Source organism: Labrus mixtus, chromosome 14, assembly GCF_963584025.1.
Source record: "Labrus mixtus chromosome 14, fLabMix1.1, whole genome shotgun sequence".
NCBI classification, from domain to species: domain Eukaryota; kingdom Metazoa; phylum Chordata; class Actinopteri; order Labriformes; family Labridae; genus Labrus; species Labrus mixtus.
The window spans coordinates 3,887,923-4,032,101 of record NC_083625.1 but is presented as its reverse complement, the minus strand read 5'-3'; the positions used below and the strand labels follow the sequence as shown (position 1 = coordinate 4,032,101).

Here is a 144,179-nt window from a genome sequence, read left to right as displayed (position 1 = left end):
TGACAGTTTAAGGCACTTAACTTTGAGTCTCTGCTGCTAAACACACGAGTGTAGAGTGAGAAAATATCCCCAAAAAAAAGTCTGAGGCTGCAAACAGTCACAATACAAATGTGTATTGTCGTTGCGGTAAGCCGTGTAGAGTTCTAAACGGGTTCTCTGAGTGTACGACCTTGACCACAGACTGCACTCCAGGCTGTTTACCGCCTGTATGTAAATGTAGCCATTGTCTCGGGCTCCTTTTCCAGGATTAGCCCCTCATTTCCTTGGCACACTTCCTTCACCCAGGGCCGTCCCTGCTGTGTACACAGATCTACACAAAGCCCCCGATGTCATTTCACTGATACTTTCCTGCCTCACACTCACACACACACACACACACACTGATCTCCTCTGTTGTTATTATCAATATAACAAGAGCAGCGGAGAAACGGGACTCGACTTGAGGGAGTCAATTTAATCAACGCCTTCCATTTCTGTCTCTTTGACCTTGACTAGATTTTTTTTTTCTCTTTGGATCACTCAAGCACAGTTTTTACTTTTATGTGCGTTCTGCTTTTTTGATGATAAGTAGTGCCATGACATTTTTCTTTATAACGAACACATTAATTATCAGTCAGATGTTTTGACCTCATCTTTGTTCAAGCCAGCAGATTACATTATCTAACACAAGAGGCTCCTCAGATCTGTGATGTTTGGTTAAGAAGACAAATCATTTACACACACACACACACACACACACACACACACACACGTCCAGAAAAACACACACACACAAAGCAGGCTTCTGGACACCTTTGACAACCATGAGAATAAATTTTGAGTTTATGTCGAAATGATCGGAGGCTGGAGGCGGCTCGGTGACAGCGGGATGTGATGACAGTGTTAGGGGGTTGATAATCATGCATGAGAGGAGAAAAGGGCAGTCTGGTGGATGGAGAGAGGCTCCACTGGGGGTTTTCTTTTCCCTTTTTTTTATTCCAAACTGTGTGTCCCCATTAACAGGACTGATGTGCATCTCTGCAACAAACTCATTTGGCCTTGGGAGCCATAGAGAGTCCTCAATGCGTTAGGAGAAGTCACTCCGGAGACCACTAAAAGCCATTATTAGAAGGTGTTTATCGAGCTATAGCCGCGGCCTAGATACGGCGTAATATCCTGAGAACAGTTATAGCCCATAATTATATTAAGTTCTGGATGAGGACCGGCCGTGATTAGATAAATGATGAATGGATCCATTAGAAAAAGAAACAAGGATCCTTGGGAGATAATGTACTGTTTGCTCATTTGTACGAGTCTTCTGATGATTTGTTGAACGACCCTTTGACGCACGCATAGAAATTCACAATAATGTTCCCCAAATCTTCGAGATGAGTTGCACGTGCTGATGACGCAATTGGCCGAGTTTTTCGACCCAACTTTTCTCCGAATTTTTGGGTCGGGTGAGCCGATGTGTGAACGCAGGAAATTTTCGGGAAAATTCCCCGCAAGTGTGTGGACTTTGAAGTCCTATGTTTGTATCATGTGACCGGTGAGGAATAGGCGCCGTCCTCATGCATGTAATAAAATCGCTTCTTACTTTTTTTTCTACTCCCTAATATGTATTTACCCCTCACACTGCGCAAAACACCCCGGAATCCGGAGTTGGTTTATTTTATTTTTATTCTGGTTGTATCATGTGATGTGCTGACTCCAGATGTTGGATGTATTTGGGATTCAAAATGCGACATCAGTCATATCAGAAAAATATCTATATTCTCCATATTCTGATAGGATCAAAGTGGTCCAAATCCGGAGATAAGATATGCTCCAGATATGACATTTTACTATGCCATGATCGGAGCGTATCCACCACAGATTTCATCATATATTAGTTGAAGTTTTTAAATATCCGAGTTAAACCATCTCCGGATTCTGGAGTGATTAGCAGTGTATACTTCATAGCATTGACATGAAGCTAAAACAGTGACTGTCATCATTGGGCGGGTTCTTTTGCTTTTTCCGCCATGCCCGTATCGTCCTTTTACAACATGTCTTGCCTCCATGCCGTCCGACATGGAAAGTATTGCGCTCCGACATGCATGTGTTAACAGGCGAGACGATTTCAGGGGCAGCCTGTCCTGAAATTGTTTTGGATACTATCAGGAGTGCATGTGTGGAAAAAAGGCACAATGCTTTTTACAACACAAAGAACACCAGCTTTTTTTTTCTTTTCTTAAAAATTAAATCATTCTCCTTCCTCTCTGTGTAAATGAGACAATATTGAATCTAATTTCCAACATTACCTGAGTTTCTTTTTTTCACAGTTTGTGCCCGAGCTAAAATTGAAAACCAGCAGTGTTTTATTTCCCCCAGACAGTCCCTCCGTTAAATGATAATTACAACTGTCAAAACTGCAAGAAAAAATTAAAAGAGCGAAAAAAGAAATGAATTCATAATGAGCTGAAGTTTCCCCCTGTCCTCTTTGCTTTGTCTAATTGAATTACAGGAAGATGTGGTCAGAGCTGGCCTCAAATCACACAGCGTCTGATTGAAAGATAATTAGAGCCTCGCTGTTTTGTTTTCCTCTACTTCAAAACCATAAAAGTGCATCTGGCATGGCTCCTTCTTAACTACTACAAACATCTAAGATTATCATCGGCTATGATCTAAATTCTTCATATCTTAGGGAGAGGCTGGAGGTAGGAAGTTTCTGATTACAAATACTTTGCTTTTGTATTTAAGGAGAGTTTTCATGTACCTGTAAAATATTGTTTTCATTATTTATCGGACAACTCTTACATTCAACTCCACCTGCCCGGAGGACCACAGCCTCTGCTCATGGCGACCACCAGGCGACCAGCACATTTATTTCTGCTATATTAATGTTGAAAATATCAGACTCTATACCTTTAATAGATTTTGGATGCAGCCTTCCAAACTTTAAGGACAATGAAATCCTAAATGGTTGGGACAAAAGCTCATAGTGAAGACCATTCCTTAGAATATATTTTATTGCATATCATGCAATCAGATGTAACATGACGCTAAAAGATACAAGAGCAGATCAAAACCAAACCAAACTCCACCTCTGAGAGAAGTTTATTGTAAAGTGGATGTGAAGTCTGTGACTGAAGTGGAGGACTCGTCGCAGTTCAAAATGTTCAGGAATCAGGAAACTGTAAAAAGTGGAGGGAAATGTAAGGCCAAGACAAACCTAGGTTTAAATATTCCAGGTCCAGGCACTCAGGCTTTTTAATTCATTGGGCTTTAAACACTAAAATACAACGCGTATTGGCTTGTGCCTTCTTCAGGTTGCAGTTGTTTTGGTTTTTAAATTTCCCTCCACTTCCCTTCCAGGAGCACCGCTTGTTTGAGGGATTCCAGAAGAGCTCCTGTTGTCTCTCTTGTTCAGGCTACTGTGTTTGATATCAATTAGATTCAGAAGGATTTCAGTTTAATAATCTTCCAAATATGATGTGAGATTCAGTTAGCTTTGAAAAGTATTAGTGGAAATGTCCTTCAGAGAGCTTCTTCTTAGTTTATCCTGAGATTACATTTCAGAGGCTGTACTTTGTCTATCTTACTTCAGTGAGGAAGTGAAATTGAAATACTTGAGTCCTTTTGTTGCACACACTCTTTACTCTTTTACAGAATGTCAGAGTGTCAGAGATTCCTTTAGATGCATTTTGGGAAATGTAGTTTCCATTGATTTAGGAGCTTAACCAATACAAGTGAGGAAATCATGGCCTATGTTACATCAGTTTTGACCGTTTCTTTCTTCCATTTACTTCTCCTGAGAGCCTTTCTAGTGCAGTTCTGATTCTGTGTAGCGCTGTCTTAACATCACATGTTGTCTGGTGGAGATCCTGAGTGTTTCTGTGGTTTTTCTTCCAGTTACTCACTCAGAATTGTAAAGTAATGAGGCCTTTTAATCCCAGACAAACACATCTCAGAAGCAGCTATCGAGCCGGGAAAAAAACAGAAATGTCTCTCAAATCACAGTTTATGTCTGAAAATTTCACAAGATTGATTTTAATAATTCAATTTCAACTTAGTTTGACCTCGAGATACAGTGTTTTTAATGCCGCTGCTGCCGTCTTCTTTTGACGTTTTGAAAAAGACTCAATGAATCTCGTACGAGAGTGGATCTGTATGTACGAGGTGCGACGCGTTCCCCGAGAGGCAAAAGATTTAACTGACATTTTTAAATAGGTTCAATGAATAGGTTCATTGGGACTTTAATTACATTCACTCTTTAACCGAGAGTGTTGTGGGCAATGGAAGTGGATCTTGACAAGCCAATGTGCTCTTATGACACCCCACCCACATCGCGCCGCCGTCTTCCTGATTGCCCCTCTATCTGCAGGCAGCGCGGGCTCACCACTGAAATCACTAATGCTTAATTAGCAGATTAGAAGATCCAATTAAGAGATCTTCTCCGTCTCAAATCAAGCCTCCGTCAACATGTCCTATGAAAATGAGATACTCGACGTTCCCATTTTTTTAAAGATTGGGCGTTCAACCCAACCCCACTGCCAAAATGACCACCTTTGATTGACTGTTGTGTGCTTTGTTTACCCCCGTGGACACCGTGTTTGAAGCTCATTCCTGATTAATCATTTATATTTCAGATGCATTTCAAAGGGAGACCGAGCTGTATGGCAGATTGAAGATGTACTGAGAGCGTGAACATAATAAAACAGAGAGTTCAGGTTGTGTTTTGTTTTAGCCTTACATTATAAAATGTGTTTTTTTATTAAGTGTAATTCAATATTCCAGAAACATGTGTAGACTTTTCTCCACATCACGCTGCTTTACCTTTTTTAAAAACTAATAACTCAGTGTTTAGTTGTATTTTACCGACTTTAGTATGTTTTTGGAACAAGAATTAGCATTGGTGCTAGTGTTATACTTACAGACCAGTGGAGGTTTGTTAATAAAGAATGCTGGGACTGTTGAAATATTTTAAACATAAACGTATGCGTACAATGCGCCTGGTAGTCTTTAATTGCTGTCAGCATTCGTTAAAAATAGGTCATTTCTGTGTGAATACATATACTCCCTGGTTGAGGGATGCTGGCCATGTAAGTAGGTGACCTATTGGGTCGTCTCAAACTTCCCATTGAAGGCAGCTCTTTGTCAGACACTCCATCTTTCATTGGTATGCTTCTCATGTTTTTCCGCTTATGTGATTGGACAACTGACGTCGTCTTTCATGTTGTTTTTTTCCAATAAACTAGATTAATACACTGTTGTTAATGTAACTACACAATGCACAACCTTCACTCATACACGTTAGCTAACTGACTAGCCAATGACACAACTGTAACGTGATAGAATTGTAGAGAAGCGAGGAAGTAACTATTTAGGTCTCTAAACGTAAGAAAAGATGTATTCAACTTAAGCTAAATTTACAGTTTCCTAAGTTAAAATGACTGCCATTGTGCTGCTAATTCTGTTAGCCCGTTAAAGGCAATTGCCATTATGTGCTAGCATTAAGCTAACAAACTAAGATGTTCATCCCAGTCCACTTTACACTGCACCATTATTTACATTCTGCTGTTTGAAAGAATACTTTGAGAAGAAACAAATGATTAGTACCATGAACCTATCAGGAAAATATTTATACAGGTATGAAATCGACTCAGTGGAAGGGTCATTTTCAGGCTTCTTTTTTGCAACCAGTGAAGTCGCCCTCTGTTGGCTGTTAGAAAGAATGCAGGTCTTTTAGGTGTTACGCTTTGTTTTGAAACAATGAGGCTACAGGATGTCAACTTAGTCAGGACGTAATGATAATCACTACAATTTTGCTCATATCCATCTTCTGGACATTTTCTTGTGTTTCCTTGTTTTGTTAAAATGCCAAGAGTTGCCATTTGTTCCATCGTGTTGTAGAAGTTAGAAGCCCTTATCTGAAAGTAGAAGTTACTTTGAAAGAAAGACATTGATCTATGTGAGATAATAACACAAATATACTGTATTTCACTGGGTGACAGTAATTGCACATAAGTGATGCTCAGTGATACGACATGCAAATTGCTTTATATGGTGTCATTGGGACTGAGTGCTTTCAGAAAATGACAGCACATGCTCTGCAGCTGTCATCCACACACTTCTATGGACTTGCAAACAGGCTCTTTAAATATGGGACCCAGAGAGGCTTTTTTTATATCCTGGTTTGATGCTGACAGAAATCATGGGCTTCATCATTCCAGCCAAAGATCTGAATGTTGCTGCATCATTACGGACCTGCAGAGTTCCTCTTGAGAGAGATACAGATGTAATGACCGAATCAAAAATACATGTTTGCATTCCTTTTTTTTTTTTTTTTGCGTCAACTCCAACTTAGGGAGTCTTATGTTGCCGTTAAACCAGGAAGCGAAATGGAGGTGTGGGAATGCATGGCTGGTGGTGCACATTCAGTAATGAAAACTAAATTAAATCTCCTTCAGATAACAGTGCTAACACACTGAATTAAAATCACACTTCCAAATCCTCCTGTGACAACAGTAAATATGAATTCTTGTTGTTGTTGTTGTTGTTAAAGGGTAGAGCATGCTATGCACTGTTTGAGGATTTGAGATGTTTGAATAAGAGCAGATGTATTCTTTCTTTGTTTTTCTCATGCTATTGTGTTTTGGAGAACAGAGAAGAGGGCAAAGGGTTTTTGTTTGTTTTTTTGTCATACCTCTGTCGACATGTTAATTATTGATATTGTTTGGTACAAAAGAGTGCTGCAAATTGAGAAGACAAAAACAAATGCATTAAGACAAGCTGTCAGATCCAATAAAGAGAAGAGTGGAATCGCTGGATTTGAAGGAGGGTGTTGGGTTTCTCTTAATATGTTTCTTTTAATATGAAATCACAGCCAAAACATTAAGAAAGGAAAGTACCATTTGTATTACTATTGCCTTAGATTGTTTCCAGACCCACTTTGGTATCAGTCAGTTGGTCTGTTGGTTCTGTCCAGACCCCATTTACCACTGAAGCAATTAATAGTCTATTTATTGACCTAAGAAGATGACATTTTTTGGTCCAAGGGTACCAAAAAAGTAGGATGTTACTGATCCCTAATCTTGGTACCATTCCCAACTTTTGACAGTGGAAACGATAATAAATGCACTGAACCGAACTAAACTGACCACTTGGTGGAAACGGGGCTTTCCATACCATACCATACCATACCACACCACACCACACCACACCACACCACACCACACCACACCACACCTTACCATACCATACCACACCACACCACACCACACCACACCACATCACACCTTTCCATACCATACCATACCATACCACACCACACCACACCACACCACACCACACCTTACCATACCATATCATACCATACCACACCATACCATACCACACCTTACCATACCGTACCATACCGTACCATACCGTACCATACCATACCACATCACACCACACCATACCTTACCATACCATACCATACCACGTCACACCATACCACACCACACCACACCACACCACACCACACCATACCATACCACACATACCATACCATACCATACCGCACCGCACCGTACTGTACCGTACCACACCACACCAGACCACACCACACCTTACCATACATACATACCATACCTTACCATACATACATACCATACCTTACCATACCATACATACATACCACACCTTACCATACATACATACCATACATTACCATACATACATACCATACCTTACCATACCATACATACATACCACACCTTACCATACATACATACCATACCTTACCATACATACATACCATACCTTACCATACATACATACCATACCTTACCATACATACATACCACACCTTACCATACATACATACCATACCTTACCATGCATACATACCACACCTTACCATACATACATACCATACCTTACCATACATACATACCACACCTTACCATACATACATACCATACCTTACCATACATACATACCATACCTTACCATACATACATACCATACCTTACCATACATACATACCATACCTTACCATACATACATACCACACCTTACCATACATACATACCATACCTTACCATACATACATACCATACCTTACCATACATACATACCACACCTTACCATACATACATACCATACCTTACCATACATACATACCATACCTTACCATACCATACATACCATACCACACCACACCACACCACACCACACCATACATACCATACCATACATACCATACCTTACCATACTATACCATACCTTACCATACCACCCCATACCATACCATACATACCATACCTTACCATACCACCCCACACCATACCATACATACCTTACCATACCACCCCATACCATACCATACATACCATACCATACCTTACCATACCACCCCATACCATACCTTACCATACCATACCATACCATACCACACCACACCATACCATACAACACCACCCCATACCATACATACCATACCATACCATACATACCATACCACCCCATACCATACCATACCATACCATACCATACCATACCATACATACCATACCTTACCATACCATACCATACCATACCATACCATACCTTACCATACCATACCATACCATACATACCACACCACACCACACCACACCACACCACACCACACCATACATACCATACCATACCATACACTTTATTGTCACCTCGGGGAATTTAGCCTGGGACTCTACGTGCTGCATACATTTAGCTGCCTCCAAAGTTAAAACAAAAGGATAAATGCAAACAACAATCTTCATGAAAACAGAGAACAATGTACTCCGATGGGAAACATTTTTGGTGACCCCAAAATCTACCTTCCAACACTGCCAAGAAGCTAGACTTAGTATGTGAAGCTCCACTCGTTGTTAGGCAGGGCTTGCTTACTCTGATAACCCACAGAGCAGGGTTACCTGTGATATAATGTAAAATATTGAGGAGAACTCTGATGTTCTCTTCTGCCCTCTTCCTTAAATTAATCGAAACCAGGGATGTTTGAGGAAGACAGCCAATAATGATTCTCTGCAGCCGTCCAAGCTGCCACCATCACCCTGACCACCACACACACACACTCCCCTGCTCCCCCCCCCCCCCCCCCCAAAGCCAAAGTCCACATTAACATCGTAATAGGAAAGTGTGTTAAAGCACAGCTTTAGCCGCCTGACAAGAGCGAATTGGATGTCAGAGGGATTCCTGCTCGCTTTAATTGAATCTGCCCAGCACTAAAGAAGAAAATCTGAAGTCAAAATAACCCATTAGATCTATCAGGTAATGTTTTGTTGGGTTTGACAGATGGCACTGCTCTTCCTCGCGCCCTCCTCCTCCACCCTCTTTTTTATCCCTGCAGGGTTGGGTGACGCAGGAGAGCAGGGGGTGGGTGGCCGCTGATGTTATCCATGATGTTTCTCTCTCTGTTTCTGTTACTTGTTAATAAATTGCGGGCCCGCTCTTCCTGTTTCCTGAAGCTCTCTCAGCAAATCCCCCGAGTTCAGAACCATGCTGGAGGAGCGTGTGGAGGGGTTTTAGTGAGTTACTCCACCTAATGGATGATGGGGGCCGCTCCACGTGATCTGACTGCTAACAACTGGCTCCTTTTTCTAGTGTCCAGACATCTTTTTTTGCGATCATTCCCTGTTTTCTGTAAAATAAGTCTTTGTAAAAGACATTAGACAGAAAGTGGAGGTTAAGTGTTTGGCCTAATGGTATCTTAATACACTAAGAGCATAAAAAACATTAGTAATGTGTAAATTATATCACAGAATTAATTCCAGGTCGAACCTTAATGCAACAATTAGCTACTTGAATCATCTCTCCACCTCCGCCCCTCCCACTCATTCTCCTACAGCATGAACTCTGGGCTACCAATCAGCTTCCTCTTTGTGCTTGGACGGGCCAATCACATTCACAAACAGATATTAACTTTGGGCTGTCATGGATCTCTACACCCGATCGATAGCTTTCACATAGCATTACAGCCAAGTGCTTCAGGGGCTTGTTGTCGAGTCCCAGCTGTTTTTTTCTTTCTTCTCTGAAAAGTTAAAAACATCCCTCTCCGTGAGTCATCTGTGAATGTTTTCTTTTTGTCTACAAATTAACTCAGAGATGTTACGTATCCCTAAGCATTCAACTCAAGGCTAATGCAAGAAGTGTGTCAAATACATTATTGAGGATGATTTCATGTACTGATTAACAGTCTTACTGAGGCTTTTGCGCCGGTTTTTCAAGCACTGGTTTGATGTATCCTGCACAGAATGTCTTTGGCATGCAGAGAAACCAAGCTGCCGAAGTGTGCATGTCTCTCTTCTCATTTTATATGCATTTAAGGGCACATATAATGAGATGACGTCAACAGAGGTTGATTATGTACGTCTGAAAAGGAGGTTAAGACACAGGAGGGAGCTACAATAAAGAAGAGGCTTAGAAATGTTACGTGCATTAAATATAGGCCTGTATATGACTCAGAGATTGAACAGTGGAAAGAGAAATGAAGGCAATGGGCTATTTAGAACCTCGCGTTAACAGGTATCTGCATATGAATGTAGAATCTGTACAGAAAATAATGAAAACAGTCTATTATAATTTTTGAATTTGAATGAAAACCTACTGTCTAATGCAATACATGCATCCACATCACCTGCAGTTCTCAAACCCCTTCAATGAGCACAGTTAACAATCAGGCTGTACATTTTGTGTCCTCACTCCAGCTTCATTTTTGCATCTTCAGTTGCTGCTCCGAGTGAGGCGACCTCCACTGTTGAAAATGAAACCAATGCGCAAGTTTAACATATTGCAGTTCCTCAGGTGTCCACAAGAGGCAGGCTGCAAAAATCAGGGAATGCCCTTTAGAGCTCATACTAACATGCTGAGGAATTCTTATTACAGCAGAAATAAAAATGTAACTATTAGGTATCAACAGCTCATTTCAAGTAGAAACTTACCCAGGAGTGAACTTAACGTATCCGCTTTGACTTTATAAAGCCTAACAGGGATGCATATATTTGCATAATTAGGGGTGTGGTTAAGTTGACTGGCAGGTGGATACATTTCAGCTTTTTGCCAGGAGGCTTAAGGCCGCCATGGCTGCACCTCTGTGTCTGTTTCTAATGACCTAGTGATCAAAAGTAAGGTCGGGATAGCTTTTCCAATATGGAGGCCGCCAATGTTGGGCTTCATAATGCCTCATAGGGAACCAACTGATGGCGTCACTGAGATGACATCCATGTTTTACAGTCTATGGTCAGACTGTAATCCAATCTATGGAGAAACTCTAGTTTTAAAGGAGCATCGTGTAGAAATCCATCAGTATGAACATATATCTTCTTTGTGTATGTTTGTTTGTACTTCACTCTGCATGTGTCCAGAATACAGATTGTGAGAATGTGAATGTTGTATAAGTTACATGAACAGTTCTTCTCAGGTGGAGTTGGCCAGAGTAAATATTTAGTAATCATATCTTATCGGAGCTTAGTGATCTTATGGAAATCCCACCTCTGCACTGTGCTTAAGAGCTCTCCTTCACTCGCTCTCAGAGCGTCTGGAGGTTCAGCACCGCGAGCTGACTGCGTTATGAGCTGCAGCCTCGGGCGCTGAAAAGCAATGAAAACCACAACGTACATTCATGTGACATCGTTTTCTTAGTAACTGTTGTCCCTGAGTGATTCTTAGCGTTCAACCGGAGTATGCTAATTATTTTCCCTTCTCAATTCAATCAAAGCTTGATTTCAATCTTAACCGTTTGTGTTGTGGCAGTATTGTAAGGTGCTTATTAAACTATCAACCTGATAAAAAGGAGCTTAACTGGTTACTGGAGGATTAGTCCTTGTTACCTCCGGTTGGATGTAAACAAACAACACCAAATAACAAGAACAGCATTAGAAAGGTGTAACCCTTTAAAGACTGATGCAGAAGTTAAGGAATGATAAGGCAGAGGTTTGGTGTGATCAAAAGTTATTATTATAAAGTTATTATTATAATTGATGGGGCAATCAAGGAGGGCTTTCACACTTGTAGAAAACTCCTGAAAACCTCCAATGGGAGGGGAGAATGAGGTTTATATACTGTGCATGCTGTACAGTGTATATAGAATAGAATAGAATAGAATTACTTTATTGATCCCAAACTGGGAAATTGTGGCGTTACAGCAGCAGGTTGTCCAAACACACAATATTAGGAAATAAACACAATATAATATTAAATACAAAGTAAATAAGCACTAAACATATCAAAACTAAGAATGAGAATATATACAACCAGGATTTAACTTAGCTTAGTGTATACATGTGACCGCTACGATCGCCGTGCCCGTAATCAAACAGCAGGTTGATAGTGTGATTCTGTTGAACTACATGTAGCATTGATATAAAGGTAATTATTGTCATTATAGCATTGAATATCGGACTCTGATGCTTCGTCTGCTACCTCCTCCTCTTTTTTTTTTTTTTTACTTCACATCTTATATCTGGCGCCATCCTGCCCCCCCTCCCGTCTGACAGGGATAGTCTCCCGCTGTGGTTTGGTCAATGTTTGTCCGCAGAGGATAGTCAATCATTTTTTTTTAGCCCAAAAAAACTTTCTTCCAAAAAAGATTTCTTGCCAGAGGAGCTACTTTCAACAGATTCTAATACCATGAATGAATGAAGTCCCATTTGTTTCTGGGGAATATTCCTATGGTGGAAACCAACCGTTGCATTTGCAAGCGTTGAGAACCTCCATGTTTGACCGACAATCTCCAAGTTGTTCTTCGCTTTAAAACAATCCTTTTTCATTTTGTTCCTGAGTAAAGATAAATCACAAAGGCACATGTATCTGTATCTAGGCACGGCAGCTCCTGAAATACAATCGGTGGTGCAGGAGCCCAGTAGATGAGTTATGACCCAAACAACAGTCAACTTTATGATCAACAAGCCTTTTAAACTATTTATCTATAAGCCACATGTTCCACATATGACATATAAAGTTAATCTCTATGACATATCAAATCTTATTGGCTGACTGCTTCTTCTACATTTTAAAACCATGTGCTGCTTTCAATCTGCGTTGACTTTTTTTATTTCTTTTTGCTTTCAGATTCTCGAGCTGGAGAAGGAGCGCCCAGAACGGTGGACCATGCAGTCATCGGAGGAGTGGTGGCCGTGGTCGTCTTTGCCATGCTGTGTTTACTCATCGTCTTGGGGCGCTACTTTGCGAGACACAAAGGTAGATGTCCTGGCTCCAAACAGCTTTGTAACTAAGTCGTTAATTAACTGTTGTAGAAAGTGTGAATAAAGTAAGGTCATTTGGATTAAAAAAAGATTTTTCAATCTTAAAAGATTGTTAAGTGTTTGTAAGCAGCATACTGCTTTCCTCTGACACACAACCTAATCCAAGAGGTCATGAAGTTCATCAGGTAACCTCATTTTACATCCATTCCAAAAAAAATAAAACGATGGCTATTAATGCTACGGCTTACTGATGGTGAGTTAAATTACTTTTTTTTTCATGCAGTCATGATGAATTGTACAGCACACCTTAGTCTGCTCGGCCTCTTATCCAAGAAATAATTATAATCTATAACAAATTTCACACGTTGATATTTCTCATATGAGAGGAAATGGAACTGGATCCATTAAGCACTTTAAAAAAGGAAATACTGTAAATGAGGCAATTTAAAGGTGTAAGACTTTTTTTTATGTTTAATGATCAAACTGAACTCATTGCTTCCTCTGCACAGGTAAAAAATAATTTCTGTGGTCTGCTAATAGATCTCAGAGGAAAGTTCAAGATTTCTGATCTAAAAAAAAACACTGTATATAGTGCTATGAGTACTGGTATACTTAAAGGAGAGGCCAATGGTGCAACGATGTTCAAATAATAATAATAATAATAAATCATCGTCCTGTTCCCCCCAAAGGGCCCTTCCAATTAAATCTTAATGTTCCCTTCTTAGGGCCCTTTAAGTTGAGAAAGTGATCAAAAATACATTCTTGTTCACCCTTCTCGTTGAGAAAACAGTCCTTCAAAGTGTCTTTCCATTGGAGAAAACATGACAAAATGACCTCCCAAGGTTCCCATGCAGTGGCCAGAAAGATAATGGGTGCTCTTTGAGAGGCGTTCCCAGTGGAGAAACCACTATGAGTGGCTCATCAGTGTGTTCTTCAAATGGAAAAAATACAAAAAAATAATGTATTGCTGGATGCCCTTCTAGTGGAGATACAAAACTATAGAAAACCTTCTACATGCTGTTACACACTGCATGTAAAGTAGATGAGGAGTATGCTCAACAGCAAACACATATGATTATTGATACGGTTGACTGTTAAATGGAAGCAGGGTGAGATTTCCTCTTCAGAAAACTCTACATATGCATGTATGGCACAAGAAGACCAAAAAGATTAAATGTACATCTTTGTCCACAGGGGGCGCCAAAATCGACACAAATCTGAAAGTTCCATGACCCTAAAACCAACTCAAGAGAAGGTTTTTTTTAATTGGCTTTGGGGACGTTAAATTACAACATAAATTGACAATGACTGTTCAAACTCAGGCTGCTTTAAGACATATAAAAAAAGTAGGCTATCACATATAGGATGATGGTTTACAAAATGTATCTTAAAGTGTCGGATTCATTTATTTCAGAATGTAATAAAAATCACAAATCGAAAAAGTAAAACAAGAAAGAAAAAAAAATCTGTTATTTTGTTTTCTTACATGCAACCTCGACATTCCCATTCACAAACCTTTTCATCTCTTTTTTTTAATTTTTTTTATTTAAGAGCACCTCACCTCATTCGATGTCGAGCACTGCCTCGGTTATCAACCTCTCCTATGATAGGATGTGAATAAATCTTGTAAATTAAGTTTGAAGTGCTGGCTAGTTCCTTTTCGCCGAACTTGACAAGGTTAATTTGAAGGTGCGAGCTGTGCTCTTCCCCCGCACTCGAGATCATTTTTTTTAAAAACGCCTGATTTTCATGTGCCAATCTTGAATGAAGAAGAGGGAAAATGAGGTATAATCTGAATATTACAGCTTCCCGGCGTTCGGGTTGTGTAAATTGCCACATGGAGACGGATTTGCATAATTAGGTGCTGTGGGATGTAGAGGCACATTTTAATCTTTTGTACCATCTAAGCAGCAGGCCATTATCCAGTCCCTGACACTGTCCTTCATCTCCACCTCCTCCTCCCCCTCCTCCTCAGGTACCTACTTCACACATGAAGCCAAAGGAGCGGATGACGCAGCGGACGCAGACACAGCCATCATCAACGCAGAGGGAGGCCACACCAACTCGGACGAAAAGAAGGAGTACTACATCTAATCAAAACAGGACCCTCCCCCCCCCTCCGCCCCTCACTATGGTGTCCTCTTTGGGACGCCGAGCTGTTTTTGGGGCTGGGGCATGGGGGGGGAAAAGGTTGGGGGGGGAGGGGGGGGGCTGTGATGGAGGGATACGAGTTGGATCAGGATCACCTTTAGCGCGAGTAGAGGGGTTTGGAAGAGAGAGACGGGGTTTTAAAGAAAGGCCTGGTTTTAAGCCGTTGTTTAGTCTAGTCTGCAGATGTAGATGGAATGTTTTGTGTGTAAAAAAAATAAAAAATTTAAAAAAGGACAAAAATTACGGGCGGGCGGGGGGGGTGGGGTTTACGGTAAATTAAGAAGGGGGTTTTTGTGGGTGGGACGATGTGCCAGACGTCGCCAGAAATCACTGTAGAGAGCTTCACCATTCAACACCTCCCTAACTGCTGGTACGAATTTGATTTAGTTCAACCATTTGCAGAAAATTCTGTGCCTTGTTCTATCCATACTTTGGATTTGTGTTGATCCTCATTTGCATAACCTTGTTGCTTCTCCCTTCCCCCCCCCGCCCCCCCCGTTCCATCTTTCCCCCCACTCGTAATTATCGATGTGCTGTTGGCTTTTGTATGAGGGTAAAAATTACACAGCCACTTTATTCATTTCCCTAGATGTGTCTGCTACACACGCGTCCTCTCCTGCATAACAAAAACTCTCTTTCCAGTATACTGTGATTTGTCTCAAGCCATTACTTCCCCTCTCTCTCTTATTTTCCCCTCAAGTTTTTGACAGCTCCAAAAAATGCATGGAATGCTTTACATATCATTGTACAAAGGACATAAATGAGAAACAGGTTTTGATGTGTACTGTACATGCCCTCCCTGCCCCCTCCTGAACACACAAAAAAAAACATAATCAAAAACAAAGGCAGCAAAATGATAATTTCAAACAATTTTATTGGGAAAATACATCCAATTCACATTTTGTTACCTCAATTTGTTCTTCAGAGCAGATCTCCTACTGCCTCTTAAACAATTACCTGTCTTAGTAAAGAGAAGTAATACATTATTTTCCTCTCCGCGCTGCCATTTCATTATTTGTTCCTCGGTTTCGGGTGCTGTTTTTCTTCTATTATGTTGAATGGAAGCGTTGTTTTTCTTCCAGCTTTTATTGAGTTGTAGTGATGAGATTCAAATGATTTCCATCTGCTCTCACTCCAGAATATTTTGTCTTACAAATGGGAGAGTAGGAAAATGTAAATTGGTTTAAAAATGCTTTTTGGCAGACTCTCAGTCAAGATGCCTCAGTAATAAAAGGCTGTTTGGGGGGGGGGGAAACATTTGGGATTAATGTTGGGCCACCAGCAGCTAAAAGACGCTGGTTTACTGTACATAACTCTACGAGAAGAAAAAGAGACACCCTTTACCAAACCCCAATATGAAAACAGTCCAGTTTATATTAGGAACTCATCTGCTGCACAAACATAAAAAAAAAACAACAGGTCATTGAAGTCCAGGTTTTCCCCATCAGAAGGTTCATGTTATCTCATTCAAAACACAGTCCAATGTAAATCAAGCCAATGGAATCACTGCTGTATTGTACACTAATCCTTACTAAGAAATATTTTTTACAACTTACTAGAATTACAATGGAGTACCTTTGTGGATTTTATCGTATCACGCTCATTGTGAGTTTTTGTCAAAATGTAAAACAAGCAAATGTTGGAGAAAGTAAACGTTCTGAAACTGAAATGCTGAGAGACAGGCCAGGCTTTCCCACTTCCCATCACACCTTCTGAATTTTTTATTTTTTTTGCTTTGATGCAGCAGCTTGAGTGCTGAAACGTTCAATCATTTTTTTTTTTTTTTGCATGTGTGTATACGTGCTCAAACCCATTCCCTCTGCTTCTCTTGTCTCGCTTTATGTATCACCTGCCAAAACCGAATGGGGATCTGTTTTGCCGTGCCAGCTGGGGGAGCACTGAGGAATGCCAAAAGTAATTAATTGTTTGTAACTGAAGTTAATACACATGTTGTGCTCCGTGGTGGGTTGCATTAACGCCCTGGCTTCTTAACATGGCAATGAGGGTTCTGTTCATGGCATTGTTTGTCATTATTATGTGTTCACACAGCAAGCAGCTCGCTTAATGAGCCTCCATGTGACAGATGTGGGTGGATTAAGGTGGAGGTCTGGGGTTGCAGTTTAAACCTTTTGACATTTTGGAGTTTAGATGTTTGAAAAGCTTAAATGAATCAGACAGACATGGACACGCTTTGCCCAGTTAAAGCAGAAAAGGTCTAATCTCACATTTATTATTTCAGTTTAAACCAAAAGGTTATATTGTTTGCATATTTTTAACTAAATACATCATGATATAAAACTATAATTTTTTATAGAGCATTTAAAAAAATATATTTTATATCAATAATAGTTGAGTGTTTTAAAAATGAAACATTCCCTATTTAGAGCAGATTAATGACGTTTAACATACTCTTTTTCATACATTTTATTTATAGGATTAGACCATGTTTTAGCTAAGTCATAAAGATTACTGTTTAGTAATGATACCTTTTTTAAATAGTTACTTTGGTGTTAAGTTCATTGGATACGGCTTCTTTAAGAAAATGCTTATGACAACAAAAATGTCACTATTCTTGTAGTGATGGTTATTTTGATTGCTGGCAGTAATTCTGGATCCAGCATTTTTATTTTGTCTATGCCCTGTGAGGTCAAATAAGTAAATGTTGGTAAAGAACATAGACTGTATTAAACATGGACGCTCAGTGAAGTCAGTCATTAAAGTGGAAGTTCTGAAGCCCAACGAATGTGGTCACTATATTGGAAATGCTGTCCGAGAATAAGTATAGATATGCATATCCCTTAGCCTCCATATAATCAAAACAGAAAGTAATAAAAAAGCAATTCAGATTCCAACCATTTTTTGTACCACGCTGTAAAAATGTTGATTCGGCTGTTGAAATCTGGATTTTTAAATGGGTGTTTATGTGACTCCTGGGGCTTTTGCAGTCAGCCTCAAGTGGACACTTAAGGAACTGCAGTTTGTTGCACTTCTGCATTGGCTTCATTAAACATCGGAGTTTGCCCCTTGGTAAAAATACTTTTCTGTTACACTTAAACTGACGATTCAAACATACGTATATCAATACCACATATTAAACAGGATTACCAATCATACAGTGATAAAAAAGTTCAATCAAATCTTCCATTGATGTTAACCCTTTTATGCGACTCACTTAGTACCACTTTCACGCTGAACCATCTGGGAGATGATTGGATTCTTTGGGGCTTAGCGGAGTTACTTGCTGTGTGGACATTCATGTACAAGATTAAATACTTTGAATTGCCATGTTAATGCATTTTATTGGAATTTGTCAATGTGCACCTCAGATTGCAACACATAATCAATATGATAGCTTTAATATATCATAGTCATGCATGAAGACAGCATTCAGTCTGTCCATATTGAGACTTTCCGGAACATAACACATCTGTCGCTAAATATCTTTTTCTGCAGCTTTTGAAAACAGCAGATGGGCTGGGTGGAGGCTGTGGACATATGCTTTAGCTTTTCCATTGGATGTGGGAGTAGGGGGATACAGGAGTGATTTTGCAGACAAAGATCAGAGAGACTGTGTCCAACTGTCTCCAACAGTTTATTCTTCTGTGGAAAAACTTGATTTTAATTTAAAAAGCTCTGTACTCACAAAGAAATTACCACTAGGTTAACACTGTATGCTGATGACACTGTTTTGTCTTTGTTACATGGACGGGTGGGGGAGGGGGGGTTGGGGGAAGGGGTCTGATTAGGTTAGATGTTTTTCGGTCTGGTGTCTGATGAAACTATTAACTGACTTGTTATCGTTGCTTTATGAAATCACAGAGCAGATGTCACTTCATCTGTAAGACTGAGATTGTGTGATTTGTATTTTACAGTGAGCACTATTTCGCTTCAGTGACGTGGCAGCTTCCATTTAAACCAGACTTCAAAATATGTACTTGCAATAAAGTAACAGAACTGAATATTGTCTTCTCCCTTAAGGCTGATGCATTCATATTTTACTTGTGAATATTAAACCTTTTTTGGGGTTGGAACTGCCGGTGTGTTTCTCCAAATGTTTTTGCTCTCCAAAAGCTCGGATATAAAAAAGGAACACTAATAACACAAAGTGAAGGTATCATTTCTACAGGATTAATTATTGAGAAATGGTGGGGGCTCAATCTGAAGTAAGCATAAGTAAGATATTTTAGGTTATGTATGATTTTTTTTTTTTCAATAAATGCCCACTAAAGTGAAAAAATTGATTTTTGTCTCACAGTGTATCTGATGTAGTTTTCTCCACATTAAATTCTTTTGATAATGTCGTGTCTCTGGTTCATGCGTTGCTGACCGATGTGACTGCACCTCAGGTAGAAAGCAAAGTTTAGGCCCCACCTTTTAATGACACACTAGCAAGTACAATGCATCCTCATCCAATCGAGTGCAACACATTATTTTAGATCCAAGAGGCAAAATTGGTGATATTTTGCATATATGTTGTACATGTTTTATGTATTTTTCTTAATATTTGGTGCACTGTAAACGATGTGTTGAGTATTGCTTTGTGTTGACATAGGTCATAAAAAAAGTACACTGTTTATTGGAATGAAGCCGGATCAAGAAAACTTGTTGTGGCTGTACTGCTGTCACCGTTCAACACACCACCGCCTTTTTGGAAGCTTGTTTGATTCCCTGAAAAGTTTTGATTGTTTCACCAGTCGTTTGTTTTTAGATTGATTCTTTTGTCTCTCTGCTGTTCTTGGGAAATGTTAATGTGTATCAATGGAGAAAAAGGAGTTCCACATTCCCATACACATTTTGTATTGGTTCATAAATAGACATTTTTACAAAACAATGAAGAGTTCTTGTCTTAATAAAAAAGAAAAGATATTAATGTCCAAAATAATCAGTGTTGGTATTATTTCTTACTCCAAATATTAATGTAATTAGTTGAGGCAAAACAGGTAAAGGAACCCATTGAAACTCGTTATGCATTGTTATTGCTCATCTTCGGTCACTATATGTGCAGATTATGCAGACTCAAAATGTTAAAAACCATTCTAATAGAGTATATTAACAGAAGTATACAGTCTAAAGAAGCTATCTTCAACAATGCAAGCATATAGTTTGTCTATGCAACAGCCTGTTATGACCCATTTTCAAGATTGTGATTAGGCCATTAGCTGTATTGGCCATAGTTATTAAGACCAAAGAGAAATACTGGAATACATTTGATTTAGTATGAGTATACAGTCTGTCTGGGGTGATGGATGGTGGAGACATACAGGATTTTCACCAATGACACTAAAGTCTGTGATAAAATGCCAATGTGACTGTTGGCATCTTTGACATTAGTGGTTCTGTAACTGTTCTAACTACTTCATGAAAAATTACATTTTTTATCCAACCAGATTTATTGAGTGAAAAATCTTGCTGTTTGAACCTCAGAAGGTCCAAAAGAATTAACTTAATAATGAAATCAAGCATATTTTAAAAGTGAGTCATAGACTTTTTGAGGCAATTTTTTTCCAGGCTCACATTTATGACCCCCTGAAAATGACTTACGCGACCCATTTTGGAATCCCAACCCAGCAATCATCAGAATCACTTTTGCAAAAATGTGTGTAGCAGCAACTGATCGGGAGGACTGACTGACTCCGATGTAAAGGGATTTAGCAGTCTAGTGTAGTAGCTTAGTCTGTGCCGGCAGTAGTTCAGCCTGTAGGGACTTGGGTTGGGAACTGGAGGCTCGCTAGTCCAAGTCCCCGTGCGGACCGAGGCTTGGAAATTGGTCTGGTAGCTGGAGAGTTTCCAGTTCACTTCCACATCACCTAACCCCCAACAGCTCAAGAGTGCGCCCTCACCATGACATCTCTCCATTAGTGCATGTCCATAGGATCCTGTTTGTGCATGTGTGTGCATTTCAGGCTAAGTGTGTGTAGCATGTTCAACAACAGAGTGTAACATTTGTGGGGTTACTAAAGGATATCTTCTATGTAGATAAGATAAATGAATGGATGAGTTTTTCAATATCTTGTGATTTAGATATCGGAGTGTGTTGTCTGCCATCTTTAGGGGCATTATTCATATCAACTGTATGAAACATGGACAGTCTCAGTGATGTCACCCATTGGTCTGTGAAGAGGCCTTATGAAGCTGGACGATGGGAGTCACAATATTGGACCCCAACTAACTTTTAGCCAATCGAGAAGCAGGCAAGAGGTGGAGTTGGTGGGGGCTAAATGAATATCTTGGTTGCTAAAACATCCATCAAGCTTGTCGAGCATTAATTCCAGCTTCAAATATTGAAAAAAGGGATTTTGCTGAAATAAAGCCTATAGCCTCAAACAGTTACCATGTGCACGCCTGTCTGTCAAATCAGCCATGCAGCCTAATATGCCTCATCATTCATTCATTCATTCATCCTCAGACAAGCCCTCCAGCAATTTTTCCTGTTATCCAGATTCTCCATGCACCTCTCCAGCTCGCCAGTGATTTCTGCATGTTTGATATCCTTGTGGTCGATGCTCATGCGTTGGCTCACACAGCACTGGCTTTCTGGTTGGGAGCTCCTGATGTCTCTGGCTATGACCTTCCAGCCTCATCCTCCTGGAAGCTATTTTCTCACTCACCCCTTGGCAACCCCCGCATACAGGCCCCTTGATGGTGACATGTGCAGCCCTGCTGTGCTGTTCAGGACAACAGGCAGCTGTCTGGTGTAGCATCCATCTAGGGACTTCTGCAAGGTGATCTTCAGGGTCCAACAGTAATGTCTGTAAAGGAAGACAGACTTAATGATTGCAGAGAAGAAGCTGGGCTATGTTGGGAGAGGTTGGACTTCCACACACTGGTCGTACCGTTCAAATCCTCCTACATTAGAGCTCTCCTCACTTTAATATCAAACTCTGACAAGCTGCTCCATGACCATGGGATATAGAGACCAAAAACATTTTATAACAGGCTGTAAACATTTTGATTTCTGCTTTAAAAAAAATGGACATTTTTGACACTTGATGGGGATTCATTGGCTTTTGGAGTCAGCCTCAAGTGGTCACTCTAGGAACTACAGGTTTTTATTTTGCACTTTGCACTACATTGGCTTCATTTTTTAAAACCAGAGGTTGTCGTTTGGTCATTTTTGAAAGACTCCTTTAGGTCAGATTGTAGAGTACGAACAAATAACCTTAACAGTTTTATGGATTGGAGAACTTTTCGGGTCAAGATGTCAGATTTCGATTGAAAAACTGGCAAACTCAAATTTCTGAGGTCAACATTTTTACACCCTAACATCCTGTAACTTTTTAGTGGCTTTAAAACTGAATCAACTCTACTTCCTGTTGTGGTACTGAATGTGGATATCAGGCATTTTAAACTATTAAAAGACACTTGGAGCGTTTTTTTTTTCTTCAGGGATTTAAAAGTTTCACAAGGTGTTATCAAAATATTTTCTTGTACAATTATCCGGCCTCAAAATGAAGCCGCACTAATTAAATACTGATAAATAGTGCTGCTTCAGTCAGCCAGCTCTCATTGTGGATTATTACGTGAATATGTTTAGAGATTATATTTTTGGCTCTGACTTCATCACCCTTCTCGAGCAAACACCGAGCTCCCTGCAGCAGGGATCAGGGAATTACGATAATAACTTCCCCTCCTTGCAGACTCAGGCGGTGCATGTGAAATTTAAAGATTGCACCTGTTGCATCATAGCTTTCAGGTGAGCTGTAAGGCAGAAGAAGAGCAGATCACTGACAGCTTAAGTACACCACTTTAATGTATAGGAGAATTTCAGATTACGGCTGCAGCAAGGAGAAGAGTTAAAAGATGGGGGCAGCATGTTGAAGTGAATGCTCTGGATGGGGGTATATAATGGAAATTGCGGCCTTTCACATAAAGTAATAGAAGTTATGTCATGTTGCTATTTGAACATGTACAGGTCAGTACAGGTATATTTGAAATGTTGTGCATTTCTCTGCAAGATGCACGCAAACTCCTGCACACTGTGTAACTTTGTGCATTTTTGGCTGCAATGTTTTAATACCAAACCTTGAAACCTCTGAAATATAAAATATAAAAGGGCAACCAACAAAATAAAAATGAAATGATCTTACAGAGATACACACAAAGTTTACACTTCTTAAAAAAAGGAGGGTTGTCAACTTTTTTTTAAAAGTGCAATTAATCACTGAATATCACAATTTAGTGATTAATTGCATTTTATTCCATTATTTTGTATGTTGAAACAGTTTAAACAGTCCATATAAATCATGCAAAGAAAGTGTTACCAGTGTTTTGATTTGGGAATCAAAGAAATTTACTTTATGATCCTGAGATTTGGATTTAATATATAAATAAGTGCTGCACTGCTACACCTGTGTTTCATCTGTAACCACGACATGGAGGTAGGAAAGAGTTTCAAAGTGCTTATTCTCTGAAATACAGTATTTATTTTTATTTTTTGAAAACACCCTTTTAAAATAAGAAATATTCGATACTGTTGACTTGCCTGCAGTCAGTTGCCACTCGTTCAGAAAGGACTTTAAAGTTGAACCATGGCGGGGATGGAACACTGCACGCATGGATCCTGTGGAAACAACCAGTAAGTTTCATCCCCCGCTCTGCAGACATTCACACACCTTAAACGGTGCTTTGCCAGTGATGCGGTTGCCCTCTGACATCAGTCTGAGAAGCTGCATCTGTATACTTCATTGGTGGAATCTCAAACTATGTACTTCAGTGATGTTTTAATTCCGTTTCTCACAAGGTGGATATTACTATTGACTTGTTGACTGAGCCGTCTGGGAATTTTTTAAAGTGCAATGAACCCAGAGGAAAAGGGCCTCTAAAAAAAAAAACTGTAGCTCTGACTTTTAACTTTTGAATTCTTAGTTTGAAGTCAGAATTCTGAACTGTGTACGATTCAAAGGCACAGCAGTGTTTTTACTTTTAATCACAGCAGAACCAGGAAGACTCTCTGACCACTTTACTACAGTGCACTAGAAGGGACATAATAGCAAATGGTAAAGAAAAACAGTCTAACCTAAATCACATTGGGACCAATGCATTAACGCTGAAAGCCTTAAAAAAAATACATACTTAAGAAGATCAAAATACACACTATAAAAAATGAAAAAAATATTTCTGATTGTTTTTGAAAAGTATTGCAAATGTAAAATAATTTGCACGTCAATTATTGCATGTGAAATTTATTGCTCATTACATCGTTTAACTTTTTTTGCTCATATGTACTCAAAAAGCAGAGCAGGACTTTCCGGCACAGCTTCCCCAACTTCAAGGTGCATGAAGAGTGAAAGGCTTGAAGGCCACAAGCTGAAACGCGTCAGTCTTCTTTGTTAATAAAGTTGATCTTCATACAACAAGTGCTGTTGGAGATTTTGACCTCTGCTCATTGGTACTCGTGTTGCGGTGCTGAAGAGCACGAGTGAGCGAGAAAAGAGATTTTAAGCAAAAGAAAAAAAAAAACAAGTATCAACTCCAGCTTGGGTAAAAGTTGAAATCTCTTTTTAAAGTTTGAAGTGAACCTTGGCAGCCACAGATTCAGTCATGAAATCTTCATCGCATGCATAAAACAGTCTGAACATGCAGTAAAAAAACAAAACAAAAAAAAGAAGAAGCGCTCCTAATTAACACAAATACCGGGGTAATATGTCGAGGAGCGACGCGAAAACCCCTGAATAAATCCGACATGATTTATTCTCTGAAAATCAATGTGAGCTTTCCCTCGCTTGATGAGCGCAGTGAACCTTTTTTTTTAACAAACATCTTAAATAAATGGAGATGGTGTTATTGATTCCAACACAGAGGACGGGATTGACGAGCGGCGGAGCTATCTGTCAGAGTGAAAACGAATCCCTCCATTTATTTTTAATGCGTTGCTTTACACACCTATGATATTCAGCATTCAGCAGATGAGATGAGTGGTGGAGAGATATTATCTTTTTAATTACATTTTCACCTCGGGGCTCTCATCATAGCTCAAGTGCGGTACATGATGAGCCAACATCTTAAATAAGTAAAGGTGATACCGCTATTGATTAGAAAACGTGCGGAGCGAGAGGAAAGCTATCAGTCACAGGACGAGTGCGTCTGAGTTCTGGTTTAATGCGAGCCAGTTGGTCTCTTATAGACTCATTAGTCAATATCCTAAAAAGGAATTCTATTCATCACACTTTAAATGGCTCTATAGCTGCAAATGGCTGCACTTAATAAAGCCAGAGTGTAAACATTGTGTGTGTGCGTGTTTGTGCGTGTGTGTGTGTGTGTGTGTGTGTGTGTGATGCTGTTTTGTCTCTGGTAATGAAAAGGTCAAGGTCCTTGTCTCTATGTGTTAACCTTGAGAGCTTAAAAGGTTAAAGCTGCGTTATCCTGAAATAAATATATGATTTATCCATTACACGTGTATAGAAAACTCAGTTTTTTATTTGTGTCTGTGAAGGCCACGCTGCGTTTTCCATTGTCACCTAATGAACTCTGTTGGAAAGTGTCAGCGTCACCTAAAGATAAAGAGGTCGCGCAAAGCAAACATGTACAGCCCGACATCCCCAGGTGAAACAGCGTGATTATGAATGATTTATTGATTGTGAGATTATAAGGAGCGGGAAAGTGCAGACCTGTAACCTCTTGTGGTAATGGCGACCCTTAAGGGCACTTGGGAAATTAGGCCACCTGTACAACGCGCAACAATTAAGCTACTTGTCCTTGCTCTGCAATCAGACCGGGTCCTCATCATGCCGTGAAACACTCCATATATCTTTTTTTTTTTTTATCCATGCAGTCGTTAAACACAAAGGTCCTCATCAGAGATTTTATAAATCTGCATTCAACCCTGTCAACCATAAAACCATACTCTTGTTATTCACTGAGAGGATTATGTGCTGTGAGGAGGACAGGCGGCACGGCAGGATTTGAACAGGTTTGCATCCTGATTCTGGACTCCCGGGCCTCAGGGTCTTCCTACAGGATTCAAACTGTCGGACTGAAGATGACATCTTTAACACCGCAGTGACATTTCATCACTTTATTCTAGATTTGTTTAGTACGGTGGCTGGGAAGTGCAAAACTAGTTTACAAAACCAGAACATTTTTACCAAGGACAAAACAAATTTAAATTTTTTTTTTTTTTAATTACAACCACTGAGACAAATTTACAAGTGGCAGAATCTTGACAGAAAGGAAATCTACCAAATGCTGGAAGTGTTTTTTCATCTTCTACTCCCGCATCGTTTTTTTTTATACATCACGTCTTACCTCAGGAGACCTCCCCCCCCCCCCCCCCCCCCCCCCCCCCCCTCCTGTCTGAAAGAGATAGTCTCCCGCTGTGAAGAGCATCTGTGAACAGCCAGGTCGGGAGAATCTCCGGAGCAGTCCTCCTAAAATGATCTAGATACTTTCAGGAGTGGATATGTGAAAACGACTTTAGTGATTTTGATTGTTTTTATCCTTTAATATTTTAATTCTTATCATCCTGCACATTTAACTTTCATCTGTTTCATATTCACTTTATTCGTGCCATGTGCTCTTCCTTTACTGCAAACCCCAGTTTTTAGACTTTAGTGTTTGTGTGCTCTGATAAAATGTCTGTAAATGAGGCTTCTCCGTCAATGTGTGCTCCGAGGATTTAAATGAATAAAAGGATGAAAAATGACGCTAGTCAAGAAAAACACATACAGTGTGTTAATGCAGCCGTGTTCTTTTTATCAACAATTTGAACTTTTAATATTTATTTGAACAGCTGAGATCATATTGTTTAAGTTATTATTAGGAGAATCAGTCGGTGTTTTTGGACCAAATGGTTCCGGAGACTTTCTGGAGAGGAACTATCCACCAAGAATTTCCCTGAGAACTACACGCCATGTTGAGCAGGAGCTAAAAAGGTTCCTCTAAACGGGGTTTAGACGGACAACATAACCACTAGGCTATCCGGCGCCCTGATGAGATATTTATTTAAAGGCAGGGTTGGTCATTTTCTAAAACTAGCATGATTTTGAAAGTAGCATTCCCTCAGTGCTCCGTCTGCACCCGCCACCTCCCCTCTGTGCTCCCTCTAAAGCCACGCCCCCTCACTTACATGCACGAGCGCCTTTACTCCAGAAGGGGTAGAGAACGAGCAGGGAGACAGGGAGGCGTGTGATTGGTTCATCAGATTGGTACCTCGTGGCAGACATTGGTTGAAGTTTTTACAGGATTACAAACTGATACAGATGACGGACTTTCTTTGTTCCCTTTTCAGAGAACATGAGTTATTAATTTCTGTCAGGACCTGAAGACACTTTCAACCAAAATCTTAAAAAGTGTATCTGGAGGAAATTACCAACCCTGCCTTTAAGTAAAACTTCACAAATCTAACTCATAATCCACTCTCACAAACCGTGTTTCTAGCCTGCTGCTCTTACTGGTTAAGAAATAGTAAACGTCATCCATTGGCCCTAAATGTCTCCCTGTAGTCACAATAGAGAGGAACAATGAACATTTCACTTTTTGATCAGACAATGTGATATCTCTCCGTCATGAAGATGCTCGTTTTTGTTCTTTAAACATAACTTGTACTCAGCCTCGACCCCCTCCTCTCGGGGTCGCTGTCATCGTGATTTGTGAAATCTTAGCGGCAGCCACTTACCCGTTAAAGCGGCGCCGAGACGTTTGTTTGGTTCACTCCGGCACAAAATTGCTCGGTGCCATTCAGCATTTGTTATGATTGTTTTTGTTCTGCAATTTGTGCACAGTGGGTCATTCTGATGTTTTTTTGTTTTTTTTTATGTTGATGCTATCAGATTATACTCTGTTTCAAAAAGTCTAAGAGGAGGAGGAACTCAACTTAACGTACTGTGACATATCTTCACCTAGAAGACTTAAAAGAAGAGCTGCAAAGAAAGAGACACAATCGAGAAACCTTTACGTGCAAAGATGAACAAGACAAGGAGTTTGCAGCCACACTCGGTTCTCTGTGAGGCGGGACGGCAGCACAGTGACCTACAATGACTACGCTAACAGCAGGAAGTAACTTTAGCATTTTCACATTTAAAGTAAAGCATGCTGTAAAAACTTTTGATAGCTTGGAAATATTCACAAATAACAACTAGCACTGATGGGAATGGCATTCTTTCACAGGTGTTTTTCTGTAAACTAAAGTATTATTCAAATTTAAAGATAGACACTAGATGAAAAGTGTATGGGATGATCCCAACTAAAATATGTGTAATTCATACTTAATATAATCAGTTGAATTGTAGGCTACCACCATCCGACGTCCCCGACGCCCAGCCACCCCCAAAACCACCGCCGTCTTCATTCATGCACGGCCTGCTCCGACCTCCACCTCAGCGGAGAGGAAGTGTGGACAACAGGAACGCTAGGAATACAAAGGAGAAACCCTTCCTGCATATTATCCCATATGTTCTTTTTAAAGCGTCTCGAGATAACACTTCTTATGAATTGGCGCTATACAAATAATGATTGATCGATTGATTGATCATCTGTATTTTTAACATTTGATCCTCTTTGCAATTACTAAAATCCAAAAAGGCCAATCTGCTTTTGCTTCAAACAATTAAAGCTTAAAGTCTTTATATTTGATTTTTCACACTTAAATATAATATAAATCAAGTATATCCTCTGAAAATAACTCTGTGAGTCATGACTGTCTACAATGGGTGTAACACCCGAGTCCCACTGTCTGTGATGTTTTCAGAGTTTTCAGAGTCCTATCTTCACTTTGTTTACATCGCCGGGACGGCCGGCTGACTCCTCCCCTCGTGTATAAAAGTTGTTTAATTGAGGGACTAGAGAAAAGAAGAATAACATACTGTACTCACTGCTTAACTGTGTTTCTAGATCACGCTCATTTCAGGTAAATTTACATGCAGTGTGAAGATACAAGCATAATAAAGATCGCTAGCATTAGCATGCTAACACAACAATGCAGCGCAAGTTGTTTTGGTTTCTTGCTGGTGCTCAAGGGCGACATCTGCTGGATCAAAAAATCGCATTTAAAGCCTTTAACCAATGTCTTTAACATCCTTCAAAAGTCTCTGAAAGATCTTTGATAATCCAACCTAAAGTTGATGAGACGCTTCACAGGAAATCTTAAATGTTTGATGGTTAACGTCACTCTAGTATAAAGTTCAAGGATTGACAAAGTTAGGCATATTCATCCTAGGAGGATCATGACTGGTAACGCAAAGTTTCATGGTCATTTATCCAACAGTAAGGACTTTTTAAAGGACAAAACCTGTGGACCAATCCACCATGTTTCAATGTTACTATCCATGTGGTCAAGATTTCACATGTGCAATTAAATGCCAGAAACAGTTGTGGCTCGACCCGGAAACCCTGAACTGGTGATTAGGTAAAGTGTGATGTCACTTCCTCCCTGTCTGCAGTGTCTCGCTCCCCCTGTTGGCCAGTTTGGTTCACTGCAGGTTCATTGAGTCTCCATGAGGAGCAGTGGATTGTTTGTCCTCCTCTGTCTTGATCAGGTAAGTTTGTGTTCCTCGTTGATTAAACTTCAACAGCTGGTTTAAGGACGGTAATCAAGATAAGAGAGTGAACAGAAACTCTGTGCTGTTTACTTTCAGTCTGTTGTTGTCAGGATGGATCTGGGCCTGGCGAGGAGCCTTATCTGGAGACACAGTGGGCTCAGGTAAGGACTCTTTCTCCAGCTATGGGAATTTTCAGCACTGACAAAGCGACTCTTAAATCTTCTGTCAGGTTGTCCGCTGCTCTTCAGGCAGTAAGTGCTTGAGATGGTGTGGCTGAGGCGCCAGGATTTAGCTAAAAGCTTTGAAAGCTGGTGAAAAGTAACTGCTGAGATCGGGGGAAAACAGACACATTTTCACACGGTATCCCACAGGGAGCGAGGCGCAGGCAGTCAGATGATCTGTGTGGTCAAAGCAAGCGAACAAGTCAAGCAGATTATCAGAATCACATTCAAGGGGAACTACACACCGCTGAAATATCTCATAACTGAACAGGGAAACTGAACATTTGTGCAAGTAGGTTTATGTAAAAGTAAAAGATAGAGTCAGCAGCATTGCTTTTTTTGCAACTTGTAGACATCACATTCAAACTGGGCCCCTCCTCCTGAGCTCATCGCCCCCCCCCCCCCAGAGGCTTGTACACACTGCAGGACGTAGTGTGTACGTTCACTGCTTGTTCCTCCACTGCAAGCTCCCGCATGCTAGCACAAGCTAACCCGTTGTTTGTCACCTGCCTGTCCAAAAGAAAGCAGGTCAACTCTGCGTCCGCACACAAGGTTCACCCTCATCCTGGAACGAGTTTCATCCACTTGGTGTTTCCCCTCGTACTATGATTGTGTTCGTCTTTGCTGCTACGTCCCAGTCGGTCATATTCAATCCCTGAATCCCTGATTTGTATCCACTCCTAAACTCACCTGTGCGCTGTCATTGGCAGCTCCACAACCCTGAAAACGTCCCGTGTTAACAAGTAAAAAATTAAACATGAAAATCAGGTCAGAGGTCAAGGTGTCTGTAGAAACTGTCACCACCACACCTGTATGGAGGCCCATAAGTGAAGATTGAGCAGCAAGTCTATATTTTGTTTTAGGAAAAAGCTGCTTACTCTACATTTTAAGGTGACGCAGGTGTGATATATCAAGAGAAACATATATTTTATAGTGTATGTGGTCCTTTTACAGATAAAATTAAATACATTTGTCAGACAGAAAACTGATATGGATGTGTTCAGAGACAGTGTTGGTCTTAATTTAACTGTTTTCTTTTTGATGTTTCTGCTAAATAGAACTAATTTGGGCTCTTATTAAAAACAGGTCAGAATGACTAACTGTTGCTTTGTCAGCAATGTTTTACCCATGCTCTGTGAGATCTCAATAATTAAGATTCAAATCAGAATCACCTTTAATTGGTCAGGTTTGTGTGCACTACAAACCCAAACAAGCTGAAGATCCCACATCTCCCCCCCCCCCCCCCCCCCCCCCCCCCCCCCCCCCCCATTCTTGCCTCCCTTCATTGTCTCCCAGTAAAATTCAGAATCCACTACAAAATCCTGTGACTCGCATACAAAGCCCTGCGTGACCTCAAAGGCAAAAGGTGCTGAAATAAACTTAAAATTATATGTTAGATTAAATTCTTGTAAACACTTTCCTGTACCAAAAAAAGTGAGAATTCTAAACCTTTTCTGACCTCTGTGTTTTCTTTTATTTTGCACATATAATGAGCTGATTTCTAAAGTATTTCGTTAAACTTTGCTTGCCAAATCCAAAGAGCCAACAAAGAGGCTCTTTTCCGCAGCCTTCACTCTTCTGTAGCTGCATTGTTTTCAACTGACTGCAAACTCCACTGCATACAAGGTAATGAATGCAAACCCAGACTTTACATGACTTCTAAATTACAGATTTGAGCATTGAGGGCTCCTTGGTAAATCTTTTATTTTCTTTTTTTAACTACAAGCGATGGATGATGCCTTTTGTGCATCAGCATGACCCTTCACCTCCCTTCACTAAATATTAGACATTTTTACAAAGAATCCACCACACTGAATTCCTCAAAAAGCCTTGCAACAAATGTAACCTCTGATAAATATTTTTCAGATTTCGCCATTTTTGGGCTGGAAATAGTGTTTGTTTTTAAACCCCGGTTGTTAAATGGTTTGAGTGGGTGCAGTGGCAGAGACAAAACATTCATGCACACCTCACTATTAAATACAATTACTTTGTGTGTTGTGTTAGATTGAACATGTGCTGGCTCCCCCTGAAGCTCTAAATAAACCTAAAGGGTCTCACTTTCTGATTAGTAAGGGGGAAATACAGCTGAGTTAATCTCTGGCCGCTGACATGGCGTTCAGGGCTTCACCATGTTTAATCCATGGCTTTCTCTCCCCTGTGGGTTTAATATATCTTTGCGCCTATCAATGGGGATATAAATTACATGATTCCAAAGGCCAAGAAGAACCTTACACCTCCTTCTCGGGAAGTTAGCCCGTTTTTTTTTTGCATCATTAATAAGGCCAATGGGTGATACAGCATGATGACCAGTTCATGTAAGAAAACATTTTTTTTTGGTTGCTGTAGGGTGAAGGCAGGAAGCCCCAAGGCCATGCTTGTGGTGTTCAGGTAAGAGACTCGTAATGTCTCAACCTCAGGTCAAACTTAACCTCGACTCTAAGAGCGAGTGAGTCGTCAGCAAGTTGTCTCATGGGGTTGATGGGGAAAGAGATATGACGGCTGTTTCTGAGCTAATCTGACATCCACATTGAATATGTTTCAGTCAGGAACATTTTTTAAAATCTAGTTCTGCTTTGTGCTGTCGGCTGTCTGCTACAGCAACACGGACAGAAAAGGAAGCATCCCCACTCACTGAAGACTTCAGACCATTTGACTGTATATAAGATGGTCAACACGTCTCTTCCTCTATTTTCACAAGTGAAGCTAAAAAAAACCCTACGATGAGAGCTGCCATGTTATACATTTAGAGTCTGCACAGTAGAAGGACTGGCTGGAGGTGCCAGTGTATTGAAGTACCGCCCCCCAACTCATTTAACCTTTCCATAAAAACAGCAATGATCCCTCGGGTCAGTGCAGTCCAAAGCAGAAAAGATTCCAGTGTCAGTCTGAAGGAGACACTCGCAGTTATGGAAACTTCAGTGAGTTTTGTGTTAACGTCTCGTCTCTCCGTTCCTCCTCCTTTATGCTGATCTGGTTCAGTCAGCGCCACAGGAGTTGCATTTTTCAACAGAGCTGTCAATCATGGCATCACATCCTTTTTATAATATCAAATAACTAATTGGATCTAAACTTAGACTCAGAAAAGTGAACACTCGGCATGATGAGAACAAGTTATATAGCTTTTACTGAACTCGGTAAAACTGCATTTTCTTTTGATGCCCTCCAGGAAACTCTAAAAGATTAGAGTTCTTCCCTCTCTTACAGAGTTTAGGAATTTAATTTGTAGGCAATTTGTTTTGAATTGTAAGTGTTTTAATTGATCTCAGTGTTTTTAATAATTGGTTTGAAGTGTTTGTTGTTGTGTTTGCTGGTTTTATTGTGCTTATAATCGCAACAGCATCGGGTTATGAGTGAAACCTCAATGTCCTTTCGAGAATAAATAAAAGTTCGAGTGATTGGTTGATGACATAAATCATGTTTTTATAGTTGACCCATGTTGCACTGTGTAAACATAGAGGAGGCGGGCTGTACATCCTTTACTGCAGCCAGCCAGTAGGGGGAGCTCAAGATGTTCTGGCTTCACTTTGGGAAGCTGTCAGGTCGTCCATTTATTTACACAGTCTATGCATCACAGTAGAAAGATAGAGGCTGCTGTGGTGCAGCATATGATGTAAATGCTCCCCTTGCATAGCAGGAATTAGTGAGGAAGAAGTGTGTGAGTGCTTATAGAGTGAAGGATTCGATCAGTGGGCTCTCAGCTGGGGAGTATGCATTAAGGGTTCTGCATTCATTAATACAGAGCTTTTTGGATTTTACACTATTATTCCTAAAATAACAATATTCCAGTTACTTATATTAGTCATGAAAACTCTAAATTGCCCTATTTTTATATGTTGCATTTGGCTATAAAGGCATTCACATGTTATTCAGATCTGAGCAGCATTCTTTGGTCTCGTAAACAGGAGGTTCAAAACACACGTCTCAGTGGGGGTTGTAGTGCAGTTGGTGACACGTGGTATGTTTATAGTCGCTCCTGCTCGTTGTAAACAAACCAACAAGCCAACACTTTGCAGAGCGGGGGGCAGACACGCATGCACAAAAGAAAAGCCTGGATTTCTCGTTGTATAAAAAGAAACAAACACCCTAATTTTTAACATTACAAAAGACTTGAATAAAAGGATTTTTTTTTTTTTGGTGCAAATATGGCAACCCAACTGTTCAAACAAGTGGTTTAGTAAATGAAAGAGGGATTATAATAGCACATTTGTTGGAGCACAGCTGCAGGTGAACTGGAATATTAGGATTTAGTAAGAAGGACTTTTTTCTGGCAGGGGGCTTATACAGTACGGGATAGATTTCACACACGAACGTGGCTATTGATTGCAGAGGAGTGATGTTTTAGCAGACAGATTTCCTTACATTTGCATGAGAGGCTGCGTGCTTTTCTGGACAGCATGCAACACCATGACAACAAGGTCAATTGCTCTCCCCATACATGAGCACATACAGTACATGAGCTGTAGGGTCAGGGCATTGATTTAATACTGACCTTTTGTGTACCACACACGGACACTGATGGGCACAGATCGGATTTCTATTCTATGATATGGATGTTATTTCTTCATCTTTGTTTGTTTTTCTGTGCCGTGAGGCTGCTTTCAGAATCAGGAAGAATGTGCGACATTTTGCACATACAGAAGAAATCCAGTAACTCCTCTGTAAATGTGTCTCTGAGTCATGACTGTATACAATGACTGAGAAGCTCGAGTCCCTCCAGCTGTGTTGTTGTCAGAGCCATGTTTGCATCATGTTTACATGGACGGGACGGCCTTGTGTATAAAAGCTGTTTTAGTCAAGGACTAGAGAAAAGAAGAAGAACATACTCACTGATTATTTGGATGTCACCATAAGTGTGTTTAGATCACGGTCATTCTGTGTCAATTTACATGCAATATGAAGCTACGAGCTAACATTAGCATGCTAACACAACAGTGCAGGACACAGGTGATTGCAGCTCGAGCAAAGGACATTTGGGCTTAATTATGGTGCGTTCTAATTCAAAACTCCTTTGTGCAAACGCAAGTGGAGGCTGGGTTGGAGGTGTGTCGCTGGAGGAGAGCGGAGGCTTCAGAAAAGCGGAGGTGTGGCCAAACAGCAGTTTGTTTTGGTTTCATGCTGGTGCTCAAGGGCGACCTCTACTGGATCCAAAAAGTTCATTCCTTCTGTTTCCGGTTAAAGTTATTTGTCTATCTTTTGTCCAATTCAATGTTGTTGCCCTCTAAAAATGAATTGGCAACCATCTTGAAACAAAATAAATAATTCAGAGTTATAGCAGGCTGTAAATGTTTGTAATTAAAAGCACTTCATCTTCCTTCGAGAATAATTTAAACAATGCAGCTTATTATTAATGGTTTCACTCATGGAAAACTTTACAAAAGGTTTTTGAAGCCCACTAAGGACCTTTCCCATCTTGTATTGATTTCTGCTACTGATCAAAATTTAAATGTGTATTCTTCTAATTTAATAGATTCAGATTTTTTTTCTCAGTTTCTTTGAGCCTACGCGAGTACAACACTGTTTCATATGCCTGTTGCTGAGCTCCTATCGACCTTTTTATTAGCAGGACTGGTTACAACCGAGGAGAATTGCACTCATCAAATATTGTGTTAAAATTTAAATACAAGGTTCGAGCGAGTGTCAATCAGCCCGTCTTTTCTTCTCTACTTCATCTGATTAAATAGAAAAAGAAAAAAAAAAAAAGGGTTTTGGAAATTGAGTGTTGGAGTCGATGTTTTGTTTTGTGCAGCAGCTTTTTTTCTTTTTCTTTTTAGAAATGCAAATTCTGTTCAAATGTTGCATCCCTTCTCCTGCCTGTTAAACCTCGGTCTGAAGTGCCTCTCCCTCTGTGACACTCTGCAGTGGAGCTCTGAATCAGGTGCTAGAGTGCATTCTAGTGGTGGGATTAGGAAGTGCAGAAGAAAATGACATCAGTAGAAGCTCCCTGAAATAGTTAAAAAAAATATATATACATAAAAGGACACAGTGTGTTATTATGTAAGTGAAATATTAGTATATTAATTTGTGACTTCCACATCCCTTACTTCTATTACTTTATCACTTCCTCGCACAACTGTTCACTTTAACTTTACTTACTGCACGACATGTCTGAGAATCCTGTATATGTTTTTTTAATTTGGTTAATTGTGCAGTTAATTGGTGTCTAGTTTAATTTATACATGTTATAGTTAAAATATTATATTTTTATTTTCATTTTAATCTATTCTTATTATATTTGCTCTCATATGCATGCTCTTTTTTTTTTTTTACTGCTGCAACACTTGAATTCCCCCTCTGAGGATCAATATGGGATCATCTCATTGTATTTTATCAGCCACTCTTTCTTGAGTCTGAAAACGTAAAACATGACACTGAAATAAAAACGTCTCAGACAAGAGGACACAAAAATAGAAATAATGATAATTTAGAAAAATGAATTAAAGCTTCACAAATAATGTGGCCAAACATTTACCTCTTTCTTCTTTGTTGATTTTGTCCTGCACAAGCCCAACACTGTCATCCTGCTTTCTTTTAACAGTCAAACCATCACTCATTTTGAATCTTTGTCGAAAATGTAAATAAAGGCTGTTTAAGCAGATGCTTTAAATTGTGTTGTCTGACACCGACCAGTTAGCTGCAGTTTCATGCATTCAAACTAAATAATAATAATTGATTTTCTCTCTGATGGTCTCATTTTGCAGGTAATGCAGAGGCAGCACTAATATCTGAAGTATGTTTCATAAGCAGCTCAAACCTGTCTGCGGGTGATTAAAAGTCAGAATACTTCAAGTTCTCATATTTTATAGTCATGAAATATTCAACAGAGCTCTGATTTACAGTTCTACTTCTTAGGAAACTGAGGGAGTAAGTGTTTAGACCATAGATTTGACATTAAGATGGACGGAGAAAACAGCTGCCTAGGAGTGAAGCCAAAAGACTTAGAGCTCCCCCTGCTGACTGGCTGCAGTATAGGTTATAAACCCACCTCCTCAAGGTAATAACATGGGGCATGTGTCACACTATAAACACGTCAAATACATTTAAACCCGGAATCTGTTGAGACTATTATCATGCTCATTTTTGGCAAAAGTGTTTTTTAAGTATTCTTTTGAGTCTTCAGTAGTTAAAGGCTTTATATGCAATTTTTTGATCCAGCAGATGTCGCCCTTGAGCACCAGCATGAAATCAAAACAACTCGCGCTGCATTGTTGTGTTAGCATGCTAATGCTAGCGATCTTTATTATGCTCGTATCTTCACACTGCATGTAAATTTACCTGAAATGAGCGTGATCTAGAAACACAGTTAAGCAGTGAGTACAGTATGTTATTCTTCTTTTCTCTAGTCCCTCAATTAAACAACTTTTATACGTGAGGGGAGGAGTCAGCCGGCCGTCCCGGCGATGTAAACAAAGTGAAGATAGGACTCTGAAAGCATCACAGACAGTGGGACTCGGGTGTTACACCCATTGTAGACAGTCATGACTCACAGAGTTATTTTCAGAGGAGATACTTGGTTTATACATTTAAGTGTGAAAAATCGCACATAAAGACTTTAATGCAAAACGAAGTAGATGAAACGTCATGTTCGCCAGCTCTGTTGACAAATGTGGATCGTTGCAGCGATCTCAACAGGATTAGCTGAGAAGAGAACTTAATCAAACTGATAAAATACAGTCGTCAAACTTTCCATAACTGTGAGCGTCTTCTTCACACCGACACAAGAATCTGTTCTGCTGTGGACCTGAGGGATCTCTGACATTTCATACGTAGCTTAGCAGAAAGGGGAGTGGCGTCAATTCCGCAGTTTCCACCAGCCAGCTCCCTTCTGTGCACGTCTACGCTCCAAATTATGTCACCAGGGCAGTCTGACAGCGCCCGTCGCCGGGGGTATTTTAGCTTCCCTTTTGTGCAAAGACAGGAGATGGAGACGTGCTGTTCATTTCTCATATAGAGTCAAAGCTCTGAAAGGAATCAATCGTTCCTCTATTCACGATGTGATTGATAATTTTTTACAAACCGCACTCAAAAAGCCGACCTCTGGACGATAATCACACACTCTGGAAATGATTCTAATTTGAGTGGACCATTACTAATTGGTGTCACAAAATGAAAAGATTTTTCATAACCCCGGTGTACTTAATGATTTAGACTCATCCAGCCTGCTTTTTATTGTCATTTTTTACAATACAAGAGAATCCTGGATATCAAGCCTAATGGATCTTATTAACCACGTCCTCCAGACCAAGGTGAATTAATCAAAGCAGACTTGATTTATACACCCGCCCCTTCCTCTCATCTTCCACCTCTCTCTCTCTCGCTCTCTCGTTGTTGCTCGTGCTCTCTCTCGCATCGAGGCAGCCGCGGATTCATTCGTCTTCCTGATTAATGATGAGAACCATATCCTCCACAACAGCAGTAAATTAAAAGAGATCGGGGACAGAGAGAGAGAACATCAAGGTCCATTCATCCCAATCAAATTTCACACTGGGTTCAATTCATCCTGAGCTTTATTTGTATTGTCTGGATATACAAACACATGAAGAAGAAAAAAAACAAAAACACACACTAGTCATTCACTTTCTCCTCCCAGGCCCTCTCTGGCTGTCTGGGGGGATTTCTCAGCTGGAAACTTTCCAGGTGCACGCTCATTTTTTTTTCAGCCTTCAGGCGACAACCATTCCCACTGCTTCGCTGCTATGACAGCAGCATGTCTGTTTCAGATAACTGTAATTGTTCGTCAGCAGCAACCATAGCTCGCTGTTGGCAGCACTGGCCTCCCAAGTGTGCAGTGTTCATATAGTCCCATTGTCTGCTGTAGTGTCCCTCCGGTCTACAGAAATATGTATATGTGTTTATTAAAATCGCTGCTATAACAATCGTATGTCCCCCCAGGCATAAATAAAGTCATCTCTATCTCCCTACCTACCTACCTACCTAGGCACCTCCTTACTTTCCTTCCTAGCTATCTCCCTCCCAAACTACCTTCCTAGCTAGCTAGCTACCTACCTACCTGCGCACCTCCTTACTTTCCTCCCTCCCTATCTACCCACCCACCTACCTACCTCCTTAATGTCCTCCCTCACTCCCAAGCTACCTTCCTACCACATACCCACCTATGCACCTCCTTACTTTCCTCCCTCCCTATACCACTCACCTACCTACCTATACCTACCTGCCTCCTTACTGTCCTCCCTCTCTCCCAAGCTACCTTCCTACCACATACCCACCTATGTACCTCCTTACTTTCCTACCAACCTACCTACCTACCTACCTATACCTACCTAAGGTAATGATTAGCCTACTACTGACAGTCACTTTGTTGTGAGTCAGCATGCTAACATTTGCTAACAAATTAGGCAACAAGTGTGAGCATAATGATCCATAAAAGCATAATTTCAGTAAACAAGTTTAATGTCTCACCTGTTTGTGATCTGTTGGTTTTTTTTGTGTGTTTATAGCCGTAATCTCATTCAGAGGCAGACTAATGTTTCCAGGCAGCTTTTATTTTCTCTCCCCGCTGTATCATATTACTGTAACTGCAGCAACAAAGTATTTCCCCACATTAGGAATCGATAGTGTTTCATCTTATTACATTTGTTGGATGTTCTGACAGCTCTACTCGCAGTGTGTGCTGGGTATTTGCAAGTTGTTTAGGGACCCAATCAGCTCGTAAACTGTTCATGTATCCCCTCAGCGTTTGGCCATTTCCCAAAAGAAATTAAACATCTGAAGTGACTGGCGTCCGAAGGATATAGAAATGAGTTCTGAGAAGGGGCTCAGGTCACAAATCTTCCTAATTAACGCTGCCTCCTTCTGCTGTTTTAAAACCCGACTGTAGTTTCTGTCTTATCATTTCCTGTTGTGCTTTCATTTCTTCCATTTTACCTGCCACTGCTGTCACAGTCACTAGAGTCACTGAGTCAAACGATGGAGTTACACGGAGGAGGGGAAAGTTTGAAAATGTGGGTTTTCTTCCAGAAGCAGAAGGAGGGATTATTAGTTGGGTCAGTGAGGTTACAATCAATATACATTCACCAATCCAGCAACCTACATTAAATGGACATTAATGAAAAAAGGCAGGGATGTGAGAAATATTGAATCAGTAATATACAGAGTTAAAAAGCCTTGTGTAAAAAATATTGTGTGGGTATCTTTCTATAACAAGAATAAACCTGAACATTGCATTTTTGGCTGAAACTGCGTGACCTCCAATAGTTTGACTTGGCACCACATAAGGAGCATGTGCTGACCGAGACTGACAGGTGCACTGATGCCCTAAAAAAAGACTTTGCTCCTACTTTGAAAACACTTCCAAGTCGGAGATTCTGCTTTCACTTGCTCCTTGAAATAAGTCATATCTGCTCTTGATAAACTTGATAAACAGTCCCAGAACTAACTGCACTCAGCAGGGGGATTTTTTTTACTGAGATACTTTTTGGCTGAAAGGCTTCATTGAATATCTGGCCCTTACTTGACAGTACACCACTGGTCGACCAAATGCTGCTTCACTACAGTGGGTTTCCCGTTTTAATATGGTCAACTTTTCAGTGTAACCGTTAGATACTGGACTTCGGGCCAAGGCTTCCTTGTCCATAATTGCAACTTGCAACTTGAGCGTATTGAAAAGGCGATTCACTTCAGACTGTAGTGTAGAAGTTAACTGCTGAGGTTAACCTCTAGTGATATTCACCTCGGCAGCGTTCAGTTTCTATGCTCCTTATATCTGGAACAAACTTCCAGAAAACTGCAGGTCTGCTGAAACTCTTAGCTCTTTTAAATTGAGGTTGAAGACACACCTGTTTACAGCTGCCTTTAATTAAACAGTTTTAATAAGATTTTCAGATTTTCAGATTTTCAGATTTAAGAATAATTTCAGTGATTTTTTAATTTTCTATTTTAATGTTTTTTTTCTTTCCTCTGTCATGATGCTTTTTTATCTTGTGTGAAGCACTTTGAATTGCCTTGTTGTTGAAATGTGCGACATAAATAAACTTGCCTTGCCTTGGTCTAACGGTAAGAACACACAAGGGGCTCCCGTGCAGTTAACTCTTCTTGCACAAGCATGCACAGAATTGATCAGCTGGTGGAACCGCAAAAATTTAAGCCACACCCCTTCTGCTAACCAAAGCATGCATTAAACTTACTGATAGAACTTCAAAGGTCTCTCTCGGGTTGGTACAGTCCACCGCAGATAGGTTTTTGTATCGCTTAGAAGCAGACTCTGACGCCTATTAAAAGTTGAATGACTCTTGGTTGTCATTATGTTTTCCCTTGTTGTCGCTCCTTTACTGTAGCCCGATTCAGACTGTCGTTTCAAGCCTGGAAATTTACCCCACTGTGACGTTTTGCCTTCAATCTGAATATTGCAGAGGTGTAATGGGGTGGGGTGGGGGGGGGGCGGGGGGATAGTAACAGAGGCATTACAGACACGAGACAGTTTCAGCAGAGCCAGCGGGGGAGCGCGGCATTGTGTGTGCGTGCACGTCTGACTGTGTGTATGTGGAGCTCCTGCTGTGCCGTGCTTCAGAAACGCAATTTGAATTCACAGACTGAGCCACCGATGTCACGGCGTTGATATGAATGTACAAAGAAATGATAACAGTCGAGCTTAGTTACGGCACATCTGCAAAAAAAGAGCACTGCACAATAATAACTGTATATACTCGTTCACTGCACTATAACTTCACTTATTTGCACTATAGCGCTACATTTATATTTGTTTACCTAATCAGTCACTGCAAAACAATAACTGTATATATTCTTTCAGTCACCACAACTGTCTATTTATTTATTTGAACAGCAATTTCCCTGGCCACTTTTTGCATATTTCTCTTTCATAGCACCACAAATATATATATATTTTTTGTTGTTGTTGTTTTTGTAAACGCTGCTGTTTAGGATTGCTACTAACAAAGTTTTGTTGTGTCCTTGTATACAATGATAATAAAGATTCTATCTATCTTCTGTCTATCTACCAACCTGCTTCAGAACCCTGCAAGGAGCCACATTCGTCAACAGAGCTGTCAATCACGAGGTTCTGCTTCCTGTATCGAATCACTAACAAAACAAAACTACTCAGAGAAATGAACAATGGGACATGAATCGGCATGATAATATCAAACCATCACCTCAGAATCCAGGATTGACAAAAAATGTTTTTGAGGTGTTTATTAACGTTTTAGTTTGACCAATGTCCCATCTGGTAACATGGAGGAGGTGGGGTTTATGACCTATACTGCAGCCAGTCAGCAGGTGGAGCTTTAAATATTTTGGCTTCACTCCCAGGCAGCTGTTATATACAGTCTTTTATATTTTGTGTTTTGATATATTAAGTGTCAATTAAGCTGTAATTTTGAGCTCTGTCAAATGATTTGATCACTTTTAATTTGCTTTTTAATTAATTTTGTTGTCGTTAATAATGCAATTAATGTTTTTAATTGGTCTGTATTTTTGAAAAGTAACACTTAGAGACACTTCATGTCCTTTTCTTTTTCAAATATTTTCTAAAGGTGTTTATCTGTTCAGCCAGTAAGCTAAACAGCCCTTGAACCTAGCTGCCTCCTTTTCAAACATTTATCCAGTCTGCTGGAGGGTACAGCATTCATCAGCAAAATATCTATTGTAACTGCTTCAAAAAGACACTTTTCACTTATTTTTCTTTAGTGTTGGACCCGGACTCACCTCTCCCTTTGGTTGTCTGGATGTTGATTTGACCTCTCTCGGCTCCGGCTCTTCTCTGTTTGGGGATTTTGATGAAAGTAATGTGAGGGATGTCAAGGAGAAAGAGAAGGGAACATTTTATTTTAGCAGTTCTGAAAAAGAAGTCTGCACCTCTCAGTGCTGACCCCAGGAAGTACTTTGAGTTTTGAAGGGCATCTCCGCTGCACTTCCTGCTAACCCAGGGTCACTGTGAAAAGGAAACAGAGAGAGTCGTAGCACAGATTACCTCAATTTGTCCACAGAGGATGCCCTGATGCTTTCTCTGACAGCCGAACCTCCTTTCACCAAGAATAAATACAGACCACATGAATACAACTTTAATATTGGAAGCAAACAACATTGGGCCTCATTCACTGATATATTCATAGAAATGTTCTTACTCTGCGCATTAGATAAGTGGAAACACAAAATCACTGTCGGATTCATGACACATTTGTACCAGCCAGTTTTGTTCTCACCACCTTGCTTTGAGTGTTAGCTTCTTTGGCAGCGAGCATGTCGGCTTCATACCTGAGCTTTTGCTCTTGTTGAAGGACCTTATTTTTTCTCCCTCTCACCCCAGAGCTCTTTTGTGAACTTCTCAGTGTACCACCTTGAGCTCTTGGTCAGAATGAAGATGTTTCTTCTTCTTCTTCTGCTTGTTGGTGTCATTCACTTTCTGGGCGATCTTAAATGTGGAGACAGTCTCGTCCTTGTTGTACTTTTCCAACCTCTCGAGCTCTCTTCTGGTGTCCTTTCCCCCTGTTTATATTTCTGCTTTGCCGCATGTTCCTTTTTCTCCTCCAACTCTCGGCTGATCAGGAGTCTTTCATTCCCTCTCCTTGCAGCGGTGTCGCCTCTCACTCTCCAGCAGTTCAGCGAGGTTGCTCACATCCTGGCAGAGTCTTTCTTTGTCCAAGCAGGGCAGGGAATCCAATTATTGACATAACTATGTCTGACTCCACTAAGGAGAAATGGCCCCTTTAAAGGCTTTTTGATCCAGCAGATGTCGCCCTTGAGCACCAGCATGAAACCAAAACAACTCGCGCTGCATTGTTGTGTTAGCATGCTAATGCTAGCGATCTTTATTATGCTCGTATCTTCACACTGCATGTAAATTTACCTGAAATGAGCGTGATCTAGAAACACAGTTAAGCAGTGAGTACAGTATGTTATTCTTCTTTTCTCTAGTCCCTCAATTAAACAACTTTTATACACGAGGGGAGGAGTCAGCTGGCCGTCCCGGCGATGTAAACAAACTGAAGATAGGACTCTGAAAACTCTGAAAACATCACAGACAGTGGGACTCGGGTGTTACACCCATTGTAGACAGTCATGACTCACAGAGTTATTTTCAGAGGATATACTTGATTTATATTATATTGAAGTGTGAAAAATCACATATAAAGACTTTAAGCTATCGTTACTATTGGACCTTCATCCGGTTGAGCCAGTTCGTCACACACCAAGCATCAACAAACAAGTTAGCAAGAAACAAACTGGTTTTAGCTTTACATCTCTTCCGTCGACACATCGTATGTCACCATGTTGTTTTCTTCCATGCATTTATTATGTTCAACCTGCAGGTCAAAGCCTGACTTTGGAGCTTTGAACCATAAGAGACCTAAAGGCAGCTTGGAGCTGGTTGAGGTGACTCGGTACGGTTTCAGTCAATAACAGAATAAACTTTTTTGAACCCTAATGTAAACGTACTGCTTGATCAACGTGTTTTAAGGAATACAGATCCGATGAGAAATCAACCTTTATCCCTCGGCACGTTTAGTTAGATATCCCAAAAACTCAGGATTCAGGAAAGGTTGCAAAACAGTGGCAAGACATATCCAATGGAACAAACGGCTTGGTATAAAAAAAGGCATGCTCGTAATCATCTCGTACTTGTCCATATTACTCTCCAAATTGCACTGATAGCTTGATAATCTTTGGTTTGTTATTTACCAAATAGAGACATGAAAGCCTTCCAAATAAACCCTTATGTGCCGGCTTGGTTCATTGCCTTTGCTGCACTCAGTGTCAGACTGTTTCCGTTTATTGGCCCTGCTGCCTTGTCCCCCTGTCCTTTAACTTTGACATCGTGCTCATTTCATTAAATTTCTTGGACATACTCTCATCGGAGCAACTGGTGCGAGCAACTGGTGTCTGGGCTCGTGTTGCCACGGCGATATACCCTCAACTCAGACATGCAGTCAGTGAATCACTCATTATCAGATGTGTTCCTCGTTTGGTATCTGCTTCAAACTCCCGTATCGCAGCCAGAAACACTAATACCACAGATGATGGCGCAGCACTCAAAGCTCAGCAGTACAACAACAGGGTGTCGGGGGTTGCCTGCTCCACAAACATTGGCTTCTTGCTACCGGCAGAACACACACACATGGAAACACCGCCGCTGCCTCCAGCATGCGCTATTTTGCCAACTGCAACCCTGGGCTAGATAATAAGATGGCTAGCAGACATTTTGTCAATATTTCTGTCTTGGCTTGGAGTACGCCTGGCCGGCTGCTTACTGATAGATGTGTTGACTGAGTTCTTTTATTTTTTAATTTTTTTTTTTTTTTTTTACACAGGAGCTCTGCCCTGGTTTGCCAGACTGCGAGGAGAGCATGTCGAGGCGAAGTGTACAGGGAGGAGAGAGGGGCTTACTAATGCAAAGCAGTTCATTAAATCCAGGCACAAAGCATCTATCAAGGGGGAGGGAAGCAGCTAATCAGTGCCTGTGGTTAGTCCAGCAATATGTAAAAAAGAAAACGGTGCACTCCTCTTGCTGTGATCTTGTCTGGGGAGCAGCGGAGTTAGTTGATGGTAAAGGAGCCAGTGCAGATGATTGATTTTTTCCAGAAGGATGCTCTGAGACTCTCTTTGCGCTTGCTCTCTGCCATCTGATTAACATACACGGCATTATTCATGTCATGAATATACAAGGAGGCCAGGAACAAATAAATACTGACATGCATCCAGGAGCTGATAAATATTAAATGGAGCACACATGGATTCAGATTTTACCATTTCATAATTTGCGCGTTCATGCTTTGAGGGCCCCGAGCCAACGTCTAATCTCTGGGTTTAGACAGGTTGAGCAGCCATGTGTGGAGACCAAAAGTTCCTCACAAACATCATATTTGTGCTTTGGTTAGGTGTCATGAATACTGGATTCTGTTATAATCGTCTCATAATCGTCAAAGTTTGCAGTTTATACCGTCCCACAGAATTAAAAGACTGCCTTTGGTGGTCTTAGATGAATCTTGTATGACTCTGATTATGCTTTTAATGCAATTATTTCATGAAACAAAGAAGATTGCATTACAAACTCAAGAGTTTATTTTAAAGACAGTGTCTTGCAGAAACAGCTACTGAGATCAAAAACAACATTTTATCTCTAGTGGCCATGTTTACAATTAGCATTAGCATGCATTGCGATCTGATCACACGAGAACAGCTCTATATGCTGGTTCACCCCTTGTATCAGAATGCATTTCTACACACGTCGGCCTCTTATCAGATCTCCATAATCCGCTCTATTTGAAAATAAACGTGCATCAAGTGTGGCTGACTCTGTAGTAGGGGTGTGCGGTAAACCGATATCAACATTCTGCCATGGCGTTGGATTTTTGTCATACTGTCCTCACTGGTTTAAACACACACATTGGGTTGAAGTACACACGTCAATTGCTCAGCCAACCAGCTACCACCCTCTTTTTGTGTCAGACAGTAGGGTTACATGGCGCTAGATATTCAAATTTCTGATCGTATCAGACACTGTTTGGACTTTTAAAATGCATGTAAACATCTTAGTCCGACCTACATCGGACCATAACGGACATCTCATAATCGGAAAAGAACACCTGGATAAGTCGTTCATAGTCAGCAAACTAATGGCGTGTAAACTCAGCCATCGTATCGTAATCCGCTTTCGCGTTCTGCGCATGCTCGAGAATTTCCACCGGGGCTTTCATCCGGAAGTGGAAGGAGACGACATAATAAATAGTAGTGTCGTTGTTGCCGGAAACGGCATCCTTCTGCTGTTATCGCCGCAGGCAAAAGATCCGCTGTTCTTCTAATATGAATTATTAGAACGTAAATAGTGTACGTAGCTGTAGCGTCGTCCATCTCGTCGTACGCCATCTTTGTTTGAATGCCGCCAGATAGTTTGTTGTTGCTGTGACGTACAGGTCAACCGGAAGTGGCTCTGTAACCACTTGTTGAAAGGGATACAGCGCCACATAGCGTAGCTGAGTCAGCCATGCTCCGGCCAAAAATATGATTCTCTGATCGGCATATATACTCAGACAAGTGACAGCTGTCCGTTCCAGTAGCAAATCGGTATATGGCTTAATCCTATCAAGCTATCCCATGTAAACGCAGAGAGACACACAGCTTCAGGTTAACTTGTACCCTCCCTTCTCCAAGTTCCCTGGCTTCCATACTGTAACTTATTGATTGTACTTAAAGGCCGGACTTCAGTGCACTTGCAGACTGTAGACCCCAACTAAAATATACACAAAATAATATGATTAATAAGACTCTATAATTGCCTTCACGAGCGGGTCTTTCTCATTCATCCCTTTCACATCGTCAAGGTAAAACAAGCTAACATTTCCAGTATACCTTCAGCCTTTCTCTCGATGTCGGGCATCTGCTATAGGGATCAAACGATGTGTGAGGTCGTCTGTTTCGAGAAATAACAACCACACGGAGGAAACATATCTGTTTACAGGAAAGCAAAAACAAGTTGAGTCAGCATTTAATTGAGCCCAAGACAAGTCCAAAAAAAAAAAATGATTTAAAAGAAGAAGGAGCTAGAAAAAAAGTTTTATGGAAGACCTGAATCTTGCTCTGATTCAAACTGCAGAGCGATGCTGAGAGTAGAAGTATTTCCTGCGCTTGCCGAGGTGTCTTGTGTATGCATCACAGAGGTTATTAGCCCTCAGTCTGGGGTTGTTGCCTTTGAATCGTTAAGTAAAGGGTGAGTGTTTGAAGCTCCTTGATATAATGATCCTTGGCAACTGTGAGAGTTCAAAGTAAATTGGCAGGAGTAAAAAAAAAAAAAAAAGCCTTTGCTGCCAATGAACAAAATGGAGAAATCAGCCAACTATGTTTAATAGAATTTTCATCAGTGCTCAACCAGTCTCTCAAATGGGTTATCTAAGATAATGGCTGCACGGGTTCATTACCTCCTTGTCAAATTAAATTTCTCTTTCTCCTCCAGGGGGGATTGGATTGTGATTACAGATCTCACCAAAAGGAGCTCCTAACTTTCAACCGGTGAAACTGGGAAGAGGCCACAATGACTGCGTCATCTTTATGCCGTCTGCAGACGTTTGTTGCTGCAGAGTTTACCATAAAAGCTCAGAAATGTAACTTCTCTTAGTACGCAGCCGATCATTCAGAAACCTCCAAGCATTCGACCTTCTTCTGGGCATCGTCTTACAATTTTTTTGCCATCTGGATGTCGTCATGTTTTACCTGATTGTACCAGTAATCACAAAATGATTAATTCCTTGTGACATCTGAATCGAAGAAGATATTTTACACATGAATACAGCAGAAATCAAGTATATCCTGTGTAAATGTCTCTCTGAGTCATGACTGTTTACGATGAGTGAGAAGCTAGAGGCCCGCTGGCTGTGTTGTTGTCAGTACAGATGCAAATTATCTCAAGACAATTTACAAAAAGAGAAGGTCTAGACTCTACTCTTTTTTTTTTTTTTTTTAAATCTTTTTATTAAATTTTTGCAGACAGTACAACATGATGTCACATAGGAGTAAATCAGAGCATATGCATAGAGTAAAACAAAAAGCCCCAATTAATATACTCTACTCTTTGCTGTATTATATTATTATAATGAAGTTTGGAAGTCCTCCAGCTTCTTGTGTAAATATAACAAGAAGACTGTAGTGGATAAAGGTTCATAACACAATGTCACAGTGGCACTGAGTATTTTCTTAATTTGCTTTTCTGTTTTTCATTCCCCCCCTTTCTTTGTGTGGTATTGGTCCAGCTTAAGTCGAAGTCTTTTGGGCAACAAGCAGCGTTCACTGAGAAAAAAAGACACTTTCAGAAGATGAGACGTCGCTGCAGGGCTTAATGGATTCTTATCATGCTTTTGTGAAATTAAAAAGTTAAATGAAGCGTAAAAAACACAGAGACTTCAAACTGAACCGAAAAGACAATCCTGCAAAAAAAATAGCTGAAGTGAACAGCTGTAACTCTGAATGAGAGGAAGTAGAAAGTGTTTCTTATGGTAATGTCCCAACGACCTTTAAACTTTAAACCTTTTCTCCAAAACGGCGAGAAAAAGCTTTTTTTTTTTTTTTGTTGGAGCATTTGGAGAGAATTTCAACAAATGCAACAAAAACACACAAATTGGAACGGGAACACTTTTCCATCGGCTTCTTTCAACATTTATTTTGTTGCTTAGACATCTAAAAGGCAATAAAGAAAAGACTGAAGTCAGAGGCGAAGACCCTTTCCCGTCCCTGACAAAGGGAGGGGAAGAAAGGTTTTTATTACCTGGCTAGTTTCAAATTGGAGTGAAAATAAAAGGCAACTTGTTTTTTGGCCAACAGACTGGCCTTCAGTATTGAGGAAGTACAAAGCAGAAGTGAACAAAGCGGCTATCTCTCTGCACCTGAAAGAAAGCTGCAGAGAACCTCCTCCCTTTAAAAGCATTTCCTTTTACCGTCTTTGAGGAAGAATTACATCAGGCAGGATGTGCAGGATCTACAGACAGACAGCTTCAAAGAGACCGAGGTGCCACCTGAGTGATGAGTGAACTTTAATCATCAAAGTGAGATGGGTGGAGCAGGTCGTGGCCGGGAGGCAATCTGCATTTTAATATCGTTAAAGTCGTTTGATTCGACGGCGTGCGGGGGTATTTTGAGGAGCCAAATATCATCACATCAAAATGATTGGGTGTCGAATTACGACAAAATAAACATTAACAAGGGCTCGGGATTGGTTCAGTTGGGGTCGGGTTTAGTTTAATGATCTTATGATACGAGTTGCTGTAATTTATGATGTGTAAGCCAATAAAAACACATTTTACTTAAAGGCTTAATATTTTTCACACTTAAATATAATATAAATCAAGTATATCCTCTGAAAATAACTCTGTGAGTCATGACTGTCTACAATGGGTGTAACACCCGAGTCCCACTGTCTGTGATGTTTTCAGAGTTTTCAGAGTCCTATCTTCAGTTTGTTTACATCGCCTGGACGGCCGGCTGACTCCTCCCCTCGTGTATAAAAGTTGTTTAATTGAGGGACTAGAGAAAAGAAGAATAACATACTGTACTCACTGTTTAACTGTGTTTCTAGATCACGCTCATTTCAGGTAAATTTACATGCAATGTGAAGATACGAGCATAATAAAGAGCGCTAGCATTAGCATGCTAACACAACAATGCAGCGCGAGTTGTTTTGGTTTCATGCTGGTGCTCAAGGGCGACATCTGCTGGATCAAAAAATCACATATAAAGCCTTTCACGTTCTTATAAGAATATGAAATGATGCAGATCTCACATTATTTTTCTTGATATCTCTGGATATAAAAGCAGATTTTTTTTTTGCTAATTTAGAAAACAAAATAATCACTCTGCACTGTGAAAGGCCAGATCACACTGACCATACCATACAGTAAGACATAATATGATACAATACGCCATGATATGACACTTGACGGTACGACGTGGTATGATACGATACAGCACGATTCAATATGACATGATATATACAATATACGACACACATATTGTCTCTTTGGGAAATATATATTGCATATTTCCCATATTGGACAAGATCTGCATGAAATACAACATAAATAAGAAAATAAGATGTAAAAAAATAATTTCCATGAAGCCATTGTACAACTCATACCACCTTGAGAAACATTTGAAATGTGGATCGATTTGGGCACAAATTCTAAAACGTCTCGGTTTCCATTTGGGGGATTCTGTATCGTCTGCCAGGGGAGCTCCTACTCAGGGAGGAGGATATGAGAGGGGTCTGACAACACAATCATAATAATAATGAGGTGATGAAGAGGGAAGGGACGCCTATTTGTGCGCTTGTTTTCTGCTTTTGCAACTCTGAAGATTGAAGATAAATAAGTTGAGATCTGGAGAAACCACCTGAAATGACTCGTTGTTACCAGAAAACAGAGTAAAAAAAAAATGTATGGATGCACTTAGGGCTTATGTCACCATTGGGTCACCATTTTTTGAAAAGGAAGGGAACAAGGCAATGTAGTGTACAATTGTGGGCTATAAGGCGGATTAAACCTTTTGGGCAAACAGGCCCATGGCGACTAAACTCAGTCTACCTCAGGTTTTAACTTCACAGTGACGGAGGTATGTTGTTATTTTTCATGAAAGGCCCTCTTGTGTGTTTGAATACGGTTTTTAAAATGTTTGTGCTTCCTTCATCAGATCTCAATTGATAAATATATTTTTCAATTCCTGGTTAAATATAGGTTAAACAAACTAATAAACACCTCTCTGAGTCTAACTCTTCATTGTGCCCCTGGTAGAATTTCTAATAAACATAAATTATTCTGTCATTTAGCTATGACAGATTACTCAGGCACACTTTTTCCAGCAGCTCCCTCCTTCACATTGAGAGTGTGCACAAACTTACTGACATCCTCATATTTCATATCGACACATTATGAGCCCCACTTATGAGCAGCACAAGCTCAAGGCCAACATACACATCATACATTCATAGTTTATTGACAACAAATGGGAAAACCTCCAGACAAAGTTTTGAACTCATTTGATAAATGATCCTGTTTGGCGCTAACTGAGCAGGATTCTGGGTCATCCATGGTCTAGAGACGGGTCAGTCTGAGGACCCTGAAGGCAGCTGGCCCTCAGTACCACTTCACCTCCTCTTTGGATGTGGACGGTGCGGTCACAGCTGCTGCTGTTTAGTCAGTTTTGGTGCTGCATCTGTTCATAAATAAAACAGCCTCATAAAATTTCATGAATTGAGAAATAGCTGCGATTTATGTCGTATGAATACTGCAAACATCATTTTCCCTTTACCAGGACTGGTTTTATGTGCAAACGGAACAAATTGGAGGCCAATTTTCTCTTGTCACATAGATTTTCTGATATTTGTTTAGAAGAGCACGTGTTCCAACTTTGGTTTAAAGCTGATTAAACAGACGCTCTCCACAATCAGACGACACAAAGACAAATCACTTCACTAAACATTACGGCTTTTTAATCCTGTCACCTAAAAATAAGTAAGTTTCTTTATTGCCCTATAGTGCCCTCATTGTACAGAAATGTAATTTAAAAGCTACCTAGATAACGTTCAAAGATACTCCACTGAGTGCTCAGGTCAATGCAAAGTGCCTAATATACCTGCATTTTCCTAATGGCCACAAGGGGGCGACACAAACAGTTGCAAAAGAAAGTGGGATTGTAAAAGAGAAGGTGACCTTACTTCTCCTCAGATTTAGTATTTTATTAAAAAATGTCCTAGTGATTGTATCGACCCATAGCTATTTTCATGTCTGCTTCAAAACTGAATTATGGTCCCATTTGAAGTGTTTCTGCCGATATTAGCATATCCAGTTAGTATCCGTTTTTGGTTATTTTATCGCAGATATGCGCCAATATTACTAGATTTATACACCAGTCAAAACGCATTTCCTTTGAGTGTCATTGTATTAGTTCTCTTTCACCAGCAGAGGGCGCTATATGGATTACAGCAAGCATTATCACTCTCAAGTGTCGAGCGGTGATGCACGTACATGAGCAGTTACTTTCTAGTTGAGTTTCCATCGTATTTTCTATATATACTGTATCTTTTCCACAAGTTTGTTATAACTGCATTTGAGGGATCAGCATAATATTTTTTATTTCTAACAGATCAATTATAGATCTAAGAAAGGTATCGCTATCTGATTTTTTTTCCTCTAGCCAATATAAATATTGGTATCGGCCACAAAATCCCATGTCAGTCGGGCCCTGTAGTATATTTTAGGGCGAGGCTACCTTATGGTTGACAAGTCGCTTCATCAGCGACCTCTCAGTCAGGATGAAATATACATATTATGCCCCATGTGCAGAGGCTGTGATCCTCTGGGCGACGGACCTGGTTCAGCTAAAACCTGTGGCTACTTTCTTGCGTTTCGTTCCTCTTTCTCTCTCTGCCTGATTTCCTCGATCCTGTCTTCATAATAAAGGCACAGAAAATTCTCCTCGTCGGAGTGTTGGCGGCCCTGGTTGATAGTAAAGATAACAGTCATGTCATTCCAAATCTCAGTTATTCACTTGGTGAGTAAAAGGATTTCATTACATCAAATTTGTAAAATGAGTGTAAGAAAGGTCAGATTCATCTTAGTCCCATCAACACAGTGACAAAATAATTAAATGAACGACGGTTTAAAAAGTTGAACACTTTCTGTGTCTGTGTGGAAGCGACAGTTGAGACAAGTTTCCTTCGTTTTTGATTACATTCCCCCAAAGTGACACACCCACTGTGGAGGCCCACTGAGGAGATGATGAGCAGCAGGTTATCTGCAGCTCAGCGTGAGCGTTCCCTCTCTGCAGATATCCTGATTGGCCGATGTGTGTCTGCATGCACGCAGAGGGAGACGCCTTCACAGCCGGCTGCAAGACAGCTCCGACTCTGTTCCAAACACCGACTTTGTTGTCAAGTGGAGACGATTGTTCTCCACCTTTCACAAAACAAAAGTAAATGTATTTAAAATCTCCTTTTTAACAGACATAAGTCAATGAGTGCTTAACAAGAACATAAAAAGTAATAAACCTTCAGGTCGTCGTTTCAGAGCTCCTGTGAGGAAGACTAAAGGACTCCAGGTCTCATTTATTGAGTTTGCAATTAATATATGAAATAGTAATTAGCCCTCAGGTTGCTCTTCTGGCTCTTTAATTGCTCATTTGCACACCTCAGTATTGCACTTTATATAACTTAGTAAAAATGTTCATAAATAATAGCTCTTGTCTGATTGCACTGTGATGCACTGTTTGGATATATTCATATTTATGTTGTGTTATCATATTTTTTAACTCTGTTTTAACTTTTATTCAGTCCTGATTTTTTCTGTTGATAGTGTCCTTGTTTGTGTTGTCTTCTGTGTGCCCCTGCTGCAAAATGAATTTCCCATCTGAATATAAAAGCTATAAAAACGAGTTGATCACCTGAACCACACTCTAAAAACATGCAAAAACTTACATGAAATACAAAAAGAGTGTGTTTCTTTAATCATTTGCAACTAGATATCTAGTTATATAGAGAGATATAACTGTTGCATTCAGGATTGAAATGAAACGCCATTTGAAATATTTCTGTAATCAGTCAAAGCATGAGGTGCGTTCTGTTCGACTAATGTCATTAAAGCTGTTATAAAGGCTTTTTAATTTCCTGCAAAGTGATGTAAATCTATTATTGACAATGGAAACAAAGTAATGGGAAACATTTTGTTTTTTTAAAGACTGCAGCACATTGAATTAGTTACAAGCTTGTGTGTTTTCATACCGTCTCAATTCAATAAAAAATAAACATATCAGTCAAAAAGAGCACACTCAAAAGATGGCAGTATATCATAACCCCATTCAGCTGACGGTGTCTCCTGCAGTTTGTCTTGCTCTTAACTTGGACACGACTGCAGAAAAAGAATAAACAATCAAAAACCTTTTCATTTACATAGCCTTTAAATTCAATGAGGGTCCCTGAGGCAATTTAAGAAGTGTAGATTAAATTGTTTTTCAATCCCTGGTGGCGACGCAAACATCACGATGAAAATTGATCAGAAGGAAAATTGGCAGTGGGTTTCTGTTTAGAAGAAAGAAGAGAGAGACCGAAAAATAAAGCGAATGAAGGAGAGAAAAAAACAATAAATATGAAAACAAAAAAAAGAAGCTAAACTTATAAGATAATAGCAAAACATTTCCCTACAGGAGGACCAATTAAATTTAAAGCCTCTGTTCCCTTTTCAATGTATATAAAAGTTTATTAAAAGCACCGGCTGCATCCAACTGGAAATAAGCAGAGTGCTCTTAATTAGGTGGTGGAAAAAACTTTCCAATATAAAAAAACTGTAAATTAAATGTTGTAAAGTTATCACACCTGCACACTTGTCTCTTTTTTAATTTAATTTGTTATATTTTATATTCTAATTCTTTAACTTGGTTCTGTTCTGAACTTTTTGATATAGGATATAGGATCTCTACAGGATATCTATTTACAGTATATCTATATACTGTATATCTATTTACAGTATATCTACAGTAAATCTACAGTATATTTATAGGATATAAGGTGTCATTTCACTTCAATGTTTATAGGACTACATACTTTTTCAACATTTCAGGAGGGAGGGAATTAAATATTTTCATTGATGACTTGTGCACTTGACAATTACAGTAAGATCTTGAAACTGAACCCAGACCGATAAGCCTTAAAAATGATCCATTGAGCGCCATGTCTGGGGGCGGTAGTAGCTCAGTGTGTAGGGACTTGGGTTGGGAACCAGAGGGTCGCCGGTTAAAGACCTGGTGCGGACCAAAATACAGAAGTTGGTCTGGTAGCTGGAGAGGCGCCAGAGCACTTTCCGAGTACTGCTGAGGTGCCCTTGAGCAAGGCATCGAATTCCCAACCGCTCTGATGCGCTCCCTGTGTAGCAGCCCCACTCTGACATCTCTCCACTAATGCATGTCCACAGGTCCTGTTTGTGCATGTGTGTGATTCAGGCCTATGTGTGTGTCTCTAAAAATAACAGAGGGTAAACCAGAGTTTCCCTCTGTGATTAATAAAGTCAAAATAATAATATTCAATTTAGTCTAAGGCGCTGCTACAACACCAAGTTTATCTTCATTATATCTACTTCATTCATACCTTTGATTGATGGTTAGAGGGAGGAGCGAGGAGAATCCCTCTCTACTTTACTGCAGTAGAAGTAATCCTAAAAAGCATTTGATACAGACTCTTATTGACGAGGTTTAAAATAACACGTTAAACTGAATATGTTCATGCCTCATTTATCTGTTTGTTTTTCATGTTTGTGGAGTCAAAATCCATGTTTTAAAGCAATGATGGGCTAAATGAAAATCTAAATTGCGACCATCTTGTTTTAAAAAGAAGTACGCACTGATTGTCTAACAGCTCGTTTTGTTTTTATTTTTCAAACTTTATTTATACTTGACATGTCATTACATCCAAATACAAAGACTAAACATGCCAAAACATGACATAAGGAGGCGGGAACAGGAATCCAGAATTCATTATCTGTATACAGACAATATCAACCAGTTATGAACAAATCAAGCTGACTAGAAAGAATAAAAGGAGGTATACAGCTTTTAAATAACGAGCTATAAAAAGAGAAGAGGAAAAGAGACAAGAAAAACAAATAGAAAATTTAATTGTAGGGGGATTTTCAGAAAGTGCACATTTTTCTACTTAATTGGAAAGCCATGTTCTTCTCCAAAAATCTAATAATTGAAGAAACAATAAAAACAGATAAACCAATTAAAAACTGTTACAGTAATAAGAGATTAAAGCCATAAAGGAGGTTGAATCAGTAATTCAAGTGAATTAAACAGAGACGTGAGATAAAAGCATTTATAAAGAAACAGTGCAAACTACTAAAATGAATAAGAGCTATAAAAGTAGGGATAGAATAGAATTACTTTATTGATCCCAAACTGGGAAATTACAGCAGCAGGTTGTCCAAACACACAATATGAGCAAAAAACACAATATTAGCAAATTTAAACACAATATAATATTAAATACAAAGTAAATAAGCACTAAAAATATCAAAACTAAGAATGAGAATATATACAACCAGGATTTAAATAAGCATTACTAGTCTTAAATATGAAAGATTAAATGTAAATGTGCAAAAACAGAGTTGTAAATGGACAGTATTGACATAAGTATAAGATTAGGATTAGTAAATGAATAATAATTAATAAGAAAACGTTTTAAATGTAGTCTTCATCTATTTAGTAATAGATTACGTCCCTGCTGTGTCTATTTAAACGCTGGGAACATTGTACCTGTACCACCATGATCAGATACACCACTTGGCCAATCGGAGATCACAACAAACCTGCCGTGATGACAGTCTGCGCGCTCATTGGATGTTCTTCTTGTGACGCGAGGGCGGAAGTGAACACTGATTGGTCACACGCCAGCCTTTATCTCAGTACACACCCCTTCACTCGCTGTTGTACCAGAAAACAGGCAACAAACACAGGTACGGTGCGATTTTAATATCACAAATGTAACTTTAATCAAAACTTTGACAGAACTGTTACATTATTTAAAAGTATAACGATGTAAGGCTGTCATTTGAGTCTGTTAATTTAACAAAACATCGAGCTTTTCGTGGAGTTATCAGCTCTAACGGAGGTTACATAAATGCGACATCTGCAGCTCTTATGTATTTATTTTGACGTAACTGACGTACATGCGTTGTTTTTTTTAAACCTTTATATATTTATTTTTATGCATTTCTGTCACCTCGACGGTAATTGGGGACGTTTTATTTTTTTGTGTGTAACTTCATTGATGAAGTCTGGAGTCAGAATTGAATCACCCTGCAGGGATCAGAGGTTCAGTTTGTATTTATTGATATTATGATACATTTTAACATCTTCTGTCACTAACTGTTTTAGGTTTGAGTTATGATGGAGCAGTTTTGGGGGATATGTGTCAATAGAAATGTGTGTGCACCTTTTACAGAAGAGCAACGACAGTGTGAATGATTTAATAACAGCATTAAATAATGTGTCTTTAGATACAGAAATTGCTCATTCTCTCATTAATAGTCTGGATACATTTATTTTAAGTCAGCTACAAAGTCAGATATTGAGGAGAGTAGGCCTGACCTACTTTATGACACCAAATATATATCAATTAGATGATCTTCTTTAATCAGAGGGCAGAGGAAGTTAAAGACAGACATAAACACAACATTTATACCTCACACTGAGAGCTGTTTGTGATATTTATGATTTAAACTTGGTCACACTTCATAAACACAAGCTCAAATCATGCACAAACAACCGCTTTACAGGCGGGAATTAATGTGTTTCTAACATGTTGAGCAAAGTTATTTCTCGATCTCAAAAACAGTCATTTCTAAAGAAAAAAAAAATCAATGATGAGCAGGCCTTACACAATAACAGGTGTGTGAAACTGTGCTTTTAACGTCATGCACATGATAGTGTGTGAAAAAACCTTTTATTTGTTCTTATTACAGCTTTTACATTCTTAAAACAGTCCTGTTTAAAAAGAAGAATATTTGTTCTTTTTCTAGTAGGGAAAACACACGAAACGGTGTCTCCCTGCAGCAATACAGTAAAAGACAGAACAAAAAAACCTATAAAACAGTTCAAATAATTACAAATACAATCACAAACACACACACTGATTCTTGCAAACCCATGCCCTGTCACATTTTAAAGCAGTTCACACTTATTTTCATTTCATAGTTCTGACACTAGCTCTTTAAAAAAGCCCTCGGCTCTTACACAAGATCATTTAACAAACGGCGTCTGTCATGTGTTGTGCATGTTTTCACGTGTAGTGCAAATGATAAATAAGGTTATTTCTGTTCAGAGGACTCCTTCTATCAGGCAGGATCCAGGGGAAATGGAGCACCTTCATTTATTTAGGTGTAAAGGATCCTTAAGGTCCACCGACCTCCATTTGTGGAGCGGCTGAAGCGCTCCTTCTACAAGGTTCTTTCTGTGTTTCTCTTTACAGATTCAATCATGGATCTGGTGCTGAATGTTGCCGACTACTACGTCCTCACCCCGTACGTGTACCCCGCGTCGTGGCCCGAGGACGGGGCCCTGCGGCAGATCATCAGCCTGCTGGTGCTGACCAACCTTGGGGCTGCCGTCCTGTACCTGGGCCTGGGAGTCATCGCCTACTTCTTCGTCTTCGACCACAATCTGATGAAACACCCGCACTTCTTGGAGGTATTAAAGCTTGTCTCTCATTTTTACGATCCGGTCGAGTAATAAACTGAGAGTGCGAGGCGAACACTTTGCCAAACTCAAAGTAATCAATTGAACTTTGCATTTACAACCTGCAGAATAAAATGAAACCTTATTATGTAATAAGTAACAACTTTTTCAAGCATCTTAAGCTGACTGCTACAACAGTAACAACACTAAATCATAACAGCAAGAAGACACTTTTACATCACACAAAAAATCAAATACTTTAATAACACCAACAGCCCACACAGCTCCCTGACTCAGCAATGATTATGAATCATATTGAAGTCAATTTTGAATGATCAATATCTTTAAATGCTCCGTTTTTCATTCCTAGAATCAAGTCCAGAGGGAGATCAAATATGCAATGACCTCTCTTCCCTGGATCAGCATTCCCACGGTGGCCTTGTTTTTCGCTGAAGTTCGAGGATACAGCAAACTGTACGACAATGTCAGCGACTCTCCGCTGGGTAAGACTGAACAAACCTGCTCCGAGTTGTTCTGTAATGTTTATAATGCTTTAAACCCTGAGCACCCTCATGTTCTTGTTGATGATGACAGTCTTGTGTGCTTTCAGGTTGGCCCGGCCTCTTCCTCAGTATGATGTCCTTCCTATTTTTCACCGACATGTGTATCTACTGGATCCATCGCTTCCTGCATCATAAGCTGATCTACAAGGTGAGTGCAACTATACTTTCCTTAGGCCGGGCACACACTGTACGGTTGTGTAGGTGTCATCTCATGCTGCACAAATGAATCGTTTACGATGCACAACCAAAGCCAAACAGATCTAAGTGTGTTTCAGCTGTCTCGTATGCACGGCTTAAATACAAACATCTTCAACAACGCTCTCGTTCTCTCACACATCACCAACAAACACAAGCTAGCCAACAAGCTAAGTGAAAACAAATATTCCTTGGTAGCTGGAGATCCGCAGCTTTTTCCTGCCATCTTTTCTTTTATTCATATCTTCAGTGATTCAGTAGGAGGAGGGAGGACATAAGGGGAGGGTGCAGTCAGGTAATAAAAAGGCCTGAAGTTGGGGAATTGGATCGTGACCCCACAATTTTAAAAATGCCAAAAATGTGGGCGCTAGTTTATGACCCGTGCCCATTGTTTGTAGGCTGTAGTCCTTGTTGCAGAGAGTGTGGGTTCGAATTAGGGCTGGGAAATATATCGAGTTTTTAAGGTATATCGATATATTTTCAAACAAGATATACGGTAAGACAATATCGTTAATATCTATATAGTTTATGTTGCATTAAAATAACGTTACAGAGGTGCCAGGTCACCTTTTTCTCATCTCACTGATGATGACTGACTGTCTGTCCCTCTTCACCCTGCTCCTCCTCTCTCTCTCTTTTATTGTATTTAAGGAACATTTTTATTCTATAATATTACTTTTTAAATTCACAAACAGGTAGTTTATTTTTCCATGTGTTTTCACTGTTAATAAAATACATATCTATATGGAGTATCGCCATTCAGCTAATCAATATCAAGATATGAGTTTTGGTCCATATCGCCCAGCCCTAGTTCGAATCTGACCTCGGACCTTTGCTGCGGGTCATCCCACTCTCTACTCAAACATTTCCTGTCTCTCTTCAGCGGTCCTATCCAATAGAGGCAACAACAACAAAAAATGTCAGAAATTCATGCAATCTGGTTGGAAGCAACTGATCGGACTGTGGTCAGCCCTCGTGCCTTCCTGTACATATAAAATTATGTGATCGAGCTGGAATTCAGCCTGACTTCAAAATCAGTTGTGGGACTCAAATATTCAGTTTATGATGGCCTTGGGGTCTGCCTTTCCTGAATGATAAAAAATGCTACATGCATTTTAACTTTAAGACTTCGTTAATTTGACACTAAACTAGAAAAAGGTTTTCTTACCTTGTTGACTCTGTCAGTGTCAAAGAATCCATATTCAATATCTTAATAAAACAAGCTTGTTTCAAAGGTTTTAAGAGTTCATAACCCAGCTTACTAAAAACATATTTTCCTACTTTCATCTCGTCGTCTCTTGTCATGCAAATGATTTTTGATGTGTCCAGAGTTCATTTATGAACTGAAATGTGTTTTTCAGAAGCCTTAAATCTTCTTTTTAAAAACCAAATACTATGAGTCACAGGAATTAATTATTTTTTTTAAAACACTAACAACTTTCTCTTTTTCTGTCCGCTTTGGTCTTCTGAACAGTTATTCCACAAGCCGCACCACTTATGGAAGATCCCCACTCCCTTCGCCAGCCACGCCTTCCATCCAGTGGACGGCTTCATGCAGGGTCTCCCGTACCACATCTACCCGTTCCTCTTCCCCCTCCACAAGGTGCTCTACCTGGCCCTCTACGTTTTCGTCAACATCTGGACCATCTCCATCCACGACGGGGACTACCGCGTCCCCAGCGGTCTGACGGACGTCATCAACGGCTCCGCCCACCACACCGACCACCACCTGTTCTTCGACTACAACTACGGACAGTACTTCACTCTGTGGGACCGCCTGGGGGGCTCCTACAGGTACCCCTCCGCTCTGTTGGGGAAGGGTCCTCATGATCTGATCCGGAAACTTCAAGCAGAGGGGAAGTTGGGGGATGACGGAGTGAAGGCGAACGGGCAGGGGAACGGACACGCTCAGAGATCTAAGGAGGAGTAAGAGTGGATCTTTTCTGAAAGTGATTTTTTATTTTTGTAAGGACAATGAACTCTACAGATCCTCAGCCTGGAAACATGTCAGAACTTCACTTTAAATTCTTGCCAAATAAGCTGATTTGAGATGTTACTGTGGGATAAGATGAACACACGTCTTACCTTTAGGTGATGTCAGGAGCAAGCTATGGATTTACATTAATCATGCCAATAGATACAGAGCACACTGACATCTGGATTTTTGCATTATTGTCTTGCAGTGCATATATTCTGAGAGCTGGATGATTCAGTGAATTTCTGCTTATTCCACAGACGAGATTAGCACACAAACTTTTTTGCAAATTCATGCTGGACAGGAATCAGATTCGGGCCCTATAGCCGCTCTAATGTTCAGCACAGATTATGAGGTAATATGAGGATTTACAGATCCAATCTTAAAACCTCCTAAATGACTCGCTGATTCATGGATGCTGCCCAATTAATTTAGGATTCCACACTGGATGGATAATAATACTTTCTAAGCCTGACCATAACAGCAAATAACAAAGTTAGGTAGTTTGTTGAAAGAAAACGAACAGAATGAAAATTTCGACAGCAAATTGTTGTCAGTCTCTTCTTTGTTTGCATGAATTTGGTTCGGATGGAAGGCATTTTTTATACTCGTATTTTTGTTAATCAACTTCTCATAATTACGGTAAGCCTTGGGAATGTGTTCACCAAGGATCAGTTTCATGTAAATCTTGGATAAAACTTTGTCACTTAAATGTGAAATGTAAAAATGTGTAAAAACCCAAATGTGAAAAACCCCACTGTTATTAACAATCTGGAGGTTTCCTCACAGGACAAGGTGAAAGAGGACTGTAGTTTACTTCCAGATGCTCAGCGTTGCTTCCTCAGGCAGAGATCTTGTGGCCTCTTGGTGCAGGTTAGAAGTTAAAAGGTTACTAAGAGGAAAATGTTTTGCAGCTAACAGCATCCAGTGGATGATGACATGTAAGCATCGGCCATAAACAAGCGACATTTTTCATCCATTTTTAATCAGGTCAGTCATTTAATAGCTGCAGATTTTTATCATTAAAAGCTGTAGTCAGGGTGCAGGTGGAGTAGTGTACTATCTCTAAAGTAAAGGTGTAAAAAAGCCCCCAAATAAACCTTAAAAAAACAAAAGCTGTAGTCAACATTAAGTGTCACAAACACTAAAATCATGAATTGTGAGTCAGACTTAGAGGATAAAACTCTACAAGTGCTGTAATTGTTTCCTGGAAAATGACTCTTGAATACTTTGCTCTTCTTGAACTCTTAAACTCAAATCAGTCTAGTCAACAGCGAGAAATCTGATTGGTGAACTAAACTTGGTGCCACTAATGGAGACAAAAACTTGCTATGATTGGGCGACAAATGTATCATTTTAAGCTAAGAAAATGTGATGAGAAAACTTTGTTGGTTTGTTTGTTTGTTACACCTTCTCCAAGCATTGTTCATGTACACTAATGCTAATTACAAGGCCCCGATCATAATTACAGAACAGATGTTAGCGGTGCAGGAATCAGTGATCTGGGAAATGCTGGAGTTAATTCCATTAACTTTAGTGTTTTGTAGTTTCTTATCAAAGTTTTCCAGTGGGTGAACATGGATGCAAACGGAGGAAGATAACATTATTTAGCTACATTTTAATTACACGCTTCATGTTTTCTTTCTTTCGATTGAAAAGTTTGCATTATTAACAGTTTGAGAACTTTAAAAAAACCCTCTGCTATCACTGTTCTTGAACAGAAAGAGCACTTAGATGATGAAAATAAATGATTCATCCATTTTAAAATGACTCTGATGATTTTTTGTGTTCATACTTTCAAGGTTTAGAAATAGAAGTTTGACCCAAACTATGATAACTCAAGGTCCACTTATTAGATTGATCAAAGGTTTAAAAGCTCCAGAAAGCTCATGAAAGTCTGTTTTATTCCGACTTCTCGTGTTGTACCTTAAAAAAGTAACAAGAATCCAACTCAAGGTCCACCTTCCACCAGTTTTTGGAGCTTTAAACTGTATTACACAGTCTCCATATGCATCGAAAGTGAGATTTAGACCCAGAACACTTTAAAGGTCACATATTATACAAACTTCAAATGTATCCCTAGTCTGTCTACAAACCCCCCAATGATGAGAAAAGTCCATCCTCTCCATCTTTTTCCTGCTCCACTTTTCAGAAAACGTGTGCTCAAACAGGCCGTTTGGAGATTTTCCCTTTGTGACATCACAAAGGGCTGTAGCCCCTCCCCCAGGTGGGTGACACTCCCACAGCTAGGTGTTTGTTCTGCCCTCTGAGTCTGTCTTCTCACTGTAAACAATAGGACATGGAGCAAGAAAGACCGAGGACACCCAAGCCCTTCCAGAGAGGGGGCGTGGTCAGACACAACTCATTTACATATTTAAAGGTACAGACACAGAAACAGCCTGTTCTGAGCAGGGCTGAAATAGAGGGGTTTATAGACATGATCAAATACAGGATCAGAGTGGATTTAGAACAAGAAACTTCACAGACATGTTTTTGGGAGCTCTGAGACTTATTTAATAATAATAATATATTTTAGAATAATATGTGACCTTTAAAACTTGACACACAGCCCAAACAGAATGAATTCATACCAGTTACAAAGATATTTAATGCAATCAAAAGCTCTGAAGAAAAGCTAGACAGGTGTACTTAGAATTTTTATTGAATAAAAAGGTTACAGTCCTAAAAATCATATTTACAGTTTATTCTCGCATGCATCTAAATGCTAATTTGAATAACTATTGCTAATGACCTTGTCTATCATTGTTTAAGCGTGAAAACTGCACTTCAATCAAGCGTAGAAAGTGTAAAATGGAGGCAGCAGACAAAATAACATGCAGTAACAAAATTGATTCTTTGACTTTTGTTAACAATCATGTATACATTCAATATGTTGTATACATGCAGGAAAAACATACATTTATAAAGCCAACTTTTCAGAATCTTGGGTCTTGCATCCCAAAGAAACTGAAAAACCAGAAGAGCAGCAAACATGGTTTAAAGCGATAGTATCTAGAGGTAGATCTAGAAGAAAGAAAAGGCTTTCTACACATGCAGATGTCCCGGTACATCCAGTCCATGTGAACAGACAGACTTTGTGCAGCGTCATCATGTCGGTGACTGAAGATCATCTCAGCAGAAGAAGAAGGGCATCCAGAGGAAAGACCTCATGGCTGTCCCTGCTGCTACACCTGCCACTAATCCCAGAGCGAGATTCTCCATCACTCCATCGAACGGGTCCCTCTGCACGATCACCTGGTGGGTGCCTGAGAGGAAACACAACAGGGACGACACAAATAACGCTCGCTGAGTCATCCATGGAGGGCAAATCGGAGAAAAGGAGGAGCCAAGGTATGTCAACCACTGTTTGACTTGATCGACAGTCTGCATCTTTATGTCCCTCATCAAATGTGGGCCACAAACCTTTTTAACTTGTGTTTGGATGGTCTCTTACATAATTATCCTTTACATCTTTATCCACAAAAACACAAGTTTAGATGTTTTATAAGTTGATGGTTTTAATTGTGCTTGATGTTAGGTGGTGCTGCAGCACCCTCAGCACCCCTACATCCTGCGTCCCTGCTTTGTATTGTATAAGTATAAGTTATTTTTGTATAAGTTCTGTGGGGATGTATTGTTCCTATCACTATCTATCTACGCTAACTCGCCTAAATAAATAAATATTAAATACAAAATATTTTTTGTATCATGCACAAACTGACACACAGCAAACTTCAGGTTTCATTTATAATACAGAGCTTAAAATCCATACTATAAGTGTATGTATGCAAAAAAAGAAACCTGGTTGAAGGCCTCTGGTTCATGTGCAAAGTTTGCTTCTGTCTACTCACTGTGGTTAGTGTTTAGCTCTATAAGCACCGCCCGGCGAGCATGTAGTGTGGCCTAAATCAAACGCCCCAACTTTTAATCAGGCAGGCGCTCTGCAGGTACGTGGAGGTGAAAGTCCGTGCAAAGTCTGAGAAAAGGCGGGTCATTTTGCAGCATTCGGACACTAAAGAGCCGAGGATAAAATAACACTCAAACTTTATTTAGTTTTCTGCATTTCACTGATTTATGTAGAATTTATACCATCGACAGCACAGAGGAGGCGGCTATAGGATCCGCAGCTTCTGAGGTAGCCCAAGTTTTGTGCATGCATATGTGTGTTTGTTTACATTGTTTGGCTTGTGCTCCGTGTACGTCCGTTGATTGCATTTGATTAATGTATGCATGCATGCATACACCTCCTGCCGTGGTCTGAAAGTTTGCAAAGTTGTTATAGTGATGAGATTGTTGATTCTGGGAGATGACAGAAGTTCTGTGGGGATGCATGGCAATATGTTGTAAACAAATCTGTGATATGGGAACAAAATGGAAACGCATGTAATACATGAATAAATAAATAGCTCAATAATGTTGTTAAAAATTGAAAGTTATTGCTTCAAAGCCTTGTGTGCGGTCGTTTGAAAGCTTTCAAAGTGAGTCAGTCATTAAAGGCTTAATATGCGATTTTTCACACTTAAATGTATAAATCAAGTATATTCTCTGAAAATAACTCTGTGAGTCATGACTGTCTACAATGGGTGTAACACCAGAGTTCCACTGTCTGTGATGTTTTCAGAGTTTTCAGAGTCCTATCTTCACTTTGTTTACATCCTTGGGACAGCCGGCTGACTCCTCCCCTCGTGAATAAAAGTTGTTTAATTGAGGGACTAGAGAAAAGAAGAATAACATACTGTACTCACTGCTTAACTGTGTTTCTAGATCACGCTCATTTCAGGTAAATTTACATGCAGTGTGAAGATACGAGCATAATAAAGATCGCTAGCATTAGCATGCTAACACAACAATGCAGCGCGAGTTGTTTTGGTTTCATGCTGGTGCTCAAAGGCGACATCTGCTGGATCAAAAAAAAATCGCATATAAAGCCTTGAAGGTTTAGTCCAAGTTACAACCGCTTGCTTCTGACTTAGTATTTCAGGTTTCATGAGGCTTAATGGTTAAATTATTGTTCCTTTGCTTGATCTCTTACAATGCATGATTTTTCTTGATCAGTGGTCACACGTTGTGTAGGCTACAACATGGATCTAAAAAGTGATGCAGTAGACTCAAGAAGGGCGTGAAATAAAAATACTTGAGCTAAAACCCAGATATTCAGAGTTTCTGCGTTTCTATAGCCTACTTTGTGACTTTCCACCGCTGGGCAATGTTTTGAAGTTTGTGTAGCATCTATAGGCCTAGCTAATGAGATACTCAAACCAGATTGTAAAAAAGGTATTCTGTTGAACAAATAAACCATCGAATCAATAGAATTAAAAGCAAAAACTGATGGTATTTGGATTTTACATATTTGATCATTCGGTAATGTTGTTGGGGCGGCTGTGGCTCAGTTGGTAGAGTCAGTTGTCTCATAACTGGAAGGTCGGGGGTTCGATCCCCAGAGTGCGGCATGGGTTTGAATCCAACCTGTGGCTATGGCTCAGTTGGGTTGTCGACTAAGCGGAAGGTCTGGGGTTCGATCCCCAGCTCCTGCAGCAACATGACAGATGTGTCCTTGGGCAAGACATTTAACCCTGACTTACTCCCGCTGCTTCATCGGCGGCATATGAATTTGCATGATTAATTTCTTATGGTCACTACATATCGGCCATTACCATCAGTGTGTGAATGTGTCGGTGTGGCCTAAGGTGTAAAAGCACTTTGAGTAGTCAGAAGTCCAGAAAAGTCCATTTACCATTTAGCTTCAGAGCACGTAGGTCTGAAGGTTTTTTTCAGCTGAATAACATCTGTTGGGGGGATATTGAACCTTTTGTTCTGTTGGCCTAAAAGAGGTTAATAATGTATCATGTCTAGTGTGTTTTTTTTATCAAAGATCCCCAGTGGCTGAGAGGTTTCACTTTAGGCTTTCCTACATCGCTAAGGTGACATACCAGGTCCTGCTCCAGGTGTGATGTAGACTGTGTGGTATCTGTTGATGGGGACTTCCTGGTAGGAGTCATCATATGGGTCATATGTGAACACCTTGAACAAGAAGAAAACAAAGATTTTCAAACACAGAGAGGTGGAAACATCAAACAGCAGTGAGAGTGAGGAGAGAACACAGAGAACACAGATCACTCACCGGGTTTCTCCTGGTCTCGAGCAGAGACATTTTCCATGCTCTGAAAAAAAAAAAAGACAAAGAAGAAGACATGAACAAGGATGAGGAGCTGATGGATGGGTTAGAGAGGAGGCCGAGCAGACGAGACGAGTGTGGAGTGTAGAGAGAGAACGAGAGAGAGAGAGTACTTACATGGATTCATCCTCGCTGTTGGCACACAGGTTCACATTTGAGCCGTTTCTGAGCTGAATCCCGATGCGGTTCTCCTTGGGATTACTCTCTGGTGGATTAACATCTAGAGCCCAAAAAACAAGTTAGAGAAGTTATCATGCCAGTTTCACCTCTTTTCATTTGGTCAAAACTTCTTTTTTAGGAGAATTCTGTTTGGGTTATTTGGACTGTAGAGTTGTCATTTGAAAAATTAGAACTTGTGAGACAAGTTTCATGATAATAAAGTACACTTTTAAATAATACGCTGACTAATGGATACATCTTGAATCCCTAATTTAAAAATGTTTTTGATCCATGCCACCTTTCCTTGCATCATTTAAAATATCTGCATTACATTGGACATGCCAGAAAGCTTACAGGTTATGAGTTTTACCTCCACATTCCAGTCCAGATCTCACATCCACACACACTGTTTTGAGGCTGACGCGGTGCTCCAAATCTCGCCTGCTTTCCGATTTGTAGAAGCAGAGACTCCCGTCTATCCAGAGGTCACACCAGTTAAACTTCCAGCGTTTGAGGACAGGAGCTGGAGGAGAGACATCGCAGTGTACTGTTAGAGGTTGTCCTGAAGGAGGAGCTGTAATAGTTATAATTGAGGGGTTATTAAAGTGTGTTTTTTAAATAATGAATTAGTTGGTTTTGTTTTGATGATGTGCTTTTGATGAAGTCCTTTTTCTAGAAGGTTCATCCTCATTGATGGTCGAGGGTAAACCACTTAAACTCGACAATTAACAAGATTATATGTTACAAAGGTTAGAGTTTGGTTTTAGTCAAATGTTGTTTTCTTACAAAATCCACTGTGTTTATCCATTTCTTTACAAAGTTCAGTTCTACCATGGAGAAGCAGCACTTCTTAAATTATTAAAAAAAGGAAACAAAAGCAAAGTAATCGGGGTGTAGGGAGCCTAGTGGTTGGTGCATGCTCCCCATGTACAGAGACTGAAGTCGTCGAAAGCAGACGTCCCAGGTTCAAAGACAGACATGTAGTAGATGTAAAAGTGTGGGAAAGTTCAAAGACTTCTTTCCTGTGTGTCATCCTCACTCTCTCTCTCTCCCTGATTTCTGACTCTACCCACTGTCCTGTCTCTCCAGTGAAGGCACAAAAAGCCAAAAATAAATCTTAAAAAAAAAAAGAAAAATGGAAGTAATCATCCAAAAGAACCTAAGATGTATGGTTAGCTTGTTCAACACTAAACAAGTTCTTACTTTGATTTGACCATTCAGGTAAACAACATCAATATCAATGAGTTTTGGTCCTTATCGCTTGGTAGGGCTGGGCGTTTCCAACAACCCCACGATACGATACATATCCTGATATACATTGATTTTGGATAATGACCATGTCCAACACAGAATTCACTACAACAGCTGTTCTTCATTGTTGAGAATAACAGCAGGCGTTAGGATCCTTCAACTTTAAACACTTAACCCTTGCTCACTATGGACATTTTTGTCCATTTGGGCAAATGTTTCCTCTTCATCTGGCCATCGCTTTGTCTGTTTTAGTGCATATGGCACACATTTTTGTAAGAAAGTCTCTCTCTTGACACATTTTGGAATGCAATTTTTTTTTTTTTAATAGATCAATCGAACACTGCAAAACATGTTTACTACCCTCTTAAGTCACTAAGGACAAAAATGTCCACTTCCAAAAAACTGCTATAAAAATAGAACAGATTGATATTATTTTCTACTTTTTTTTGCATAAATCTCTTAAACAACTTCAGCCCTGCTCAAAACTATCAAATATTGAATAATTGTCAGGATACATGAATCAATCTGTTCTATTTTTATGGCAGTTTTTTGGAAGTGGACATTTTTGTCCTGAGTGACTTAAGAGGGTAGTGAATTAAACTGATGCCTGAGGGTTAAATTCAGGTCCTCAGAGATCCTAGAGATACATTAAAATCCCAGAGCTGTGGCTATGGTGTTATTGTGAACTACACCAAAGGTCAATTGTCCCTCCAAACTGTCAGCACAGCTTTGCAGCCATATCCATTCTGCATCGATACATGTATTTACAACGACCACATGACGATATATTGCCACATTGATTTTTTGAACACAGCCCTAGCACTGACACGTTTTGTGTATTATGATTTGATAAACATATAAAACATAATATTTTATAATGCAGATTGTGTCCAGCAGTGATTGAAATTGATCAAATCTTGACTTAGAGCTTCTCATCATAACAGCAGAAGATTTAAATGTAAAGGTGTGAAACATCATATGTGTCCTGTTAGTACTCACTCTGTCTCCAAAGCCAGCCAGACTTCATGAGCGCCATGTTCCTCTGCTGTTGTCCCAGTCTGATAATGATGATAATCCAGAAGAAGCAAAGGGATGAATTCAAGAATTTAAATGTTTTCTGTTAGATTGATTAGTTTGTTTTGGACTTCCTTGTCTCTGTTTATATCTCCTTCTAGTGAGGTACTGGTAGATTTATGTAGAAGGGACTAAGACTGACTCACAGGATCATAGTGGATTAACTCTGTTTAGCCACGCCTCCTCTTCTTCTTCTTCTTCTTCTCTCACCTTTCTGGCTCTTTCTTCATTGATTTCTCCCTCTGACTTTTACCACCATGTGCCGTGCAATGTTTATGTGTTTGAATAATCTTATTACATGCCCATCACATGACCTCATGTGAGCCGCGGGCCGTTCAGTTCTGTGCACATTTATAGAAAACGTGTACATGTTAATCCAGGCACTGAAATAACAGCATGAGGATTAGCCTAATTGTAACCGTGCTCAGGTCAGTTATGAGACTCTTCCTGGGATGTCTAGTGACATCATTTCCTTTTTATAGCTCAGAGAAAACCTTGGAGTGCTCTGTGCCAGTCACCTGGTTATATATTTACATTTCTAAATTTAGAACCAGAGCTTTTGTCATTTTTTTCTGGAAAGTAAAAGACACAATCTGTGGTTTAGTGTTGGGGATGGGGGGTATGCCGATTAGCCCCAAATCTCCCTCTTCACATCCTAATGTTGGCAGGAATGTAGGCTATGAAAGTTAATTTCAACTTCCCTCGGTAGTCAGAGGTGCTGCTTGTCAACAGGCAAGGCAGAGGCAACTGCTTGGCCAGTAGGGGGCGCCAAAGGGCTGATAAACTGTAAACCACAGCAGTGACTCAAAATGTGCAAAGTTTGAAACCTCCCTAATGAGGCCCCATCTGACAGCACTCACTCATAAATGACTGCCTCCTAAATATGGACAAGAGACGCTTTAATAACATCACTTCCACTAAAAATGTTGTTGGTGTCACATTATTTTTAACGGGGATGAATTCCATTTGGAGGGGCTCCTTGTGAATTTTTGCCTCTGGCCCCAACAGACTACAAAATCGCTACTGTCGGTAGTGAGCATTCGGTGTGTTTTAGGGGCGGTTGTGGCTCAGTTGGTGGAGTCGGTCGTCTCTCAACCGGGACGTCAGGGGTTTGATCCCCAGCTCCTGCAGCCACATGTCCGATGTGTCCTTGGGCAAGACACTTAAACTCAAGTTCCTCTCGCTGCTTCGGCGGCGGCGTATAAATGTGAATGAATGGTATTAATACTGATGGACTCTTTACTCAGCAGCCTCTACCATCAGTGTGTGAATGTGTAGGTGTGACCTGCAGTTTAAAAGTACTTTGAGGAGTCAGAACTCTAAAAAGGTGCTATATAAGCTCAATCAATTTATCATTTGAATAGCACAGTGTGCTTATTATTTGGTTTTATTTAAGGAAACATCTGTCCCGCCCCTGCTTGATTCTGATTGGTCTGTGAGGGAGAAGTGACATTGAGGAGTGTGGTGGTGTTTCAGAAGTAGAACTGTGAGCAAATACACCAGATGCTGAGGGTGTACACTCGCAAACTTACCAATTCTATGTCCTGATAGGATAATGCTGTAATGAAGGTAGAAATGTGAGATCAACAGAGATCTGCACTGCTGCCCTTCTTCTTCTTTGGTTTTGCATTATTCTGACAGACATGGTCCGTTTCTGTGAAGCTGTCATATTGAGAGAATTGAGCCATGAACTTGTTGGCTGCATGGTGTGCAGTAAGTTATTAAAAATATAAATGCCTCTATTCAGTCAGTGGAGAGGGCTATATCAAAAAAACAAACCTTATTTTTTTTTCCAAAAGACTAAAAATATGAAGTGTCAATTATTTAAATTAGCTGAGCCGCTCAATCAACATGTAGCTTAACTACTTAACTGTATTCTTTGATTTTATTTTGAAAGCTAAGTCCTTGGAATAAATGATAAAACTTAAAATAAATAAAGATGGTAGGACTAGAAAAGTTTCTTTCACTTCATCCTGTATTTCCCTTTTCAAACATGGAGTAAATAAAGAGACATTACAGAAAGACCAGGCTTTGGTATTTTGTACGCTGGCTCTCTGTCAGACTGCCGCGGCTTACCCTGACTGTTGTCATAACATTATCAGTAACACCTGTGCTTTACTTTCTGTCTAAGCGTCAGCTTTTAAAAGGTCCGTGGCACAAAATCAATCTGTGTTTTACACTCGGTGACCTGAAAACGAGACACCAATACTGGATGTAATGGAATCCTTCTGAGGAAGCTGCTATAAATCCTAACTACATGAGACATGCTGTGTTATTAGTCCATTTGGTGTTGACACAGAAGTTGACTCAAATAACATTTTTTAGCTCAAGTCAGTGATGGTTCTCTATTGGATTACTTTGTATTGAAGATAAAAATGTAATGAAGAAACAGGTGAGGTATTTCCTCTGGGTCTAATGTTTTCAGTATTTATGAGAAGTTAGGTTCTTAATTGTGGGTGTTTTTTTATTTCTTATTTGGCCTGCACACCGTCATCAAGTCTCCACCCCAGACAGAACTAGCTCAGAATGTCAGGAATTTGATTTGTGATGTTAACATTTTACACATTTACAATCAGATTTCCGGCCGTGTTTACGACCCAGAGTATACAGTGGATGAAATTCAGATTACTTGGCCAGCTTTGAAAGGAGGAATTGATTGAAATCTACACGGATTGGACATCCAATCAAACGTGGGAAGAGTAACCTCTCGTATTTGCTGTCGACTACAATTAAATGAGGAAAAAATTTGGCAGAGCTTTGATTTTTGTCCACCAGATTTATCATCTCAAAAACTGTGAAACTGAGCTACATTCATTATTATGATTAGATTGTTTTATCTACTTTTGATAGATATTTTTCTGGTATATTTTTGCACAATTAGTATAATTGGTTGGTTGGTATTTTGGTAACACTGTGGGTACCTGAGTTTGTAAGAAGGCAGGCAGAGAGCCAACATGCACCTGGCAGCAGGAGCTGTTCTTTGTTCTTGTTTGCTTGCGGACCGTTTGCATGGACAATAGACTTATTTTGCCTGTGTATACCACATCACAATGCTGCATCGGTGGCCATTGTTATGATGTTTAATATAGTACAAGCTTTATTTAGATTATTTTGGACAAAAGGCCCAATACTGACCAAACTGTATGCATTAGTTATTTAATAATAGTTCTACCTCAGACAGTTACAACAGTAAAACTTTGCTCAGACATTTTCTACACAATGAGTACTACAGTTTGCCACTTATAGACCTGTACTCGAGTTTAACTATTATTTGTAAATGAGCGTTTTTAATTTTTTTAACTGGTAGTTCTTCAAACATTGCCTTTTTAAGGAAGTTTCCCACACACAATATAAAACTATGTATTACTCTGCAATGGTAAAAGCAGAGACTTGACTTTGATACGTGCAACATGACTGCCATCTGGTGGTTGTGCCTGATACACCAGCTCTATTTCTTTACAGATTTTTAGAAAATATTTCTGAAGAATAAATCATTCTGGATTAAGAAATATATTTAACAAACTCAATTATACTGTTAGGTAAAATAAGAACTAAAATCAAACTTGGACAAGTGATATCTTTAAGAATTTGAAATTTGTATCCGAAAAAATAGTTTATCAATCGACCTATAGCCTACAATTTTACATTTAGTTTCCCCATATCAACCCATGAATAACTACTATTTACAAAAAGATCGAAACTGAATGAATGTTTCATACTGTGTGACACACTTTCTAATGAAAGGTATTAAGGAACAAACCATGTTTCAATGAAATAGTCTACCGTTTTATGTAAAGATACACAGACAAAATTAAAATTCAGACAAAAAAAGGAAATATAACATATATTTAAATTTTAAAAAAATAATTATAATCTGCATTAAAATATGTGGATAGGCCTGTTTCTGTTTTACAAGAGGAATGTTCAGTAAAAGACGGAAAATAACAAGACTTTTAAACTACGTCATTTCCGGCACAGTGGGCGGGGCTTATAGTGACAACTAACCGAAGAATAACAAAAACAAACACAACACGGACGGAGGGGGTTCCGGGGACGGTGAGTGTAATGGTCTTAAAATAAACCCTATCAGTTTCAAAATACAATATGAAAATGAAGATGTGGTAAAAATAACTGGAGCCGAGTGATTCTCCCGAGCTGAAGGTAAATGTAGCTGCGCTGCTGCTGCACAATTGTTGTGTTTGAAAACATGCTGCACACATTTCGAGCTTGACAGCACTTTTGTAAACTAGATCTGAATGTTAAAAAAAAGTAAATATTATTTGACCTTTTGCCACTATTAAAATGTCGGTTTTCAATTTGATGTTTTGTCCGTTGTTATTGTGCACGAACGACGTTGAGTAACAAGGCCTCTCTCTTATCTCGCTGAACCCCGTTGAAAAATCTTCCAGTTTAAAGTCGCCTCGCTTGTTATCAAGTTTAAATAACCTGTAAAGTAACAACTTTAAAATTTTTTGAATCGTTATGGGTCGCTACTTAATTCGGCATCATTATACTATCTAATACTTTTTTTTTTAATGGTGAATTTTAAATGTATTTCACAGTTTTGCTTCCAAACAACACCGTGGAGGGCAGTAGCGAGTATTTGTACAACTTCAAGTAAATGAGGAAAAAAAGTGCTGTGTCTGTTCTATGTGCCGAATTAAAGAAAGGAGTATATTTATGATATTTAGATTGAAAGAGATACAGAAAGTGTTAACAATATGCCCATATAAAGGTGATATCACATGGGCAGGTTATGAATGGTTTCCTCTCCAAATGACTGGGGGTATATCATATCACCTCAGGGTAGCATATGTCAGAGCTTTTCAAAAGGTTTTAGTTGTTGGAGGTGCATTGTTGGAAGACTGAACCCCAGCAACTAAAATGCTTCCTTTATCCTGCAAGGATCCCAGCTGTCACCCTGCCTGCCCTTTGTCAGCCTCAAGCTTAACCACTCTTTAACGTGTTGTTTTTTTTACTTTTCATAAACCATACAGTGTTTTTATTTTTCATGCATGCAATTGAGTTTTCTCCGGTTTCCAATCTCCAGTTTAGTTGAGTTCCCACCAAAGTTATCTCTCAGCGGTTGAAGAGGAAGGCATGTGATCTGAGGGTGTTGTTGAAAACGGTCTGTCCTTTGGTCTCTGCTACATCAGAGCTATAAATCTCTGGATCTGTGAAACAAAAAACTACCTATGACAGAAACACATCAGACAGACACTCAGTGTGCAAACCTATCACCTCAGGTGGGCCGAGTTTAAGATGATCAGACCCCATCTGTGTGAAACTGATAGGCCTGATCAGGGTTAGAAGAGGGACTCTGAGTCCAGGACACCTGCGCGCTGTGTGGGGGCAAACAAGGTCGAGGTTATATGTTCTGATGTAAAAGATTTAACCAGGAAATCGTACCTTCACTCGTTTTTTAAAGTGTCTTAAATTCATGAAACCCTAACCCCCATTCAAGCTGATAAAATACCAGCAGAAAGAGACTGAACTGAAGATAAAGATTAAGATAAACTTTATTGATCCCCCATGGGGGGCGTTACAACAGCTCAAGAAACAGGAAACAGGAATATAATTATTAAAAATAACAAGAAGTTAAAAAATCAAACATATTTACATCAGTTAAATAAAGGGTGAAAAAATAGAATAATACAAGGTATACAATATGTACTCTTACTACCTGTAATAATACACATGATTTTTTTTCTGCTTTTTATAATATATTATAGTATTTCTAACCGTGCTGCTGCTATTTATTCTGCAGGACAGCAGTTTGGAAATGGTTGCCAGGCTGCCATCAGCTGTTAAGTTGCCTTATTTGGCCGGATGGTTCTGTGTGTTTCAAATAGTTTTAGTTGGAGTGAAAATAGTCCTGTGTATTTTTGTTGTTGTCCTGTGTCTTAATAGCTATGATTGTCTCTCGACATCGTTGTAAATGAGGACGTAGCCTCAATGATCACTCGAGAATAACTAAAGTTTGGATGAATGAATGCAGTTACGGGCATTTCAATCAGCTCAGACTTTAAATGTTGTAACGTGTGGCATCTGTTGACATCACTACATACTCGTACCTTTACAAGTAAAAAGTGTTTCCTTTGTGTCAAAAGAACAATTTGGACTGAAGCTATCTCTTTGATATCTAGTAATCATACTTTACTTTATACTTTATTTCAGACCCATAGGTCATAGATATGATGTGTAGCTTTCTTCAAAAGCTCTGGAAATGTCTGTACTATCGACTTGGAAGAGGTCAAAGTGAAGCTTTTGTCTTTTTTCCTTTTGTCTTTTTCTCTGTAGTTTTGGATAATCTTCTGCTTTTCTACATAAGGATGTGTCCATATGTAAATATCTTCATGTTTGTATGTATGTGTTTGCACATACACATATATATTTATCAGAATGATATCCTGAATACTTTATTCATAAAACAGAACTGTTTCTTTTACTAAGATACATTTAAAATGTTTGGATTTATATTTCTATATTAAGGATTGTATAATTAGTATGTTACAGATAAGGGGTCTCCAACCTTTTTTCATCTGAATAAAAAATTAAAGTGGCCAAGCGCTACTTGCATCAAATCGCTTGCATTTATTTACATAGCTCAGCTGAATGAAGCTTCTGTTTGTACATGTGTGAAATTGCAATAAGCCAATGCTTATCAATAATCTTAAATTCACATCAAGGTCCAAGAAAACATTAGTACTTCATACTTTTTATGGGTCAAATATATGAGTAGTGGGAAGAGGTGCATTTACCGTCGTCAGATTTTTATTTTTATTTTTAACACAGTCGGTCAACCTATAGGCGAGCTACTGAAAACCTGCCCGCGAGCTACCGGTAGCTCCCGAGCTACCTGTTGGAGACCCCTGTTATAGATCATATTAGTATTTAGAAAGGTCAAGACAATCAGAGTACAGGTGTTTGTATAAAGATCTGAATACTGACATGTTGATTAATGGAGAGAGGAAAAGGATTAAATAAGTTTATACTTCCTCCAATGCCCTTTTCAGACGTGTATTTTATATCAACTAGTGTTTGAAAACCTCTTTTTGTATTTTACATTTTTTCATTGTTTGTATATAACTTTCTTTCTGTCTGCTTTTAAGTTTCTTTTCTTCTCAAAATAAAAAACCTTCAATTTATTTCTATTTAAATTGCTTCATTAAACCATCTAAAAGTAGAAACCCCAAAGCATCTGTTAAAAAAATTATATTGAAGACGCTGAAGAGGAAATGAACACGTCGTTGCAAAAGCCACATTTTCGACAAATTTAATAAATATCTGTCTTCAACTGAAGATGAGATGTGAAGTCGTTAAATCTGAAAACCACTTTTCTGTCATTATCACTAAACAGAATTATTCTATGAGAAAGAACATTTTGCCAGAGCTCAAATTGGTTTCCTCTTCTTTTGTCTCAAACCAAAGTAGTTGGCAGTGAATTTAAATTCACTCAAATAATGACTGCAGATTTGATGAATCCGTTTTACGACTAACACTTCCCGCTGCACTAAATGCCTCTGAGCACGAACAGCTGCTTTGGCTTCAAGAAGAAGTGTAACGGTGTCAGCTGAGCACCTGCTGCCGTCACTGCCGCTCTGCCTCTCACGTTTCTGCGACTGCTTATTTTAAAGTTATTCTGTGATGTGATGGGATATTTTTAGACCTGATGGGATATTTTTAGAGCTCTTTATCCAACACCTACACAGACAAAAAAACTCAAAAAGCAGAGGGGGGATGTGTGAAATTAGCAGCGTCAAGCGTAATATTTTGCATGTTGATTTAAGGTTAAGACACAAATATGAACTCTATATTGATTTATTAACAACAATATATTACTGAATGTACTGCTGGTATTGGTACTGCTACCAATACCAGTTTTTCATTGATTGTATTTTAAATGCTTGTGAATATTGAAGTGAGATAAAGGCTTGTTGACCTTCCTATGACCTAACCGTTGCATTCAAGCAAAATGGATACTGCAGTCCAAATTCAAAATATTGTAGAGAGCTGGCCCCTCCTCTCTAGAGTCGATGCTCACACAGGTCACCATGTGGTGGACTCTGAAGCTTCAGTGTTTATCCAGCTCTGCATGGGTCTGTAAACCTTTCTGTGTTCTAACCTCTCTCCATTTTTCAAAAAGCATCTCCAATATTGATCCTAGTTTGAGCACGTTTCTGCTCGTGGAGCTTATTAGAAACATGCAGAGGCTTTTTAGGTCGGGTACAATCACATCTATCTGAACCACTTCTCAAATGTTCACTAGAGAACTAAATCCCCAACAGATGCCCTTTTAAAAAGATGACTAAAAATGTAGTATCTAGCTGTTAAGTGAATGTGAATGCGAGTGTGGCTGGTTGTTTGTCTCTCTATGTCAGTCCTGTGATTGGCTGGTGACCAGTCCAGGGTGTACCCAGCCTCTCGCCCAATGACACCTGGGATCGTCCCAAATGGGAAAAGCGGTATAGATAATGGATAGTTGGATAGATAACGTAAAGAGCCTTAAAGCTACAGTTGTGCCCTGGTTTTAGAGATTCACATCTTCAAAGGTACTTATGGGGGTCTGGGTTTCATGTAAGAAGTGAATAGTCGTTTAATCAGGGGTATAAAAGGCTGATTAGTCGCTTATAGAACTAGTTGTTGGTTGCAGTTTTTGTTTATTTGCTATAAATTAATTTTTTTTGTAAACTCACAGCTGTTCTCACCCTCTGCTTCTTTGTTTTTTCCACTCAGGGCGTAAACCATGGAGTCTTCCTCTGATGAAGAGGAGGCGCGCACCTTCATCCGAGTGCTCAGCGAGAAATACCACCCTGAGAATTTCCCCTACGGCCAAGGAGTGGTGGTTATGCCCAGCCCACCAGGATCCCCCGTCAAAGGTGAGAGATGAAGGAGGGGGATTATGTCAGGTTTAAGATTACTAGTATGATCCTAAGTGAGCACTTGCACCCCCTGCTGTTAGAAGTTCAACCCTGCATCCTTAACATTTTAGGTCAGAAGATGAAGCTGTAAAAGCCCCCAAAAGTCTTTAAAGTTGAGTTAAGTTTCTTGAATTGACTCTTGTTTGTTTGCAGATCGCCTGTTCCTGCCCAGCATCCTCGTCCTGAATTACTGTGGGATCAGTAAAGCCGGCGAGCGGTCAGACATCGCAGCTTTCTGTGGCCATGTGGTGGAGCTGGACCTGTCCCACAATCAACTCAACGACTGGACAGAGGTGGGTGTCCTTCTGGCAGAGTGAGGGAGTGACCACAGGTATATTTCTGAAAAGGAATCCTCCTTTAGAGACAAAAAGGATCTCATGTATTTGTGCCAGCCACAGCTGGACCTATTCTAATCATGTTTTACTTTATTTCATTAAAATCAGAGCAGGAGCTGCATAAACAGACTTGTTGCAATGATCCCATTGGTTAAAAACCTCGGTGCTTTAAGGTTTCTTTAAACCATTCCTTTCTCTTGTTTGTTGTCAGATCTGCACCATTGTGTCCAGCATCCCCCACCTGGACTTCCTCAATCTGAGCATGAACCCTCTGAGCAGCACGGAGCTGGAGCCCAGCATGGCCGACGTTTTCTCCAGAGTCCGGCAGCTCGTCCTCAACAACACACACGTCAGCTGGGACACGGTGCACACGCTCACTCAGCACACGCCAGAGTGAGTGACGGCGCATGTAAAGGTCGCCCAGGGCTGTCATTGTTGATGAGTCACTGTACAAAGTTATCATGAAAAATGTAGAAAATGTGCATTTGATGGAAGTAACATGTTTGTATTTTTAGAAACATGTGCTTAAAAAATGCTGCAAATTCATATCCAATGACCTGCAACTGGTTTATAATTCTTTCTTTTAACAAAAACACCAAAACAGATATTATTGTGTGTGTGTCCACAGCCTGATAAATCCTAAGTGCCACAGAACTCTATATGAGTGACCCATGCACACTAACCCCACTGCTGTCAAAACTCACTAAAGCACCAAATTCGTATCCATCCGCTACAGAAAATAGTCCCCAACAAATGCACAATTTCCTCCTAGTAAAGTAATGTTTGCTTAAAACTACAGTGCTCAGTTGATTTGGCTTACACTGTATTATACTGTATACATATACACACATTAATTTAACTTTATCTATGAAGCACTTTACACACAACAGAGTCGATCCACAGTGCTGAACACTGCAGATATAAAAAATAAGCATTACAAAGTAAGAGACAAGAACAACAATCAAGAAGAAAGAACAGGTAGTAATTAAGTCTGGTGTAACACAAGACTTACATAGCTATGGATCTTGTGCTTCACAGGTTTTTGAAATTAAAGGCAATTGAGTATAAATATGTTTTGAGGCGAGTTTTAAAAACACCAAAGAGGATGCAATGGAAAAACAACAATCCCCATTGCACTTTGACCTGGATCTAGGCATTGACAGAAGGTTTTGTTGAGGTGACCTTAGATCTCTTACAGGCTGATATGGGGACAGGAGTTCTGAGAGGTAAGCGGGGGGGGAAAGTCCACGATACCTTGAACACAGTCAGCAGTATTTTAAAATCAATCCTCAGCTTGACAATCAGTGTAAGGAGGAAAAGAACTGGAGTGATGTGATCTCTTCTTTCTGACTGTGTTAGGACAGCCATGATTAGGTGATACCAAAATAAAGTGAATTACAGTAATCAATGCAAGTAGAGTAACATCTGTGACCTGTAATTACTGATGAATGTTTTAAGAAGCCAGTAAATCATACAATTAGTTCCTGGCTTGGAAATTTCACCTGAACACCCACTCAAGAAAAAGCAACAACTCAGAAAGTCAGAAAAAAATGCATGATGATGAACTTCATGTCCTATTATATAGAAAAAAAGTCTTCATTTTCAAATCTTTTCACAGTGAATCTGTTGTATCAGATCAGGTTGTAACCATGAAACCCCCATGGCTTTTAAATTAACAGCAGCCTAACTCTTAAAGTAGCATGGAAACACAAACCTTTATGTCAGGACTAAACAAAGAGATTAAAAAATGAACGAGCATAAATAAGATGACAAGGTGATTATTTTTTTTTTTTGGCACATACTCTGACATTGCTCGAACTGTTTCCTTAATCACCCAGATTAGAGGAGCTGTTCCTGTGCCTGAATGACTACAACACGGTGTCAGAATCCCAGACGTCCTGTCCGTCCCTGCGCCTCCTGCAGATCACAGACAACCAGCTGCAGGACTGGGCAGATGTGAGGAAGTTCGGGAGGATGTACCCGAGTCTGAGAACGCTCGTGCTGGCCAACAACAGTGTGGACTCTGTGAACGACACTCAGGAAACACTGCAGCGCCTGTTCCCCAACCTGCGCTGCATCAACCTCAGCAACTCAGGTCAGATCGGGATAATGAATTCTGGGTACTTTTGCTTCCATCTGTGTAAAACGCTTAGTGCATGGTGTTAAAAAAAAAAAGCCTTATATCTGTGTGATGTTGTGTTTTTCAGGGCTCAGTAAGTGGGAGGACATTGCAAGACTCAATTTGTTCCCTAAGCTGGAGGAAGTCAAAGCAATGGGGATTCCTTTGTTGCAGCCTTACACCACCCACGAGAGACGCAGCCTCCTTTTAGCACAGTGAGTCTCATCGCTTCACACATGTCAAATCCTTTTAGCCCTTTATGGCATGATGAGTGTCTAATTGACCTGGTTGTTCCCATTACGTAAACGCCTAAAAAGAGCGTTGATGGCTAAAAACTCAAACAATATCTTAACAAAAGTCTTCCTGTTTTGCCCCTAAACTTTTCCTGTGACACGTCCCAGTCCCTTTACCAGTTGTCCAATGAACCAGTTGCTTATGCAGAATATCTTGACTTATATTAGACAGACAGTTTAATTCAGTCGTCACATCCGACTTCTGTCAGCTCAGAGTTAAAGATCGGGACTTTTCTATCACTTCAAGATTAAGAAAGAGTCATGACGCCTCTTAGTTTCCTCATGATCATTGCACCTCCTTGTCTTTTGGTATAAACCAGGCCCTTATAGATTGCCTAGAACTTGTAAAGAATGCAGCAGCTGGACTCCTATGAAGACAGCTCAGAATCTAACACCTTTATCATCCTCCTGATGGCTTCATGTTTGATTGTCTTTGTGTTTAGACCTCTGCATGATCTCACCCCAGTATAGGACAAACCTTCTATTCTCTCACAGTGCTGATAGGATTGATCCTCAGATTATAGTCTAAAAACATCCTCTCTGCAGGTCTACTACAACTCTGGAATAGTCTGCCTCTAAGTATAGAAATGGATAAAACACTGCTTTCAAAGTTTTCTTAAGACCCAAATATACTCCCCTTTTTTTATCCCTGTGATGATTGCGTACATGGTTTGCATTTCTGCTGCATCAATATCTGTATGCATGTCACAATATCTCTGCATCCATGAATATATATGTGCATTCATTGTTTATCTTCTTACATGTTTGTTGTAAAGCAACTTCAGCACACTCTTGGATGTGTTTTGGAGCAGTCTATAAATAATCATGACCTTGACCATAATCTGTGTACTAATAACGGCCTCCTGTCTGCAGGCTGCCGTCCGTAGGGGTGTTAAATGGAGGTAAGGTGTCTGATGGAGAGAGGGAGGATGCAGAGAGGTTTTTCATCAGGTACTACCAGGACTGCCCGGAACAGGAGCTTCCCGAGAGGTACTCACACATACATTCAAACGTATTTATCACTGATTTTCTCATTTTTAAAAGAAGGGACTTTTAGAAACATTTGATTTATTCTTCATGATTTTGAACGTTCCTCAATGTTTCTCATACCTCACATCAGAAAAAGACGGTGTGAAAAAGTACATCTATGATGGGAACCACTTCAGAATTGAATCCATAGTAAACATAACTTTCCATAATGCTTATAAATTCTTAAAAACAAAGTTTGGACCTACATTGCTTCCATCTTTATTGTCAGTGAGGTACAAATGCTTCTTCACAATTTTTACTATCCGGCAAGATTTGAAGTGTATTTGAAGTCCTAAGTTGTAGCTGCGATGCTGAAGAATCACCTACTGCTAGGTCATCAAACTGCACAAACTTTTGACACTAACAGGTCAGGAATGTTCAGCTTGGACCCCGATATCTGTTAATTGGTGAAAACATATCAACAAAAATTAAACAGAATCCCCAAAAGGCACAAACAACAACAACAAACTTGGCCCAGAGGTTAAGTCTAGTAACTTAATTACTGTCACTCAAAGCAAAAACAGGCTCCTTATTATTCTTATTATTCATGACTTCAACTAAAATGTGTTCGATGTATAAAACCTCATTATCATCATTCAGAAGCAAACTTTAGAGAATAAAAATCTGCCATGTAGCAGGTTGTAACCTTATTTATTTCTGCTAAAGTTGGGCTTTTTTAATATGGGGCCTTATGGGGATTGACTCACTTTTGGAGCCAGCCTCCAGTGGCCTTAAGAGGAACTGCAGTTTTTTTTACATTTTGGCATTGGCAGCATTTGTAGCTTAGTATCTACCAGGTAAGTAATACCATGATGATAAACATGACATCCTGCTGTGGAACAACTTAATCCAGGTAAAGAAGATCAACCTTCTATCGATAACTCTTTGATCCCAGTACTGGCTGGCAAGTTTTAGAGAGTCAGGTCCCCACATTCATCCATACTGTCAGTCTTTGATGAGACTCAATAGACTTTGAACACCTGTAAAACTTAACCTATAGCTACATCCAGTTCTGTAATTGTTACAGAATGTGGTATAATAATTCGGACAGTCCTCCTCCTGGGCTGAAGTCGCTCATATAATTGCACACGCTCTTGACCGGCTGCATTCCACTTAACCTCAGCAGAATGTTGGAGAGGGATTTGTGAAGGAAGGTGTAGTCCCTGACTGGGGGAAACTAACCTTTGGGAGACAATGCCACCAGTCTCTGCCTGCTCAATGAGTCCTTTGTGCCGGGAATTCTCTGATTGGAAAAGTGATACACAAGATAGCAGGTTGATTTTTTTTTTCTTTTCTTATGTATACTCCTACACTGTCAACCTCAAACCTTATGCTGACAGATTGATTTGTTTTCTTGTGACACTTGAGCCTCGAGAGGTTATGAATTGTCTTCACAAGAAATGGAAAAGACGTGGAGATGATCCAAGAAGTGTTTGCTAATTGTCGTGTGCACGATGTACTTTGTACTTTGCTGCAGTCGTCCCATCTGTTTCTTCATGTTCATGTCATGAGCTTGGTTTGGAGCCAGGTTCTCGGTGTAGGTCCGAGGTGAGGGATCACCATGACTGTGTGTGGGTGGGTGGGTGGGTGTTATGGTGGTGTAGGACACGCTTGGTAAGCAGTGAACGCACAGCTATCCTCTTTCCTAGCGACTCGAGCAGTGGCCCTCGCAACCCTGAGAGATGGCAGCACTGCAGGGAGGGGGCCACAAGCCTCTCAGGTGAACACATCGTATTCAGCCCAGCTTTGGGTAACTATAAACTCATGTCAAAACATAAATCAAGCTGATGAAGGCTGAGATCCTTGATTAATCTCTTTAAAAAAAAAAAATAACAGAGAAATGTGGATACTCTGGGAGATGGATTACGGGTCTTGGAGACAAGGAAACAGGCTCATAAAGGAAGAAATGTGTCGGCTGGCAGGAAGGATTAGCAGCAAGGAAAGAGTGAAAGGAAGAAAGAACTGGGTTGGAAATGAAATCCGAGAGTTACATCCAGTAGAATAAGTACAGAGAGACTCACAGAGGAGTGGACGTGAAGCAGTGGATATTGAGAGCCAGACTCGGAGGTAAGAAGGGAAATCAACATTTTCACTTTTAAAGGAGGTCATCTTTCAACAAGAGGACTGAAGAAATGAGAGAATGAGGTAGGATTAAACAAGAAAGCATCAGGAGGCTCAGGAAAAGACAGGAAAAGCATCTGTTTTCAGCAATCCTGTTATTTATTTGGTGATTTATTGTCCTGTCTGGAAGAAAGTTGGAAAAGACAACTGGAATGCTTAACCTGTGGCATCATTTGCCACGTTAAACCACGCTTAACCCGCCTTAAATGAAGCCTTCTAGCTAAATGGCTTCTCTTAAGAAAGGTACTTTGTGCACTGTGGCCTTAGAGGAGAATTCCCAGGGTGGGCCTGCAAGTTTTGGCCAGAAAGCCACAGCCAGGGGATTGGCTTTGTGGGGGGAGTTTTGGGGAGGGACGGGGAAATTGCTTTGATTGGCCCAGCTGTTACTGTAGCTTTGAAAGCACAGACCTTTTTTCTCCTTGGATTTTATTTAATCGTTCCTCCTTATCTCGAACACGCATTCCCCTGAGGTGGCTGAGAGCTTTCTCACGGCAAAGCAAGAGGGAGAGAACTCTGTTTTCCTCTGCCTCTCCAACACAGTCATGGTGCATTTCAATGTACCTGTTTTTTTGGCTTTTTTTTTTAATTTACTTCCTGAGTGGGAATGTTTGAAAGTCCAGGAAAAGCACTAAGAACTTTTGGCTGAAATGGAGAAGTTGGTGCATTGAATAGAGACGATGCAGTTATAGTTGTAGTTGTTTAGAAGAGATATTTTTAAAAGACCATGATGTTGCCTCTGCCTCTTTTTTGGTCGATAAAACAGGTCATTCTTTGTCTTAGTGTTACTGGCCACTTCACCAGAAAGAACAAGAGATTGCAAAACTACATTGTCCTTGGGTTGAGTCCAGGTTTGGGAATTTGTTGCATTGTACCATTTTTTTTCTTCTGTAGTCGACAAAAACACAAAATGAAGCTGGAACAGAAAGGACAAATGGAAAACTGGAAAGTATCAATGAAATACCAAAATGGATCAAAATGACTGGAATTCAATTCATAATTTTGTCACTTTATTCTGTAGATATTCAAAGATATAATATATTCAGACAAAGATAGTGATTAAAAAAATATTTGGAGGCCAATGGTTTACCTCGGAAAATACAAGTTTCCCTAAAAGAATAGGTCAGTAGGGTTTGTCCGTCTTCAGTCATAAAGCTCCTGAGAGCGGGGTGCAGACCCCTTGCCAGGAGCCTGTGGTCCTCCGTACGGGTAGCCCAGGTTCAGGTCTGGCCTGCGGCTCCTTCCCCACGTGTCATTCGCCACTCTCTCCTGATTTCCTGCTCCACCGTCCTGAGAGAAGTATTTATCTGGTTGTGAAACAAACTGAAGTTGATATTGATTCCTCTACGTGACCTTCAAAGGCAAACAAGACTGTCAGGGACAATATTGATAATGTCTGTACAGAAAAGTACTGCCGCTGGGAAGGTGTCAGTCTGAGTCGTGTTTCACTATTAAGAAACCGCAGGATGAGATTTATCATCAGAAACGCTTCCTACACATGTACAGGACAAAGTACGCTACGAGGCAAGAGGAACGACTTTGTCCACAAGGACAAACTGAAAGTTCCTCCCAGTATCTTTGGAAAACCCTTCCAACAGCTTGTTAAGCTCGCTTTTCAACATCGCCATCCTCATTAACAAACCCAAACCAGGTATCCTAGAAGTATTACGCCATGTTTTCTGTCTGCTCAGCACTTTTATGCAACGTCTAAGCAAAAGCCTTGACGGACATATAGGGGTCAGGGTTACCCTTAACCCTAACCCTAACCCAACACCCTACCTCACATAACCGTAACCCTACCCTACAGGCTGTTCACATAACCTCACTGAAAACCACAGATCTTTAGAGATGGTGATAGGTGTGTTATTGGATGGTTTGGATTTGGGGAAGTGTTGGGATTAATGGTCTCCTTACTTCTTCTTCCGATGCTAAGCAAGGCTTATTGTCTCCTGGTCCAAACTATAAATACTAACTTATCATATTGAACTATTCCTTTAAAATTTGTGCAAGTTTGACCCTCAAGTGAAATAATAAATTAGTTGTCTCCCCATGTCTCCTAACCCGAAGTGTTTTCAGGCTTCAGATGCTCCGAACAATAACAAAATAAAAACAGTAAACACACTCAGGGATCTGACATGAGCTCTGTTTTCTCCCAGGTACCACATCCTTGTGTCCAAGTATGGTCACCTGGCCCCGCTGGCAGAGGTGGACCTGAGCCCCCGCAGCACCATGGTGGATGTTCGCTATGGAGACAGAGTGGAAGCCATCGGCCTCAGCCTGGAGCAGACGGTGGGCGACCTGAAGAAACACCTCAAAACTCTGCTGCAGCTGCCCACCAACGGGATCCGGCTCTTCTACATCACCCGGGAGATGTCTCAGGTCTTGGGACCTGAGGAGCTCAAGTGTGGTACACGGGCCCTCCATTCCTACAGAATCCAGGACGGGGACGAGATCTTAGTTGTGCTCAAAGTCAAAAGCCGCTGCAGCTCCTCAGATCATTAAGAATGAAGTGCTCTCTGCTGTTGGATGAACGGCACGGGAACTTTAGAAAAGAAAACATCTATCACATACCAAGTTGTAACTGAAGCCTTTTTTTTTTAGATTATAAAAGGATGATTTTTTTTCCAGTCTTGAATGTAGACATGTTTGCTGTCAACCATATTGAACAAACTTATACAATAACGTATTTGCACATGGTAGTTCCACAGTCAGTGTGTTTCAAGTGTGAGTCACAGATTTCTGGGCTGTAGTTGCTTGAGCCAAAACTGCAGTTTACATCTCATCTATGAAAAACGTCTATGCCAATAGTCCCCTGAAAGAAAAAAAAAATGCAGCCATGTAAAGCAATTTGAAATTGCAGATTGATTTTAAATCAAGAAACACTTCATAATTGGAGTGTTTGTCTAGTATATTCAGATAACTTCCCCCTGCTTGTCTGACATGCTGGTGACACTGACCTTGCACAGAATGTAAGAGTTTCTTTTAGTGAAAAGTGGTGTTAAAAAGAATTGGGGAAATTAATTTTAAGAACACCAGCTGATGTGCATAACCTCTGTAGTTTCACTGTTCTTTGTGTTTTATGAATTGCCTTGGCTGGAGATAAGAAGCAGCTCCTCTAGGTTTTATCCCAAAGTTCTTCCTCTACTTTCTGATTGTAAACAGAAATCTGTAAACCGTGTCCTCCCAGCAGTTGTGAACAGTCCAACTTTTCATGCCTGGGAGTAAACGATTTAAGTGAAAACCAAACCCTTTAAATGCCAACGCAATGGCAAACAATGAACCGTTATCGAGCGGTGGTAGCAGCCAAGCAGAATGAAGTCTTTCCATGGCTTTATTAACCTCTGCCTGTTGGGACTGCTGCGGCTTTGTGAACTTGATAAAGTTTACATTTGAATATGTTGCGTTTAACGACCATGTGGTGTTACATTTTTGGTTTACATTTAATCAACATTTTCTAACCACAGCAGGCTCAAACACAGACCTTTGGTAAAGCAGAAACACCTTCCTGTTGAGAAGGTTTCTTTTCGAGAAACACAAGTATAACACAAGTCTTCTCCAGCTTCTGCCTGTTTGCTCTCATTAGGCCGTGTTCACACTTGACTTCCTTTTTCAGAAAAAAGCGCTGCTTTCAGCGTCTAGTACACGCAATGCACACATATCTGGTGGAAGTTTGCCGTTGTTGGGCACAGGTAACTAGGGACGTAGGTTACTACTCATCCTGATTGGTCAGCTGTCAGAAAGGCGCTTGACGTCACCCAGCGCTTTTCTGAAAAGTTGAAATAATTCAACTGAAAAAGGCGTCCGCTTTTTAAAAAGGCGTCATACTTTTTCATTTTTCCATAGGCTTGTATGTGAAAAAGGCGCTGGCAGTTGAAAAAAGAAGTCGAGTGTGAACACGGCCTTACTCGTTCTAGCAGGGAAATCTTGAGATAACCCCTGTGCTGAAAAACACAAATGCTGTGTGTTGGGAATAACGTAGAGCACATAGCTGCTGCTCAGTCACGACGCCCTGGCAGAAAGACTAGACAAGCCTGAGGTGAGCTTGGGTCTGGGACTGGGAAAAGGAGAAGTGTCGACGCTCGAGTTACTCCCACTCTCTCTCTGCAGTAGCAGCCGAGAAAACGCTGAGGCCCAGTCTGTATGGTAACCGAGCACCAGGCGCTGTGTCACGGACACTTCCGCTGCATTTAGGTTAGAAAGGGTTCAGGCAACAGACTCCTGCCCCTCACCCTAAACTCTCCTTTACATCCGTCTTATAAACCCGACACTTCTTGTGTCTGCAGTTTCACAAGACCTACAATGGTGAACAACGGCTCACATTGGCTTTGACTTTTTTTTTTTAAATCAAAGAATACCAACTGGTATGAAACAGCCTTTTCCAATGCAGACTGCAACCTGGGGCTTCTCATATCCTGAACTTTCTAGAGCCTCGGGAGGCTTTGGCTTTCCCTTGGATTCCCATATGTAACACTTTAACACATGTTGGACTTGCATACCCAACTAGCTGACTGCCAAACACATAAACGACACAATTTGCCATTTCTAAACCTATCAGCTGTTGTCTGATGAATATAGATCCTCTGTAAGCAACCGCCTTTTTTCCTGGAGTTTGTGATGTAGCCATTGGTTATTCATATAGGTGATAACGGATAGGTATTTGGTTTTGGGGATACTCAGACAGACATTGGGATAACTGGTAAACCCAACTCAAACAACCCTGCTAGCCAGCACATTAGAGCTAAGGATCTACTTGCTGAGGGGCTGCATTCATGGAAAGCTATGGAAAAAAAAAAACTTGCAGAAATACATCTCTTGAACAGCATCAGCAACATATTGGGTTTCTCAGCTTTGGCTCTTTGTGCAGAATATTCAATCCCATGATCCCAACAGAAGTTGGAGTATATTTCCCACAGAAAATTTAGAAACTCAGAAGCTCTGGTTTTGGTGGCCAAGGATTTGTAGATACTGACTTGTCCATCGACTTTTAAAAAGAAACGTTTGTGCATAAAAACTTAGCTGTCCTTGTTCAGGTGGGACTGATGTAAACCTCTACATGACATATTTTACAGTTGATGTTCCCCTGACTTTCGCTAAGTGCATGCTGGGGTGTGTTTCAGCCTGCATGACTCTGAAAAGTTTAAATGTGGTCACGGTATGTGTGTTGAATGTATGCAGTGTACATTCGGCTCCTTTGTAGTCCATTTCATGAAGGAAAGAAAAAAATAGGGAAGGTCTTGCGAAAGCCTTTTTTTAATGGAGTGCCATGAATGCAAAGGAGTTGATCTTTGGAGGTTTGTTGGGTGAAGGGAGATCCCAGGGTTTCATGGACATATGTGTTGCTGCAGAAGTGAAAATGTTTGAAGATGCTGCCGTCCTGCATCGTTCCTCTGACACAAACTTACTCTGTGTATTAGAAAACTGGAGATCCTTTTGTAGGGAGGGTTACTGATCGGGCTCACACTTTATGTTATAATATAATTGAGTTGATTGATTAAATATAATTGAGTTGCTGACATGGGGGGGGGGGGGGGTGAAGCATTTTGTTTCTAAGGTGCGTCATGGTAAGTTGGTGATTTGTATGTTCCTTATCTTTCTTGATATGTTTGATGTAAAATGTGTAACAGATGTGTCATTTCAGGGAAACAATGTGTGTGTGGGCATTTGTAATTTTGACATTTAAAAATAAATATGATCTATGCTTCTATCACCCTCACCTTTATCCTTCATTAATACCAAATACAAAGTCTATTTACAGATTTAAAAAATCTAAAAGAGGGTTTCTTAACTGTTCTACAGTTTGCCTTGTGCTGTTCAGAATATGGTTTTTAATTTATATCACATTTGCTTTCTGTAGTTTCTTAAATGTATCTTGATATTTTTATTGTAAATCTTTTTTTTCCTTTCTTCAGATCTTATTGCCATTTCTCCTCCTGTCAAGTGTAATGATGCTTACACTTCTATTAAAAAAAATAAATTCTACGTAATTAAGCTCATTCCTGTGTGGCATTGTCTTAAATATAGTGAAACCTCCAAGCTAGTACAGACGGACAACTTGAGTCCACTACAGTACGCAATCCACTGTAATAAAACCATCACATCTGCTCCAGCTGGCTCTTGACTTCTTCACCTGCTAGTGTTCATAAAACTTTTTAAAAGTAGGATTACTGTTGCACCAAGATGCTAGCCTGTACGTGGTGGGACAGTGTTTAGCTTAAGGCAGTTGATGCTTGTGTGGGACAGGCATTGACATGCTCCAACCAAGTGCATCACAGATGTTCACAAGTGACTAAAACACCTCCTGCCTCACTTTCTCAACACTGTGACTCGGTGCTTTATCAACAACAATTATTTTAAACTGGCAATCTGGTAAACTTGTCCAACAGGAATTGGCTGCGGGTGTGGAGGTGAAAACGTAGCATTCCTCACCCTTACTCTTCGTTTCCACTGCATGAATGTGCACCACAATCCGCTGCAGGTTTGCTCTGCAGCTGAATCTGCAAGATCACAGGAGAACTTAAAGATCATTCAGAAATTGTGAGATCAGGAGATAAGAACAAACATCCAAGTTATTTTGCCTCTCTGGGTTTAATAATGTTGATCTGTACATGGTGTTTAAAGGCTTTATATGCAATTTGTGCATGCTAACACAACAATGCAGCGCGAGTTGTTTGTGTTTCATGCTGGTGCTCAAGGGCGACATCTGCTGGATCAAAAAATCACATATAAAGCCTTTAATTTAGAAATTGACCAGCTGCTCCATGGTTTCCTATACCTGCCTTCCTGTTTGGGTTGATCTGCTCTTTTCAGCTTGACATGTGTGGTGGATGCAGGCTCCGTTGAAAATAGACTCGTATTTTTAGCGTAACAGAGCGGACAAACACTTCTGGGATGCACTGGAGGCACATCACGAGGACGTCAGTCTTGCAGTGCAATTTAGCGGTCAACCTCATGAAACTGATGGTAATGACGATGGTTTTTGTTTGATAACGACGACTTATAAGATGGTTTCTATACTGATTAGAGCTCTCAAGAACTGCCCTCAATGTTGTGCTTTGCCTCTGGTCACTTCCTGTCAGCACCTGTGTGTCCAATCAGACTCAAAGCTGATCGTTTGCTCTTACTGACATTGTTCCCTTTTTTCTAGATCCTTGCTTGTGTTGTACTTACTCTCTGATGTACGTCGCTTTGGATAAAAGCGTCTGCTAGGTGAATTGTAGAATTGTAGAAACTTCTGTCCCTTTTCATATGTCTAAACTGGTGCAACACTTTGAATGGCTTCAATGAAAGAAAGTCTACAGCCATCAAGATAATGCGAAGAAAACTAGGACTTTATCCGGACTTGCCCTTTCACACATCAGGCACACAGTCAGTGGTGGTCCATGACACTTTTTCAACTCTTAGAAATACTCTGTGACCCTTCATACAGCTCACTCAGACATCACAGGGACCTCTTACAAGGGGGTAGAAGGTAAGACCCTTTTAAGTTCCAGTTTACAATTCTGACATTTGAAGGGTCACTTGTAGATCCCTAAGTAATGTCGGGACATTTAAAGAGGTGCAGTGCATGTGTTAAAGTGGGTAGGGTATACATACTTCTGTCTTTAGATGTTTTGAACTCGTTCATTAAGACTATACTCTGGCCTTTAACAACATCAGGCAGTATCAAGGCTCTCGTTGTTTAAAGGAATTGGCTCGCTTACCTGCTAACAACTATAAAGCATTTTAAAGTCTTGATTGAAAGTCAAAGTATGGTGTGTGGTGCATTACTCATGTTACAGGCAGAATGTACACGTGCTCATTGTGTACTGCTCCGTTTCACAGTCTGAATACTTGGCTGTGTAGAAGAAGGGATTCTGCAGATCTTCTCTCTTTCTGGCAGGCGTGTTTTAGTCGACCCGCAAAGAGTCCATTCCATACGTGTCAGGTGGTGTTGCGTTTCTGGGGCATTTCCCTCTATTTCCCCCTCCTCCTCTTCCAACAGCATTGCTCTAATCCTGTGTGGGATATCTATGCCACCTACCACCACCCACCCATCAACGCACCCTCACCAGCAGGACCACCCTCTCAGGGGTTTGCTAGCTGAGCAGGCATTAGGAACGTCAGTCACAAAGATTGTTCTTACATTAGATTGTATCATCGGTGCACCTGAACAGTGACATTTATACTCTTAATTTAAACAGTTGGGTATATTACATCGGTGACACTTGTGGTCCAGAACAATGGGAATTCCCTTTGAAGAAGATTTGATCTTATCTTACTTATATCTCATTATTCATTACTTACAATGAACTGCCAAATGCACTGCACTTAAAACACCCATTTACTCATCTTCTGACCACCCAAAGCGCTTTTGGAGTAGGCCTACATGTTGCATTCACAGACTGTTGGTGGAGGCTGCTTTACAAAGTGCCCGCCATTTAATCCTATTTGTACGGATTCATAAATCTTGGGGTTCAGTGTCTTGCCCAAGGACACTTCAACATTTGGACTGAAGGAGCTTGGGATTAAACCACAAACCTTCAGACTGAGAGAAAACTGACTCCTCTACAGAACCACAGCCGTTTATTGGTCAATAACACCTGATAGTGATCCCCTGATTTCTTTGCATCTAGTTCAACTCATGACTTGAGTTGGGTCCCATGAAATATTTGTACAACTATCAGTTGGACCACAGGTATATCTGTGATGCCTATAGAAACAATCTAACCTTGAAGATTCCATGTACTGACATCTGCCAAACAAACCCCCAAATTTCCCATAATCAATTCAATGATTTAATTTGCCTAATGAATTGGTGTCTGACCAAACATGTGGTGATGGTTTCCCTGTAGCTTACTGCATGGGCATAAAAATCAATTGGTGTTCAATTTTTAGGTTCAACTTCTAGATTTACTTTAAATGATGGTTCAATTTACCCAATGAAAACAAATAATCCTACATTAGTGTCTCGTGCAGTTATTGGTCATGCAAACCAAGCGTTCCTCAAAAGTCACTATACACCCAATTTTATTTCACAATGTAAGATTTCAAACGGGGCCTTAAACAATCTGTTGCAGGTTGTTCAGACAATGCATGGTCAGACTTTGGTTGGTAGATGATTGCATTGTATCCATTGCACCTAGCGCCTTGTTGTGTAAACAGGACCTGTCTGAGCAGTTGGTATTCTGATCTGCCCTTGATCTGCCCCATTGCTTTATGAAGTGGGATTGAGGGCAGGAGGGCTGAACAGGGTCTATTGTGTGTCGAGGTGAAAGAGTCATTGGGGTAAGAAGGTTTGGGTTACTGGAAGGAAGGTTCACTCTTGTGAATGAAAAGGAAGGAGATGAGGGCAGGGCAGAGCCAACCGCTGGGCATAAAGTTGAATTAGAGTGGCCCACTCCACAGATTAGGTGACTGCCGAACAGAGCTCAGCGGGTATCCGGTCCAGGACCTTCTTTGTGAAAGTCAGGCTTGATGGATTCCCCAGAACTTGCGATGGTGGATACTTTGACCCTGTTCCCACACGATACCCTCCTTCTGCGTTGAAAACTGTAATGCATATTCTGTCTCTTGCCAATAATTTGAAAAGTCAATCGCCAAATTGTTTCTGTTATGGATGTTGATGGACAGAAAGGCTCATGGTTGCTGGCTTCCGAAACATTTGAAAACAGAGCTGTGGTACCCTTTGACATTTCAAGCCACATTGAAACCCTCAGCCACTCAACTTTCTAACAATGGAAGAACGTGCATTTATAAGCAGACTTGCAACACTTTCTTGACCTAAAAATACATGCTACTTTGTTATGACTCCCCTTGCTGCTGCTACTTTAGAGATTGAGGACCTATGGCCAACCCTATGTGGATGTTCTTCTCTTAATATGTGCTTAATTGACATGTGTGTTAATCAATGTTAAGTGGAGTATCTTGATGATGAACTCTGAACATAGACACACTTTGTCTAAGGCCCTGGATTTTCCCATTTCCTGTAAAAGCTAATGCTCTCATCTCTTCTCTTTTTTTTGTCAGTGTCAGCATCAAATGTGACATTGAGTTCTCTTGTTGCAAGCTGTTTGCACAGTCATGTACAACAAAGTTGGGCCTAGCCTTGTCCTTATTTGGCCTTTGTTCATATTGGTACTCCCAAAGCAGTCACTTGTATACATGAGCGCTCCACAGTGCCCTCTCTCATCCATCAGAACATTAGACCAATAGCTGTGTTAATTGTGCATTCGAGAGATGTTTAAAAATGTGTTAGGTGCAGCGACTCCTGATTCAGTCGCTCTATGGGGTATTGAAGACACTTTCAGACATTGCAATAAGCATTCTGATGGAAGCATACTAGATCTGCCTGTACTCTTCCCTAATCCCATCCTATATATGACTGAAACTAAAACTTAGAACATGAGTTACCAACAAACCTGGAACCCATCGCCAACTTTTCAGGGCTTCTGTTGTGTCCTGTGGTTAGCAAGAACCAAGATTTCCATTACTGTGGGTTGTCATCGTTACATCCAACTAGCAACTTGGAGAGTGACTGGAGTTGTAGTTGAGAAACAACATATGGAGATTTACTATGCTAAATCATTGTAAATTTGCTCTCAATTAGTTCAGAGATTGTATTTGGCAGATTGCATTTCTCCCTTTTTGCTCTCTACATCCACTGTTCTTCTGCCTACAACGAAAGCCCAATGAAACTCTTGTGAACAATACTCCTTTCACTTTACAATGCACATTATTATTCAGTTCACTGGTGACATACAGATAACCATTGGTGCACTTTGTAAGTTGACCACCTAGGTATAGAACACTCGTAATCGTTTCCTATCGTGTCATCTGTTTCTAATGAATTGTTTAGAGTGTAGGTGAATGGGAAAGGCAAGAGTGTTGATGCAAGCATTGGGGTTTATCAACCCATCTTGATCTTTTCCATCCGAGACATTTCCCAAACATAAACCCCAGATAAAGAAGCATCCCTGGCCCAGTTGGTCATCTTGTAACTATTGATTCCCTTTGTCAGTCTTTGTGACAATCCCTTTCACAGGTTAGTTAAGAGTATGCGTCCATTTACACAACAAGACGTGGGAGGTATAAAAGACGCCTCCACAGAGAGCCTTGGTGCTGCTTAATGGGAGCACGGGGCCTGCCCTCAGTCCTGGTGCCTTTCACACATCTTGCTCCCTGCCTCTCCAGTTACTTCCACTGTCCTGTTGCAACAAAGACCCAACTGACTGCCCTCTCCTTCCCAGACCCTATCAGTGTGGATCCACCTGAGATTTCTCTCCCCTATCTCTCCAGCATCTATGGAAATGAAGTGTCTTGTGTAACCTTGTAAATGAGGCTGTTCCTAATTAAAAAAGAAGGTACACAGAGTATCCAAAGTAACTGATGTTAATTCTGTAACTCTACCTAGGATAGAGCTTGAAAAGCCAGGTTTCAGACTGTGTGTGTGTTTCTAGTTTTTTGTCCATAAATGCCCCAGAGAAAAACTGTGCTACTTTGGTGAGTTTGTGTGCCCAGGTGCCCTGAGCCTTAAATGCACTGAGTGAACCCTGATAAGGTATTTACCACAATTAGGACCTAATCTTAAGAGGGGCCAAATGCCAACCAACTATGTTGTTTGGGCAAGAAATGGTACTGCCAATTTCCTTAAAATCACAACACTTAGGAAAGTTGTTTTCACACATTCACACAAAATGTATAACATTTCCAGACAGCCTTGCCTCTGAAACCTCCCTGAACTGTTGTTTAAATATATCCCTCGCAGTGTGTAATTTTCCCTGTCAGACAGTAAAAGCATCGATATGGAAATCCAAGATGACGATAAAGCAACAGAGTCAGGCATTGTAATAATTGCAGTTTTGTTAGGAATTTATTCCAACGCTGTAATTAACCGTAATTGGGCGTATCCAACAGTATCAACAAACGCATGAAAAAGAACATGATAGCAGGCAGACAAGAGTATGAAGAAGCTTCAGAAACAAACACAAATTGCAAAACTGAGCAGGCTGTGGCTCAGTTGGTAGAGTCGTCGTCTCTCAACTGGATGGTCGAGGGTTCGATCACCAGCTCCTGCAATAACATGTCTGATGTGTCTTTGGGCAAGAAACTTAACACCGAATTGCTCCCACTGTTTCTCACTACATAGCAACCACTGCCATCAGTGTGTGAATGGGTGTGAATTGGTAGGTGTGACATGCGGTGAAAAAGCACTTTGAGTACTCAGAAGACTAGAAAAGCGCTATACAAGCTCAAGTCCATTTACCATTTACAACTGGCTGTGCACAAGTCGCACATCGGTCGCATGCTATAAATGTCATCAACCTCTCCTGCTCGCTCACTGTGAATTATCCTGATGAATTCAGTGCTTTGTTCAAACATCACCTTCCCCTGACTTCACATTAGATTCAGGTTCAGCTTACTTTATTTGCACCCGTAGGTAAATTTGGAGAGTCACTTAATACAACACAGACAATACATAAAAATACTAAGTGCAAATGCATGGTTCATGGGCAAAAGTTCACAGTCCAATTGTACAATTTTCTCATCTGGAATTTTCCACACATGGAAATTTCACTAGGGTGCTGGCTGGAAAAAGGCAGGGTAAAATTTGGTCAGTGTTTACATGCAGCTCACTCAAAATTTTCAGGAAAAGTTTCAAGACTTTTTAGGTACTCAAAAGTCAGTGTTCCAAAAGGGGAAAAAAGGCCACAGTGTCTATTCAAGTTTTTCCCCGAAATACCTTTTTTATCATTGGCACATTGCAGGTGTCAGTGACAGATCCTGCCCCAAAGACATGACATCGTCCTGTATGAAAGTCTCTTTGTGCAGAACATTCCTTTCCCCTTGCATTAAAAACATGTCCAGATGCAATTATTCTATTTTCTCATTACACCATAATTTCCAGATCTCTGACCTCCCCTGTCAGCCTTCTAACATATTCCTCTGTTTCCACTCCCCTCTCCCTCAGATTCCTATGCTGTACCTCCCCTCAACTGCCCTCTCCCCCCCACCTTCCCCCTCTCCCCAAACACTGATCTCAGATTAAGTTGAACACTATCCCAGGTAAAGTTTGCACCTGCTGCTTTAGGCAAAGATACTTCCACAACTTCAATAGGTTCTTTTCACTTTTTTCTTCCAAGGACATCATTTAAACACCAAACAGAAACCTTTGGACCGTTGTTGCTTTTGCGGGTTATCCTGTGGAGCTTAAACTGGACAAGAGGGGCTCTTCTATTTGGACATCCAGCCCTTCTGTACTCCCTTTTCTCTGTTGAACACTTCAGCTACTGTCAATTCATCAGTGTCATTTAAGTCCCTCCATCACCGCCACCACTCTGTGGATGGTCCTCGGCTGGATGGGATACGACTGTGTGGAGGTTGCCAGGTTAGACCGTTGAGGTGCTAGATGTCCATCTTCTGAAAGCAGGTGGGTGCATCGTTTCCTCGCTAATTTAATTTGTGGATTCCTAATTTATGATGTTTTATTGTCATTTTTTTATATGTTCAACAATTTTTCTGCCATAGACCGCTCTCGGAAATGTAATTTTTGTGTCGTGGTCTAATTTCAGATGAACAGTATTCACACTTTTTTGCTTCATTTGAAGGGGTCAAAAACCCATTTTAAGAAAGCAAAGTATACATATTATGATCCCCCACAACAAATGTAGATACCAGAGCACCTCAAACAAATAACATCTTGTACGTCTAACATTACTTTATTTTCAAGATTTTAAGAAACATGGAGAATGAAAGTCATCCACATTTTTAAGAAGGCTTATTATATATTTTTCTGAATAAGCGGTAATATACCGACATTCGCAACAAGAACGTTTTTTCCCCTGCCTCATCATCTGGTTATCCAGTTTTGGGGTCCCCAACAGTAAAATACACGGGCCAACAGGTACATATCAATTAATAGCAGTATTGACTCTAAAAAAGACACAGATTAGATCATTTTTAAATATAAATATATAATATAATGTCACCACAACATGATTATGAATTGACATCTCATATTGGATTGTACTCAACTTCATATTTTAAATTAAATTCATGTGTTTCAGAGAGTTAAATATACTGATAAGATAGGTGACTTACTTGATGTAGTTAGAGATTTTTCTTTTTGGGGGTGACCTCAGAAATTTGCTCCTTAAAATGACTTGCTGATCTTTTATGTAGGAAATGAAGGAGAGGGGTTTATCTTAACTGTCCTGCTAAAAGGACAAAGTTACACCAGTCCGATAAGATGGTGAGCTGCAAGAGTCAAACGAGCAATTGTGTTAATCTTTCTGATGACAATGTTTGATGGGAGGCTGATGATATCAGAGCAGACCTCTCTCAGCGGTGCTCGCTAATCTTGGCACACCTGAACACAATTTAGCATCGGGCTGAATAGAATTCACACATTAGAGAAATTTGAGAGACATATCTAATTGACTTCACATACCTCATGTTTCAGCAGTCACACATCAACGTGTCGTTTCAGGACATAAAAAATGTTGGTACTACAGGTAACTACAAATAGACTGGTTTACAGAGCAAAGTCCTGTTTTCAATCTCTAAAATAAATGGAAAAAGTTTGGACACGTCTCAACAACTACAAGAATAATCCCAAATCAAATGGTCACTCACCAAATTTTTCTGAACTTATATTTTGTACATCTAGCTCAACCAAAAGACAGCCCCATGACACAATGTGAACAGTACGATTAAACCTTGACGTTGACCTAACCTTCTGTTAAGTGCCAGTTTGACCAGCACACCAGCCTACCGCCTCTCTGAGAACAAGTATTCAATTATAAGATGGTGTAGGGTCTATTTATTTGTTCTTAAAATATAGTTTGGTATTTAGTTTTCTAATACTTTTACTAATATTGTTTTATTTTGCAAGTTATTTATTTAGTAAATTTAGTGTTGCATAATTAGTATTTTTTATTTTGTTGAGTATTTGGGTTACACTGTGGGCACCTGAGGTTTTATAGATAAGAAGGCAGGCAGAGGACCAGCATGCACCTGGGTGGGCATTTGGTTTTTACAAGCGCTAAAGAAGCAGCAGGGGCCAGGATTTTCTTTACTCTTTTGCATGAACAATGGACTTTAGCCTGCTTACACCAAATGCCCATAGTTCATCAGTGGCCTTTTGATTATGTTTGATATATGTTTTATTTAGATTTTTTTCAGCCAAATAGCCACTACATATGGAGAACATATTAATATTCAAGTTGGAATTACTCCATAAATAGACAACATTTGTAAAGCTCAGCATTGAACGTCCTGCTAAAAAATCTCCAATGTCAATCTTGTGATGATTCAAATATTGTAGTATAAAAGTTGTATCAGCTGTGGGATTGGCTCATGTCCACTGTCATCACTTCTAGTTTATGTGAAATGCATGGTGGTCAATTTAAAAATATCAGTTAAAGTATAAACTGCAGGATCTAGATTATGCAATGAGCCTCCTGTCATGCTTCCATTTATGGAGAAATTCTGCTGACCTCATGCTTTCTGCAAGGTAAAGTTTCCATAATCCCCAACACTACATGAGAAGACCACAGTCTCCATGCTAGCAAACTACACACCCAAAAGTGGCAAGTCCAATAAATATTTTAATCATGTAACTAGGCAGACCTTGCCTTCAATCCGTAAACTATAAATGTCTTAAAACAGTATTATGTAGCGTTTCCTTTGGTGATTTAGTCGTTTCAATGCCAGAGCTCCCCTCCACGTGAAGATGGTCCACCAAAGCAGATCCCTAATGGACACTTTTTTGCAAGGGCACCGTTGATGCATGCAATCTTTGGAGAGTATCACAAGTCCAAAATACCATAGTTACAGACAAGAATGCTTATGAAGACTGGCAGAAGGTATCTACTTTTGTAGCTGGAGTGGATCAGTGAGGCTGTTTATACCTGCATATTCATCCTTCCTGGATGATCTGATAGCACCATACGTGAGGCAGCTTTGTTCTACCAGTTCTTAAGTTGGGAAGTAGTCTTTGATACTGCCCGGGAGGCATGAGCGTTTACACTACCAAATCAATGCTTGGACGAATGCTTGCCAGACCACCTCCATATGTGGTCTGAGTTGCCAGATCTCAATCTATCCTCAGGACGCATTGGGGTCTGTTCACACCTAGCTTTAAGGCTACTAGTTTGTTATCGATCGGCCGGAACGGATGTCAATGCAAGGTGTAAACAGCAGTTTGGTCACACAGGTTAAAATTTAGATTGGTGAATTAATGATTAAATTCGTTGAATGTACAAATACTTATTTTTTAACTATAACTCTGTTTTCTTAATAAAGTTAAAATTCAATGTGGTGTAAAATTTTCTAACTTGGCTGAACACTCTACTTTGCCAATGGGAAACTTGCCAAGCCAGGCACTGAACAGCCCCAAAGGGCCATTGCAAGGACCTTGGCAATTGAAACCTACTCACTTAAAGCCATTAGTGCCCCAGTGTTTACCGTCCTCTCCCTTCAGCCAACAAGGCATGGATTGCTCCCAAAAAGAAGTGGTAATGAGGTCCTAAGCCGCCTTGCGGCTTGAGACATAGAGACGCTGGAGCAGAGCGGGCCAGTTCTGACAGCTGCAGGGAACCCAGGTACAGAGAGGCCCGTACTCCACTGTTGCTGACTCACCTGGGACTGTAAGGCTAATGTGATCCTGTAACATTGTTCTGGCATGCATAATAGGGCCTTTTCAGGGCTCCTCAGGGGAGACCTGGGAGCCTGATCTTAAAGAAGTAACGTGACGTTGGTTTGATGGTGTTCCCTCCACTCTACATTTGCCTAACAGCCTTGTTTATGAGAAGTTGCCCTATGACTCATGCTTGCCTTCATTTTCTTTAACTTACGCTTTAAGAGCAAGATAGATAAAGTAACCGTTGCTCAGCCAAAGTTGCTCAATACTAAAGAAAGTGGAAACATAATGAGGGAATAGTCACCCTTTTGATGGGATCTCTCCCCTCCTTGTCTGTCTCTGTTTTGTAGAATGGTCAGGCCAGGCTGTCCAGTCATTCTGCTCCACCTCTTCAGCATCTTTGTACAGACGCGAGGTATGGGATTCAAAGATATTCATTAATCATTTCTCAGTCATACTCAATATCAAGTTCTTTTTTCAAAATTGTTGTGCTCTAATTCTTAATTGTCCTTTAGCTAGCACTAAGGATATCCTGTATCCATATGGACCTGGCACTAGAGATCTAGAGACCCCAAAGATGGATGATGGAAGTTCTCCTGAAGTTACTTTGCTCATTTCCTTCATTTTCTTCAATATCCCGTACCGTTCCATCTATGTAAGCATTGATCAAACCAATCAAACTCTGATTAGGTCATTCTTAATTATTTTTTCAATTGAAAACAATGTTGGATCTTTCCACAGATCAACAACAATGGTGTCATCTCCTTCAATGTGCAAGTAAGCCAGTTCACACCTGAGGCTTTCCCCCTGAGTGACAGCAGATCATTCATTGCTCCACTTTGGGCAGATGTGCACAACGGCATTCGAGGAGATGTTTACTACCGAGAGTCCACCGAACCAGAAATACTGGAGAGGGCGACACAAGATGTGCGGAAGTACTTTAAGACTCACCCCGGCTTTACGGCAACCTGGGCCTTTATTTCAACATGGCACCAAGTCACCTTCTACGGTGGAAGCCAGACAACCCCGGTAATAACCTGCATATAATATCCCACATGAAGGTCAACAACTTCCTTAAGAAACCACTTTTTTTTTTTTTTTTAATTAAGCACTCTTCATTCAGTATAACATTTTGGAAAAACTGTAGATCTGTTCAGTCTTATTAATTGTTGGGTAAAAAGGTTGATGACTATTCATCGCTGCTCATCAAGGCCAAGATAGTACCAACATGTGTTAGACAAACTGTATATATTAAAAAATGCCCCACAACGTTTCATTAGCTGACTTATTTCTTGCTTGATTAATGAGAGAAAACCTCAAAGCCTCCTGCTCTTCTTCCCCGGTGAGCATTTACTTGTTGAATGGCAGCGACACTTAGCTCTGTGTTTACTTAAAGCTAAGCTACATGACTGTTGTTAGATATCGGTAACACTCTACAATACTGTTTAGCTAATAAGCATGTGTTAACGCTTAATTGATGCCCTAATAATCATGACTTCATGTAGAACTAAGCCACACATTAATCAAAAACTATATGATTTTCATACTGAGTCCTACGTGAATTGCTTTAATTATATGAATAATTGCTACATTCATTATAGATTTCCCTAATGACCCGCTCTATTAATTAAAATGTTAACACTATGAGCCAAAGCCATAGATTTCAACTGGGATCATCCAAGCAAGTCATGGCATGATTTTTGTAAATCACAAGTTAATGATAAATTCAAACAGATGCTGATTAAGACAGTAGCCCTTGAGTTGGAAGCCTGAATGCCAGTCATGACTTTTAAAATAATTAAAGAATATCATAAAATTGATGACCATAATGGCTAAGTGTATCTAGACATTAACTAAGAAAGTATACATGCAAATGAGTGCAACAGTATTGTAAAGTGTTTCCAAGATATCTTCAGTGTTTTCCATGAGCCCTGGCTGTTGACCAGACACCTGGACAGACAATCACACGTTTTAAATATATCTTACAATGGAGCAGGGTTTTAATAATCAGAGCTCCTGGATCTTGGATTTATAAAGAAACAAGCTGGCCATAGTTATATGTGGGGCATTTGTTAATTGTTTCTAGGGTTCTTCTCCATTGTGATATTCTTTCTGGATCTCATTGTATTTTATATTATAAGAAATTGTCTTTCTTCTTTCTTTGTAAAACCAACTTAATCCTCTTGTTTGATTCAAAGGTGAACACGTTCCAAACTGTACTAATCTCAGATGGCGTGACGTCCTTCAGCATGTTTAACTATGGAGAAATCACATGGAGCACAGGAACAGCCAGTGGTGGAGATCCTTTAACAGGACTGGGTGGTACTACGGCTCAGGTATTCTCAAGTCTGATCATTTTGTATGAGGGGGAGGGGAAACGCTTATTTTCCATTGAAATGATACAATCAACTTTTCGGCTCATTCCCCTCACACCTTTCCCCTTTTCAGTCAGGTTTTAATGGAGGAGACATTGGTCACTTCTTCAATCTGCCGGGATCACGTTCCAATGATGTAGTGAACATTGAACAGACAACCAATGTAAATACCCCTGGACGCTGGTTCTTCCGTGTAGACACTGAACTGATAGATCCTGCCAATGGATGCAGCTTCAATGGCAAGTTCTATTGTCAGTAATTATAACCAGTTACAGCATGTTTAGTTTGGCAAGGACTGGGAGAAGTCAGTAAAAGAAATTCATACAATTCCTTTGTAGGGCTTGTAGGGTTTTACTTACTGTATCTTTGCTTCATCCTATCCAGGGCGTTTTTACAGACGAGGAGAGATCTTCTGGTTGTCTGACCAGTGTTCTCAGAAGTGTCGCTGTCTTGACATCGACAACGTGGTTCAGTGCCAAGAGGCTCCTTGCGGGCAGCTGGAGATCTGCGAGCAGCAAGATGGGGCATTTTACTGCCAGCCGACCCGCACTAGCACTTGTGTGGTATTTGGAGACCCTCATTACCACACCTTCGATGGCTTCCTCTATCACTTCCAGGGTACCTGCTCTTACCTGTTGGCTCGACCGTGTTGGGAGGTGGCGGGGCTGCCCTTCTTCAGTGTGGAAGCCAAAAATGAGAACCGTGGTATCACCTCTGTCTCTTGGCTTAGAGATGTCACGGTGGATGTGTATGGTCATCGAGTCACGTTACCCAAAGGCAGCTTTGGAAGAGTCCAGGTGAGAATCTGTGGACATCATTATTTCTGGACTTACCAAAGTCAAAAGACTTGCCTTCTATGTGATTCTTGGTTGGGGTGATACAAAAGTGATTTAGGATGTATTGGCAACATACAGCCCTAAACTTCTAACCTTCACAAATCTTTACATTTAAGTAGTTGGTTGTAAGTGTTGTAAGGTAAAAGGTGCTGCTATGACTCTGAGGTAGCAGTTGTTAAATGATTGGAGGAAGTACACTTTGATCCCCAGCCCCTCCAGTCGGTATGTCCAAAGCCAATTTTTCACATATTCACTCCTGATAATTTCTCAAATATTTCAGGTAGGCTGTCCCTAAAATTGTCCTGAGCTGCTTGTTCAAACATGCACCTCACAACAGGAGACTATCCCTGTTGTTTTTCTGGTTTTTGTTTGTGTAAAGCACTGTCTTGGTGTCCTGCACCAGAAACTGAACCCCAAATTACATATGATTAAATAGAATCTAAATAGAATCTGACTTGGTTTCCTACCATTGTACATTGTTCTTTTTCTAATGTTTTCTCTGTTCTTCTGTCTAGGTGGATGGCTTGATGAAGACCTTGCCGGTCCAGCTCCAACTTGGCGCTATTAGGGTATACCAGTCTGGGCTTGCAGTTGCATTAGAAACCGACTTTGGACTCTTGGTATCCTATGATGGCCAACACTATGCATCCATCTCCCTACCCAGCTCTTACTTCAACAATACCTGTGGCCTTTGTGGTAACTACAACGATGACCCGGCTGATGACCCTGTTCTTCCTGATGGCTCTTTGGCAGAAAGTGTTGTGGAATTAGGGGGCGGCTGGAGGGCAGAAGACACAGACTGGAGGTGTACAGATGGTTGTGCTCAGAACTGCAGCATGTGTGACCCTACTACAGAAGCTTTCTACTTTCGCTCAGACTACTGTGGGCTCATCAACAAAACCGACGGACCTTTTAGGGACTGCAGAGCTGTGGTGGACCCGACAGCCTTTGTGTACAGCTGTGTATACGACATGTGCAACAACAGGGATAATATCACAACACTCTGCCAAGCCATTCAGGCTTACGCTTTGGCCTGCCAAGCTATTGGTGTCACAATACGACCCTGGAGATCTCGCACCTTCTGTGGTGAGATTCCGTTGGATAAAGTTTACACATAAGCTTCATGTTTATTTTGTATGTAATTTTTTGTAATTTTTTTCTCTTACTGTCTCCTAGCTTTGTCATGCCCCGAGTTCAGCAATTACCAAGTGTGCACAAGTGCCTGCCCAGCCTCGTGCTCAGACCTGACTGCCCCCTTGTATTGTGCTCACCCTTGCACTGAGGGATGCCAGTGTGACCAAGGCTACGTTCTAAGCGGCAGCCGTTGTGTACAGCGTGAAGACTGTGGCTGTGAACATAACGGCCTCTATTACCCCCTCAATAACACTTTCTGGGCAGGCCCCAGTGGTGAAGAAGGTGAATGCACTCTCCGCTGCACCTGTGGACCCGCTGGAGAAGTCACCTGTTTCAATGAGTCTTGTAAGGACGGTGAGGTGTGTGTAGCAGAGGTTGGCTTACTTGGTTGCTACCCTCGAAGGGAGGGAGTGTGCTCAATCACCCAAAACTCTGTAACATCCTCCTTTGATGGCACCTTCCTGCTGTTCCCGGATGACAGCTCATACTACCTGTTGAAACTGTGTGCTGCAGTACCAGCCAATGGTTCAATGGTGGAGGTTAAGATAGGCAGGCGACTAGTGAACAAAGGACCTGCTTGGAAAAGGCCTGTTGTAGTAACAGTTGCTAACATGGAAGCACAGATGGGAGGGTTAGATTTTGATACAGTAAAGGTCAGTATTTTTTTTTTACTTTTTGTTGTATTTTTTCAGCTGCTGGATACCAGTTACTGTGATAACTATTTGTGTTCCAGGTGAATGGAGAACTAGTTGCGCTCCCATATGTTCATCCATTGGAGACTATGATGATCTACAGAGCACCAGGTAATGCTACAGTGGTGGAGTCCCATGGTCTGCTTCGTGTCCACTACACACGCCAGGGATTTGTAAACATCTCCCTCTCCACCATCTTCTACAATGTTACTTGTGGTCTATGTGGCGTCTTCAATAGCAACTCCACTGATGACCTCCGCCTTCCAAATGGACGCCTGGCGGAGTCTACTGAGCAGTTCACAGATGGCTGGCGGGCCATTGCCGATGACCTTACCTGTAATGGTGACTGTGACGACCTGTATCGAATGTGCACAGACTTGCGTCTCTATCAGAGTCCTTGGATGTGTGGGAACATTAATGACCCTGGGAATAGTTCATTTCTGGCCTGTCATGCAGTGGTCAACCCCTCACCGTTCTTCAGGAACTGCTTATATAACATGTGTGTGAAGCAAGGGAATCGTTCAGCCTTGTGTTCTTCACTGCAGGCTTATGCCAGCGCATGTCAGGATGCTCAAGTGGGTCTAGCCTCCTGGAGGAGTGCCGCTAACTGCCGTGAGTAGATATACCTATACTAAAAAGGAACAGGCTGATATTTGGGTTGTTGGGCATTAAACTCAATGATCAGAATGTATCTGTTTCCTAATCATAATTAAGAAGCTTAACTAGCTAAGCTAGCCAAAAAAAAGACATGTCTTCAAATGATGTCATGATTGTGACTTACAGTGACAAAGCTTGTATACAACACAACATCAAAAAATGAAAAATGTGGCTGAAAATTTTCCCTCTACTTCCTTCTACTTTTTAAATTTCCTCTACCGCTGTGGTTTCTAAATCTTTCCTCTTTAAAGCAAAAAAACCCCGCTTAATTCAGCCTAACATATAATTTTTTTGATGTGGCTATCTTGAAACAATGATTAACATCAAATCACTCTTATTACATTGTTCTCCTTTTGTTCTCCTCCAATATATAGAAGCCATTGACTGTAATCACAGGAGCTATTTTGACTTGTTGAGAAAATAAAGTGGAACTAATACCAATGATTATGGTTCTATTCCAACAATTATTAAAATGCAGTGTGGCAGGGCAGATGATGAGGTAATTGGTCACACATAAGTTAGACAAATTTCAAAGTATGCTGTAGAAACAATCTACTGGTGTTCTTTCTTTGAAACACTGCACCAGTGTGTTTGTACTAATGTCAAATTCTAATTTGATGATATATCAAATAGGACACCTGTTTTATCACTCAATCCTTTGAGGCTTGGAAAGTGGATTTGAAAATGTGTTCCTTTGCTTGGCTAAGCTTGGACTCAAAACAGTAAATCAAATTGTATTAACAACCATGTTTGCAAACTGAGGGGCTCGTTATCAGTATTGTCCTAAGGGAATTGCGATTCAGTAGCCGTGGTGGGGTTGAATTCATTAAAACAAATTACATATTTGTAAAAAACAAATATTTTTACATGAAAAAGAGTGGCCATAATGGGGACTATTAGGGTTGGGTAATGCTGTTGGAGTGTTTGAGACATCGGAGATTTATACTTACTGTCCCCAATGGGACTCCCATTCATCTGACAGAAACAAATGTTGTTGTGAATTTGGCTGTAGTTTTTGCTTCTTTCTTTCTGTATCTCACCATGTTTTTCTCTCTCAGCTCTTCCATGTCCAGAGAACAGTCACTTTGATGAGTGCACCAGTGCCTGCCCTCTGACCTGTGCCAACTTGGATGAACCTGAAGAGCCATGTCCCTTGCCATGTCAGGAAGGCTGTCAGTGTGAGGAAGGGTTTGCACTGCGCGATGGCCAGTGTGTGGCACGCAGTGACTGTGGCTGCAGCAGCCACGGGCGCCAGTTGGCCACTAATCAGACTTTCTGGACGGATTGGGAGTGCCAGGAGCGCTGCTACTGTAACGGCTCTGACAATAGTGTGTACTGTCAGCTCGCACCCTGTCACTCTGAGGAGTACTGTCAGGAGAACGACGGCCTATATTTCTGCCAGCCGCGCACCGAGGCCCTGTGTGTGGCAGCTGGTTACGGGCATTTTCTGCCATTTGCTGGTGTACCATTTGAGCTGCAGAGCTCTTGCACTCTTAGGATGGCTACAACCAACTGTGGGAGAGAAAGCAGGGACTCCACAACCATCAGTGGAACCTTTCCTCAATTTAAACTGGCAGCTCGTAATGAGGAGAGGGACACGGGGCAGGCAATTTGGGTGAGGGGTTTTGTCCTGGAGGTATACGAGTTTGAGATCGAAGTGTCTCGAAGCTACAAGAACACTGTCACGGTGAGAGCTTGACAATAAAATCAAGATGCATGATTGTAAACTAAGAACATAAGACCTAAGAAGTATGTGTTTATTATTTTGATGCAACAAATATAAAAAACCCTGATTAAACTATTGCAGGAATATAATCGGAAGACACATTTAATGTGCAATTCAAGCACAATCAAATCCCTGTAATACTGATGAAAACAAAAAAATGCATAAAAACAATAACACCTCCTAAAAAGAGTTACCCAAATCATAACCAACACAAAAGCAATCAGTAGAGGAGTATCACATTGCCTCAGTGGAAAACCTTTTGGTAATGAAAATGAATCTTTAAGTACTTTGTAAACTGTGGTATTGTGGTAGCTAGCAGCTGCCTGCCAGCTGTAGCTAACTTTAGCCTTTAGCCTACAACAGAGGTACCTCACTCTCAGCTCATGACACAAACTTACAACCCTCCTCATTCTTTTTATCCTTCATAAAGATAAAGATAAACTTTATTGATCCCCCATGGGGGAATTTTTTTTGTTACAACAGCTCAAGAAACAGGAATATAATTATCAAAAATAACAAGAAGTTAAAGATCGAACATATGTACATCAGTGGCAACCCAAATGTCCCTTTCACCGTAATGCTTGAATTATCAGTCTACGATGGTTGTGAAAGACATCTTCCACTTTACCTTGTTTCTTAGCAGGGCAAAAGTGATGCAATTCATTATCAGTTGATAAGCTTGAACACAATGAAATGCACCAACCTATTGTATTTCACTCAATCAGTTGTTGGACTACGAAGATTGTTTATTTTGTCCAACCAATGCAATCAGACTTGCACAGATATAAAACCACCAATCAGATCATACAACAAGCAGCAAAGGTCATTGATAGAGATCATGACGCTACCTAAATGTCCGTATGAAAATAAGTTAGTGTCTTATTGCTTTAAATTTAAGGGAGTTGGATTTCTCTCTCTCTTTCATAAATGTTGTTTAATCACCACCTAGCTCAGACTTCTTAAGGGGAGCAGGCTGCTAGGTTTAGATCCTGGTAGCCTGCTCCTGTTGCGCTTGCTCGTTATAAGAATGTTATATCTCTCCTCCACTTTTATGCATGTCCCAAGAAGGTCATGGTTGTTGTATTTGTGAGGACATACTATTTCTAATCAAGCCGATAGAATATCCAGGCTGAGGGTGAATTCCTCTTTGATTGGCTTAAGGTGGATCTAATTTCAATGGGCATCTTTTATCAGGCTGGATTTGGCTCGGACAAAACCCCGACCCTGAGCGACATTTGGACCGGGTTCACAAACCAACTAAAAGATCTGAGGAGGAACAGAAGTGACACATAACCCACCTCACACACATTTTCATTCCCTTCTGTTTCTGTCTCGTTCTCTCTTATACAATTAGATTATATGAGAAACTCATAGAAGCTCTTTCAGTGAGTCTTAGTGCTATCCATTCATTCAGGGGGTTTCCCCCTCATACTTTGGAAACACACAGCTCAGTTTGATTAGAAACTTTGACCTGGTGTTAAAATTGCCTCTGTAGGAATGTGTGTGTAACAGTTAATAGTGTTAAAGCTAAAAAACATATTTAATGAATTTCTCTTCACTCAGGTGAATAAGGAGCGTTTGTACCTTCCTCTGAAGCTGGGTCCAGGAAAAATCCACGTCTTCACCTTGGGCATGCAGCTCATCCTGGAGACAGATTTTGGCCTAAAGGTGGCCTTCGACTGGAACACTCTGCTCCTGTTGACTTTGCCCCGTGACCTCTACAACACCTGCTGTGGTATGTGCCAAGGCATGTCCTTATCCCCACCCACTTTTACCACCACTGACTGGGGCATGACCTGGGCAGAGCGGGACACCTTCTGCCAGGTGGGCTGTGGAGACTCCTGCCCCCGCTGCGGCCTCGGAGACAAAAGCGATTTAAACGACGCCCCTCTAATGGTGGCCGACGCCAACACGAACATGGACGAGGACAACGGGGCGAACGAGGTGAACACTGGCATGCGATTCCACATTGGAGATGGACTGTATGTGTTTGTGGAGCCCGAGGCGGTGATGCTGTGCGGGCTGATTGTGGATCGAGCCGGTGTGTTTGCACGTTGCCACAGCAAGGTGGCCCCAGCGTTCTTTTATCAGAGCTGCCTGCAAGACACCTGTTTGGACCAGGGAGCTCAGGATACAATCTGTAACTGGCTGCAGATATATGCCAGCACATGTCAGACCCAAGGAGTGCCTGTTACCGGCTGGAGGAGTGACACACCGTGTGGTGAGTGCAAGTCTGAGCTCACCTTAAGTTCACGATTTACATCCAGGGTGAACAGTGATTAAAGTCTTGCCTCTTTTATTACATAAAAAAAAACATGTTTTCTTAGATGTATGTTTATCTACTCTGCTTTCTGTTGATTTTTTAAGATATCTGCCTCCTCAGGGTTACATTGTAGTTGACTCCTTTAAGATTTCTTTCTTTAAAAAAATATATCAGCAACATCTCTTTGCAGGAAGAATATCCTTGTTTCTCCAATTAATCGAGAGAAAACACCATCAACACCTTATTTTTAGGGACTATTTCTTCAGTTGGAAGTAGATCCAGTAAAAAGTGCACAGCTAATGTCTATCAACAAAAAGTCACATAACTCTGACAGACATTTAAAGCTTTGGGGAAGTTAGTTTCCAATGCTGTAAATCTCTATGCTAAGCTAGGCTAACGAGCCTTGGATTTAACACAAGTATTAAATAGATTTAATATTTATTCTTTGCTGCAGAGCAGGCCTTTTGTGTGGACAAACAACTCCACTCCAACCAACTCTTGTCCACAATTATTTACCCCTGACACACGTTTATTCAGGAAAATGTCAAACGTGTTCAATACGGTCAGAACAACCCTTAATAATCAAAAACCTTTGCCAACCTGCCGTCTCCCAGTCCAGAGCTGCCCACCTAACAGCCACTACTCCAGTTGTGTATCAGTTTGCCCGCCACAATGCGCCCCCGCCCGCGGACAGAGGGACTGCAGCCAGGACTGTGTGGAGGGCTGCCAGTGCGACCTGGGCTTCGTGCTCAACGGCAAGAGCTGCATCCTGCCACAAAACTGTGGCTGCTACACTGATGGCAAGTACTATGAGGTCAGTCTCACATCCAGCACTCCATGGAATAAACTTGGTGAACTATGCAGCCTGGCTTTTCTACTATAGTTCCAATTGGCCCGTCAACAACACATAATAGTGAATACAACATCTTTAACCTACAAAATCAGGCTGGAATTACACCAGAACAAATCTGGTGTGGATTTTTGCTTGTTTTTTTTTAGCTTTAAAATTATTGCCAGACATATTGTTTTGTATTTCTTACATTGTCTGTCTCATTTATTGACATTTATTACCAGTTAAGTATATAAATTATATGGAAGGCCAAAACCAATTAAAAAAAAAAAAAAGTAATCTATAAAGCATCTATATAGTTCAATCAACTAATCATGAATACAGTCTTCAGCCCTGATTTTAACAGGAACCTCCTTTGTTTCAGCCCAAACAGCTGTTTTGGAACAGTGACTGCACCAAACGCTGCCAGTGCATCGGACGAAACCTGGTCCAGTGTGACCCTCGCCGTTGTAAAGCAGAGGAGGAGTGCATGCTGCGGTACGGAGTAAGGGGCTGCTTTGCACGGCGGTCCCAGCACTGCGTGGCTTCTGGCGGTGGAGTTTTCAGGACCTTTGACGGGGCATCGCTGCGCCTCCCGGCCTCCTGCTCCTTCGTCTTGTCCACTAACTGTCACAAGCTGCCTGACCTCTCCTTCCAGCTGATCGCCAACTTTGACAAGTGGAGCACACCAAACCTCACCACCATCTCTCATGTCTACCTTTACATCAATGAGGAGAATATACTCATCTCTGGTAACACTGTCAAGGTGAGTGGAGTGTGACAGTACAAACCCCTAAACTGGTAAAAAGTGTAAAACCAGTTTTGTAACATCTTTCAATCACATGGTCATTAGCTTATCAAACAGCTTGAATTGTTTATTTGTGCCCTGAAATACAATTTTAAAGTCTTTAATGTCTTTTAACTTTTATTGATTCGATTGATTTTTATTGATTTGATTTAGTTTTTATCCTTTAAAGCATTCCTGCATCTCACATTTCATTACTTCTAATTATTGCTTTAAATAAGGAATAGATCCTAAAATTAGGACTTTAATCTTGAAATCTCAGATTTTTTTCCCTCTAAATGTGACCCTAACACTCCTTTATATTAGGACTTTATTTTTGTATATAATTGATGTACTTCCCTCTGGCTTTGTTCTGTTTTGGTCAAAGATTCCTTTCTTCAAAAAACTCAACAAACAGATCAGGTTTAAAATTCCCTCTTCTCGCCAGAATACTTGGATGAGTTCTTGTGGTCCAAATTACCAATTACCTCTAATAGCCTGGTCGAGCTCCTCTATTTCAGACTTGGGGCCATTTTATTCCACTCAGTGAACTCACAGAGGTAGTTAATGATTTGCTGATTGCCTTTAGCTTTGGCTCTCATTGAGTCTTTATTGGCTTTATCTGAGGGGGCCATTCACGGTCATATTTTTCTGAACTGCCTATCAGTGTTAATGAATTCAAGTAGTTAAGGTCATTTTCACAAGAACACAGAGCAATTAGAGCTCCATCTCAGACCGTCACAGTCTTTGCTCTGGGCTGCTTCCTGTCTTTCTGTTAAATAATACCCCTCATTTGAAAGGTTGTGCTTAAAAAAAAAAAATCTTGTTATGCAGATGACACCCAAATCTACATTTCTGCCCATGGTGATAGGGACATATGTTTAAGCCCAAAAAACAACTTTTCTGTTTTTAAATCTCAGGACAAAAACCACAGTGATAGTTGTATCAAATATTTGTATTGTCATGTACCACTCTTGGCAGAGTTATCATGAAGCTGGACTTAGATTAATGTTTAATACCTCCAACCTTCAACAACAGAACTGATGATATGAATAAAGTTTTTTACATTACAATAGTTTTCCAATTATAAACACTGGCACGTGTCATAACTTGTTTTCAAACATTTATAAGCTCAGACATTATTGATATGATCATCTTTAAAAAGTCCGCTGGTTAATTGTTTCAGTGCCGGAGCTTTATAACATTGTAAATCACAATGGTTTGTCATATCGTCCAACGCAGGGATTTGTGTTTATAGTACTGTTAGTATAAAAGGCTTTTTATCTGCCAAGGAGAGATAACACTTTTACTTTCACAACAGTCTTTACAGCTTATAAATGCCAGTGCAGCCGAACAATACTTGTGGTTCAACCAACCACATTGAAAATAACTATATGTCATAAACTCTAACCACAGCATAACACGTTCTTTTCAACACAACAGCCTAATAACATCACACAAACGTAAACTTGGGTACAATACCTGACAGCTGAACCAACAAGCCAACCAGCCGGGATGCAACAGTACTTTTTTTTTTTTTTAAGACATTTTCTGGGCTTTTTTGCCTTCACTAGATAGGACGGCTGAAGAGAGACAGGAAATGTTGGGAGGAGAGAGTTGGGGATGACATGCATAAAAGGGCTGAGGTCAGATTTGAACCCATGGCCACTGCACTGAGGACTATTGCCTCTGAACAAGGGGCTCACGTCATAACCACTAGGCTATTGGTGCCCCACTACAATACTTTTTAAACAGCAGTACTTCCACTCCCGCATCAAAATTGTGTCTATTTGGTAATAACATTCACTGTAGTTCATAAGACACCACACAAGGATCAGAACAATAAAATAACATATTTCATTAAATTTGCAGTTTGTGTGAAAGGGTTGGGACATCTTGTCATTTCTATTTGAGTCCACCAAAGTATTTGGTGTTTTTATCTGTAGTTACTGATTTGATTTAACTTGCTTATTAACCATTCCCTTAATCTTGAAATGTTTAGGGATTTGTACTTATAATATAATGGTACATTTGAACATGTCAATAGATTTTACTCGTTATTACCCCCCTCTTAATTACATAATTATGTCCTCCTGTATCTTCACAGGTCAATGGTACACCAGTATCAGTACCGTTTGTAACCGGGCTGATGACACGTCTGTCCACATCTGAGGGTTTTATCGTCATCGACACACCACAGGACATCCAGGTGCGGTACAACCACTTTAACACCCTGAGCATCACAATGGGCCAGCGGCTTCAGAACAAGGTGTGCGGCCTCTGCGGGAACTACAACGGAGACCCCAGTGACGACTACATCACCTCCAGAGGCAAGCCGGCTGTGAGCGCCCTGGAGCTCGCCCAGAGCTGGAAGACCAACGGTATGCAGAACAGGTGGGTAAGGCTTACTGATATGGTGGAATATATGACAAGATGATAAGCTTTTAAGTAAACACTTTATTTTTATGTACCATTACCAATGGCTGTCACTTCCTCAAAATTGGGAGGCTCTGCCAGCCTCATCAGCTGGATCCACGTCTCCTATTATTACCCCCAATGTGTGTATTTAAATGATTTAATGGTCTCTTTAGGAGCATAGCAGTACTGTATGTAGAGTGTTAGCATGATGAAAACCAAAGTAGCATCAGGTAAATGAATTACATTTTGAATTTAAACTTGATCTTTCTCTGTTAGCTGTGATGAAACCCAGTACGTGGCTCTGGCCCAGTCCTGTGATAACACGGCGGTGGCGGCCCTACAAGGTGAAGACGCCTGCCAGAAGCTCACCCAGCCGAAGGGTTTCTTCCAGCCGTGTCACGGCCTGCTGGATCCGCGGCCCTTCTACCAGTCCTGCTACCTGGACGGCTGCTACAATCACCACAGAGCGCAGGTCTGTGGCTCGCTGGCGGCCTACGCGGAGGCCTGCCGCTCCCTGGGGACCCTCACCACCAAGTGGATCACCCAGGAGAACTGCTGTAAGGGCACCACGAGGCACTAGTAGAAAAATAAATACCTTTCATACAATGATATTTTCTTTTGGGCCCATTATAGAAACACAAAGATGCTCAAGTACGATGCCATTATAAAGCAAATAGAGAAACTTAGTGATGTGACAATCTTATGTCCCAATGTCCAAATCCAACTTTTGGTCACTTGCCTAGGTGTATGGAAAGGTCTTGACGTGTATCCAAACATAAACAAATGTTCAAAAGGAAATAACTTTGGGTGACGTTCGCTTTTATTGCAAATAGTGAAGCAGAAAAAGAATTCCCATAATGATGATAATTTGAAATGTTAATGAATCCAGATCGTTCAGTGCTGTTGCTGAGTGATGAAGTGTTCATTAACGAGTATGATTATGACTGTACGGTACCAACCACTTGTTCCCACAATGCCACTGACTTCCTGTCCACTGGTTCCCTTTAAACACCTGACCATACCACCTGAACAATTAACCCCAATTATCTATTATCACCATCTCGTTTCCAAATAAACTAAATACATAAACATGTAAACCAAACCATTGACACACAATACATAACATTAAGTTGGCTCCTACAATTAGAAGAGACATTATCATAAGACATTCAAACTGGAAGTGTAACAGTCAAGGCTGAATTAGTGGGGAGTGTCTTCCCCATCCCAAGTGGAAGTTAATCTTTCAGCTGAAATGTTATGTAATGTTTTTCATCAGTTTTAGCTTGGCTGGTCAGTCGTCATGCTGATCATACCTGTTGAAGTAAGCTAGCATTGTGTGTGACAGCTAACATTGTGTGTGGACCTGTCTTTAGCAGAATGGATCTACGATCCCTGTGCAGGAGAGATCTGCACAAACTTCACCTGTGAGCTGGAGAACGGAGGTGACCTGTGTGGCTGTCCCGAGTTACCCACCAGCAATGGTAAGCGCTTCACAGGGAATGACTCTGTGTTTTATATCATCGCAGAACTCTGACATCAACTTATAAGTTAGTTTTTACTGTTTCTTTATGCTCCATGGTTGTGCCCAGGTTCATGTTGAAATGTATTGAATGAAGCGTTCTAACTGTGAAGAGATTTTCTGATACTGGATTCTTTGGGTGTTGTGTTAATTTCAGACCTAAAAACCTCTCAAAAAATATTGATTAATACCATTAAAATACATAAATATCTCAATAACTTACATTTAACATTCACATTTTTCACAAGAATCTCTTCAGTTTATGAAGATTAGTTATTCATGTACCTGTGGTTGTATCTTGCAGGTGATGATGATATAATCCAGGCGGAGGTGACCTGTAAGCATGCTAAGATGGAGGTTTCCATCTCAAAGTGTAAACTCTTCCAGCTGGGCTTTGAGCGAGAGGACGTCAGGATCAACGATGAGCACTGCCCCGGCATCGAGGGAGAGGACTTCATCTCCTTCCACATCAACAACACAAAGGGACACTGCGGCTCCATCGTACAGGTCAGGCTGCACTCATATGTATTCTTACTTCTTGCTGGATTGCCCTGATTTAAACAACTCCAGCTTCCCTTTGATGAACAGCTTTAAACTCAACTTTTTCATCAGAATCCCTTTAACTTTTTTTTAAAATCTCAGTAAATCAACTGGATCTGCATCTTGTAATGTCCTCCTGAACGAAAAGCTGCAACCTTTTTAAAAAAGGAATGCCACACAAACATTAAACAGTTAACCTACAGGCTATTTCAACCCAAAAAAGATGCTCATAAACAGAAATTACAGAAGAAACTCATGGAACAAGTAGGGCCTGGAGCCCCCGGCCACATTTTTAAAAAGCTGGAAAAAGGTGCCGTGCAAACCACGTACTGTACCGTTGCTTATATCCCCTGTCCTTAAAGGAGCAATCTGTAAGATATCTACTGAATTTAATCATTACATGACCTTAATGTCATCAGACATTTAGGAAACATGCTAATACAGCAGCCAGTATGTCCTCTTTCTAGCTTTAGATTCTGGTCCTGAATGCTCTGTTGGACCAGAGAAGGTAGGCGGTTTTAAGGCACCCCCCACACAGCCGTTTTGGACGCCCCTCGGTTTGTCAGATATGAGAGCAGTTATCAGGTCAACAGGTGTTGCAGCGATGGAAGCGGGTCAAGAGAAGTGGTTCAGATAGAAGTGATTGTACCCGACCTAAAAAGCCTCTGCATGTTTCTAATAAGCTCCACGAGCAGAAACGTGCTCAAACTAGGATCAATATTGGAGATGCTTTTGAAAAATGGAGAGAGGTTAGAACACAGAAAGGTTTACAGACCCATGCAGAGCTGGATAAACACTGAAGCTTCAGTGTCTGGGACATGGCAAGGAGGAGGGGGCGGGGCGATACTAATAGTATAAAATGAATAGTTTTCTTTTTCTCAAATTTTGTTGTTTCATGTTACATCTGTTTTGTCATAATGTATCATAACGGATGTCACCATCTCACTGGTTGTAAAATGAATCTACCTACAGGTACAAATAAAGTAACCAGAAACTAAAAAAATGACTAAGTTTACTGGTAATGTTTCTTGAGATGATTTTCACTAATTACGAGCAGTTTAGATGTGATACCTTAAATGAAGAGCTTTATCTGGACTTGTCAGGTGAATGTTGCTTATAGTAAGTGTAATGAGATGGTTTTTTTTACTAGAAATTAGACATAAATACCCGTTAAATTTTGAGTTTTTGCAGTGCATATTTCCCAAATCTTCCTTTCTCTACAAACTCTTGTTGTAAGAACACCTCACCTCTCTCTGTTTACTGAATGTTGATGTTTTAAAAGTACCTTCGTCTCTCTGACAGTCCAACAGCACACACATCATGTACAAGAACACGGTGTGGATAGAGAGCGTGAACAACACCGGGAACGTCATCACGAGAGACAAGACCATCAACGTGGAGTTTTCCTGCGCGTATGAACTGGACCTGAAGATTTCTCTGGAGACGGTCCTGAAGCCCATGCTCAGGTCAGAGAGCGAACATGGAGACAACACAGATTTAGCTTTAGAACGAATATGTGGACTTTAAAATCACACGACATGCTTCATGCCACCCCTGCAATTTCTCTTGCAGTGTGATAAACCTCACCTTGCCGACCCAGGAGGGAAACTTCATCACCAAGATGGCGCTCTATAAGAACAACTCGTACCGGAATCCGTACAGGGAGGGGGAGGTGGTGCTCAGCACGCGGGACATCCTGTTTGTCGGGGTGTTTGTGGAGGGAGCGGATGAAAACCAGCTCATCCTCATAGTGAACATGTGCTGGGCCACGCCGTCTCGCTACAGCAGCGACCGACTCCGCTACATCATCATAGAGAGAGGGTAGGATTTCAAACACAACACACAGTACAATATGACGTGACATGAAAACATTCCTTGATTTAACTGTCTCCTTCTCCAGGTGTCCGAACATTAAGGACAACACCATCGGCATGGCGGAAAACGGAGTCTCTCTCACCTGCCGCTTCCACGTCACCGTCTTTAAGTTCATCGGGGATTACGACGAGGTCCACCTCCACTGCGACGTTTCGCTGTGTGACTCAGAGAAAAACGCCTGCAAAGTGGTGAGAAAAAAAAGTTCATCTTCCTTTTAATAAAAAGGCCGACGACGGACATCTGCTGTGTTAGTTAATGTTTTTTTTTTTACTGTGCATTCAGAACTGTCCACACAAGAGGAGGATGTACTCAGAGGACAGCGACCATAAACAGCACATACTGAGCGTGGGGCCCATAAGAAGGAGAGGTAAGGAAGGTCTCTTTTTTAAGTTGTTTTGCCCTTTAGAGTAACTCTCCTCTTGACTGGACAGTTGTTGCTCAAACTTGCATGTTTCCTGTAGTTCTTGGAAATCTGCAGGCCAAATAGTGTTATCCAACTGAGGTAAGTTTACAAAGAAGTGTTCATGACTCACCTGTGATGTCCTCTTAGAGTCTGACTGGTGCGAGGTGGGCAACGGAGGCTGTGAGCAGATCTGCTCCAGTAAGATGTCTGGACCCATCTGCAGCTGTGTGACCGGGATGCTGCAACGAGACGGGAAGAGCTGCAGGGGTAAGAGCAACACACTGACATGACGCACTGAGGTTTATGCCTCTTTCTGAATTTTAAGAAGGATAACCTTTACCCTAGATCAGTCCGTGATGGATGCAAGAAACATTTGTACTCGACTTAAACAAATGGTTGCTAACACTGCTGCAGAGTTGTTCAATGATGTGTTGCATCCAAGTTAGAACAGGAAATGGAAAAAAGACCACACTTTTAACCACTGGTTTACAACAAGTTTATGTTTTCCTGTTTTTTGGTTTTTTTCTACAGCTGTGAGTTCCAGCGGTAAATCCACACCTGCAGTTTTCCTGCTCGGCATCAGCGCTGCGATCTGCATGCTCCTGACTCGTATTTATACTCCCTTCTCCTAACACCCTGTGAGCAAAGGAGGGGCAGCACAATTAAAGATACAACACACACACACACACACACACACACACACACACACACACACATACACACAACAAAAAGACTTGAAGATGCACAAAGTTTCAGCAATGATTAACCCGTAGATCGGCTGTGTTCCAGTCCGACAGCTTAGACAGAATTCACTGTAAAACTTACAGATAGTCAAGTCCAGATTTTGATGCAGCTGAAGGTTATGTAAGTCTAAACTCTTCACTTTCGGCCCCTTCATTTTTTTTATTGTGACATTCTTCACCTACATCTCATCACAGCAAGAACCATTACTATTCACTATATGACTTAAAACCAAACAAATGTAGATTTTTCTGCCATGATTACATCTTTCAAGTTACTCTGTTTTTCTGAATGTAAAACAAAAGTTTCTGTCACAGTGTCTTTTTCCATAACGCCACCAGATGGTGCCAAAGAAAAGAAAAGAAGGTATTTGTTGCTACACATGATGGGTTTGAGGTGTATTTATTATGAACTACAAGCATTCTCTTTACACTGATATTAAAGACAGATGCTCTGACCAACTTCACCAACTTATGACACGCTTTATTTTGCATTGGGAGCAAATTGTTGCCACTTAATGATAATTGCAAATTAAAAAGTTTCACAACTGCCACTCCCAGTCGTCTGGGATATGCAAATCTGCACGTGCAGCCGCTTTGTCTGGAAATATTACTCTACTCCGCCATTATGGCTCATTGAGTGAGTCTGAGTCGGATGGTTATCGCTCAGCCGAAGCTGCAGCCCTCCAACATGTTTTATACAAATTGGGTCTTTTTAATAAACCTGCTAACAATCAACCAACAAGGTTAAAATAAAGGTATGAAAAAGATAGTTCAAATTGGACACCTGCGGTAAAGTTATCTTTATTATAATCCAGGGCTGATCTACTTCCTGTATGAACACTGAACACCAGACCATCCACTGTAAGCACAGTTTCATACTAATTTAAGCAACAAAATCAATATTCACCAGTGCAGTAGCAGAAAATGTAACCCTTTCAAAGAGTCCACAGATCACGTACAAAAAACTCTCAGTAAAAGGACGATGCGTGTCATCACATGAGCTGTGGTGAACGGGAGTTTATGAATGAAGTGAGTATTTATGTGTGAGAAGGGTTCCTTGTTGAAGTCATACTCTTTCACTGTTAAGTCAAATTCTGCTGATCTAGATTAGCTTCCAGGTTTTGTTGCGTCTGTTCTTAGCTGTAATCTTTCATTTCTTAGTTAATCACTTATGTTGGCTTTATCCCTTTGATTCTGAACGACAGTTTGACTTTGAGGTCAGACTATTGAGGACTGTTTTCCTGTCCTACTCCCGATTTCTTTAGATTGCTCTCATTGTTTTTTCTATTTTACACCGCTATAATGCATTTTAAATGTCCACTTGCGTCCACACACGTTCATGTAACCGTTCAGTGTTCTTAACAGGAGCCAACTGAAATGCCCCATTTTTCATTTAGATATGCAAGAAGCTGCTTTTCTCCTCATAGGTAGGCCTGTTTTGCTACTTTCTATGTACAAATGTACAGTCTTTGTCAGGTTGGTGGAATATGTCATGACTTTTTTTTTTTTTAATACTCAGTATCTTTTTTTTTGATGTTTAAAAACATGACCAATAAAATGTTTTATTCTTTGGGAACAGAACCATCTCCACCTTTAATAAAAAAAAAGTTCTCAAAGTCATTTGAGTCGAGTGCATTTGATATTACCCCCCCCCCCCCCACCACCACCTTAAAAAAACTGTGGTTAAATATTTTCTAAAATGAAACCAAGCTTATCCCCTGTTGCACAGTTTTAGTAGCCGACAGGAAGTAAACTTGAAACAATACCTCGGTCTCTTAGCAGCGTAGTTCCAATTAAATGATCTGTCACATTCAGTCCATGCCTTGCAATTTCCTTCACTCATTTGGAAGTTGCTAAATCAATGTAGGTGAATTCTTTCCACGGTGAAACGTTCAAGTAGCGTGGGCGCTGCCTTCGAGGCATTTATGTACACAAACGTCATCAGTCAAATATCGTTGACATTTACATTGAATGAGGTGTCATGGGGTTGGGTTGCACTGGTCAAACAGGGTGTACATAAACCGTAATTACTTTGTAATTTGTCTGTTCTGTTATTGTGGAGTTGCCAAGGATCCCTTTGAATGTGATTTAACCGTCAGGATTTTTTTACACAAAGCAATTGGTGTGGCTAATTTTGAGAGAGAAAAAAACATTAGAAAACTAATTTGGTGATAGTGATTACATAATAAAAAGAAATGAGAGTTTAGAAATAAGAGTTAAACCAAAGGTATCTTAGTAATGAGTTGGCAAAAATGTTGGCCAATAAGATGAACATCTAAGAGAAAATAAGGATTACATTATTAATGAAATGCTATCTCTAAGATACATTACTGTTAAAAATAATCTGATATCTTCATAGGAGCCTGATTCATCCAACATAAAATACACCGGGCTGTATTTGTAGTATCAGCTTCTTTAAATGTTCCTCAAGGCCTATTCTCTGGCTCCGCCAAATCCAAGTCAGAGAAACAGTTATACCCGACCTTTGAACTTAAACCCAAACAATTTACTGAGCACATCCGATCCAGATACAAGAGCAAACTCAGCAGACTGAGCTCAGTGCAAGTACAACAAGTGACAACAGTCTGCTGACAACGGCCGCTGTATGACCGACCCTACTCCGTTGTTTTTTACATTTTCATTTGAGATCTTTTTTTCCCCGACCATATAAGGAGCAAACAGGATATAGTTACAAGACTGGATTTTATTCTTTGCACAGAATTGGAATGATCCTAAATTGATTTTTTGAGGATTAACGTGAAGATGCAAAATGCAAAAAAAAACAACATAATTTAGGCTACATTAAGATAAATCCTTACACATGTAGAAACTGTTAGCAGCCCTCTTAAATCTTTCATAACATCAATTTGATCAGAGATAGTATAATGTACTGACTATGAATAGAGACTTTGATCTTCCATCATGAGATTATGAAATTACTGCCTGTAAAGGTTGTGTTGACTGAGTATAAACTGAAAATAAAGTATAAAAAATATATATTTTTTATTGAGCGAGTAAATTCAGGACACATTCGAGTCTCATTTTCATGATTCTTACAGCTGTGCATGTAACCCTGGAGTTGTTAGGAGCTCACAAAGGTAATATTCAAACAAGGTAATAAAGAAATAAAGTGCAATAACATCCAATATAAAGAACAAACAAAGACGCAAGTTATAAAGTAATAAAATAAAAACCCATCTCCTACCCTCCAACCTCCCTCTGCCCACAGAGACCTCCCTAACCGTCTCAGCTGCTGTGTAGTGCTGGGATGACGACTGCTGTACTGGATTTGTAGTTTCAAGATATGATCCAAGGGCTTTCCAGGTTTAGTATGAACTGTTGGAGTCTGTCCTTTTAGAACATATCGTTTCCAAAAGGAATGTGTTGGTTAAATCCTCTAGCCAGATCTTACAGGCTGGGACAGTTGCGCTTTTCCATAAATTAAATACATTTATTCGCAGTTATTAGGAAATAAGAGACAAACCCTCCAATCATGAGAAAAGTCCATCCTCTCCGTCTTTTGCCTGCTACACTTTTCAGAAAATCTGTGCTCAAACAGGCCGTTTGGAGATTTTCCCTTCATGACATCACAAAGGGCAGTAGCCCCTCCCCCAGGTGGGTGACACTCCCACAGCTAGGTGTTTGTTCTGCCCTCTGAGTCTGCCTTGTAAACGTAAAAAACACGGCACAGTGCAAGAAAGCCTAAACCCCCCCAAGCGCTTCCAGAGAGGGGGGGGGTACAGACACAGAAACAGCCTGTTCTGAGCAGGGCTGAAATAGAGGGGTTTATAGACATGATCAAATACAGGATCAGAGTGGATTTAGAATAAGAAACTTCACACACATGTTTTGAGGAGCTCTGAGACTTATTTACACTTCTTGAAAAAGAGGATAATATGTGACCTTTAATATACCGTTTTAAGCCAAGTTCTTTTTCGGAAAAAGGTTTCAATAAAAGAAAATTGTATAAAAATGGGAATCTCCCCGGTGGAATTAAAGTTATTTTTTACGATTGAGAGGCTGCTGAGATTTGTTTGACAATGTAATTAACCCATTTAAACCTTTCAGTAGTGTTATGTAACTCAGGACAGAGAGGACACTGGATTACTTAGTAGTCCTTAAGGCTTGTTCCGTTGACATGTTGGTAATGTAAACACTATTCAAGTGTGCTGCTGCAGCGCTCTGCCCTTGTTTCCTTCACTTTTTGATGGATGTAGTGTTAGTTGTGCATTATGTAAGTTTGCAGGTTTGTGTATTTAAGGGTGTGTGTACTCTCTTGGTCATTATTGCTCATTACCGCTCCTAAATATTTACACATCACCGCGACTGGTCTTCAACCTGTTTTGCTATTCATCTCCCTCCACTGGCTCCCAGTTATCATATTTAAAACTCTGCTGCTTCTTTACAAAACAGCCACAAAAACGACTCCTCCTCACCATAACTCTATCATCCAGATCTACACTCCCTACCGCCCACTATGCTCTGCCAATGAAAGGCATCTGATCCAACCTTCACAACAGGGTCCTAAGACGCTGACTAGACTCTTCTCCTCTGTCGCCCCCCGGCGAATGAACTTCCAAACTCCATTTGATCTGCAGAGTCCCTCTGCACCTTTAAGAAAAAGCTAAAGACCCAGCTCTTTCATGAATACCTACGACCTTAATGATATTATGGATGAAGACGATGATGACGATTTTAGGATGGTTTTGATGTTTTTTAGAGCTCTCAAGAACAGCTGTCAATGTTGTGCTTTGCCTCTGGTAACTTCCTGCCAGCACCTGTGTGTCTGATTGGACTTAAAGCTGTTTGTTTGCACTTCCTGACGTTGTTTCCTCCTCTCGCCTTGCTTCTGTTGTACTTACTCTCTGATGTACGTCACTTCATTGTCAGTTATTAAGAGTTATAATTAATAGCTTGAAACAATTTTAGCAGAAAACAAAAGCAAATAATGGCACCACAAATAGATCACAGGATCATCTGCAAAGAAGTTTACAACGAAGTTTGACCAATGACATCTATTACTTTCAGGTCTGAAAAATAATTTATTGTCAATACTAAATGAAGTCTGGAAAGAGGGTGACCCGCGTGTCGGGGTCAGTAGTAAATACTGATGATCTCTCTTAAAAAACAATACAAAATATCTACAAAACATGATTTTCTTTCTTTATAAAACTGCAACAAATAGTTAAAATATGGCACATATTGGCAGAATGATAACCTTAATATGCAAATTTGCTCTATAAAGTAAATGGCATTCAACACTAATTATTATGTAATGCTGCTGGTATTTGTTAAGGTGCAATTCAGCGTTCTTTTTAAGGCAGCGCAGTGAGTCACTCACTGTGAAGTTTAGGTCACCACGAAGTTTACAGAACAGAACAGGATTCCCTGCGTGTGTTCAAACATGAGCACTGCTCCAGGTATTCCCTCATCGACACCTCGCCTGGGGGTGGAGGCGCAGCGCGGAAGGTGTATGTTCATACGTTTGAATGGAGGGATTGGCTTCGCTAATAAAGGAAACTGTGGTTTTGGACTTGTAATTATGGTAATTATATAAGGGAGAGGATGAAAAGCAGTGGCTAACTCAACCCTGAATGTCAGAGGGGTTGATCATTTTTTATTACATGCTTGAACTCTGTCCTTTTGCATGACATAACATTGGGAGGTGATTATTAACAGTTCTTTTTATCACACTGTGCTGGACATGTCGGGACAAGTGTTTAAGTAAAACAGTCTGATTTCTTTCCAAATTGGGGCTTAAAGAATCTTAATGATTGTGAAATAGGAAAATGAAATGGTTTGAACTTGTTGGGACAATGAATATTCACAATGTATTCAGCTACATCTGTCAGGTCTCTTAAATGTAAGCAGTTTTCTCACCTCCCCCTGACTGGTGGACTTTTGTTACCTAAACTTAACAAGGATGACATAACCTCAGGAGTCACAGCAAATATGTGAAGGACACAAGTTAACTGTAGATAAAAACTATTCATTGTTTGAAAGTAAACAATTGAAATGATAGCTGCAAACATGGAGCATGTCTGTCAGTGGTGTGATTGTGGATGTGTGGGACAATGAAGTGTGGGGTGTGACACACTGGGGGTGGGCAACAGGTGCTCTTAATCTGGCTAGCTGATTCCTCTCTAGGAACAAGCGAGACAGAACATTAGCAGAAGCCGGCGGTAGGGCAGCGACCGTCACAAGGAATTGGGACTTCAGAGTGACTTTGTACACCTGCAAACCTCCCGAATTACATCAGTCAAACTCCTGTGCGCTACATTAAATGTTGTGTTTTATACACTCTAAGAAATGCTGCAGTCCATGCTTTGTGATTATGAAACAGTGTAGTAACACACAAACATAACGTCTAGGCAACGACGTTGTTAAATTTGATGTCCCAGTTGGCAGTAACTCATGAACTGTCGTAAAGCAATTGGAGGTTACTCTTCGCAGTCTCTAGAGGATGGATCCTTATATATTATATATCATTGGTGGTCATCTGAGCTTTCTTTAAGAGCCACCAATAAGCCAGATGTCACTGCTTGAATTGATTCAAAATGGAGTTTTCTGGTGTACATTTTTTGGGTTTTGGGCTTCAAAGTGAACACATGGTTTAAAAATAACAGATTATCAATGGTGATAAAATATCACCAGTAACACCCCATGTCATTCCTCTGAGACCTTGATTCATATTTATAGTTCATTACACAACCTGCAGGTGTCCACGCTCTTTATAACACATCATATATATGAAAATAAAACCTGATTCGTGAGCAGAGATGACGTGTTACGTGATTCTCAAAGAACTCTGTGTGACTTAAATATCCACCCTGTTACACCCCTACAGATCATAGTGAATGTGGCGGGGTTGAAGGACCTGCAAAAGTATTTTTTACAAGGCAGCAATCAAAGCTCCTTATCAGACCCGGAGCTGTTTCTGTGTTAAGTCAGAACCGCAGTCCAAAGATCAAGGTCAGCAAGTCTTTTTCACAAAAGGGCTGAGCCTCTCAGAGACATAAGGCTGATGGAGCTTTTATTTTATGCCAACATTGTGTTTTCCTACATAACAAAAAACTGTTACCACTCACATTGACTCACACTGTAACAGAAATAACAAGCGAAGATGCAGTTTAAACTTTGATATCGTCATGATATCACAACCGGCTGGCTTCTTCCTAATTAAGTATTGTATGATGAAAAGTGGAAATTTTAAATACTTTTTTTTTAGTGCATGAATACGTTCTTTATGTGATGTTGTAGATATGATTTCTTCTGCTTCCTCTGCTGTTTCATTATCAACATTGAAATGCTGACAGTAGAGTTCAGTGAACTGAAACCTTACATACTTCCCTTTTACAATAAACTAAATATCTATTTCCATGAAGACTACAGCTGTCAGTCTTTCTAGTTGTTGAATCGTGTTATGACTTCAGATTGTCTTTGGTATAAACACTTTTAAATGATTCCCTTTAAAAAACTATAAATCTATTTCTGACTGTCTTAACTTATTTATATAAATCCAATCCAACTTTATTTGTTAAGCACTTTAAAACAACCACAGTTGACCAGAAGTGCTGTACAGAAGAATAAACAAAAAACGTAACAGCTCACGAGATAAAAAGAAAACTACATGTGAAATACAGAATCAAGTTAAAAGACATAAAACAGAAGTCAAATGAATTGGCACGCAAAAAAAAGAAATGGAAGAAATAAAGAAATAAGTCGACGTCTTATGCTGACGTAAATGCTGAATGGAGGAGCCATGTGGGAATTTTTGCCAAGGGCCCCAACAGGGTCTCCACTGACTGCAGAGTGAGTATGTTAACGTCTGAGGCTAAGTTTGGTTTTGAATGCTTTTATTTGACTTGACTTTTTTGTTTGTTTGTTTGTTTGTTTACATTGTGGCGTTTGTCATTTTACTAGTTTCCACCTAATATTTAGAGTCTATGGTTTCCACCCAGTCCTGTTTTCACACTCTCTGTTTCTGTCGTCACACTGGATGCGCTGAGGTCTCAGCTTTCCGACAGCACTTGAAGACATCTCCAGTCTTCTCAGGTTGGGGAGGGAGGCGTTTACAGCACGCAGTAAAACTCCGACACACGCCACCTCTGTGTTACTCCTGCACACACACACACAGAGGGATTGCGTACAGGTGCGAGGCAGAAAGAGAGTGACCAGCAGCAACAAACAACAGGACAGAACAGGCGACTCGACTGTCGACTGATTTTCACCTGACCCTGGACTTCAGCCCCCCCCCAAGAAAAACAGAACCAGCTGATTTAACTGTGTACCAGCTGCATTGTGTGACGCGACTCTCCTGGTTGTCGGTCAACATTCAACAGCGCTGCCATGCCGACTCTGCGACACTCATACACGGTGACAGCAGTGGAGGAGCCGGCCCCTCTCCCCCTGGACAAACCCGACCGGCGGCGGAAGAGTCCCCCGTCGTTATCCCGCTCCAAGCTGGTGTCCACATTCATGGGTCTGATCATCAACCAGGCCAAGGTGAGTCCACCTACCCACCTAGTGTCTAAACTTTCCCCAAAGCACCTGAGACCCTTCTGTTGGTCTTTTAGAAATGGTCTCAGACTTTATAAAGTTGATACGCAGATACTGCAACCAGGGGCGTCACTGCAAGTTTTATATTGGGGGGGGCTGGGGCTCCAGTACCCCCTCAAAAAACAGATTTTTGTGAGGATTGTAAACGCTCTTGAATGTAATTCTGCTTTGACATGGACAGCAAGTCAGATTATATTAAACAATGTTATGTAATCAAAGTTAAGATGGTATTTCCTCAAATTTGATTTAGTTTATTATGTCATTGGGTGAGAAGGGGTGGTCATTTATTGGATGCATGATTTGTTCAGTGTCCAACTAAGCTTCATGTCGGCCTGCAAATCACATAAAAATCAAGCCTAATATAATATACCTGCACAAATATCACAGTCAAACTATTCTAAATGAAATGGTAATTCTGTAGTAGAGAAAAGAGGCATCAAGAAAAGCGCCACTGTCACTTTAAGATGATAACTTTTGAAAGTAAATTGAATATTTCTTGCCAAGTTAGTCTATTTAAGTATGAAAACATAACTTGTGAGCTGAAATTGTGAAATGTAAGCACTCTTTACGTCTCTTCTAAAAATCTTATTCAACTCTGACTCCACCTTGAAGGCCACATAAAGCTTTATGGAGGTCTAAATCGGACCCTTATCAGCCCCTAAGTGGAGGAATGTGCTGTAAGCACACTTAAAGAGAAAGCAGGCAGGAACACAGAGACAGGGATTGAAAGCACAGCGCCTGCCCGCCCGCATGACAGCAACAATTTGAGAGCGTTACGTAACAGGACGAAGCTCTGTTGATAAGGAATGTGTCCAGACTGTCACCTTATCATCTGCACAGAACATTTTGTTAACTCACAGCTGCCCACAACCCCCGCGGCGCATTATAGCGTCCATGTGGGTTTGATGTGTTTACGTCAATGTGACAGAGTTATCCGGCTTCAGTCCAAGGCCACACTTGAACTCTTTGTCCTTGTTAATACTGTAGGGGTATTTTTAGACTCCACAGAGGATTTGGGAGCTAAATGGTATGCATACTTGTGATTACACTGAACATAGACGGACCTGTTGTACTAACTCTTTTGTGATTTAGGAGCTTTTGAAAGTCCTTTATTCTGCAACTTTTTCTTTAGCTTTAGTGTGGCTCGCTAGCAGCTGGATTCCACTGTGATCGTTCCCTTTAATTAACATCTACTCCCATCAAACTAATTAATTACAGGGTCAAATCAAGGGGAAAGTCATGACACTTCAAATGTAGTGCATGTCTAGACTTTACTTCTAATAGAGACTTAACAATTCCTCAATTAGCAATTGAAGAGCAGGCAATAAAAAAAGGTTCATTTAACAGGCACAAACCTGGAGAACGCTCGGACTCTTTTGGGTTACCGTCTGCGTTCACTGGTTACAAAGTCTCGCCTCCTCAAGTCAAAATTTTAAAGTTTAGAGCTGCACTAAACACATTTTTTTTTTTACCAATGATTATTTGTCTGAATATCTCGATGAATCAGGAAATGTCAAATGAAAATGCCCCTTACAATTGCAAAAGGCTTGTAGTGAAACCTTCAACTTACTTGTTCGGTCAAACCCACAGTCCAACATCCTCATAGATTCTGTTTAACTTCCTGTAAGAAGGTGAAAACCAGCAAATCCTCACATTTGAGATACTGGAGTCAGGGAATATTGGCAACTTCGGCTGAAACTTACATATCAGGGAGTTGCAGCTCTTTTAATTTGTAACTATCTGTGCGCCAAATGCTCTGTTAATGACCAAAATCCTGGAAAACCAACAGGTAACCATTATACCTTTGAAGACATCTGCATGTGTTGTTTCATGCTGACAATTATGTAACGAGAGAAAAGAAAGATTACTTCTACACAAAACTTTACTCTGTGCTTTTAACTTTAATATACTGTCACTTAAGTGTTTTTTTCCCCTCTGTATCATTTTCTAAACTCAGCTGTAGAGTTAGAGAAAGGTACACATGTTGTTCTCGAGCCTCGTTTTATGGCCCTGCAGCTCTGTGGCACAGATTCATGTTGATATTGTTAGAGAAGGGAGTGGCATGTGTTTGTCTGGCACCGTGTGCACACAGGAGAGTATTGCTTCCCCCCTCATCACGTTACACGGCCCTTGACCAGGCATGCATAGCTGATTCAGGACGTTCAGTTCTCCAGCCTCTCTGATGTCATGCCAACCTGTGGAGAGCGTTCTTGTGTCGGAGCACAGAGATCAACCTGAACGCACCGCCGGCTTTTTAAAAAAAAAAAAATTATTTGGACGGGCCTTTTTTAAATCACAAGCCGCCCTGCTGAGCGTTCCCCGAGCCCCGCTGGTCAGTATTCACAGCAGTGCAGCAGATTGAGACTCGAGACCATATGGTCACCTTCAAATACTGCAGAGAAGAAGAGGAAGAAATGAGGAATCATGGAGCCGAGAATGAAGCTGGTAGTAAAAAAAAAAAATGAAAGATGAATTTCCTATAGTAGGAACAACATGCTGATGACCACAAAGCCCCAAACGTCTCCTTTAAGAGTCTCTAGAAGACAAACAGAACATTAGGATAATGAGCTCATATTTACTTAAACAGAAACACTCTTACCTGACATACAGGTGGCTGACGTAGCTGCTTTTACACTTTGTACGTTCTCCCCTCATGCAGCGCCTCGCTCGTCAGCAAGCGTGACGGGGCTGACTCGCTCCGTGTCATCGTGTTACCATGTTCCTTCAGAAGGTCACAAGGCGACATGTCACCTGTAAACACTCAGAAACACGCCATCGCTACTGGGAAAAAAAAAAAAAAGTCATGAGCACTTTACTGCAAATGATTCAGCTCGGTGTTCAGAGAGGAAAACTTTATTCCACAACTTTATTATACATGATATTTTAATGTTTCTAGCTCAGTGATTAACCATCTCGAGTGTCTGGAACTGGATTATTTATACCTGTTGTTGTTTTTTGGTCTTAAGTTTTCTTTTCTTTTTTCTACTTTTGTTTGAAACGTCTGCTGTGAAAGTTCTCCAGAGCATGGGTGGTTCTAGGCAGGGGCCAACAGGGGCCAGTGCCCCTGTAACACTGAGCTTGGTCTCCCCCTGTGGCCACCCCTACCAAAAGGAAGAACCCCCCTAGTATTTGACTCAACAACCGGACTCGCAATCTAGTATTAAATTCTGTTACTGAAACAAATATAAATCATGGTATTTTATGTTGTGCCCTATTATTTGGCATAATATATATATATATATTTTAAAGCGATTATCTTTGTCTATTTTTCACCTGGGTTTAATGTTCCCCTCTGACAAAACCCGGCCCCAGTTTGGCCCCCTCAGTAAAAGTCGTCTAGAACCGCCACTGCTCCAGTTATTTCTTGTAAAAACCTGTTCCTAAGAAGGGACAGAAGGTCAGGAAACTGTGACGTCGCTTGATAAGAGACACTTGTAGGTCTAAACTGACTGCAGATGAGCGGCTGTGTCTCAGTGTGAACACACTGAGCGTTTCTGTATTTGTGCAGTTTGGACAGTATCACTTCCTCTGCTCTCTGTGTGTCGTTCTGTCAGAGACATTAATGTAACTTTCACGTCTTTATGAGACGCCAACAGGACTTGAGAAACACCCATGTGTGAATTCGCTGCTCACTCGCTTTCCTTTGCGGCAGTCTTTGGTTAAATCTATGACTTACGGATCTGTAACTAGTTTTAAAGCTTCAAGATTCAAAATATTTATTGTCGTGTGCACAGTAGGAAACATGTGTCCCTGTACATTGAAATTCTTTCTTTGCTGTCCACAATGAATGCCAACAATAAAATATTAAAATTAAACATAGCCAAATAAAATAATAATAAAAACAATAATAATATATACAAAAGGACTTCAGGACATTTTGGTGCTTTCAAATCATTAAAATAGCAGAGATAGTTTTGTTTTTAAAAACACCTGGTACCAGAAAGTATTGAACATTTTCACTTGAGTGGTCGTTGTTGGTTTAAACTTTCGCTTTCATGAGCTGATAAGAAAATGCAGATGTTTGTGACTGCTCTGGAATGTCAGCAGATCAGCAGAATAATCTGAAACGGCGCTATCAGCACATGCTCGCTGGCCTTCAGCATGTGCATCAGTTTAACTGTGAGATGATTAACAACTAACCAACCAGAGGCGCCGGATGTGTCAGGAAGTCGACTTATCTGCTCCTGGCCTCGGGCGCTGATGTGGACACACAACTTCACACAAACAAAACTCAAACACACGGGGCTGTTCCTTCAAGATCCTTCAGCAGAGATCTTCTTTTTCTCTTTCGGCCTAGCATCACATGCTGCCGTTACTGTGGTGTTTGATTAAAGCATGTGCTGAACAGAGGCTGATACCCTGAGCACAGTGCTGTACTGATGCTGCCAACAATGTGACAGTCAGATGGTATGCACAGAGTGAATGCCACACTCGGTCATGCAGGCTTTTTGTCACACTTGAGGAATGTAGCGGCGCTGCTGTCAGACTGTGGTTTCGTCACACTGAGGCCATGTGCAAGCTGATCTGTTGGACTCTCCAGCAGGATACACACGAGATCAAGGACAACAAATACCTGACGCCTCTGCAATTGAATTCATATCAACACGTGCTGCTTGTGTCTGCTTTTTTTTATAGCGTCAGAACATCGCCTCGTATTCATCCGGAGTAAACGAGTCGACTGACGCAACTTTTTAGTCTTACATTTAAGCATTGGGCTTCGTTTTAACTCAGAAGAAAAGCAAACACACACGTTAAAGGGCAGAGATTTACGCTTGGGAACGACCAACTCAAGGTCATCCTGGCTCGAGCATTATCTCATGTTTTTTTTTTTATGTGTGCCAGATAAAAAACCAAAAGGCATCATCTTTATGTTTCCTGAAGTTCAACCAATCAGGAGTCCAGTAGATCAGACATCAAAGCAAAGTTGCACATCAAAGAATTGAAGATAGTTACTGTGATGGCGCCCATTGGGTCATTGGGAGCTCCTTGTAAAAAAAAAAAAAGCTTTTAAATCAGATTTTTGATTGTAGCCATCTTGGGTTTTTTTTTTTTTGGACCCAGTGGTGACCATATAACCGGATGGACACACTTTGGATTTCTGGTTGACAGTTCACCATCCTAAAGCTTTAAGTTTTAGTTCATCAGTCCTGAGCCCAAGGAAGTGGACAAGCAAACTTGTACTTGGACTTCTAACCATAGATGATTCCCTTTTTCATCAACTTCTAATCTCAACCAACCAACCAACCAACCATTATTTGTATAGCGACAATTCATAACTATTATCTTGAGACGCTTTACAAAAGAGCATGTGGGATAAGATGCAGGCGGTGGTTGAAGGACGACACAGTCTTCCAATAAATGCACAACAACCTAAACCCTCCTTTCTTTCTTTTTTGATCAGAACAAGAGTCCTCAAGGCCTGGTGGGACTGAGGAACCTGGGCAACACGGTGAGTGTAACTTATGACTATAGATTACAACATTCAGAACTGCTTTCACCCTGTGAAACCATCAACCACGTCTGGAAGTTTGAGTATTGTTTTTGTGTTTCTGTTTCCAGTGTTTCATGAACTCTATCCTCCAGTGTCTGAGTAACACTCCCGAGCTGAGAGATTACTGCCTGAGGAACATCCACCGCACAGACCTCAACAACAACAGCAGGACAAACGCTGCCCTCATGGAAGGTTAGGACGAGACTCTGACCTGTCAAACAAACAAGCTAGCAGCTTTGTGGGGAAACATTATAGACCTTTGTCTAAGTTGAGTCACTCCATGGCCCGGCAGTAGGCCACATATTGTCGGGACATTGTGCAGCCCTGAACTTACATAATGCTGCGCTGCGCTGATTCACTACAGGAGGCTCTGACACCACGGTGTTGCCTCGCGTGTTTACTTTGTGAACTAATCCCAGCCTACTGCGATCAGAAAAACACAATCAAAATGTTCAGCTGAAGTTAATCTGTGCTGCACACACACCCTGTGTTTAGAGGGAGTGTTTGCACAGCGTGTTCACACAGGTCACAGTCTAATATAAACTCACTCCCAACTGAGGTAGTCATGACACCGGGTTTCTAAACTTCAGTTTGATTCTAGATCAAATCAAACGATAGTGATACCTCTTTCCACGGCAACAAATATAGAAGTCTCAGACACCCAGTGTTGGCGAATTTCTTGTTTTGAATGACATGAAAATAGCAGGCGATCTGCAGCACGCTGTGTAAATTGCACAAATACATTCTGCAATGTTTTTGTGCAATTAAGGTAGTCCTCTCTCTCTCTAACTGAAGATCTGTGTTTTTGAAAGCGTCTGTCCTTCTTCTGGAGTTTGTCGGGGCGCCAAAGACCTAGTTAAGTTTACTCGTTCATTTGATTTAGGGACAGTGTACAATGATTAGTCTCAGAAGAGAAAAGATGCTCTGTACCAGATTTAGCTTACTAGCTCATTTCCATCTGTTGTCCTTGGGCGAGTGGATTTGCAGGCGCCCCATGTGCGGAGGCTGTGGTCCTCCAGGCCGGATCTGGTCCGCCCTGTGGCTCCCTTCTCACATTGTTGTTCCCCACTTCCTCTCTCCCTGATTTCTGACTCTATCCACTGTCATGTCTCTACGGTTAATGCACAGAAGGCCCCAAAAAAATGGAGATTGTGTCCTTTAAAAAAAAAGTCAAAACTTAAAAAATTATCTAAGTATCTCAAAATTTGACAACCTTACTCTCCACATTAACAACCAAAGGCAAACATTTCAGTATTCCCAGTTTCACAGTGTCTGTAAATAGTCTAAAAAGTCCTCATGCTGGACGTCTTAAAGCTTTAGTTCTTGTTTTTTTTTTAGGATACATTTATATTAACACAAAACACTGTCAACTTAAGGGCCACTCATTGACTCGTCCAGATCTGTGAACCACATCAGGGATGACTCATTAGTGCATGAACCAGGTAACCTGTATTATCCTGTGACTGTACTGGAACAAATGTCAACACGCCACCGGCAACAGATGACATCAGAGCCTGCCTCACTCACACGTGTGTCATGTCATCACTGCCGCCGGTGACATGCGGTTACAAGCTCTGGAAAAACGACTACAAGTATGCAGATCACGAGTCGGAAGTATTTTATCACATGACTCAAACGCCCCAAAAGGAGTGATAGCCGTTAGCTTCGAGTCAGATTGTTAGTGTGATTATTATTACAAAGGTCCTTCCTGTTCTTTATCAACATCGATTTTTAAAAACATAAAATCCATTCTCCCATTAATAATTACAAATATGTAATAGGTTAGGGCTGCTTTGCTCCACAGATGATTTGAGGAAATGTCTTAGTGAAGGTCAAAACTCTGCACCGTTAGCTTAGCCAAGACTGCCAGTCTGTGTCTTAACTTTATCAGCTAAAGGTTAAATTTAAAGGAGTTCAATGAAACTCACTTTCACCTTGAGTTATGTCAGTCTGGGACACTTATTGAGTAGCGTTGGGATATGAGAAGCTCAAAAACCTCCTTATTTATCTGACACTGGTGTCATTAAAACCCCTCATTTCAGCCTCTGCCTGAAACGCTTCATTTTCAGCTACTGTCTCTTTAAGTGCAAACTCTCCCCCGATTGGCCGGCTGTGATTGCAGTCGTAAGGAAATATAAGTGAGCTTTTGAGCGGGTGTGTCCTTCAAAGTTTGCTCCATGCTTTGCTCTGATATGTTGGCGGCCAAGTCTCGTTCAGAGCAGCAGGAAACCATGTCCGGGGATTACACCAACAACTGAGTATCTTGTGTTAAAAAAAAAAAAAACATTATTATTATTATTATGGACATCCAACTTGGTAACATTACATGTTTGTCTTTAAATATTGTTCAGCAGAATAGATCTCCTTTAATAGCTTTCATAATGAATCACGTTTGCACATATGGCAAATATTTGAATGTTCATTCATTTAAGGTCTCATCATCATTTCTCTTTTCTTCTGCTGTCTCAGAGTTTGCAAAGCTGACTCAGAGTCTGTGGACTTCGGTGAACAACGAGGCCATCAGTCCCTCGGACTTCAGGAGTCAGATCCAGCGATTCGCTCCCAAATTTGTGGGCTGCAAGTGAGTCTTTCGTCCACCTGTTGTTTTTCTGTTCTCCAAGTCAGTCGTCAAATTGAAACTCTTTCAGATGTGAGTCCAACGTTTAGTCAAAGTTTCTCTATCTCTCTTCAGTCAGCAGGACGCCCAGGAGTTTCTGCGCTTCCTATTGGACGGCCTCCACAACGAGGTGAACAGAGTGACGGCCCGCCCCAAGGTGTCTGTCGAGGACTTTGACCACCTTTCGTAAGTCAGCATTTCCCCCCTCCACATCTCACTTCTGAGATTAGTCACTCATCATAACCGGCCCTGAGCCAAAGAAAACACACTGCTGCGTGCCTGAATGTGTCGTAACAGCTCTTTAAGTTGGAAACAAACACTTTGACTACTTATAATTTAACTGTGGTTAATAAATCATAGTTAAAATGTTTCTGAATCAAAACTTTTGTCTGAAAGCTACTTGGAAAATCAGATTGAATTTCTTACTCCAGCGTTTGTTTGTTTGACACAAATATGAATCACTGTTCTGACTTTCTTCTGTTTTTATTCCCAGGGATGAGGAAAAAGGAAAGTGGATGTGGAATATGTACCTGGAGAGAGAGGACAGCAAAGTCGTAGGTAAGACATGAACCCTTTTAACCACCTCTAGGCGTTCTTACATTTATAAAACACATCATGAACTTTATTTAAAAAAATCACTTTCACCAACTGTCTTGAAGAAAGTGACAGAGAGCATCACACATGAAACAAGGTTTAAAGGCTCATGCTAGCAATCTTTATTATGCTCGTATCTTCACACTGCATGTAAATTTACCTGAAATGAGCGTGATCTAGAAACACAGTTAAGCAGTGAGTACAGTATGTTGTTCTTCTTTTCTCTAGTCCCTCAATTAAACAACTTTTATACGCGAGGGGAGGAGTCAGCCGGCCGTCCTGACGATGTAAACAAAGTGAAGATAGGACTCTGAAAACTCTGAAAACATCACAGACAGTGGGACTCGGGTGTTACACCCATTGTAGACAGTCATGACTCACAGAGTTATTTTCAGAGGATATACTTGATTTATATTATATTTAAGTGTGAAAAATCACATAGAAAGACTTTAAAGGAAATTCAGTTATTATGAACGGAAGTGAAACAATCCTTATGATGTAAGTCTGATAAGTCGTCATGAATGTATGAGTGTAGTGTTGTAGTGAAGGGGAACTACATGCTAGCATTTAATTAATTTGGCGCAACAAATAAACATCTGCTACCGACATCGGTTCATGCCAGGTTATTTGCGGTTTGTGCCGATGTCTGACAACAGGGCCGATATCAGCCGATTCCGATGTTGATCTTTTTTTGGGGCTTTTTGTCTGAATTTGTCAGCTGACGAGAGACATGACAGTGCAGAGTGAGTTTGGGGACAGGGGTCTCGATCCTGCTACGAGAACTGTCACCTCTTGTTCCTGCAGCGCTTGCTCCTCCAACTGATCCGAACCAGCACAGTTAACCTCTTGTATTAAATGTAATTCTCCATCTCTTGTTTCTCTCCTTGTTAGATTTATTCGTCGGTCAGCTGAAAAGCTCCGTGACCTGCACCGTCTGCGGCTTCCGCTCCACCGTGTTTGATCCGTTCTGGGACCTGTCCATACCTGTCGCACAGGTCAGCTCAAACACACCGACCATTCACCAGTATCTGATCGTATTAAGACCGTCTTTCCCGTCTTTATTTTGCTCTTGTTTCTAAATGTATTGCTCTGTGTCTGCACAGAAGAGCTCCAGTGAAGTGACTCTCAAAGACTGCCTGAGACTCTTCACCAAAGAGGACGTGTTGGACGGAGAAGAGAGACCCGTAAGACGCCTCAACATAACCCTCCAACTCTCACTTTGTACACATGATATGAGCAGCGGTAACTTATTCCTTGTTTGTGTTTGTCTCCTCGTTCCTGCAGACATGCAACAGATGCAAAACTAGGAGGAAATGCACCAAAAGATTCAGCATACAGAAGTTCCCCCAGATCCTCGTGCTTCGTATCCTTTCAGCCCTCGACTTTGAACATGTTTGTTTAAGGCTTTCTTCATGCTAGTGCTGCAAACGTGTTAGCCTACACAGAGCTAGCTTCAAGACAGAAACATGCGGTCAATATTGATGTGCAAGATGCTTCAGTTTTGCAGATACCAGTAACAAAAAGGACACTGGGGCAGATGTTAGACTCCTTCTACATCTACTTTAAATATCAGAGATTTAGTAGCACATTCTCAGCAATGCTCCAAGCTAGGCTAATCTATACTGCATAAATAACTATAGATCTTAGGTGTGTACCCTGAAGCACCCCTGCAGAGCGTTTTAGCCTCTTTCATCTCAATCTTTTATCTTTCTTGCCCCTGATCTCAGCTCTCATCAGCCTTCATAGCAGCTGTTTTCAGTTTAAAGATATACTACCTGTCCTGCACAGTTAACAGCTAGCATATGCAGAAGCTTCACCCGGAGCCAGAGTCTTTCACTCAGGAGTCAGAGGAAGCCAAAACAAAGAATAAAAGAGAGGGAACATTGGATTTACTACATTGACCTGGCAACAAGAAGCGTAGCTGTGAAAGAACAGCTAATGTGGCTCAGCCTGCTGCAGGTGTAACAACAGTTTTATACGCTACATGCTGAGAAGTTGGCCCTGTTTCCTCTCCACACAAGCGGCGAAAGCAAACGAGCGTTGCAGCTTGATGTATGGAAAGTTACGGGTTGCCATTATGAACCACCATTGTAAGGTTAGTTCAGGTGTTGCTGAGCTTTATAAACTAGCAGGTCTGTCTATCCGCAGCACATTTCATGAGCTTTGTTGTTATGAAAAAAGAAAATTTCTCTCTGGAGTTCTGCAGAGAAGAAATGAAAAGTATCACAAAAACTGAAATCCTGGTGTGTCGGCTCCTTGACTCAGCCTTCCTCTTAGATTTGAAACGTTTCTCAGACTCCAACAATCGAACCAGCAAGCTGTCCACTTACGTCAACTTCCCTCTGAAAGAGCTCGACCTGCGGGAGTTCTCCTCAGAGAGCAGCGGTGAGTACTTTCACCAGATGATGAGGAGGAGGATTCGTCCACTTTCTGTTCAAGGTCATCCGGGTTTGATGAGTACAAACTGACAGCCAGTGTCTGTCTTGTCCTTTTTTTTTTTTTCTCACAGAGCGTCCCGTGTACAACCTGTATGCCGTGTCCAACCACTCGGGGAACGCTTTGGGAGGTCATTACACAGCGTACTGCAGGAACCAGGTGCTGGGGGAGTGGTACAGCTACAACGACTCCAGGTATGTACTCACTTTGGAGTGGATTTGGAAAGGCTTTATTATCCAGAGGGGCTATTTGGATCCAGGCAATATGCATCATGAGAACAGCACAAAGACTTAAATACATGCATATAAAACCTAACTCCTGTGTATATCATCATGATGGATGTGAATGAGATAAGAGACACAGAGACCAACAGTCCACAGTATAAGTGTATACTGACAGCTCATTTAGAAACCCGACTGCTGATGGGACAAACGACCTCTGATATCTAAATGGCCAACCAACTAGGTGCTAGCCATTAAGACCAAGAATTTTCGTTATGTGTAAAGGCTTGACAGAAAGGAGTTCAAAAGGAATAAGAAAACATGTTTACTGTTGTGAAATATTTACCTAGCTTAATTTTTGTAGATTAATTTTCTGTGTATACAGTTTTATGAATTTGACATACTGTCGCTATCTTCCCAGGCTGTAATATTTGTGTTGTGAACACAAACACCGTGTTGTTTTTTAAGCCTATACGTTCTCAAGTGCGGACAGTTGCAGGTTCATACCATGAAAAATAAATCAAAACTCCCGTAGCACACTGAAAATAACTTTACTGTATTTTACCGTAATGGAACAATGCGTTTTGCCTGTAGCTTCCTCAGGATCGCCTAGATATCTGTTAGATTTGTCCGTCCTAACATAAGTGAACCTCCTCCCTGTCGGCACGAGTCTAAACTCTGCAGGGTCTTCCAGGATGGCCTCTGCCTTCCTGAGTGGCTCTTATTTGAAAAACATGTCCAGGATCATTCAAGTCAAAGCTGACAATCTTTTCTGCAAAGTTGAACTATACATATCACCACAATGAGGAAACGTTTCACACCTCGATACTTTTTGCTACCACGTCTTTCAGAACGATTAAAATCTCCATTATTGCAATGATTGATAGTATCCAAATGTCAAGCGCTTTAAAAAAAAAAAAAAAAAATCTGCATACATGTCTTTAACCCAAAGCTGCCATGAAAGAAACAGAGCGAGCGCTGTCTTAATTTAAAATGGGTTGATTCAGACAGTGTGCAAGTGTTTGGGTGCAATTTATGTTTGTAAAAAAAAACAGGAAATTACCAAATATTAGGTGTCTAATGACTTCTTCTGTTGCCATGGTATCGGAACAGGTATCAGTGTTGGGCTTTTTACTAGTATGATATCGAAGATCAAAATTCATGACAACCCTAAATCACGTTACCTAACACACCAATGTTCTCAGACTATCAGAGAGCAGTGCTGTAAAGTGAAGCTGATCTCATTGTGGCTGTAAAAAGGGTGTGCTCTCGTTGGCAGATTTTAAATCCAGATTGGGTGCATGCAGGTGTTCATAATAAATATGTAAATGTTTTAAATCCCTGACTATGAGCATGCTATGCTCACAGAAACAATCTCTGTGATATTCAGTGTAGTTTACTTTGTATGTTCTGCAGGGTGAGCCCGGTGTCCTCCAGCCAGGTCCGCAGCAGCAACGCCTACGTACTCTTCTACGAGCTGACCCCCTCCTCGCACAGCAAACACCAGACGTGTCGGCTGTAGACGCTGCTGCAGGAGTGATCAGCTGATCCAAACTGGGCCTAAAAAAAAAAAAACATGGAGTCAAGACACTGCCTGCTGTTAAGAGAGAGAGAAAGAGAGGGAGCTCCACCTAGTGGTGAATGAACGTACTGCCATTACAGACTGATGTGAGCGTGGAGCACAAAGACAACTCACTCTTGACCTTCCCTTCTGGGTGGGTTTGTTTGAGGGGACGGGGGTGAATGTGGAGCACATTTACACTCGGATGGATACTTTCATTGTAGACAAAAAGATTCAAGTAAAGACATCAATCAATGTTTTAGAAACGCCTCTTCAGATGAAGAAAAATTGTGATTTTTAGGTTTAATTTTGTACTTTACATCTGAGCTGAAACCTGAATCCGTTATTTATTTTGTTATTGCACTTTTCACTTGGACCTGTTCATGTGTGGACACAAAAGGAGGACTCGAGGTGTAACTTATTCTATTTAACATGCAGCCTCCAGGTGAAAGTGTAAACTGTAGATGTCATGTATAACAAGGCCTTATGATTTCCTCTTTGAAGAGTGGAAGTCCTCCAGCGGAGAGAGTTTTGTGGTGTTTATTTTTGTACAGTATTTATGGACAGCACAGTGAATGTAAGTGTACTGTGTTTAACGCCAGACAAAAACCAAAGCAGCTGTGTACAAACGCAACGAAACGATAAACTTCTTCCAGCAATAACGTTTGCTGACTTTGCCTCTTTAGTCAGTTTAGAGTCTATAAATGATTAAAACATCCATGTTAACTTACTCTGCGTCAGGTGTGTTTTTGTTTTATTTTGTCATGTGTCCGGTCAGACGAAGAGGTGACGAGAGGAGGAGTTCATGAGGATTGTGTTGTTGTAGTCAAGACCAGATTAATCGAGACCAGATTCATCTGAGACCAAGACATTTAGGGATCGAGACGAAACCAAGACGAAGACTAAATATCACTGAAAAATCATCAACTTGTGTTTAGGAGGTGTGCCATTCACTTTGACTGTAACACCGGGAAGGTTGTGGCCGTAACCGGGGGGATAAAAATCAAACTATGAATGAATTGAAGTTATTTGTTCTTTTAATCAAAAATAATGACTTAGAAAAATCACCAATCAGTGGCAAGACCGAGTAAAAATGCTTTGGATTCCGAGATGAGACCGAGACTTTCAAAAAGTGGTCTCGAGACCGGTCTTGGTCTCTTTCGAGTACTACAACACTACTTGAGGATAACGGCAGTGATGGAGGTTTTGTAGGTTTTATACGATATTCTCTGTTAAGCATTGCGTTTAAATCCAGAGATAAACTACCATGTGCAAAAAATGCAACTCCAGCATCTATTTTCTAACTATCCTGAACAGCAGAACCAGTTTAAAAAACAGACATTGATATAATATGTCCTAATATGTGAGTGTTTATGAACCTGCTAGTGAGTGATTCTCTATCTAATAATCCAGAAGAGAAAGAAATATACATTTTTAAACGCTGTGTTTCTGGCCTCACACCCCTCTATTGACCTCTTCTCTGTTTGCTCTGTTTTTTGGTCAACTGCTTAGAGGAACTGTCTGACCCCTTAAGTAAATACTCCGTTATGTTTACCAGCTACTAAGATCTGTTTGCTTGCTTGGTTTGAAGCTGGGCGGGTTATCAACAGTAAAATATGTTTTTAAAAAAAGCCTTGTATTGATGTAGATGTTTTAACCCCAAGTTGCTCTCACTGCGTCGTTGGTGTTGTATGAATGTGTATGAATGATGGACTCTTTACTCAGCAGCCTCCACCATCAGTGTGTGAATGTGTAGGTGTGACCTGAGGTGTAAAAGAGCTTTGAGCAGTCAGAAGACTAGAAAATAAATATACAAACTCAAGTCCATTTATCATCCAATGATTGAGCATTGTTAATGTTCACTCCTGTAAAAGTTCTGTGATGTTAAATATGCTAAATCTGGTCATTCTTACTGTATTATATCAAAAGTAAAAAATGTGTCATGTTGATTCATTCCAGCATCACATGAAGGAATTTCCTCTCCGTAAACTGAACAAGCAGAGGTCAGGGAGTGTGCACCGCCCGCTGTGAATTTCCAGGCTAAATGAGCAGATTACCGTCACATTGGATTAAGTCAGAACCACCTTTGACCCACATTCACAAGACCACGTGACGACGGAGATGTAGTTTCACACTGCAGCCACCAGAGGGAGCTGTGCACAGTGCTGCATGATGCTTCTGTGCAGAACAATGTTAATACTTCTAAAAAAAAAAAGGACTCTTTTGGAGTTTAAATCTTTAGTTGAATTCCTTGAACATATTCTGGATTTGAGATTATTTTTCAGTATTAATTATGAAATACATCAAGCAAAAAAATCACACTTTGCTTGTTGATTTATTTCTATGATTTCTCAATTTTAAAGCTTTCTTGTTG

General features: G+C 40.6%; 5 protein-coding genes across 10 annotated transcripts in view; 4 read left to right on the top strand and 1 right to left on the bottom strand.

The window, feature by feature from the left end:
• cadm1a (cell adhesion molecule 1a) overlaps positions 1-20,223 on the top strand; it is a 409,768-nt gene extending 389,545 nt beyond the window's left edge. For 5 of the 6 annotated variants that reach the window (XR_009675870.1, XR_009675869.1, XR_009675868.1 and 2 more), the window contains 3 exons: positions 13,057-13,185; positions 15,166-18,414; positions 18,469-20,223. Coding sequence is in view for 1 of the 6 variants with exons in the window: in XM_061056398.1 (XP_060912381.1) it covers positions 13,057-13,185; positions 15,166-15,284 (248 nt within the window). In the remaining 5 variants the exon portion in view is untranslated. Of the gene's footprint in view, positions 1-13,056; positions 13,186-15,165 lie in introns of all 6 variants that reach the window. The other variant, XM_061056398.1, reaches the window with a different exon arrangement.
• A 38,241-nt stretch (positions 20,224-58,464) lies between these two features.
• LOC132988810 (lathosterol oxidase-like) lies at positions 58,465-63,207 on the top strand. The gene is made up of 4 exons (XM_061056396.1): positions 58,465-58,719; positions 59,078-59,210; positions 59,318-59,418; positions 60,940-63,207. Exons 1-4 carry the CDS (start codon positions 58,510-58,512, stop codon positions 61,393-61,395), a joined length of 900 nt encoding a protein of 299 aa, XP_060912379.1. The 5' UTR covers positions 58,465-58,509; the 3' UTR covers positions 61,396-63,207.
• Positions 63,208-64,086: 879 nt separating this feature from the next.
• plekhb1 (pleckstrin homology domain containing B1) lies at positions 64,087-70,319 on the bottom strand. The gene is made up of 6 exons (XM_061056182.1): positions 70,025-70,319; positions 68,145-68,297; positions 67,733-67,835; positions 67,562-67,601; positions 67,371-67,461; positions 64,087-64,706 (listed from the first exon to the last, which is right to left on the bottom strand). The coding sequence occupies exons 1-6, from the start codon at positions 70,059-70,061 to the stop codon at positions 64,573-64,575; spliced, it is 558 nt and encodes a 185-aa protein (XP_060912165.1). The 5' UTR covers positions 70,062-70,319; the 3' UTR covers positions 64,087-64,572.
• A 3,751-nt stretch (positions 70,320-74,070) lies between these two features.
• On the top strand, positions 74,071-120,303 carry tecta (tectorin alpha). The gene is made up of 34 exons (XM_061056395.1): positions 74,071-74,155; positions 78,836-78,978; positions 79,174-79,313; positions 79,567-79,748; positions 81,194-81,450; positions 81,563-81,689; positions 82,641-82,757; positions 83,720-83,740; positions 96,895-96,912; positions 99,819-99,844; positions 102,048-102,187; positions 102,274-102,561; positions 103,731-103,868; positions 103,981-104,146; positions 104,292-104,704; positions 105,259-105,829; positions 105,863-105,868; positions 105,920-106,530; positions 106,611-107,181; positions 108,285-108,913; positions 110,516-110,807; positions 110,928-111,173; positions 111,830-112,029; positions 112,430-112,810; positions 114,936-115,222; positions 115,523-115,803; positions 116,620-116,727; positions 117,070-117,272; positions 118,608-118,771; positions 118,878-119,126; positions 119,206-119,368; positions 119,463-119,547; positions 119,731-119,850; positions 120,115-120,303. The coding sequence occupies exons 2-34, from the start codon at positions 78,846-78,848 to the stop codon at positions 120,213-120,215; spliced, it is 7,434 nt and encodes a 2,477-aa protein (XP_060912378.1). The 5' UTR covers positions 74,071-74,155; positions 78,836-78,845; the 3' UTR covers positions 120,216-120,303.
• Positions 120,304-128,393: 8,090 nt separating this feature from the next.
• Positions 128,394-142,535, top strand: LOC132988808 (ubiquitin carboxyl-terminal hydrolase 2-like). The gene is made up of 12 exons (XM_061056394.1): positions 128,394-128,831; positions 134,287-134,334; positions 134,445-134,568; positions 136,846-136,957; positions 137,069-137,179; positions 137,487-137,551; positions 138,479-138,582; positions 138,691-138,771; positions 138,872-138,950; positions 139,865-139,972; positions 140,097-140,217; positions 141,661-142,535. The coding sequence occupies exons 1-12, from the start codon at positions 128,676-128,678 to the stop codon at positions 141,764-141,766; spliced, it is 1,215 nt and encodes a 404-aa protein (XP_060912377.1). The 5' UTR covers positions 128,394-128,675; the 3' UTR covers positions 141,767-142,535.
• Positions 142,536-144,179: the final 1,644 nt, after the last annotated feature.

Coding starts and splice junctions, on each gene's coding strand:
- LOC132988810 (XM_061056396.1), top strand. CDS start 58,510: ATGGATCTGGTGCTGAATGTTGCCGACTACTACGTCCTCACCCCGTAC. Junction 58,720..59,077: donor AACACCCGCACTTCTTGGAG/GTATTAAAGCTT, acceptor TTTCATTCCTAG/AATCAAGTCCAGAGGGAGAT. Junction 59,211..59,317: donor TGTCAGCGACTCTCCGCTGG/GTAAGACTGAAC, acceptor GTGTGCTTTCAG/GTTGGCCCGGCCTCTTCCTC.
- plekhb1 (XM_061056182.1), bottom strand. CDS start 70,061: ATGGCGCTCATGAAGTCTGGCTGGCTTTGGAGACAGA. Junction 68,298..70,024: donor TGGCTGGCTTTGGAGACAGA/GTGAGTACTAAC, acceptor TCTCTCCTCCAG/CTCCTGTCCTCAAACGCTGG. Junction 67,836..68,144: donor ATCTGGACTGGAATGTGGAG/GTAAAACTCATA, acceptor TTTGGGCTCTAG/ATGTTAATCCACCAGAGAGT.
- tecta (XM_061056395.1), top strand. CDS start 78,846: ATGGAGTCTTCCTCTGATGAAGAGGAGGCGCGCACCTTCATCCGAGTG. Junction 78,979..79,173: donor ACCAGGATCCCCCGTCAAAG/GTGAGAGATGAA, acceptor GTTTGTTTGCAG/ATCGCCTGTTCCTGCCCAGC. Junction 102,562..103,730: donor GTGGAAGCCAGACAACCCCG/GTAATAACCTGC, acceptor TTTGATTCAAAG/GTGAACACGTTCCAAACTGT.
- LOC132988808 (XM_061056394.1), top strand. CDS start 128,676: ATGCCGACTCTGCGACACTCATACACGGTGACAGCAGTGGAGGAGCCG. Junction 128,832..134,286: donor TGATCATCAACCAGGCCAAG/GTGAGTCCACCT, acceptor TTTTTTGATCAG/AACAAGAGTCCTCAAGGCCT. Junction 139,973..140,096: donor GTTCTCCTCAGAGAGCAGCG/GTGAGTACTTTC, acceptor TTTTTCTCACAG/AGCGTCCCGTGTACAACCTG.